This window comes from Cibotium barometz, chromosome 5, assembly GCF_041138505.1.
Source record: "Cibotium barometz isolate CiBa-2024 chromosome 5, ASM4113850v1, whole genome shotgun sequence".
NCBI classification, from domain to species: Eukaryota; Viridiplantae; Streptophyta; class Polypodiopsida; order Cyatheales; family Cibotiaceae; genus Cibotium; species Cibotium barometz.
The window spans coordinates 34,578,862-34,700,757 of NC_141050.1; the positions used below are offsets into that span (position 1 = coordinate 34,578,862).

Genomic DNA, 121,896 nt, shown 5'->3' on the forward strand with positions numbered 1-121,896 from the left:
TGCTTTACATATTAAGAACCATATCAAGGTTCCTAAGGTTTGTATATATCAAAACCTTTGCCCAAATAATGAGCCTTTACACATGAAATAACCTTGTGCACACTTGCACGTAAAATAATTTAGCCACATGAAAGGTTATAAACGATTTATGTTATTCTAATACACAATTTAGCAAAATGATATCTTTCTTCACGCCACCGCTCAATCTAGCATCCATGCGACACCTCAATCAGTACCCTCATATAGTGTGACACCTCAATTGGTACCCTCACACATCTCATGCCATGCAATACCTAAATCAGTACCCTAGCATATCTCAGTATCTATACTCATAGACACAATCCATGTTAGTTAACAATTAATTGAACACGTTAATTAATCCCAATGTTGTTATGAGATATAGGCAACCATAAAAATCAAATTACACGTACCAACAAAGCACAGTACACATGGGCATCCCCGATATAAAATAAGAAATATAATTCCCAATAAACAAGAGTGAATTTTCATATCATCATTGGTATCCACTTTTGTATCCTTGCCAATAACATTTCTACACTTTACATTGCCATTTTTCATACACTTCATAGTTCTCTTTGTCTCATCAGTGATCTATTGGGGCAAGCCATCTCAATCGCATTGAATGGGCATTCAGAGTACTTGCAGGTTGTTGAAATATTTACATTTTATGTCAGAGATTCGTTATTTGCAGGCTGAAATGCCAGACAATAATGTATTTGGAATGTATTTGGCATGCATATTAATGATATATTAACATGGTAAGTATTTTGATAATGGTGCTAGCAAGCACATTACTTCTCAATGTGGTTATTTTCCTCCTTTGAGTGTACTCCTCTTAAGGAGGCATAGCCACATGTGCAAAAAACTCCTCATATCTAGTGAAAGGAGTTGGTAAGTTTGTACTCACTACTACAAATGGTGAGACAATCACTCTCAAATGTCTTGTTTGTACTTGGTAGAAAAAAAAAGAAATTACTGTCAATTTTTGCATTACTAGAGCAGGTCTAATGGTCATATTTGTTGATGGTAGGTGTACAGTTCATGACTGGAGTGATGGAGACATCACGGGAGTATCGAGTAATCTAAACCATGGGCTTTATAGATTGGCCATATATGAGAGATTGGCGCATAATGCTTGTTCAATTATTGCCACACAAGGTTATGAGTGACACAGAGCTATGGCATCCTACTTTGGTCACTTGAATTTTGGTAAAATGTTACACCTTAAAAGACAAGATGGTGTTAGAGGTGCCATAACTAGCCCCTATCAAACATGTATGTGAGGGGTGCATTTTGGGCAAGATATAACAAGCATCATTCGTGAAAGATGGATCAATAAGGATTGTCCAAAAAATACAGCTTCTACATAGTGATATATATGGTTCTATATGAGGACACCATCGATTGTGGGATATCTCTACTTTGTGGCTTTTATTGATGACTACTACAGGCACACTTGGGTGTATCCATCGAAGACAAAGTTAGAGATCTTTAGAGGCAAAATCAGTAAGGGCTATCTAAAAAATTATAACTTCTACATAGTGATGTATGTGGTCCTGTGAGGATATCATCGATTGGAGGATATCTCTGTGGCTTTTATTGATGACTAGTCTAAGCACACCTGGGGGTATCCGTTGAAGGCAAAGTCAGAGGTTTTTACATACTTTCAACATTTTGTTTCTATGGTTAGAAATATGTCTACATGTAAAGTTGGCACCCTTCATATAGATCGAGGAGGGGAGAATATGTCAAACGAGTTGCATGCATGTATGGCTGAAAGAGGTATAAAACATCAATGCATGGTGCCTTATACACCTCAACAAAATGGTGTGGTTGAGAGGAAGAATAGATATCTCATGGAGATGGCATGTTGCATGGTTAAAGGCCAAGATTTATCTTGTGTTTTTGGTTGGAGACAATTGTGTGTGCCACTTATGTGCTAAATAGATGCCTCACCACTTGTAGACAATTACCCCTTATGAAACTTAGAATGGTAGGAAGCCCTTTGTGGCTTATTCACATATTTTTGGTTGTCTTACTTATGCTCTTGTGCTTGAGCAACATTGCAATAAGCTAGATGTGATAAGGTAGTGAAATGCATTTTCATGGGATAAAGCAAAGGATATAGACTCTACCATTCGTCCCACAAGGAGGATTTTGGTGAGTAGAGATGTTGTCTTTATTGAGAACTCAGTTCAGCCCATGCTTTTATACAAAAAATAGAAAAATGTATACGTATAGGGACATCTTCGATACACTCCTACCTCCTTTATACAATTTTGGATAGCCATATGTGGACAAAATGAATACTCAAGAAGGTGCTACAAATTAGCTCATACCAACTAAAGAATTAGGTGGAATTTCAACCCACAAAATAGCCTATTGATGAGGCAATTATGGAAGATGCAGTGGATGAGGAAAGGGAAGCCATACAAGCATTCAAGTGTATGCCAAAATGGTTGGTGACATTGTAAGATAGCAAAGTAGCTACTCCTTTGCCTAGCAGGACACATGCATGTTCTCATTATGCATCTTACTCTTTTGTGGATCATGATATCATTGTCGGTATATGCAATGAAGAGAAACCTGTTGCATTTAAGGAAGCACATAAAAATGATTCTTGGATGTAGGCCATGCAAGATGAGTACAACTCAATCCTAAAAAATGATACTTAGTATTTGGCAAATTTTCCTTGTGGTACAAAGGCCATTGATGCAAAGTGGTTTAATAAGCTTAAGCATAAAACTAATAGTACCATTCATATGAAGTGGATTTATAAGCTTAAGCATAAAGCTAATGGTAGCATTGATCGCTACTACAAGGCAAGGATTATTGGAAAGGATTATAGATTATAATGAGACCTTTGTCCCCACCTCTCATATGACTACAATCTAGTATATTATTACATTAGCAGTGCATCATATGGATGGAATGTACATTAGTTGGATATCAAGACTTCCTTCTTGAATAGTGATTTTCATGAGAAGATATATGTATCTCAGCCTCATTGTTCAAAAAAGGGATAGAAGTCTAAAGTATGCAAGTTAAGAAAAGCTTTATATGGTACGAGAAGATTAATGCATACTTGTTTACAAATGGTTTTTGTAAACAATCTAATTGAAAGTAATCTTTATATTAAGAGGAGTAAGAATTGTTTGTTGGTTATCATTTTACAAGTTGATCACAAGTCCTAATGAGAAGAAGACTTCAAACTTCAAGGCTGAATTATACGTCATTGGAGTTGATGTTGCAGTCAAAGTACAGCAAAGACTACATACAAAGATTGCTTACATGGTTTGGTATTAAAGAATGTAGTCTTGTTGCTACGCTAGTAGAGATAGCTATTAGGCTCAGTCTGTAGAGGTGAACCATTTGATGCATCACTTTATTTATCTATGTAATACGAGGTCAAACTTTCTTTTTGGGGTCTCCCAGTTAAGTAGGTTTATACGCAGTCTTGGAAGCATGCATTGGCACGCTACCAAAGCAAGTATTTTGATACGTACATAGCACTAGGTTCCTTTGGCTATTCTATTGTTAAAGAGGGTGATATTTAGCTGCATGCTTTCAATGACTTTGATTGGGTTAGATGTTATGACACACGAGTGTCCACTAGTGGCTTTTTCTTTCATCTTAGTGATTCCAAGAAGTAGCCAATGGTGGCCACTTTGAGCTGTGAAGCTGAGTATACGGCAGATTTTAGAGCGATTGTGGAGTGGGTATGGCTCAGATGTCTTTTGGCAATCTTGGTGTTGGTGAATAGCAGTTGTTACCTAACTTCATTGATAGTCAGAGTGCATTCATGGTTTACGAGGAACCCAATGTTTCATGTTTGCATAAAGCACATTGAGGTACATCATCATTATGTCAAGGAGAGACTCATTGCAAAAGAGAGATTAGTCTAGCTTATGTTTCTACACACAACAATGTGGCATATTCATTCACGCGAAGGCTCTCTCATCATCACGAGAGAAGTTAGAAGCTTTTGTACTGAATCTCTTATATGTATATGAAGTTGTGGTTCCTGAGGTGTGCCAGAGAGGTGTGGAAGACCATCACCTTGGTCTTGCTAAGGTTGACCGTTAGGTCCCACTGTGTACAAAACTTCTGTAGAGTATCCAAATTCCTTTGCAATCTAGCCATTGAATCTAAAATGAGAACTATGTCATTTGTATATAGTAGTAGAGGGATCGATATGTTGCCCATGCTTCCTCACTTCAGAGGTAGAAGTGGAACAGGAAGAGGAAAATACCACAACTACAAGCCAAGGGGTCCACATCAAGATTCAAACTCACCAACTGAAGCTACAAACTCATGGCAACCACAATATCCAAAGAGGAAGAGATGACTATAGAGAGGATCAAAAGAAAGAAGCTATGGACAAAGAAGACCACGAGTATATAACTATTGTGGCATTGTAGGCCACTCGGAAAGAGAATGTATGAAAAAGAAAAAGAAAAGCAAATGGAAGACCCCAAATAAAAAATGAACCAACCCAATAATCAAAGTTCAAACTAACAGCCCCAAGTCTAGGTCAACCCTAACAATAGGTGTTTCTCTCTACATACATGGCACATGGTAGAAGATGATTGGTATGTTGATTCAGGAGCTTCTAACCGTATGACTCATCATGCTAAATGATTCAAATCAATTCAGCCCATCTCAAAGAATACATCAGTTATACGAGATGACTTCCATCATACAATACAAGGACAAGGCACCATTCCAGTTCAAACTTCATCAAGTCAAGTAATAGATTTAATAGATATCTTTCTTGTTCCAAGTATAACCAAAACTATAATTTGAGTTATTCAAATATTTGAGAAAGGTTATGATATAAGATTTAATTTAAAGAGATGCTTTGTTGAGGATGACAATAGGAAAGTTGTTTCATATGGAGAAAGAGGTGGAATACTTTTCAAGTTGAAATTAGATGATTCTCACCAAGCTTACTTCTCATCTCAAACCCCATTAATCTCACTTAGTCTTTCGCATAAGAGATTAAGTTGTTTAAAAACCATAAAAGAGAAGGTCTTGTGGAAGGGCTTCACATGCTTTAGTTCAATGAGCAAGAAAGCAAATGTCCATCTTGCATGTTTAGAAAGCAACAGAGAACCAGGTTCAACAAATGCACTTACAGAGCGAGGCAAACATTGGAGATTATACATATAGATCTGCAGGGTACAAGAAAAACAATATTTATTAGAGGAGCATACTACTTTTTGACATTTGTTCGATGTTATGTCCAAAAATGTATGGGTCTATTTCCTAAAGCAAAAGTCTGATGCTTTTCTCTATTTTTAGCAATTCAAAGCTATGGTAGAGAAAGAATGTGAAAGCTACATCAAAACCCCAAGGTCAAATAAAGGGGGGGGGGGAACATATCCAAAGAATTTGATGACTATTACAAGCAGCAAGGCATAAGGAGGCATTGCACATGCTCCTATAGCTCTCAACAAAATGGAGTGGCAGAGATGAAGAAGATGGTGATTGCTGAGCATGCCAGAGCCGTGTTAAATGAAGCAAATCTTCCAAGCCACTACTGGGTTGAAGTAGTCAACATATCAATTTACCTCATAAACAAAAGTCCTACATAAGCACTTACCAATCTCACTCCAATAGAAGCATACTTAGGTAAAAAACCAAACATATTTCATTTGAAATTATTTGGTTGCATTGCTTACATGCCTATCCCAAATGAAAAGAGAAGGAAATTAGCTGCAGTGTCAAGAGATCTTGTTTTTTTAATAAGCATGATAACTGTTTAAAGTAGCCCCAAGCACATACCATAAGGACATAGGTGACGTTCAAAGAAATGGGCTCAGAAATTTCCAGCCAAGAAGATTCTCGTATGAAGTCATTAATTAAAAAACAACATTATAAGAGAATTAATTAAAAAGTATTTTTGTTACTAAAATTTTGATGTGGGAAGAACCTACAAAAAAGAAGAAAGAAGAGGGCAACAAGATTAGTTTAAAAATAAAGTTATTAAAGATTTTTAATCTTACCTACCAAAAAGAAGCATAAAAGATAAAGAGAGCCTATTAAGAGCATAAGGGAAGATTAAGGGGAAGAAGAGTAAGAATATGAGGACTAACATGAGCATTAAAAACATCCAAGAGGTAAGTCCATATAATAGTTTTTCTTGTTTGTTTTAAAAAACCCTAATATTATTATGGTTTCTCATAATACTAAAAACCCTAATAGTATTAGGATTCCCCTATACTGTTAGGGTTTTAACAAAGCCTATTAAGAGTAGGCTTCTCCTATCGGTATTTGAAAAATAATAAAATCATAATAGTATAAAGAAAAAACTGTTACTATTAGGGTTTAGCATACCCTAATACTATTAGGGTGCTCTTAATACTATTAGGTTTGGCACAATGATAATAGCTTCCTAATGCTAATAGTCTTACAAACCTTAGATATTAAAAAGAGAAGAAGATGAAAAATATTACCTTGTGTGCCTTTCAACATAAACCTGGAGAAAAGCGAAGAAGTGTATGTTGTGTTAATGAACAAGAAGGAGTACAATAAGTTGAGGTAGGAGAAATCAAGTGCATGAAAGGGGAATATTAAGGGAGATTCATGGAGGATAAAGTACGATCATGCAAGGTAGTGGGAAGCTATTTTGAGAATGTTTGTAAAGCTAGGGGTATCGATGCCGTGGGAATAAAAAGTTTAATATCCAACAGTGATGCTTATAGTGATGTTAGGGAATTTCCAAAGACCAAAACAGAGCAAACATTAGGCTACCCATTGGGAGTAAACAAAACATTGGTATTTTTTATTTGTACCAAACATTGTTATGATGTGTTCTTCTTCTAGTTTAGATCATCATGGGACAACAATTAGGAGTAAGGAACGAGTGGTTGTGAACATAAAATTAACATTCATATGCAACATCTAAGAATGCTTACATGCACAAATATCGAATCACATTGGATCATATTAGGAAATGGGGATCTTTAAGCTAATGCCACCCACCATGATGCCTTAAGCTAATTACTCGCTTGTGTATCGATGGAGTAAACCCAATTTGGATTGAGGTCTATATCATGGTCCACATGGCCCATTGCAATTGTGAATTATAATATTCCTCCATGGATGTCCATCAAGAAGGATCATGTGATGCTTGCACTTCTTGTTCATGAGGAAGCACAAACTAAAGAACATGGATATATACCTTGAGCCTTTGATTAATGAGCTCAAGTAATTATGGAGAGGCATAAAAGTGCATGATGTTTCTCGTCTAATTTCTCATCGCAATGTGATGGTCAAAATATGATAGCCAAGGATGGTATTTTAATGTGAACTATGCATAATTTTCATGGTAACATGGAGTGCTTAGGTATTCCACTAACTCAATTAATGCTTATAAGAGTATATGTAACTCACACATATAATCTTGATTCATAAGGGTATGCATAACTCTTAGATATAATCATGATTCATAAGAATATGCATAACTCTCATATATAATTTTGATTTATAAGAAAGTCTGTTAACTCTACATTCTTAAATGCCATTTTGGTAGGTCTCACAACCATATGATATAATGCATGTCCAATTCATAGACCATCACGTTTATCCAAGCAATCACATACACTAAATTAAGTGGTGTTTGATAAAAATCAAATAGTTTTTCCTCCCAACCATCCCGATCATCCTCCATCAGAGGTTTCTCCCTCTCATTGTAATGAGAGCTGATGATTGGGAAGAATTGTACAAGGCATCACCTTCTAAGCCAACATTGGATGGAACATGGATACATGGATATTGGAATGAGAGATGGATAATAAGACCCATCATGTACTCAAGTTTCTATTGACTACCATATTGGGAAAATTTAAAGATTAAAGGGTTGGAATATCCTAACATGCTGGCAATAGCCACACTAGAAATCAAGGAAGTACCTACACATAGCAAACAACATTAGATATAATTAATAAATCCCTAAGAGAGTTTAATAAATCCTAGTAACCCTTATTGCAATAATTTCAATTGAAATTACAAAACGAGGTAATGAGACCTAGGACAAGGATAAACAAGTGTAAACCTAACTTAGAATAGAATACTTGGTTGTGTTAGATTCACTAATGCATTGGTGAGGCCCCTTTACCCTTGTTTTCTCAAAAGGTGAAAATAATTAGGAATGGTAACCCAAAAACTTAATTATTTGAAGGAACAACATGAGGAAAAATATAAAGAAAGAAGATAAGAGAGAATATAATGAGGAGATGACTTTTATCACATTCAAATAATTAAGTTATAATTCTTGATAAGGTTTATTCTAGCAAAAACAAGGGTGCTAAAGATAGGAACAAGATACCATTTATATTATGCCATTTCTTGGGTTTTAATAGGGAGAATTCTATAAAGAAAAATATAAAGAAATAAGAATATAATGAGGAGATGTTTTTTTATCATAATCAAATAATTAAGCCTTATAATTATTGATAAGGCTTATTCTAGCAAGTACAAGGGTTTTATGCTAAATATGACTTTTTATCACAATCATAATTAAGTTATAATTCTTGATAAGGCTTATTCTAGCAATTACAAGGGTTTTATGCTAAAGATAGGACCAAGATACCATTTATATTATGCCCTTTCTTGGGTTTCAATAAGGAGGATTATTTATTGTGGCCAACCATTCTTTATTTTGACAAACACACCATTAAATGTCAAATTCAAGATGGTGTGGTGATGTGAAGCCATGCCTTCAACGCCACCTTCAAATTTTAAGCAAGAGTGGAGAGCATTGGCTTCCACCTCGACTCACATGCCAACACCACCATTAAAGTGGTCGGAAGAGTCCATGGACACAACACCAATTTCATATGCAATGACTCCCATTAATTCAAATCAAAAAGGGCCATCCATAGTGCCAAAACATAATGATAGCTACATACATACTCCCTTGGCACCGCCAAGGGATGCCAATGTCCAAAGGGATCACACTCCTTTGCCATTGTCAACTAACTCCATGGAACAAAGGGATCACTATAGTCCCACAAAAACCCCATGTAGCACTCTGCCATAACACCAATTTGCTAACTGAAAGGCCAAAGTTCAATTAGGCACTCTAGTAAATCTAATGGTGGTGGTGCTAAATCTTTTGTCGTGTGGATGGGCAAGTGCAGTTTTCTACCTTCACTCATTGAGCCCACAAAGTAAGCTAGAAACCTTAAGCCTCAGTTGTACATTTGTAACATAGCACCTCCTATCAATTGTGTATAGACACATGTATACCTAGGAATGATTAAAAACCTAAAAACCACAAAAAATAATTAAAAACTAAAGTAACCGCATGTGCACACATACATTCACAAGTACACTCACACACTTGTGCACATGCACATAACCCTCACATACAAAACACCCTCAACACACACTTACGCACACACTTGCATGCATGTTCACACAAATAAAGCACACCCATCCACATGTGCACACAAATAAAGCATAACCACCCACAAGTGCACACACCCTCTCTCTATGATTGAACACACAAACACCCGCACATGCACACACACTTACATGCATGTGCATACACACAAAACACACCCACCCCCGTTGTGCACACACTCCCCTCTATTTCTATACACACACATGCACGCACACACTTGTTTTTAAGAAAACCCCTCCTCCATTAAATTTTTTAATAACCATCCCTCCTCCCCCCAAACATTTTTCCCCTAACACACACCCCCGCTTATCATTTTTCATTTTTATTTTATCTAAAAAATCCTTACTTTCTTTTTCCCATTATTTTTTATTAGAATTAAGAATAATAATTAAAGTTTTATTTATATAAACATGTGGCCATGAGGCCATGAGCCGTGCGGCCATGTGGCTAGGGCCTTTTTGTGGTGGGGAGGACATGGGAGGAGCCAGATCTGCATGAGTTGGATGCTAACCCCTGGCCTAGACTACAATGCAAGCATCGTTGCATCACCAATGGGCTCTGGCTTGTAAATGACCGTTGTCACTAATGTGCAACTCCAATGTGAGGCGGGATGTAGATCTAGGAGGTAAAAGTGTGCATATGGGGTGCAAGCAGCATAGTAGTTTGCAGTTTGATGCTTGGAAGAGACTCCAAAACATCTATACAAGTGGTTCATAACACCATTCAATGACTCTAGCATCTAACAAACCATAAGAACTAAACACTCATAAGGGCTATAGGTGGTTTACAACAACATTCAATGACTTTATAGCATGCAACAACCAGAATAATTACACACTTATAAGGGCTACTAGCCTTCCATCTATCACAACATGTAAGGACTTTATGAAGATGTCCTCACCAGAGAATCGTCCACATCTTGACCCAATCACACATGGGCATGCAAATAGTGATCTACGAAGCCTTTGGATCCATGCACCAAAACAAAATTCTTCACACAAACTGGTTATCAATTGGGCTCTACACCTCCCTCCAAGAGTCAAAACTTTCCTACAGCCATGCTAATATAAAGCAATGTGAAGATGCTCAAGAGGTCAAAGCAACATTGCATGCCCAAAGTCGGCATTGTCTGGTAATTGGAAACTCCACCCCAAACTGTGCAAGCATTTAATGCTTCACTTTATGATGACATCACCATGCTTCAAGCAAAAGGTCAGATTAGCCATTAACACTTCAAAATAGGCTCAAGAATCTCCCAGTTCCATTAGGCCATGTTCGATAACCCACCCACAACTTACAACTAACCAAACCTGATTTGCAAGAGCCTACATTCATCCTAACCTCACCATGGAATCCGTCCAAGTATATTTTTTGGGTGGGAGGACCATGGTGGGCCTATGGTACAACCCAGCCAACTGGACTTATGTGTACCACAAGCGTATGCCATACAGGTTTTCCTAACTTCTTCCATTAGCATAGGTAACCTAACGCCATTCACACAACTGCCTTTTTGACTAGCCTTGTTACACATCAACACTCAATCTCCTGTCCCAAACCATGTGTAAGGGTCACAGAAAGCAGAAAATAAGAGTAAAAGAAAAATCCGTGTGTTGGAGTTTTCACCACAAGGAACTTCCACACGAGCACACCTTGTCCTGTGTCATGCCTAGGCATGACACAGGACACCTGCAAAATAGACATGGGCACTGCATTTAGTAGACACATCTAGAGCAATAGGCACTGGCAAACTAAAGCAGCAATGTCCTTGCACAAATCTCGATAGGGGGACCATGGCCTATGGTACGCAACCCATTGCACATGGATCCTCCTCAAAGAAGCAAGAATCTCTCGTAACCTCTTCTTCATCCACACCAAGCATGGATCCAAATAGCCTCCATCCTAAGTGCTACAATAACACCAAATCAATTGGTGGAGCAAGAGAGGCCGCTTAGCTCTATGGGCAAAGTCTAATCCCATGCATCATCCTCACGAACTTAACTGAGAAAAGGGATGTTAGTGGAGTAAATGTCAAGGAAAATAGTAAAGTGAGTCGAGGAAAGCAATTGAGTTAGAGAAATCTTCAAGGCTAGAGGAGTACACACAAGGTACACCTTTTGCTCCCACCACCTTCTGCACATTGCCCAGACCCGTCGCTTGTATATTTCACTAAGGGTAAGCATCACTTTTTTCACATCTTGCACCTCATCATAACATATGCATGGACACATGCACTTGCAACTAACCTTGTTAATTGATAACCCTCTAGGCACATCTCTAGATACGGACACCATGGTGGGCACCCATGGTCCCCCTTGTTGAAATTACAGCAATGTGATGAGCTATGGTGGATCAAATACTAGAATCAACATCATTAACAAAGTTATTAGTACATAATTAAGATGTAATTAGTGAGCAATTAACAAATAGCTTAATGTAGGCATGGATAATATATAACCAGCAAATTCTCATTAGGCCAATGCCTCAATTTATAGTGTTTACATCCAAGCATCTAATCCCATTGATGTCTCCTTGATTCACTCCACCTCTTTTGCTTGACCTCTTCACTTTTCCCAGAATATCTCCACACTTCCTAAATCTTCTCACGCTACCCTTTATTCTCTCCCAGTAGATTCTTCTCACCTTTTCACAGGTTCTCTCACATTTACACTTGTATATTTCAACACCTTCCCTCATGTGAATACTCCTAGAACACCTAGACCCTATACCAAGTTTCCCTCTTACTTGTTGATAGTCCGCAACCCCAGTGCCTAGCACACCCGGACCCTGTACCAAGTTTCTCTCTTACTTGATAGCCCGCGACCAGTGCCTCAAGTCCCTAAACTCATAGTCCTTGACACTCTCTCTCTCTCTATGTGTCTAAGGCTACTACAAGTGCCCACGACCTTGACTAAAGTGCTCACACATACATCTACCACGTGGCCTACATCATCGGTGGCTCAGAGGTGGTTTTACTTTGTTGGGGCAGGTTACATTGGGTTGTGGGGTCTCTCTCTCTCTCTCTCTCTCTCTCTCTCTCTCTCTCTCTCTCTCTCTCTCTCTCTCTCTCAGAGATTTTCACATGGCTCCTCACTCTTTGGAGCCTCACATCTTCTCTTGTCTTCAGTCTTCTTGTCATGGCAGCTTCTCTTCACGCGTCCATGTCTTCCTCTTCTTTCAGGCTTCTTGTGGTAGCTTCTCTTCTCGTGTCCATGTCTTTCTTCAATGCTTCCTCTAGATCTTCTTGGTTCGGGTATTCTTCTTGGAAAGAGATGTTCTTCTTCTTTCATGGCTGGGGCCATGAGCTTGTCCGTCCCATCTTTTTGCTCCATGTGAGCAACATGTTTAAACACTTTGTTGACAGTTCTTTTGGGCTTTTGATGTTTATCTTATATCATTATGCAATGCAAACCCAAATTTATGTGTGAGGTCTTATCTCTTGCCTTATTCTGGACAAGGGCATTGTCTGATCCCATTTTTACACTGATGTAATGTCCCCAATACATAATGCGTATAGCATTCATTCTTATGCACATTCCCAAATGCAACTCTGGCTGTGAATAATCTTGAATTTGAGTGAGATTTACAGGCATTAACCAAGGGTTAAATGCAAACCCAAATTTATGCGGGAGGTCTTACCTCTTGCCTTATTCTGGACAAGGGCATTGTCTGATCCCATTTTTACACTGATGTAATGTGCCCAATACATAATGTGTATAGCATTCATTCTTATGCACATTCCCAAATGTAACTATGGCTGTGAATAATCTTGAATTTGAGTGAGATTTACAGGCATTAACCAAGGGTTAAATGCAAAATGATGATTATCACAAATTTATCAGCACAGTTTTACCAAAAATTACATTAAATCAAGGGTAACAAATTTTTGTACGGAATGGTTGGAGTATCAAACCAACTCTGAATTTCAATCTGAAGTTATAGGGATCTGTATCAGATATCTAATGGTTAATTTGAACCCTCAATTGCACCAAAATATAGTGATTAGTACTAATTAATCACTGATTAGTAAATTAATCCTCTATTTTGTGTGTAGAAAACAGAGTATGCAGGGAGTCCAGATCTGGGGCCTTAGACTTCAAATGAGCTCAAATGCTTTCAAGGCCATCAATAGCAATGAGTCTAGTAGAGGATTAAGCCAATAAACACAAGATTTGACGAAATATTGAATGCTTAATCTCTGTTTTACCAAAGTCACCTGCAGATTTGATGAAGAGCTTGGATCTCACTGTAGACTTGATCAAATTGAATTCTGACTTCACCAGCTTCTAGAGCATGCTTGAAAACCCCTAGAGCTATGAGGAATTAGAGCCATTGGAACTGAGCAAGAAGAAACCTCAATTTCCCTTCTGAAAAACGATGCCTATAAATCGGGCTGCCGCCGCCGCCGGTATTTTGTGCGCTGAATTGCTTCAATTCCCTTGAGCTGTGTAGAGCCCCTTGAGTCTACTATGAGTACCTAAAAGGGCTTGGGCTAATGTTGAGTGTGCAAGGAGATAGAGCTCCTCCGGGGGTACAGAGGGTAGTTGAAAATAACTAAAAAATTTTATTATTTTCTAATTATCTACTAATCCTAATTAACTAGATAATTAGCTCATAAACTTTATGAATTCTAGGCATGGCTCTGATACCATGTTGAAATTACAGCAATGTGATGAGCTATGGTGGATCAAATACTAGAATCAACATCATTAACAAAGTGATTAGCAAATAATTAAGACGTAATTAGTGAGCAATTAACAAATAGCTTAATGTAGGCATGGATAATCAATAACCAGCAAATTCTCATTAGGCCAATGCCTCAATTTATAGTGTTTACATCCAAGCATCTAATCCCACTGATTTCTCCTTGATTTCAAGCCACTTATCCTCCAGCCCCCACAGCACATGGACACTGATGATGGAAATCACAAGGGATCTCAGTGAAAGATTAAGGCCATGATGAAGGTATAAATTATGCTAAGTAAGAAGAGATTAATACTAATCACATTTGGATTAATTTGATACAAACATAATGACAGTATAATGATGGGAATGGAGTGTTGTATTTTCCATCAGATGTGTGACTCTTATATAGGCAAAGTACATAATGATTACATTAAGCTGATGAAATATTAGCTAGAGAAAAATATCCACAAATCACTCCCTAATTCTCTCCCACAGATTCCTCCCTGAATCTCTCCACACTCCACTATTCTCTCTTCTTGATTCTATCTTAGTAGTTGACATTTATGTGCTCCATGATTCTCTCCATGAGTGATTCTACGAGATGCCACCTCTTTTGCTTGATTCTCTCCACCTCTTCACTTTTCCCAGAATATCTCCACACTTCCTAAATCTTCTCATGCTACCCTTTATTCTCTCCCAGTAGATTCTTCTCACCTTTTCACAGGTTCTCTCACATTTACACATCCTCTTTTACAACCTCTAACCAAGGGCTTATTCTTGCACACACCCTATTCACTTGTATATTTCAACACCCCTATCCAGAGATAACCATTGCCAAGAAATCCATTGACTTTGCAGCTACCTCCAAAGAGCTTCAAAGAATACAACCTCTGCTTTGACTCCAATTCTACATAATCACATCCTCACCCTAGCCTATAAAGAAGCCTAATCTCTACACATGATGATGTGTGACTTAGGAATAATATTTTGTCATGCCAAGAAGATCTAGACTACCATCTACTCATGTAAATTATTCAATGGTGGTCCTAGAATTGATTCCGCGCCAATCAAAAGGTGAAGGCACTTCTACCAGTTGCCTATTTTTTTTTAAAGGGCCCAAGCCACTACCACAACAAAAAGAGGCCTCGCATAAAGAACTTCTACATCGCATACACCTTTTATGCCACCTGACTATGCACATGAGGATTGGGTTCATTATGCACTACTGCACTTATGACCCTCCTATGCATGATGTATGCATATTAATAATAAATTAGCATGTCGGGTATTTTGATAGCGGTGTCATCAAGCACATTACTTATCAGTGTGATTTGTTTTCCTCCCTTGAGTCTGCTCCTTAATGAGGCATAGTCACATGTGTAAACAACTCCTGATATCCAAAAGGAGTTCGTAAGGTTATGCTTGCTCTGCAAATGGTTGGATAATCACTCTCTTAGAAGTCTTGTTTGTTAATCTCTGCCATTACTAGGATACACCTAGTGGTCATAATTATGATAGGTGTATAGTTTGTGATGAAGACCTCAATGTGGTATCTAATACTTTAAGCCATGGGCTTTATAGGTTGTTAGATAGGTATGAGAGATTGCTACATAATGCTTGTTCAATTATTACCACGCATGCTATAAGTAACACAGAGCTATGGAATGGCCACTTTGTTCTAGGCATTAAAAAGAGCTTGTTGTTAATCTCTACCATTACTAGGATAGACCTAGTTGTCATAATTATTAATGATAGGTGTATAGTTTGTGATGAAGACCTCAATGTGGTATCTAATACTTTAAGCCATGGGCTTTATAGGTTAGACAGGTATGAGAGATTGCTACATAATGCTTGTTCAATTATTACCACGCATGCTATAAGTAACACAGAGCTATGGAATGCCCACTTTGGTCACTTGAATTTTGGTAGTCTATTATGCCTTGAAGGCAAGAGATGGTGTCATAGTTATAAAAGCTTGAGACCCTTGCCGAACATGTATGTGAGGGGTGCATTTTTGGCAAGATGCAACAAGCAACATTCCCAAAAGATAGATTAGTAAGGGTTGTCTAGAAATTACAGCTTATACATAATAGTGATGTATGTGGTCCTATGAGAACATCATCGAGATTGAGGAATATCTCTACTTTGTAACTTTTATTGACTACTCCAGGCACACCTGGATACACCCAGACACACGGGTATATCCATTAAAACTAAAGTCAAAGATTTTTATATGTTTAGACACCTTGTTTCTATTACTAAACATGTGTCTACATGTAAAGTTGGCACCCATTCGTAAAAATCAAGGAGGATAGTATATGTCAAAGGAATTTATGCATATATGGCTAAAAGAGGCATAATACATCAATGCATGGTGCCTTAAACATCTTAGCAAAATGGTGTGACTAAGAGGAAGAACAAATCTCTCATATGGAGATGGCATGTTGTTAAAATTATAGCAATGTGATGAGCTATGGTGGATTATGCTAGAATCAACATTATTAACAAAGTGATTAGATGATAATTAAGATGTGATTAGTGAGTAATTAACTAATATCTTAATGTAGGCATGGATAATCAAAAACCAGCAAATTCTCATTAGGTCAATGCCTCAATTTATAGTGTTTACATCCAAGCATCAAATCCCACTCATTTCTCCTTGATTCACTCCACCTCTTTTGCTTGATTCTCTCCACCTCTCCGAGAATATCTCCACACTTCCTAAATCTTCTCATGCTACCCTTTATTCTCTCCCAGTAGATTCTTCTCACCTTTTCACAGGTTCGCTCACATTTACACATTCTCTTTTACAACCTCTAACCCAGGGCTTTTTCCCGCACACACCCTATTCACTTGTATATTTCAACACCTCCCCTCAAGTGAATACTCCTAGCACGCATGGACCCTATACCAAGTTTCTCTCTTACTTGATAGTCCACGAGACCAGTGCCTAGCACACCTCCCCTCAAGTGAACTTAGCACACCTGGACCCTGTACCAAGTTTCTCTCTTACTTGATAGTCCGCGACCAGTGCCTCAAGTCCCTAAACTCATAGTCCTTGACACTCTCTCTCTCTCTATTTGTCCAAGGCTACTACAAGTGCCCGCGACCTTGACTAAAGTGCTCACACATACATCTACCACATGGCCTACATCATCGGTGGCTCAGAGGTGGTTTTACTTTGTTGAGACAGGTTACATTGGGTTGTGGGGTCTCTCTCTCTCTCTCTCTCTCTGAGATTTTCACATGGCTCCTCACTCTTTGGAGCCTCACATCTTCTCTTGTCTTGCCACCACCCTTGGAATCGGTAGATCCAAACAAGTACTCACCCACCCATAATTGAAATGCCTTTCTTAACTTTAGCTTTAGAAAACAGATACGCACACACTCCTCTTTAAAACTTTTTTTAAAAAAAATCCATTGACGAACAATTTAGTGGTTACACATGTCATACTTCAAAATTTCCATTGAGTCTTTATTTCTCACAAACAGTATCACTCTGGACTCTCCGTTGAGACCAGCGAGTCAACAACGAGATTCAGTGATAGATTACAATAACATTTTCTGTCATACAATATCCTCCTCGACATACGTATGGGTGTCCTCAGCACTGCGAGCCAGTGCATCGCCTGGTCAGAACCCTCTAGGATCCTCCTTAGGTGTCCTGGCACTTCACTCAGGGACCGCTTCGTCGGCCCTTGCCCATCGTACCGGAAGCGTACCATTTTAACCATATCGAGGCTGGTCAAGACCTCGGCAGGCTTTGCCACGTGAGCTGTCCCTCGAACACTCCTCGCCAGCTGTTGAAACCGAACTTCCCTTAGATAAACATATATGCCAAATGCTCCCTCCAGCATTCTGGCGTAAGACAGTCTTTTAAGAAAACTAGGTTTCTATGCAAGTTTATAGTTTTGATTTTGTTTGAATACCATGAATAAATCTTAAATCTGTATCCCAATACTTCTAGATCTAGGTCTGAATTCCAAACAGAATTCCTCGAATTCTGTTAACTTGATCCTCAGAACAAAATCAAGAGTCTTAACTAGTTTCAGATTCGGTGGGTGTTTTGAGTGCATTTTTCCTCAACTGATCACATCGTCATTGACGAAGAAATTAGGTCTTGGTCAATAGTCTGAATCAGAGTTTGGGTCTGGAAAGGTTCTTCCTAAACTATCTTTCTCGAAAGGTACTATTTTAATTTCTCTTTTTCTAAATTTCGTTCGACGAATATTTACTTACAGATTTCTAAAACATGGATTTCTTAAGAGGAATAAAATAATCATTTATCTCGATCTCTGACTTCGATAGTTTAATTGAATTTTCTCATTACCATCTTAGTGAATATGAAATGGTAGAATTTTCTCTCACATGTTATCTACCTATTCATTTTTTCAATTTTTACAAAAATTAACAGAAGATTAAAGAGAACCCTTATTTAATTATAAAGATTCTATATGCATCTAATTATGCATAAAATCCAATTCTATGATGAAAGTCACACTTTTATCATCATAAAAATCATTTATGATGAAAATCACTCTTTTAACATGAAAGAATTTCTTTTATGCATACAAATCATTTATGATGAAAATCACACTAAAAAAATCTTCTATGCATATGTTTATGCATAAAAATCTTTTATGATGAAAATCATACTTTTAATATAAAAAAATATCTTCTATGCATATATTTATGCATAAAAATCTTTTAGGATGAAAATCACACTTTTAATATAAAAAATATATCTTCTATGCATATGTTTATGCATAAAAATCTTTTATGATGAAAATCATACTTTTAATATAAAAAATATCTTCTATGCATATGTTTATGCATAAAAATCTTTTATGATGAAAATCACACTTTTAATATAAAAAAATATCTTCTATGCATATGTTTATGCATAAAAATCTTTTATGATGAAAATCATACTTTTAATATAAAAAAATATCTTCTATGCATATGTTTATGCGCATAAAAATCTTTTATGATGAAAATCATACTTTTAATATAAAAAATATCTTTTATGCATAAAAATCATTTATGATGAAAATCACACTTTTAATATATAACAAATATCTTTTATGCAATTGTTTATGCATACAAATCATTTATGATGAAAGTAATACTTTTATAATAAAAAAATAATCTTTTATGCATACTTTTATGCATAAAAATCAAATATGATAAAAGTAACACTTTTATAATATAAAAATAATCTTTTATGCATACTTCTATGCATGAAAATCAAATATGATAAAAGTAACACTTTTATAAAAAAAATAATCTTTTATACATACTTTTATGCATAAAAATCAAATATGATAAAAGTAACACTTTTATAATAATAAAAATAATCTTTTATGCATACTTCTATGCATGAAAATCAAATATGATAAAAGTAACACTTTTATAATAAAAAAATAATCTTTTATGCATAAAAATTAAATATGATAAAAGTAACACTTTTATAATAAAAAAATAATCTTTTATGCATACTTCTATGTATGAAAATCAAATATGATAAAAGTAACACTTTTATAATAAAAATAATAATCTTTTATGCATACTTCTATGCATGAAAATCAAATATGATAAAAGTAACACTTTATAATAAAAAATAATCTTTTATGTATACTTCTATGCATGAAAATCAAATATGATAAAAGTAACACTTTATAATAAAAATAATAATCTTTTATGCATACTTTTATGCATAAAAATCAAATATGATAAAAGTAGCACTTTTATAATAAATAATAATAATTTTTTATGAATACTTTTATGCATGAATAAAAATGACACTTTTAGAATACTCTAACGATGGGGATTACTCTTTTTTATTAATAAAAAATAAAATTTATTTTATTTTCAAAAAAATTTACCATAACCTTCTTTGTATGGCTGACCATTTTTCAATTTTTAACTTACTAAAATTAATTAGAAGTTTACCAAGAGTATTTAAATCATTCTAATGTAAACAATCAAAGAGAAACATTATGAAAAACTTGATTTTATTCATTAATCATTCACCTAGGATAAAGAATGGTTGGATTGACTAGAGAAGAGATGGGAATGCCTTTTGCAATGAGGCATAATGACAAAAATCATAAAAAGAATATAAAAGAGAAGAATCTCCAACTTACATTGATAATTTGAGAGCTTTCCTTTGGCTTGATGGTTTGAGGGTTCTACTCTTGTTTAAGACAAGAGTGGCCACCAATCTTCTAGAAGAAGGAAGGTCAAAAACTAATGAATTATGAATACAATTCACTGTTTTTGGCACTTGGGAGTCACTGTTTTTGGCACTTGGGAGAGACAGGGTAACAGTGCGAAACACGATTGAGTTTCAACAAAGGGGAGGGCTTCTATTTATAGGAAAAAGTGAGCTTCTAACCAAGCCAACTGATTCTAGAATTTTCTAGATCAGTTTGGTCAATTTTTGACCATTTTTTGGTCAGTTTTGCTCACTTTTTGGATCTAGTTGAAACAGGAGAGAGGAGAGATAAAATATCTCATTATTTGGGAGTTTAAAACTCATTCAAGCATGTGAAATAGACGCCTCCTTCATGAGGAAAATTCCCCCATGCAGAGGTGTCAAAAATGCATCATTACTTCTAAATATCTCCCTTTTTTAACTATTAACCTTGTCCTTAGTCAACTCATCTTATGTGAGTATTTACTCATTTTTGGGGGATTTTTCTTTTATTTCTTCATTTATCTCCTCCCTACATTTGGATGAATCTTATTGGTCCATAGGAACCTTAATTTAAAATTTCGAAAAAATCTTCACCCTCAGGATAATGCCTCTTGAACAGATTATACTTAATTTCTAATGCACCTTCTGAAAATCTTTTTGAACTTCTGTTTCAGGGAAACTTATTTTAATAAGATGAGATATTTTTCTATCCAAAAATATTTAAAAATTGAATTACCACTCTCTAGAAGATTTTCTCTCTCTAGGCCAAAACTGGTAGAAACAAGATCTTTTATATTTCTGAAGAGGGATTTGATTACAGGGGAAGATGCTGGACATCTTGAGAGGCTGGGGAGGAATCTTACATTCTCTCCCACTTGAAAAACGCGAGATGTCCTCATCTCGCAAACTGGGGGTAATCCCGCAAGATCGACTTCATTCTCCCAGGTGGCATCTTCAAAAGGATAGAACTTCCATTTTACTAATAATTCTCTGAGAATTCTGTTCCTGAGAATCTTTTCTCGAACATTAAGAATTTCTTCAGGTTGGAGTTCCATCTGCCCTTGGGTTGAAGAGGTTAGGATTTCATCATCAAGCACATGATTTGGGCTTGGCACATATTTCTTTAGAAGGCTTACATGAAATACATTATGAAGTTTGAGATGAGGAGGCAGAAGAAGCTCATAGGCTAAGTCTCACCTACTTTCTTTGTAATCAAATATGGCCCACAATATCTGGGGGATAACTTCTTGTACTTCCCAAGAGATAAAGAACTTCTTTTGGGCCGTACTCAAATGAAGACCATATCTGCTTTTTTGAATTCTCTGTCTGTCCTCTTCTTATCTACATATTGCTTCTGTCTATCCTGGGTAGCTTTTATATCTTTACGAATTGCCTGTATCTGCTGTTCCATGTCGTCAAGCATCTGTCTGGACATCTCAACCCTAATCAATGGGTCGGACCAAGTTAATGGAGTTAAGTAATCTTGTCTATACAGAGCTTTAAAAGAGATCATCCCAATACTTCTGTGATAAGAAGCATTGTAGGCAAACTCGACTAGGTGCAGATAGCTTAGCCACTTCTTGGGTTCCTTGCCATAGCATGACCGAAGTATATCTTCGATTACTTGGTTTACCCTTTCAGTTTGACCATCGGTCTCAGGGTGATAAGCTGTGCTGAGATCCAAGAAAGTTCCTACTACTTCGAAAAATACAGTCCAGAACCTTGAAGTAAATTTGAGATCTCGATCACTTACTATTCTCCTGGGTAGGCCATGCAATCTGAAGATTTCTTTGAGGAACACTCTGGCTACATCCAGTGCAGTGTAGGTTTCTTTTACTGGGATCAGATGGGCAACTTTGGTTAGTCTGTCAACTATCACAAAAATGGAGTCGTAACCTGATTGCACTAAAGGTAATTCAGTAATAAAATCCATACTGATACATTCTCACTTCATCCAATGGATGTAACTTCCCAGGCATTTTTACTCTTTTAGCTTTGACTTTCTGGCATGTCAGACATTGACGTACATGATTCAGTAGTACATCCTTTTTCAGACCAGGCCAAAAGAAGCTTTTCTTTATAGACATGTAGGTTTTGATGAAACATGGATGTTCTGCTATAAGGTTATCATGGGCTTCATTTAGAATTTGACCCTTGGTTCCCTCATCGGGAATGCATAGCCTATGATTATAATACATAATGCCATCGTCTATGCTGTATCCTTGAACTCTGTTCAACTCCTGAGGAGTTTTGCTTTCCTGCATAAGTAGGGTAGCAATAGGGCCAAAGAATCTGTCCTGCATGATCTTCTCTCTTGCTTCAATAATCAAGGGATTTGATACTACAGTAATTGCAAGCAAGGAGGCTTTTCTGCTGAGGGCATCGGCTACCACATTTTCTTTGCCTGGGCGGTACTTGATTTCAAAATCAAATTCCTGCAGGGTCTGCATCCACCTTCTTTGGCGCATGTTGAGGTCCTTCTAAGTAAAGATCCACTTTAAGCTCTGATGAACTGTCATCAAAGTGAATCTTTTTCCCAGTAGGTAATGTCTCCACAACTTTAAGGCATAGACTACTGAAAGTAATTCCAGGTCGTGGACAACATAATTCCTCTCATGCGTTCTGAGCTTTCAGGATTCATAGGCCACTGCATGACCTTCCTGCATGAGTGCACCTCCTAGGGCAAAACCACTTGCATCCGTTACTACCTCAAAGGGTAGAGAGAAATCTGGCAGCTTCAGAACGGGACTGGTTACCAAGGTAGTCTTCAGCTTATCAAAAGCACTCTGGCACCTGGCAGACCACTGAAATGGGGTATTCTTTTTGAGAAGGTTAGTCAGGGGGGAAGCTATGAGAGCATACTTTGGTATAAAAATTCTATACCAACAAGTCATATTTTAGTTGAACTTTAGTTTTCTTTAAGCCAAGACCTCTATTTCACCTTTAATTTTCTTTAAAAAAAGAAAGTGAATATAGTTTTTAAACTTATATCATATCATAAAGGAAGAGCTTAAGTTAAATTGATATTTACTCAAAGTCTCATATGCAATCTTTTAAAATATTTTTTTTGAATCTTATGTTATTGAAACTTTTAATGTTTCCTTGATCTTTCCACAAAATACCTTTTGTTCACAAAGCTAAATTGCCAGGACCTTGAGACGATGCTTCTCTTACTTGAGCTTGCACTCTATTTCGATGTTTATGACTAATCAACCTTCAATCCGGCCACTCCTTTTGGCCCTTCAAGGTACCTCGAGACCTCACATTTATCTTTTGGTGGAGAAACTCATCGACCACGAACCTCCTCCTTAGACTTTCCTTGATAGATGGGGACCTCGGTCACATGGAACCGTTTGGGATTCAGCTACAAAAGTCATGGATTTTGACATCACAACTGTGACCCATAACGCTTTCCCAAATGTCCTATCCAAATTACACATTATTTTCTTCTTTAATATAGTATACAAAATTCGTATCCACATTCTCAATTACTTTATAGCAGAATTCCCAATAATAGCCATAACTAATCTTATGAATACTTTTCCTCGTCGTCACCGTTTCATATTGCATGAGTAAGGCACTTGACACTCTTGGCCTTAGGTGAAAGATGTACACAAGTTTATTATGTTAAACCTGGTTTTGAATTACAGACTCTGGAAGATATGTTTTCATTCTTTATCAATCAAGATTCTTAAAATTGATGTTAGTTTTCAATTGTATTTATGTTTGTGCTTAAATTTTGGGTATATTAAAAACTCAATTATGTATAGTAAAAACTCAATTATGTATATTGTTTATTTACAACATCATACCCACTCATAAACCTTCCGAATGAGACAAAAATAGTTGCTAAACACTATACCAACAAAATTATTTATTCAAAAAATTGAGAAGTTCTCACTGCCAAAATTTTTGTCTATAGCATTATGACTCGACCATTACCTCACGACCCTTATCCACCTTCAGAACTCCTACGACTCATGGCAGAGTGTATCCGTCTAGCATATTTGTCCAAACGGAATGACGCTAATGATGCTCTATTTCAACATTTACTATGGATCTTCAACAATCAACAATAGAACGAATGGTCAAAGATTCAGACATGTGACCATGAAGAATGTTTTGTCTTCATACCCATTGGCAATACTAGACTCCATGCTTCGAACATCCGTTTTTGTCGCCTCATGGAATAAATAAACATCATTCGCGGATATAACATAGAAGATGACTCATCAATACTTGATGAGGAGTTTATTACTCGACTTCATTACCTTAAAACTAAGTTCCACCCGATAAAATAATTATACCTGACCACATCCACATTATTAGAGGATTACAAAATAATTACTCAACTTGTTATAGTTTCTTTTTTTCATTTTGGTATCAAACAATTTTTTAACTCAATGTTAGTACTTCCTATCTTTATATTCATAAGCAATTTATAATTTATTTTTATGATGCCAAGTATTATTTCAATTGTTGTTTTTAGTATTAATGCAAAAATAAGTTTTTGGTTCTAACTTTGATAATTACTTTTACTCCTTTAATAATTTATTTTGAATTAAGAAGTTTATATTTCCTATGCATAGAAAAGCATAAAGACTCACATGTCTTTGGAGTGTTAAAATTATTTTTGCCACATCAATTCAACGGCATTACAACAACAAGATATGTATTCTTTATCAATTTTTCTTATCAAAAATATTTATTATTTCTTTAGTTTCAACTATGGTACATTTTACTGCAACGTTCCACAATTCAAGAATAGATTGACTCTTGTTGCACTTTCTTATATAAAGAATGAGAACTTTGAGAGAAATTTCAGAAGAAATTTTTGAGACGACTAAGCAAGAACAATAAAATAGAAATAGCAAAAGATAAAGAAATCAAGAAAATAGACAATTATAACTCCATTAATAACAAAAAGTGCAAGAAGACTATCTTTAAATGTTAGATGTCATCAAAAAGGACATTATGCTAAAGACTGTTCCACAAAAAACAAGAACAAGCTTTTATCTACATCCACAGTTGACGATAAACATCTTAAGCAAGAGGGTATCGCTACCAAAAATCTATCAAATGATGGAGGTATGTATATATATTCATTTCTTTTTGTAAACTTCTCTATATTTCTTTGAGCATTTCTATAATATTTTTATAACCTAATAACCTAAATAGTTAACCATAATTTAAACAATAAAATTAGTTCAAATTTCATAGCTTAAAATAAAATTTTAAGATAAAGAAAATTTGTGTCGAAATTTAAGTTCAGAGAGAAATGGCCACTCCGTCTTAAACTTCTAACTTGAAGGAGTGATATGTAAAACTAATCTGGTGGTATAGGCCACTCTGTCTTAAACTTCTAATTTGAAGGAGTGATATGTAAAACTAATCTGGTGGTATAGGACATGAGATTTGTTTTATATACTTACCCCAGACACATTTATGTCTTCTATCTTTTATCATCTTATGTGTGTATGTGGAATACCGCTTTGTGGTTTGGGACACTTAGAGTCATTTCACATATGTTCATTTGATTGGTTCATTACATATTTATACACACTGTGTTGATCTAGTCTTTCACCAATCATGAAGCCATTCTCTCATGGATTTACGCAACCGAGGAGGACAGTTGCAATCCCAACAATAGGAAATAATATGAAAATTAACTCTTGTTTATTGAAAATTATATTTCTTATTTTATATCAGGGACACCCGTGTGTACCGTGGATGTTGGTATGTGTAATGATTGCCTATATCTCATGACGACATTGGGATTAACTAACGTGGATTGTGTCTATGAGTATAGATATCGAGCTATGCAAGGGTACGGATTTAAGTGTTGCATGGCATGACATGTCTGAGGGTACCGATTAAGGTGTCGTATGGATGGTAGATTTAAGCGGTGACGTGAAGATGAAGATCATTTTGCTAAGTCATGTATTAGAATTATATAAATCATTTATAGCCTTTTATGTGGCTAAATTATTTTACGTGCGAGTGTGCACAAGGTTATTTCACTTGTAAAGGCCCATTGGTATTTATATTTGGACAACGGTTCTGATATGTACAAATCTTAAGAACCTTGATATGGTTATTAATATGTAAAGCAAAACCCAAAAGTGAGAAAAGTAAGCCTAAAATTGTTCACACCACAATTATTAGCCCCTTGAGCTATTTTTATGGAATACAATTCTCTAAATACTCAAGTCGTGGAAGTGGAAGCTACACACTTGAGAGAGGAGATTGCACCTAGCATTGGTCTCTTGTGTGGTACCTTCTACTCTATCTCTTGTTGCAAATTTATTTTATACATTCTTTAGTTAATTTGTATTCAATTGAATAGTCATATTCTTATATTGTTTGAGTTTTGAATTATTCTTAATCAAGTATTTAAAGATCTCGTGACAAATGATGACGATGCTAACGAAGTTGTTTGATGATATCTAGATCGAGAAGTGGGACTTGCTAACTTCCCATCCTGGCGTTGAAATCCCCGAGTAGGACTTCCCCCAGCTGTGAGAACTCCATGATATCCTCATATAATGGTAAGTACAGAGTTCCCCTATCATTGGGGTAGCTTCTGGCATTCCTGTTTGTTGTAGCTGGTGGGCTGTTAGTTCTTCAATCTTGTTGTTCTTTCCTTGTATCTCCTTGCGAAGGCCTTCCAACTGTTTTTTTGTTGGTTCAGGACCCTGTCCACAGCACCTTCTTTTGTTCGCCCAGTAATTTCTTGGTGTTGTCCTCCACTGTCTTGATGTATGCCTCAAGCTCTTGTAGGTTCATTGTGTTATTTCCCCTAGTTGTTGCCTTGGGGGCTTGAGCAAGGACAGGTGGGAAAAGGGAAGGTGGAACACCCAGTGGAAGTGCACCTGTGTACAGCACGGAAGTAGGGGCGCAAGGCAGAACATGTAGTGAGTTGTGTACAGCGCGAGCAAGTCAGCACAGCATCGCTGCCAGCACGGGTGTGCAGTGTAAGCAGGGCAACGGTGAACAGCACGAGAGAGCAAGGGAGACCACCAGCACGTAGCGCGAGGAGTGAAGGAGCAAAGGCGTCACGCCATGGACACCAGCGCAGAGAGAGAAAGAAAGAAAGAAAGATATATTAACGTCTACGAGAGGCCAAAGTCGGCCTATGAGACAAAAAATAATAATACAACTGTGTTCTTCCGATCATCGGAAGAAAATAAACAAAAGAAAAAGTGTGCATGTGTCTGGATACAACTGTGAGAGAGAGAGAGAGAGAGAGAGAGAGAGAGAGAGAGAGAAACCAGAGATGGCCAATGTAGAAGAAGAAGAGGTGTTGGTTTTAGAAGCTACACAAAATTTAATATTAGTGAAACTCCATCAATCAATGTTTCACATATTTTTTGGCTTATCGATGAAGACAAAAACTTTAATGTAACTTTGTCAATTATCAACGCTTGAGATAATTTTTTGCTCAACAATGTGGCAAAAAAAAAAGTGTTTGCTTTTCGAAACATTCAAAGTGGTGGTAAATGTGGTGAAGCATGGGCCAACAACCAGGAAAGCTTTTCTAATTTGCTTAGCTTGGCTCATTGCTCACTAGTTTTTTTGTGGTCAATATAGGTTAAAATAAGCATGCTTAGCCTATGAATTCGCAAATACTAGATATAAAAAATAGTTGATGCAAAGGTACTTACCCAATCATTATATAAAATCCCAAAACATTTGCTAAGGTTCTTTATTCTCTGAAATTCCAAAACATTTGCATTGCAAAGGTTCTTAAGATTTGTCTTACAAATATGGGAGACTGAGAAAACTTCGTGACATTATTGGGAAAATTATCTTTCATAATCAAACCAAGGTTCGATTACATATGGATCCCTTACCCTTTCCACCCATTTGATATAAACAATATTTACTTCTCAAGCCCTTGAGTTTCCAATGTCCTTGAGAAGCCCTCTTTGAACTACCTCTATGGTAAATTTTGAACAAGAGAGTCATGGAAGTAAGCTTTTATTCAAGCTACAATTGAAAATGATGGTTCTACCATAAAAGGTTGGATAACATATGTATCCCTTACCCTTTCAACCAATTTGATATAAACAACATTTACTTCTCAAGCCCTTGAGTTTCCAATGTCCTGGAGAATGCCCTCTTTGAACTACCTCTATGGTAAATTTTGAACAAGAGAGTCTTGGAAGTAAGCTTTTATTCAAGCTAGAATTGAAAATGTTCTACCATAAAAAGGCTACTTTTAACACATTTCACTACAAGAAGCTATTTGTATGAAGAAATTGTTGTGCTAGAAGTTGAAGTTAAGCCACATGCATTATCAATAGTATTATGTGTGTAAGAGAAGCAAAATCACTAGAATTAGCAAGAAATATCTCAACAAAGTGTTCATTATTGTTGTTTAAAAAAGTGTCAAAGAGTGCATAGGGGTAATATCCTTGTGACCCTTGTGGGGAATATCTGACCTCCAAGCATTGTTGAGCAATCTCTGCTCAATGATAATGCCCAACTCAATGGCATATCTTTTAGACAATAACCCATGTGGACAAAAACTAGCACACTTGCCTTGGTGTGCCATGTGGCCACTTGGCACTTCCTTGTTGGTTGGATCTTGCGTAGGGGATGTCTTGGTCTTAGAAATGAGTTACATGCATGATATGCACTTGTTTACTCTTAAAATTTAGGTGTTATGACACTTCACAATCGCAACTTTTGACTTGAGGGATTAACTTAACAAGCTAGGAAAAAGCTCTTTGATTTCATAGCAATATTCATGATAAAATGAGAAAAACCATTGACAACAAGAGATACTAAAATCCTTCCAAAATGCTTTCTAAGACAATACAAAGAGATGAACACACACCTTAATGATTTTGAAGCTCTACCACCATAAGTAACCACCTATCACCTTAATGATTTTGAAGCTCTACCACCATAAGTAACCACCTATGCAACTTTGCTCTTACATTTCATGCACTTGGTGTGCCATTTTTTTTGGAGCATCAATCATACTTGCCATCACTTCATCTTATACAACACATCGTGCAATTGCCTTGCAATTGTCAACCTATAAAACATAACCTCAAATTAATATTTAAAAACTAATATGATTGATTAGAGTTAAAAAAGTCTAATCACAATTTCTTAGTGTATCTTAGGGTATGAAAGCATTAGCTTTGTGCAAATGAGTAGTAAAGTTGATGAATAATATACATGCACAATTTTTTCTATGAACAACAAAGATCACACACAATTAGTTCTATAGATAAAGTTATGTCCTTTTTCTCCTAAACTAAACATAATTATAAATAATTGTGACGTATTGTTGTCTAAAATTTTTGTGTTTTGTTTCTAGACGTTTAAATGAATTTTGTAGCTTTTTACATGTCAAATGTGCAGCTTTACGAAAATTGGCCAAAAACAAGCAACAAAATCTTTCCAAGCATTGAAAGTGTAATTACTCTATTACTATGGCTTCATAAAATTTCTCATCAGCACCACATTCTATGTAGCAAGTTTTCGTACTTCGATATGGAAAAAGGCACGCTCCCCTACGATTATTAATTGAAGGAAAAAAAAAAGTTTTGAAATGTTATTTTTGAAGTTACTGTGCTATTATTTATTATCCAAGTTATAGATAATTGATGGAATATCAAACGATGCTCAATGATCAATACGTTCCTTCTCATATGAGAGTCTCCCTCAAATTCCACTTGTCTTGCACATTCTTGTGTGAGTTTTCAAAACGAATCTTTTCTCAGACTTAAACTTTCATTTACGCCTAGAATCTTGCTCAAAGGTTCCTATGGTTTGAGGTTTCTCAAAGATGATCTTGTGTGTTTGGCCGGCCATCGTCTCTTTGTAAATCCTAGCATATCGGATGGCATCCTCTAGTGTCTTGTTGCTATGATTGTTCTTAACTTGGAGCTTGTGTTCCTGTGCCAACCCAAGAATAAAAAACCCACACAACCTTGTGGTATCCATTTGTGCCGCTCGGGGCTGCAACTCTCTGAAGCTCTGCAATTACATGTTGAAAGATAGGTCCTTCAAGTTCGTAAACTTGGCCACTATATCAAACTCCACAAACTCATTGCGAAACACCCTCAAAATCCGAGTTCTCTCCACCATGTCAAGGCTTTCCCCTTCAGGAGATCTCTAACCATCTGAAACTGCCGACCTTTCAGCAACATGTGAAACTCAAAGTGTACGTTCCAATGGTTGAGACAAGAGTCAACCACCTCTTGGGTCCCATCCTTTTTCTCACCCACAAAAGCCTCGAATGTGAACGAAGAAGGTACTGTTGTTGGTCCTGTAGAAGGCGCTGCACCAATCACCGCTCGCTGAAGTACAACTATCTGATTCTGCAAAAGCTGGATCTTTTCCCAGAACTCTGCTCGGAGTTGTCTTCTTACTTTTTTTAAAAAAACAGCCCCCATACTTTTTTAGAATAAAAATAACTACGCATACGATGCCCAGAGGGGCTATCTGATGTTATTGCTAGCACCATAGGTGTGAAGCAAGGATGCCCACTCTCTCCAACACTATTTGGGCTATACATCAATGAGGTGGCTGACTTCATTGGTCACGGTCGTGGGGACGGGTTAGACATCTCAGATACCACAATCCAGATGATATATGCAGATGATATTATTCTGGTCTCTGAGTCGCAGATGGGACTACAGCACCATCTCCATGCACTCGATGACTTCTGCACACAGAGAGGGCTTACTGTTGATTTAAAAAAACCAATAACCCTATATAAGTGGCATAAGAGTGTTCCAAAAACAGCTCGCCAACTTCCTACGGTTTCTCTCTATCTATGCGCCACCCTGCTTCTCTACGCCTGCTGGGTTATATGCGCCAGCCCTAAATCTGCATACTTCAGGCCCGGTACAGCCAACTGCCACTGTACGGCCTGTTTCAGGTGTCGTAGACCTGGCTGGACAGCCAGTGAGGCTGGCCTGGTCCAGGACCGGTGCGCCCCATCCCTAGATGGGCTATGCCGGCGCCACCATTCTGGCTGCGCCTTTCCTGTTGGAAGAGAATGACTCAAACACAAGAGCTTGCAGCCAAGGAAGTGCAGAGGAGATAGAGAAGAGTGAGAGTGAGAGAGAGAGAGAGAACTCACACAATGCTCAAGAATATCTTGATTGTCTTGATGAGGCTCAAGGGAGACCTCGTATTTATAGTGATACAAGGGTATGGGCGGGCGCCCAACTTATGGGGCGCCCGGCGGACCAAATACAAAGAATGCCTTTACAAGGCCCAAATGGGGGCCAAATGTACAAGTAAATATATGGCCGCGAAGCTCTCGAAAAGAGCTACGCGATGATCAAGGTCCGGAGGCGAAACTGGGACTTTATACCCAACAACCTCCCGCTTAAAGGGCCAGTGAAGCTCCTCCAAGCTATGTAACTCCCACCCGCTGTAGACACATATCAAGCTGTGCTTTTGGCAAACTTTTGGTGAGAGCATCTGCAGGGTTCTCATGAGTGCCAATCTTGACCAAACTGACCAAACCATCATCTAGCACCTGTCTGATGAAGTGGTACCGTACATCAATGTGTTTGGTACGAGCATGAAACATGGCATTCTTAGCCAGGTATATGGCACTCTGGCTATCACAACCAAGGACCGGAGCCCTCTCTGGCAATCCAAACTCTGTGACAAGGCGTGCTAACCAAATGGCCTCCTTAGAAGCCTCTGTGACGGAGATGTACTCGGCCTCAGTAGTAGAAAGTGCTACTATCCTCTGGAGTCTAGAGCACCAAGAAACAGCACCACCTGCAAGAGTATAGATGTACCCACTAGTAGACTTGCGGGTATCAGAATCACCTGCCATGTCTGAATCACAATAACCCTGCACCTCAAGTGGACCTTTACCATACATAAGGCATTTCTTCTGTGTCCCCTTCAAGTACCTCAAAATAGACTTTATAGCATCCCAATGTGCTTTGCCCGGGTTGGACATAAAACGACTGACTACTCCCACTGAATGAGCAATGTCTGGCCGTGTAGCAACCATAGCATACATAAGAGATCCACAAGCAGAAGCATAAGGGATCCCACGCATAGTACTGGCTGCATCATCATCTTTTGGGCAATCATCCTTGGATAGTTTAACATAGGGCTGTAATGGAGCACCCAAAGGCTTAGAATCAGCCATGTTAAATCTATCAAGGACTTTCTGGATATACTTCTCCTGCGAGAGGAAAAGCAACTTCTGTGCTCTGTCCCGTCTAATCCGAAGACCCAAAATATGTTCAGCTGAACCCAAGTCCTTCATAGCAAAAGCTGACTTCAGCTGGTCCTTAAGAGCTTCCAAAACACTCTTATTCTTCCCGGCAAGAAGCATGTCATCAACATACAGCACAAGTATCACTGGGCTGCCATCTGTATCAGTTTTAGTATACAAGCAATGATCTGCATGGCTATGATTAAACTTCTGGTTAAGCATGAAAGCATCAAACTTTTTGTACCACTGCCTCGGGGCTTGTTTCAGCCCATAGAGACTACGCTTCAGCTTACAAACCAGATGTTCTTTGCCAGGAATGACAAAGCCTTCAGGCTGCTTCATATACAGCTCTTCATCTAAATCACCATGTAAGAAAGCTGTCTTTACATCCATCTGATACAGTTCTAAATCCAAAACAGCAGTGAGAGCAAACAAAACACGAAGGGTGGTCATTTTGACCACAGGAGAGAAGACCTCCTGAAAATCAATCCCTTCCTTCTGAGCATAGCCCTTAGCAACAAGGCGGGCTTTATACTTAGGCTGGCCGTCAACTGTCTTGACTTTGTACACCCACTTGTTAGGAATAGCCTTCCTTCCTTTGGGCAACTCAACCAAGTCCCAAGTGTCATTTGCATGTAGAGACTTAATCTCCTCCTGCATAGCATGCTCCCACTTGTTTCGGAGTTCACAAGACTTAGCCTCTTTGAAAGTAAGAGGCTCACCCTCATCTGTAAGCAAAACATGTTGCAAAGAGGGATCAAAACGCTGAGGTTCCCTCCGAAAACGAGTAGACCTCCGTACCCAATGATCATTGGCTGGTTGGGGGTCAATATCGGGAGGAATCATAATTTCAGCATCAAAAGGCTGCGGGTTTTCACGAACAGCCTGATTTTCAGCATATAGGGGTTGCTGCCCTACACCTCCAGGAGCATGAAGCGGCTGTCCAACCTCTTCTGGCTCAAATATCACGGACTCATTATGTTCAGCCCTTTGTGAAGCATCCTGGGGCTCATTTTCAGCATCAATGGGTGGCTGCCCTTGCTGAAATTTGACCTTTTTCTGATCACCATGAGAGGCACAAACATTACGGAGCAGCTTTGCCTCATAAAATACAACATCCCGGCTGCGAACCACTTTGTTGGTTGATGGCAACCACACACGGTAGCCCATCTCACCTTCATCACCGTAGCCAACGAAGGTGCCCTTCTCGGACTTAGCATCAAGCTTGTTCCGGTCTTCCTTGCGGATATGCACATATGCATCACAACCAAAGATGCGTAAGTGGTCATATGAGGACGGTTTGCCAGACCAAACCTCCTCAGGGATTCCACCTTTCAAAGCTGTGTGTGGAGATCGATTGCAAACATGAACTGCAGTTTTCAAGGCTTCTCCCCAAAAATCCTGAGAGAGATTAGCTGTGGACAGCATGCATCGAATTCTTTCACACAGTGTACGATTATACCTTTCAGCCACACCATTTGAAGAGGGGCTATAAGGGGGTGTAAGTTCCCTCTTAATGCCATTATCATCACAAAATTTCTGAAATTTAGTACTAACAAACTCACCCCCATTGTCAGTGCGTAAGCATTTAATCTTCACTCCAGTTTGAGTATGAACAAATGCATAAAACTTTTGAAATGCAGCAAAAGCATCATCCTTAGATTTCAACAAAGTGATCCATACTTTTCGTGAGTGATCATCCACAAAAGACACAAAGTACTTTGAACCACCTTTAGATTTAATGGGCATGCTGCATATGTCAGAGTGGACCAAGTCCAACTTTTCAGCCTTGCGAGAGGCACGAGAGGAGTAAGAACTCCTATTCTGTTTCCCATACAAGCAATCATTACAAAAATCAAGCTTGCTTCCTTTTGCATCAAATTTGTTCAAAGAGGACAAAATGGAGAGACCCTTATGGCTCATGTGGCCAAGTCTCTTATGCCAAAGCTCCATGTGGGAGCGTACCTCTGCAAAAGCAATAAACTTACCAGACAAAGCCTGACCATGAAGGCTATATAATGTTCCTTTCTTGCATCCTTTTGTAATCAGCCTTGTGCCTTTGGTCAATTTCCATGTGCCATTTCCAAATATGGCCGTGTATCCCAAGGCATCAAGCTGGCCCACAGACAGGAGACTGGTTTTCAAACCAGGCACATACCTCACATTTGGCAGCACAAACTCACTACCATCCTGCAAAGTCAAATTCACGATGCCCATACCTTCAATATTGCAAGCATGATCATTCCCCAAGAACACCTTTCCTCGGGAGCCTGCAGTGAAAGTTGCAAAACACTCCTTGATAGGAGTTACATGAAAAGAGGCACCCGTGTCAATAATCCAAGTCTGTGAAAGCACATCAGATTCATACATCAAGGCATGAATAACATCTGGTTCTGTGACATGCAAGTTATGAACATCAAGAGCATTAGCAGAAAAAACACATAGCACATCATCTGAGTCAGACAGTTCCTCTATGACAACACCAGAGGCCACATTGGCCTTGCTCTTGTCCTTTTCGAACTCTTCTGCTTTGCTGGAATTACTCTCTTTTTCCTTCTTTTTGTCATTTGAATGACTGGATTTCTTCTTCCGGTCTTGCTCCATCTTGTAAAACTTGCAATCTGGCTTCTTGTGGCCTTTACGACCACACTGGTAGCATGTAACATCAGATTGCTGGCCCTTGCTCTTGCTTCTACCCTTTGAATTGGTAGTAGTATTTCCCCGCTTGGTCGTCCTCCCTCGTGAGACATTTGCAGAACCGCTAGTCTCTGAGGTCTTCCTCCGGATATCTTCATTGAGAATAGCACCCCTGACTCCATCAAAAGTTAGGTTGGGATTTGTCCCAAGTGACACCACAAGTGTCTCCCAAGAGTCAGGCAAAGTAGTGAGCAAAAAGATAGCTTTTAACTTATCATCAAAAACAGGCAATCCAGAATCCTGCATCTGATTAAGCACCCCTGTGAAAGCAGTAATATGCTCTACTGCATTCTTAGAATCATCAAGTTGCATATTCATGAGTTTCCTGATGAGATGTACCTGGTTCACTGGCGTGGTGATCTCATAGGTGCTTCTCAGCTTCTCCCAGACGGCATAGGCTGTTGTCAGCCCTTTGAGGTCTACAAGAACCTCATCAACAACAGCCATCTGGAGATAGGCAACGGCCTTTCTGTTCAGGATTCCCCATTCATCATCTGTCATAGCAGCGGGTTTGAACTGCTCAAGTGCAGTATCACATTCCCGCAGATAGAGGATATTCTGAATCCTCACCTTCCAAAGATCAAACCCAGTGCCTGCAAACTTCTTAATCTCTAGTAGACCCTTAAGATCACTTGTAGACGCCATGACTTATCAAACTGACACTTCAGAAAGTAAGCAATAGCAAGATGTTATGTACCAGATATGGGTTGAATGTAGGATGCTCGTAGATTGATGAAACAACTTCAAGTGAAGGAGACGGCGGAAGAGTATCACCGAATGTCGATGTAAACCCGAGGGGCAGTATGTTGCTGTCTTTTGGGGGTTGCTCGTAGATCCTGGCTGCTGGAGGCAACGTCGGCTGCTGCTAGTGGCCGTGGGGCTGCTGGCTGCAGCCCGGACTGCTTGCTGGTGGCCTTGGGGCTGCTGTCTGCAGCGTTGGCTGCTGGTGGTCGTGGGGCTGCTGGCTGCAGCCCTAGCTGCTGCTGGTGGTCGTGGGGCTGCTGGCAGCAGCGTTGACTACTGCTGATGGCAGCCGTACAGAAGGCAGAGAACAAGGCAGCAAACGCTGCTGATTGCAGCAGCGCAGCAGCAGAAACGCAGCAAAGGGGGGCAGCAAGGGAGAGGAAAACGCAGCAGAAGGGCAGCAGGGGTGGAGCAGAAAACGCAGGAGAGGGGAAGAGCAAGAAAAAACCACAAAAGAGGCTCCTGCGTTAAAAAGAAAAGAGCAGCACTCTAAAAAAAACGCACCAGATTGATGATAGAAGGGAGGTGTTTGACGCGAAAAACGCAGACGATCCCGTAGTCAATTGGTGGAAGACACCTCTAACTCCATAGCTTCTGCATACAGCTTCCCTCCATGGCTCTGATACCAGTTGTTGGAAGAGAATGACTCAAACACAAGAGCTTGCAGCCAAGGAAGTGCAGAGGAGATAGAGAAGAGTGAGAGTGAGAGAGAGAGAGAGAACTCACACAATGCTCAAGAATATCTTGATTGTCTTGATGAGGCTCAAGGGAGACCTCGTATTTATAGTGATACAAGGGTATGGGCGGGCGCCCAACTTATGGGGCGCCCGGCGGACCAAATACAAAGAATGCCTTTACAAGGCCCAAATGGGGGCCAAATGTACAAGTAAATATATGGCCGTGAAGCTCTCGAAAAGAGCTACACGATGATCAAGGTCCGGAGGCGAAACTGGGACTTTATACCCAACATTTCCCAAGTCAGCCAACCGGCCCTAACAACAGCCACCGACTGCTCCAGAAGGGACCTACACATGGTCGCTTCCGTGCATGCCTGGATACAAACGCCACAGCTGTTCTATGAGGTATATGGTTGTTGGTGTGGGCCCTAACTGCAGCGCTACCAAGAGAGAAGAAACCTAGGGTTAGCTGTGTAGGAATTTCCTCTGGTCCGAGGACCCTTTGAAGACAAAAATCCCAAAAGTAATCTGGAAGATATGTACTCTCCCAAAGGAGAAAGGTGGATTGGGTATCATCAACATAGCTGAAATGGCTAACAGATTGGCTACCAAATGGTTCAGTTCAAGAACTAGGGTTTTTCCTGGGACAATCCCGCCCGCCTGCATGTATAGGAATCTCCCCTTTCTCCTCCCTTCTCTCAGAACTCACCGAAATCTTATCCTGCCACAAAAACCTAAAAAAGCACCTACTTCTTGCAGATTCAAAACGTATGGTGGCTTAGGTAACCTTGATAAAACACGACACACAAACCTTGCTTTTTCTTGCCTAGGAGATTAGACTTGCTTTGATAGCAACTGTGAGATCCCTCTACGATTCAACTAGATACAAGGCACAAACAAGGTTAGAGAAATCAAATAAAAGGCCACCCTTCATGTTTGCAAACCTCCCTCGAGCCAAAGGCTAAGTTCCACTCCCACAGGCCAAGCCAGCCCTTACCACCAGAGCTTGTCCTAAGGGACCTTGGGTAGGAGTAAGCCTCTTGGTCGAGGTCTAGACCACGATGAATCAATAATAACCCAAGAGTCACTTATATAGTGCTTATTGCTGCTATAAATAACAGTACAATCATAAATAGTCAATAACCTTGGTTTTATTAAATCTGAACCCTAGCCACCAAAATCCGCCTGCTTTCCGTAATCCCAAGGCTCCCCTAACCTTGATTAGTCCCTAATCCCAAGGGTTAGTGCTAGGTACATAACAGAAGGAATTTTGGAATTTTCTCAGAATTGGATTAGAGGTGGTTCATGCTTGTATCGAGATGCTCACAATAGTGTGCTTGCATTATGTGTTTCATGCTTGTATCGAGATGCTCACGGTAGTGTGCTTGCATATGGTGGTAGAGGTGATCGCTTTCAAATCTCTCGCTCTCTATGACAAGGATGCTCCTTAGGCCCCTTGTTATATCTCATTGTTGCCGAGGCTATGAGCATTTTTCTTTCCTCTTACCTCATATGAGTGTATTATTGGCACATTTCATGATCAACATCATCCTAGGTGGTTGGGAGTTTTCTCCAATACACGAGTGCTATTACACGTGTTAGCCTTGCTCGATGAGGATGAGGAGGGAGATTTTTTATTCTATCCAATCAAGATGGAGATTGTTGAAATGTGACATGCAGGAGACTATTCTTGTCATCTAGTGAGAGTAGTTAGCCGCTCAGGAAAGGAGTGGCATGTTGACCCTCTGCCTGATATTGTGACCCATAGATCTTGGTGCTTATGGTTGTATGGTGGATGTCCTCTCAGATATGTTCATTGATATCCTAGTGAGTGGGAGTGGATTGATGCAACCAATTTTATGGAGTAAGCGTTTTTTCAGCTACATTGTCCGTAACCTACTTGGGCAGATTCTGAGGACTTCTACTCTCAAGCCGCACTAAGAGAGCTATGAAATCACCCCTTTGAGTCTAAAGAGATTTTGGGACAGACTTTGGCACTCATACAAGAGGAGCCAAATCTCCCACTTCTTTTGGTTATTCTTACATCACCCACTAATCAGTGGAGGGCTATTTTTGGAGTAGACCTTGCCTGCCCCAGATGCCCAGTAGCTTTTGAGACACCGCAACATTGCATGTGGGGGTGTAGAGCTGCTCAGAGGATTTTGGGCTCTATAGCTCAGCTCAGCTTATGTGTAGATTGAGGAGAGACCATTTATGTTACTTGGGGTGCTATTGCTTGGCTCACTCAGTCTGGTCCACAAATATTCTTTGAGGGCAAGGATCTCGACACTGCCATAACGATATGCAGAGGTGTGGCCCAATGCTACATGCTATAGGATATTCATACACGATATAGACCACCTGTCAAGAGGATTGATACTACTGAGGAGCTCATTGCCAGTATCATAGCTTGGTAGATTGGGAGGGCCAAATGCACAGGCCGTTGAGGGCACTTAGATATACGCCACTCATGGCATTTGTACCATATGGGAAGATATTATTCACACTCTTATGGCCGCATGGGATCGTACACAGGAAGCATCCAGAACTGCACATGCAAAGTGCACTGTTTTCTTGAGGGGGTGGGATCAAGGGATCTTTTTCTCAACAACCCCCACAAGACTCTCTTGGCACCTTTGTGCCCCATATTGGTTGCGATCACCCTACATTTTGGGATGAGGTTTTGTTTTGTTTTGGCTTCCAGCCCCGGCTTCCAGCCATGATTTTGTATGGTCTCATACTTAATAGAAGTCTCCTTTTTGCAAAAAAAAAGAAGAAAACAACTTTAATCAACTAAACTATTCAATCATTGTTAATGAAGCATCTAAACCAGCCCATAATTTGCCAAATCAAAGCCTTAAACAAAGCCCTCATTCCACCTCTATTTCAAGCCCAACAAGCCCATAATAAATGCTTTAATCAGCGTTATTTGAGTGCATATCTTTGACCCCTGAATTGTGTAATTCATTAATCTTGAAGTAAGTGCTTAATCATCAACACGCTTGTTGAATTCATGGCATTCAGTTTTTCAAGAACAATCTTAGCTTTTTAAAATGGGAAAAAAGGCAAAATTGAATGGTCTAGATTGATTATGTCGACCAAATTCTATTTGACTGATTTATGTAAGACCAAATTCTAAAAATGATCGAGCGCTCGTTATCTCCGATACCTTCATAACCTTGGTCGAGCCGATGCAACGAGAAGACCTACAGCAATGCCAAACATTGCCAACATTCCAGCAAGGAGTACATACGTGCTCCGTGAAGAGTTATGGTACTCCCCAAACAGAACCACCCCCCAGAAAGTACCTACAAGCGGCATTGCCTGGGAGCATAATAAATCAAACAATTAGAATGAAAGCATTAGACTAGCTTCCTAAGCTAAGAAGGCATTCTAATGGCTTTGTATGCACAAGGAATAGCCTGAAAATAGCTGGGCCATACGTCCTTCTGTTAGTAACTCACCTGAACAGCATCTGCAGCAGCGTAGCCTGCTGCTTCTCCACCCATGAACTGAAACCCATTTCCAATCCCGCATACTACACCGGCCAAGATTGCCAGAACGCGGCCATTGCTGTCCATGATGTAGGATGAGATTGAAGACTTTGGCAACCCGAGGACTGGATTATACAGAAGATAGATATTAACAGCCACTGCGCAGATCAGGAAAGCTGTGGAGAAGTAGAAGAAGGTCGTATAAACACTCAACCGGTTTACCCCTGGTTGCAATAGACGTAACTGATCATTGGTTGCTATATTCACCAACGGTGAGAAAAGAGCATAGCAGAAGCCTGTCAAAAAAGCAATAGACAGCCCAAATGCGGCACTCGAGCCTCGGATCTGTTCAAAATTCCAATCAGGAGTTAAACCGTTAAGGCTTCGCAAGCTTTCCTTGATTGAATCAGCACCTACACTAGATCTTTAAAACCACTTGGTGCTTCACACGTTAGAGTACCGTTGCCGCGGTGGCTTTTGCACCATGCTGCCCCCACAAGGGGGCACGGGTTCGAACACCCCGACACCCAAATAGAAGAGGTATGGTAAGGGTCCTATGAAGCCAGAGACACCTGAAATGATGATGGTAAAGAGGTGCCAAGACTTTACCAAGTAGACACTTGGTCACTGTAATATGCGGAACCGTTAACCATACGATACTAAGTAATCCATGTTAATGTGGTGAGAAAAGCGATGGACGCCAGACACCTCATTGGGTCCTTAAACCCAACCACCTTTCAGTGTTATTTGCGTATATTATGGAATTGAAGTACGATACAGATCCTTGACCTTGACCTTTTGATGTCGAGGAGAGAATGCTCAAGATTGCATACAAGACAGCATGTACACCATACAATTATATGAAAAGCAAGATACCAATGTACACTGAGCTGCTATCACTTCTAATTAAATAGGACCATTCTAATTAAATAGCACCCATTAAAAACAAAAACTGCATTAAATTGGGTAATTAAAGAACTTTACTCACAGCTCTTGCATGCCAAATGGAACGATTTGGTGTGCTAACTGAACAAGGCATTTCTGCCTCTGGTGTGCTTACCTTTATAGCCCGTTTTTCTTCAATGTGATTGAAAAACTCAGAACTTCCAGCTGAGTGATGCTTGATTTCAAGCTGATAATTGTGCGCACTGCTACTGAAATGAAAGTATTCCTGACGTCCCTTCCCACCTTCCTCTTGATCTGAAAATTCTAGAAATTGATGCACTTAAAAGTTGTATTTACAAAGACAACTCAGCACTGGAAGTTTGCTAGAGATAACTGGAAAAGAACCAAAACATGAGGAACAAAACTTTTAAAGGTTGAAACAGAAGAAGCAAGAGCTGAAGTATCTGTGCTAGCTGCAAGCGAGCTCCTGCATCCTCCAGCCTGCATTTCTATGTGTCACCTGCCCGCGCTGCCCATCCGCTAACTAGCGACAGTGTGCTCCGCCTTCCCCTTCCTGTTTTTATTGTTGCATACCCTCTTCCAATATATTTTCTTGTCACTGCTTCCTCTTTGCCTCTTTCCACCCCTGTTTCAGTTCTGCACTCCCTCTTCCCCATTTTCTCGTCTCCCAACTCCCATTTCTCTTCTGCACCTCTCCCTTTTTCATCAGTTTTTAGACCCCCCTTCCTTTGTCTGCCCTTCTTCCCTGCTTTGCTCCACCTTTCCTGCACCTTTGTAATGCTGCATGATCTTTAAGTGGTTACATTGTATATGCATGTGATGCAAGAGAGACCATGTCGCTGAACCCTAAATTACATGGGCACACTTTGATTTTAAACAGTATCGTGGCTCCATTCTTACATACAAAAACATGTTCATTTATGAACATCACTTCCACGCGTTTGTCTCTTTGGCCGACCGTCCTCGTTGAGTGGAAGCTTGCATGTCTTAGCCTTTGTGCAAGCCTTTGCACAGTAGTTGCCTTGCTCAATGGACCATCTTGGCTTGGTCTGTTCCTTCCGCTAGCCAAGCCTTCTTCTTAGTAGCTACTGAATTGCACCTCTGCTCATCTCTTCTATATCCCTCGTGCTCAGCGATCTAGAGTTGCGTTCGTACTGCATACTGCTGCTCTTCTCTCATATATATTAGCACCACTCAAACATTGAGCTAATCTGTGGCATGTTCATGAACCTAGGCTTCCCCTCATTCCTTTGTACAGCTGGTCATCCCTCGCAGCAGCAACAATCACGTCAGAGCCTTGATGTGCTCAGTATACATGTGTGTATACATGCAAAAATCCCTCTCCTTATGCTATACAACCCAAGTACTTCCTCTAGAACCCGCAGCTCTTTCAGCACATACCACAGGCAACTGGGGTGCTGTACCACAGTATTAACACAAGCAAGCTCTGCTTGATGTTGACACCAACACCCACAAAGTTGACTCAGCGATGCACTGCTCCACAAGGAATCTTTTGTCTCCGTTAGAAAGCCCCTTGAATGGTTGGTATGATGTCAACTGCCACACCACACGTGCTTGTCTCAAGCGAGAGGCATGATGCTCAAAGAATTAACTGCTCTCTCACTCACCGCAAGAAATGAGCGTATGTGATAAAGCAATAACAGGAGATATACCAACTCTTCTTGAGTGGCAACTTTGAGGAGGCCTGGCATAGGTTGAGGGAACGGCGCCCATCACATCTGGCACACTTATGCACACTCACTTTTTACCATATTCCCAATCAGCCTCCACTCCCACTCCCACACCCATCCAAACCTCGCCTGACTACATCCACTTTCTTTGCATCAACCATGGTGGAAAAGGCCATCTGGAAACTCAAAAACAGCCGCTCCCAGGATCATGAGAGGATTACATCGGAGCACCTATCACATAGAGCTGACACCCTTGCACCACTCTTGGCTTACAAGTTACATGTTTAACAGGGCACTGGCAGAAGGCTTTCCCCACACTTGGTCATCACACCATCTCACCCATACACAAAGCTGGGGACACTATGGAGCCCAATAACTAGAGGACCATCATGATCGGCCATACTTTGGACAAGCTATATGGATCCGTGCTGGAGACGGAGCTTAGCTCATTGGCAAAGAGAGAGGGGCATACAACACAAGGCCAGGCAAGGTTCGGGCGGACCTTCTCTACCTTGGATCACATCTTCACACTTAGGAGCCTCATTGAACAAGCACCAAAGGCTGATGGCCAACACCATAGTTGTCACAATATGAAAATACAATACTGTACGGGAATTTTTGGTACGATATGAAATTTTGGGGATATCGTACGATAAAATATGGTTTTTTTTTTTTGAACACTTACAAACTATGGAGCTTCAAGCTTGAAGGTGAGGAAAGGTTGGGGGGGGGGGGGGAGTCTACAATGCTTGAGGAACCAGAACATGGAGATGTGTCTCTCCAAGTTGGATCTCCCAATTGTCTCCAAAAAAGAGCCTACATGGATAATGCGATACCAAAGGTCTCCCAGTGTAGCGTTTATGACTAAGGGACCGTCCTTGCACAAATACGGGCAGTGCATCTAGGGTGATAGGTTTAGGGACTCCTCTATAGATCAAAATGGCCTTGTACAAATCTCCTCCCTCATACATAACTTGAGGATCTGACTATCTAGCCTACCTATACCCGAGATCTCCAAGTGATGTAGCAAGATTCTCTCATCCTACCAATCAAGTGTACACTACTAGTCTACCTTGCCAGATTTTTTGGGTATATTGAGTGGACACAAAAGCTGCAAAGTACTACGGGCATTTGGGATCTCCGTTGAGCACGATTTTTTTTTTTGGGAGCATTTAAATTTTTTTTCTCAAGGTTTTGGGGGGGGGGGGGGGGGGGGGGCAAACTCGTACCGTACAAAACCGTATTGTACGAACTGTATGGTACAAATAGGTTCGTACCGGTACGAGAAACAACCATGGACGACGCCTCTACTGTTGCTTTGTGGATTTCCGCAAAGCCTTTGACACAGTGCCACGTGATTGCCTACTACAGTGCCTACAAATCCAGATCCTTGGGGCTCCATCAGACATGATTTGGGGCATTGTTGCTTTATATGAGTCGGTGGTTGGGAGAGTGAGATACCCTAGAAGATTCTCAGAGGAGATATCTGGTACTATTGGGGTGAAACAGGGCTGATCCCCCACCCTCTTCGGGCTATACATTGACAAGATCTCACGCTTTGTTGAGAGAGCGGGATGTGGAGGGGCATCCCTAGCAAGCATACGTGTGTCTATTCTCTTATATGCTAATGATATAGTGCTTATTGCAGACTCACAAAAGGGACTACAAAAGCACATGGATGCCCTCCAAAACGTCTGTTTGCAGAGGGGCTTGTCAGTTAAACTCATGGTCTTCTATACTTCCCCTAGTGTGAGGAAACATATAGAGATCACCTGCATGGGCAGCCGGGTGGAGGTAGCAACCTCGTATGTCTGCTTTGGGGTCACTTTCACGAGCTCCAGCTTACGCTTTTCCATGAGACACGCATCACAAGACAGATTGACTAGGGGATACGTTAACTTGCCCTCCTAGAGAGAGTGTCACCAGACGCACTTTGAGAAGCCTAGGACGGAAGGGCTGGCTTTTTGACACACTAGTGACTCCGGCGATGATGTACGCATCCCCATTTTGGGCATCAGGCTTATCAGCAGTAGAGTGGTAGTGCATAGAGTGTCCACATATTTTGATGCTATCCAGATTGATACGAAGCAAACCATCTGTCCCTCATCATATCATTCAAGCAAAGTTTGCTACAGCACCTATGGTGGTAGAGACCTTATTCTAGACTGTCATGTACATACAAGGGATACTAGAGATGGATTCATCACACAGTTTACCATACCTGCCACTACAGTCTTCTCAAGCAATAGCGAAGAGAGGGGTGCACCCATCTTGGTATGCTTCTGCTCTCACATGGTTCACCACACACGGACTACAAATGAGCCGACTACCCCCATTTCATTATGACCCAGACTCCCCCTACACCAGGCTCACCCTTCGCTATTGCTTGGACACTATTGTATCACTTTTGATCTCATAGACCCACTGCTGGGTCTTTTAAAGACATTTAATATAACTTTCTTTCTTTCTTTCTTTCTCTCTTCCATATCCATGTCTATGCTTCCACTGGGTCTTTTGAAGACGTTTCATATGACTTTATTTCTTTCTTTTTTTCTCTCTTCCATATCCATGTCTATGCTTCCACACACCATGGCTTGATCTCTCCACCTCTCCATCCACTCTCACTCACTCCCTCCTAGACCTAGCCATGTTTCCAACATGGTGTCAGAGCTAGGCTCCATTCCATCGTCATACTTCACGTTCTCCCCTTTTGCATTTTTAGGGTTTCTGCATTTTTAGGGTTTTAGCATTTTTCACATCATGATACGCCTCTCTTAGCCCACTTGTGCAGCACATATAGCATCCATAAATGCTGTGTTTTCAGCTCTGAATCAGCCACCTCTTCTCCGCCCTGTAGCTGTGCGTTTTGTTGTGTACATGCCCCGAAACGCCTGGAGGATTGGTGTTCCATTGGGTCAGGTACCTCATGTACTTGCTTGGAACATGTCTATTTTGGTATAGTCTCATGAACGGGGATTGTCCATGAAAATGCTGCATTGCATAGCATCTTTATGTTCTTGCCTGCAAATTGAATTTGCATGTTGTTTTCATGCCTACTTAACTAATGTGTAGTTTAGGGTAAGGGGACGCGCCCGTGAACTGTGTGTGTGAAACTGTCTGCTGACATGGTTATGTGGAATGTGTAAGTATTGTTCAAAACCTAGCCTTAGGAATCAGCATTAATTTATAAGTGAGCGTGTACACACTTCATTAAGTTTTGGGCGACGAAAACTCACTTATAAATTATGACCAGCTTGTGTTCGCACACACAGATGTCCCAAGTCGGACAAAGCTCAATGCCCACCACCCAAACCTTATCCCCTTAGCTCAAAGAGAGCAACTAGCCATGTGTCCATCCCAGCTTTCACCACAACACACTTATCCTCTTTGCCTAACACCTAGGGTAGACATCTCATCATCCTCTTTCTTCTAGAAGTTGGTGCCATCCTTCACGAGGCCTCTTGGCTGTATTTTTGCACTTTCTCTTTCCCAACTCCATATCCAAGCTTGTTAGTATGTTTTCCAAGCTTCCAAGAGTGTTTCAAGGTGGTATTCACTCTCCTACACACTCCCAATGACTGAAATTCAGCAAAACAGCTCTTATATTTGCTGTAATTTCTGGTCTTTTGGTTGAGAATCCTAATTTCTCAAGTTGAACCATAGGGAAAGCTTTCCCAGGATTCCCTTTATCCTCTTGAAGACTTTTGTCGTGAAGGATCGCAATAGATTGAAGGTTTCAACACTCCAGATGCTTCCATCGAGAAGACTTCGTTGTCATTAGCTCTACTTGCAATTGGTAAGCTTTAATGCTTAATTATGGAAGCTAGTAGCTAGAGAGAAAAGTAGGACTCCATGTTCACATACCCTATGTAGTGTTCTCTTGTCCTACATGCTCTCTTGCAGATTGTTTCTATCATGTGTTGGTGGAACAATAGACAGCAGATGGTAGGGAACATGGGCACTTGAGAGGGTAGTGTGACTTGCAAATCTTCACCGACAACCATATTGTTTACAATACTGTATTCATATGCATTGGTATGGAAATCTGGTCAGAAATGCCCATGACACTTGATTCTCCCAAGATCAATAAACATTATTTGAGGGAGGGACCGACCAGCCGGCTCATTGTGTATCTCTTGTCAATTCAGCAGATTACATCTTATATTATACTTGTTATCCATTAAATCTTGGTGTATTTAAGTGTATTAATTAGCATTGTGTTTAACCAAGCATTCCACACCGACCCATGGAGTTTCATTGGTATCAGAGTATACGGTTTTCTTTCACTTCCGTCGTGAAAGACAATCACCACGAACACTAGCTATCTCTACACTTAGAACATAACAATATGGACAGCCGTACAGTGAATGGTGAAGATGCCAACACAAGAGGCGGGGACAATGAAATGCATGCTTCCAATGCTTTACAGGAAGAGCAAGCTCATGTGGTGTATACCACAGAACAGGAACATGTGAAACAACCGTCCCGTAGTCCATAGCCTTAAGGGCTGAACTTACTCGTATGCAGGCTCTTCTTTATGCACAATAAGAAGAATTGAAGTTTTACCGCCACGATCCATTCGTACATGATCGTTTGAAGGCCAAGAAAGCTAAATCTTTTACGGATCATGCCATGGCAATGATAGCTTAAGAGTTGCACATGCAACCGAGGGATGTAGCACGTGCATTCTTGGCTCAAATCAAGGATGCCTATGCAAAAAAGGCAACCATCCCATATGTCTTGGTATCCCCACAGGTGGTTGAACAAGAGCATCTGTCCAAGGGGATGAATCCTCATGATATTAGAGAGAAACCATCACTGACTTCCCGCCATGCAGGTGTACCTTATGTAGCCCCGTGAAGGATGCAATGTTTATGATAGTGGTCAAAATGAACGTCAAATGCCATTGCCAACTAGAAATGTACATGCACAACACATGCAACATGGATTGCAATTTTCTGTTGGTGCAGGTATTTCGCGTATCTGTCATGCTTCTCATGTCCTCGAGTGTGCTCATGAGGGAGAAGTTATGGGTGAAAATGCACCAATGTGTATTGAGGGGGCAACTTTGCCTCACTTATAGTGCACATGTTTCTACGCCTAATGCATCCCCTTTTGTTTTCGAAATGATGCGAATCACACGGGATGTCCCAATGGACATACATGTGGGAAAACATGTTGAGATGTAGGCTAATGCATCAAAGTCTTGTGACTTCAAAGCCGAAGACAAATCTGTGAAGTTTGATACATATCATGGGAAATATGATGCATCAAAGGCATTTGATTTTATTGCCTGGTTTGATATTGCTTTTAGTGATGAGGATTTCACTCAAGAATCCATGATCCGGCATGTAAGCATGTTAATGAAAGGTACTACAGAGAAGCTCTCACCAAATCCTATTAGATCATGGAAAGACTTCAAGGAGAGGTTCTATGCCCACTTCTTGCCTACCAATGCATTAAATGAGATAACAATGAAATGGGATTGGGTAAAGCAGAATGAGGGAGAAACAATCAATTGAAAACTTTCTTGTGTCGCATTTGAATGGTTGTGAAGAAAGCCTTAGCACACACATTGATCCGCGCAAGGCTTACAAGACCAACAAGATCACCTTCATGTATAAGGGCAGAGAGCATGTGATTGATGTTGGTGAAAACGGTGATACTATACCCATTGTATCTCATGTATAAATTAAGAAAGTAATGAAAAAGAGTGTTTTTGCATACTTGATTTTTGTACAAGATCATGTTCAAGAAACTAAAATGCATGTAGACATTCTCAATAATGATCGGCTGAAATTCTTAAAAGAGTACAATGATTATTTTGCTGATGACTTTACCAAATGAGTTTTTTTTTTCCCAGGAAAAAGATCCTTCTGTTAGTTGAAGAAAAAATAGCCATAGAGGACTAGATACAACCACGAAGGGCTAAATATAGACTCGCCTCATTTAAGGGCAGGAATCACATGACCATAAGGGAAAAAGACGCTTCTACTCTGCCTCGCCGCTTTGTGAAGAGAAGGCTATCTCATATAGGTGGAGGGGGAGGAAAAACCACACAAGTGGTCTATAATGCCAAATAGGGTCACCGCCTCTATCAGTGAGGAAAAGAGACCTCAAGACCTAGCCCTCCCCCATCCTCCTCATAAGCCCTAACCACTCCAGCCTCTGTGGCCCAAGCAACAATGCCCCATGTAATGATCCAGGTCAATGACATGTCCATAACGAAGATGCGGAGAATCCGTTGCCAAATCTGTTGAGCCTTTGGGCAGTCCCAAAGGCAATGTCACTGAGACTCTTGGGGGTGGCCACGCCGCGGGCAAAAAGCTGCTGGCTGACCTCCAACTGCCAGCCATGTACCGACCGCCAAACTCCTATGTGCCATCAACCAAAGAAAGAGGGTGATCTTTCTAAGCCGAAAGCTGTCCCATAGTCTTCTAGAAATCGGAAAGGAAACGTTGTGAGAGGCCTTGAAACAAGCAATGTGTCATGTCTGGTAAACACGCTAAGGGATAACTGAGTCGATGTTGATGTTCCTATTGGCCCGAATTTCAGCCCGCATTCCAAGTCTTGGGGGCCCTTGGCCGCAGAGTACCAGATGGATCTTCACAAAGATGTGAGTCTGCAGTTTTAGCCTAGATTTTGAGGACAGATTTCCAGCCAGTCTACTTTGTGCTTGGGAGGACGTTACACTTGCCCTCAAATAGTTAGCTCTGGTTGCCTTAGAGGAGCGGCTACGACAGCCTTTGATCTGAAATCCCCTGATTCGGTTACCCAGTGGTCACATGCTAGGGGCCCGACCACATGTTTCTTGGGCGCCTTGAGCATGGGACCAGCTGGATCTCTTCGAGATTGGATCGCCCACAGGCAGACCCCCGAAGGTGTAGGAGAGAGGCTTGCCAAGGATCCGGGGTACAGATAGGCTCTCCTTCCAAGGCTCACCACTGGGAAGGAGGCCTCTAACAATCAGCTTGCTTAGCAGGGCGCGGCTTTGAATAGCCAGGTCGATGAGGCCTAGCCCCCCTTGTGATGTGGCTAAATAATCAGTGCCATGCCACCTTGGCCCTGGCTGGCCTCCATTCACTTCCGACCCATAAGAAATTCCAGATCAATCGCTGTACCTGGCCAATACATGCCCGAGAAAAGGCCCAACACGAAGTGATGTACCACATGGTGGCAAGAAGTACCTGGTTCGCCACCACCACCTTGCTTGCTAGGGAGAGCCTCGCCGAGCTCCAATATGGAAGCTTCTTTCGAATACTCAGAAGAAGTGGGGCGAGTTTGCAGCTTTGGAGAGATATCAATGCCAACCTGGCAACCAAGATATCGAACTGGAGTGCCCCTCCGGATCCACAGGAAATCCTCAACTAGTCGCCAAGTCGGGCAGGTGCTGAGCCTACCCAAAAACCACACGACTTGTGCCAATTGATCTGTGCTCCTGATGCGCAACTGAAAACCTCGATCGCTTCTGCAAATCTCTGTAGATTCCCCAAATCTCCTACAAGGAAAGCTGCTGTGTTGTCTGCAAACTCTGAGTCTAGCAGCTCCTACTGCGTGCGGAGGGGAAGACGCAATCCCTAAAGCCTGGTCTCCTGGGTGGAGAGAGAACCACTCATGGCCTCAGCAACGAATAGGAAGAGGTAAGGTGCCAAAGGACAACCCTATCGAACCAAGCGGGTGAGGGAGAATTTGTCGCCATGGGCTCCTTGAATGAGAACTTGGCTATGTGAGGCTGAGTAAAGTCCTGAGACTCCACCGAAGAGAAGGGGGAACCACCTCCCTCATATGCTACTTGACCCTCTCGCGTGCGTCCACCACCTGTGAAGATGCTGGGTGAGGAGGGATCGAAAAAAGTCTATGGCGATGGCTCTCACTGGGGGGTATTTGAAACAATAGCTCCATCCTGGCCACGCAACCTGCAAATACAGTCTCTCCTTCTATGGGGTCCAACTATCTCAAAGAAATCTCCTGTGACTCTGTCTCCTGCATGAGGCCTTGGCATGATACTTGTACTCCACCCTCCTCTCCTCTATGGATCTAATCTCCGTGCGAGCGGCAACAAGCTCACTCTCGATCCACTGGCTATCTGGGGATCTCTTCTGAAGCCGCTATAAAGAGGCAAGATCCTTCTCAAACTCCTCTCCTGCTCCCGGAAACTCTCTAATCGACTCTGGGTTGCCTTATGCAAGAAATTGTTGATCTCCCCTGAGCCCTCATCCAATGTGCATGCGGCAGAGCCAGAAAGAAAATCCAATCCCACCCATATCTCCTCTATCTTGCTACATATCTTGGGGTCCTAAATGAAGCTGTCTGAAATCCTCGAGCTCACATGCATGTCATGCCTCCACGGGTCCTCTAAGGAAAAATAACCACGGCGTGACTAGAAAAGGAAGTACCTGCCAAAATATCAATCATACCCCCTCCGCTACAAGCCCACTCATCAACATAAAATCTGTCAAGTCTAGAGAGGTTGGGGCCAGTGCTCCTCTACTGCCTCTATCATGTTAAAGTCACCGCCCAAGCACCAAAGTCAACCTAAGGGAGGGCCTGCTGTACTAAACTCCAGAAGAGGGCTCTACCTGTAGTAGCATTCGGAGCATAAATGTTGAGGAAGCCAACGCTATCCTCTCCAATAGTAATGATAATCCACTGTGCCCGCCCCAGGACAATGACTCCTGAGCTAGTCACTGCCGGCAGCAGCTGATCACTGACAGAAATACACACCCCTCCCTGCGTCCCTAAGGGGTCGAAGGATGGGGACCAGAAAGTATGACTTCCCCCCACCATGGCCCTCTAAAGCTCGCCTCATAGCACACCTCGTCTATGAAAGCACTAAGGCCCCCCTAACCCTGAATGTTCCATGAAACAATCCGCATATCAATCTCGGTGTGATGCGGCACTAACGGAACTGCCCTCCACTCGAAGAGTCCTGGACAAAGGTTCGGACGGAAAATAATCACAATCCGTGTGGGAACGAAGGCGCACTAGGTGGGCACTAATCTTGTCCTCCATGTGACGCCACTCTATACGAGCACGTGCATATGCATGCTCCAAACTCCATTGATCACAATAGAGGTATCTATAAGAGGGAAGCACCTCCAGACTGGCATGTCCATAACGAAGATGTGGAGAATCTGCTGAGCCTTCGGGCAATCCCAAAGGCAATGTCACTGAGACTCTTGGGGGTGGCCACACTGCGGGCAAGCTGCCGACCTCCAACTGCCAGCCAAGTACCGACTGCCAAACTCCTATGTGCCATCAAACAAAGAAAGAGGGTGATCTGGAAAAGGATTGAGGAGGTGTAAAATCTTCTTCACATGAACCCTGACGCTCGAAAGTCGGTAGCGCGACCTGCCACCCCCCCCTCCCCCCCAGGCCTGTGGTTCTGCTTGCATCTCCCCCCCCCCTCCCTCTCTCTTCTATTCTAGCTTCTGTTCGCTTGCCCTTCCCTCCCCCTCTCCGTGTGCGCCCCCACACCCCCCACCCTTAGCCCGCTCCCTTGCCCTTCGCCGCCTTTTTATGTTTCTTTTCTTTCTTTCTTTCTTTCTTTCTTTCTTTCTTTTTCTTTTTCCTTTTTTTTCTTTTCTTTTCTTTTTTCCTTTTTCTTTCTTTATTTTTCTTTCTTCTTTTCTTTTCTTCTCTTTCTTTCTTTCTTTCTTTCCTTCTTCCTCTTCTTCTTCTTCTTTCTTTTCTTTTTCTTTTCTTTTCCTTTCTACGCCCTCCACCCCTCCCTTTCCTCTCTTCTCCGCCATCTCTAGCCCGTCCTTGTTCCTCCGGCAACGCCCTCAGGTTGTGGGTATTTCTTCATTGTCTCGGCAAGTTTCAGCCTCTTTTGGTCTTCGCCCCCAGGAGAACTCCATGGCAGCCGCTCCGTCCCCCCCCATCCAGGCCACCGTTACCTGCCTTTCATTTTCCGAAGCGGACCTGCACCTTCTCGCTACTTATAATTTGCTAGTACATTGAATAGTTTGGCTAGTTGTTACCAAATGAGTTACCAGCTGTACGATCGGAAGATCATCACATTGATCTTTTGCCAGGTAGCTCTGCCAAGCTCTTCCCCATATTGTTTGCCCGTCTTCTTGGTTCAAAAGAAGGATGGATCTTTTCGTATGTGTGTGGATTATAGAGATTTGAATAAGCTCACTCTCAAGAATCAGTTTCCAATTCCACGCATAGACAACATCCTTGACAAGCTGGATGGATCAGCATGTTTTAACCAAATTGATCTCAAGAGTGGGTATCATCAAGTGTGCGTGGTGCCTCAGGATGTACATAAAACTGCTTTTAGGGACATCATTTGGAGCTTTATGAGTATCTTGTTGTGCCTTTTGGTCTTACGAATGCCCGATTACATGTGATAGACTAATGGATCACATATTCCATGGGTGCAGGAAATTTACAGGTGTCTTCTTTGAAGACATCCTAGTCTGCTCAAAGATTGAAGAAGAGCATAGAGCTCATTTGGCTGTTGTTTTTAAAGAACTCTGTAAGCATAAAATCTTCATGAATGCAAAGAAGAGTGAGTTCTTCTTATCAGAGATACACTATATTGGACATACTGTGTCCAAAGATGGAGTGCGGATGGATCCTCCAAAGATTGATACGATTCGGAATTAGCCTAAATTGAGATCGGTGCAAGAGATCCGTAGTTTTCTTGGATTATGCTCTTACTACTTTAGGTTCATTTGGCACTTTGCATAGATTGCTTCTCCTTTGCATGACTTGACAAAGAAGAAGGCTATATTCAAATGGACTGATGTAGAGAGAGATGCATTCCTTAAATTGAAAGATGCAACTATACATGGTCCAGTGTTGATTATTCTGGATTTGCAAAAGCCTTCAAGTGTCGAATGTGATGCATATGGGAATTCAATAGGAGCTGTCCTTAACCAAGAGGAACATGCTGTGGCCTATGAGAGCCGTAGATTGCACGATGCAAAGCTCTCTCTTGGCATTTATGAGAAGGAGCTCTTGGTTGTAATTCATGCACTAACCATATGGGAACATTACCTCCTTGCGGCTGATTTAAGATCACCAAACTTTGAGGTATTTTCTTACCCAAACTAAATTGTCAGAGAAGCATATAAGAATGGCCAATTTCCTCTCTATGTTTCATTTTCAGATCTTGCACACCCTAGGAAAGAAGAATGTAGTGGCGGATGCATGGTCACAAAAGCCATATGTAGCAACTATCTTGGTTGCCTCTCATGGAAACTTGTCTGCCATGTGTGATTTGTATCATACGGATGCTGATTTTGCTACTATTTGGACTGATTTGATGGTTGGTCATACACATGCCTTATATGTGATCAAGAGGTTTATCTTATGACAGATAATTGCGTATGTGTGGCATTTGACACGAGGCAAAATGTTTCGGATGAGTGCCATGCTCCTCCATATGCTGGTCATAGAGGCATGATGCCTACTACGCACATGATTGAGGGGTGTTTCTTTTGGCCAGGTATGCGGAAGGACATAGAGGCACATGTACGTGCATGTATCACTTGTCAGAAGGTGAAATTTGATAGGCAAAAGACACCAAGTTTGCTTCATCCATTGGCTATACCCATGTAGCAATGGAAAAGTATTATAATGGATTTCATTATGGACTTGCCACCACGAACCCAATAGGATAATGATGCTATTTGGACAATTGTGGATAGGTTTAGCGAGCAAGCTCACTTCTTGCCAGTTAAGAAGACTATCAAAGCTGAGCATATGGTTAAAATATATCTTGCACAAGTGGTCAAGCATCATGGAATGCCGAAGTCCATTGTAGAGGATAAAGATCCCAAGACTACAAGTCTCTTTTGGCGGGCCTTTTTTCATAATATGGGCACCAAATTGGACTTCTCATCAGCTTATCACCCTCAAACGAATGGACAAAGTCAGGCTGCAAATTCAGCTATGTTGGATCTCTTGAAATGTTGTGTGGTGGATCAAAAGTCTTCTTAGGAGAAGTAGTGACCACTTGTGGAATTTGGCATTTGCATACAACACAATACATGCACATTGCATCTACAGGAAAGGCCCCGTTTGAGATTGTTTATGGTAAGTAGGTTTGGCCACCCATCCTTTGCACAAAGGATGAGATATTTGTAGGTGATGTGTAAGAGACTTGGATACGTCTTTGCTCAAGTGTGGCCAGCCACAAGACAAACATAAAAAGGCTGCCGATAAGCACACCAGGCAATTGGATGTCTAGAGAATGATTGGGTATTGCTGAAATTCGAGAAAGCAAGACTTATAAAGAGGCCTGGCAAAGAGGGTGTATACCCTAAGCTTGCAACCAGGTACTAATGGGCCTTTTCGAGTGATCGAGAAGATCAATGAAGTGGCTTTCAAGTTGGCATTGCCTAGTCATTGGCATATACACAATGCTTTTTATGTGAGTCTTCTTCGCAAGTATGTAGGGCTGGAGCCCATTGATAATCCACCACAAGTGGATGAGCTTGAGGAGATTTTGCAGCCAGAACATATTGTGTATCACAAGGAACGCAAGCTTGCTACTGCAGGCAAAAATGTCACACGTTGTTCAAGAACTATCTTCCCATTGATGCTAAATGGGTAAATGAAGAGTTCCTTAGAGATTTCCCATACTTGCTTCAGATGTACTTACATGCTTTTCAATTGCGCACAGTTGTTAGAAGCCGGGTGGATGTTACCATTTGGCCATCTAACTGGTCCACCCATGCTTTCTCATTATGTATATACATTGGACTGGCGTCCATGGTAGTTGCATATGCCGGGGATTGATGCCACTCATGTGATACCGTGGACTTGGCTTTCCATTGGGACTTGTGCTTGTGTGTACATGCCTGGAGGATTGGTGTTCCATTGTTTCTGGTACCTCACGTACTTACCTAGAACATGTCTATTTTGGTATAGTCTCATAATGGAGATTGTCCATATCAATGTTGCATTCAATAGCATCTCTATGTGCTTGCTTGGAAATTGAATTTGCATATTGTTTTCATGCCTCCTTGACTAATGTGTAGTTTAGGATAAGGGGACACCTGCTCGTTAACCATGCGTGTGAATCTGTCTGCTAACATAGTTATGTGGCATGTGACACGTTGGTAAGTATTAGTCAAAACCTAGCCTTAAAAACTAGCATTAATTTATGAGTTAGTGTGTACACACTTCATTAAGTTTTGGGCGACCAAAACTGACTTCTAAATTATGACCAGCCCTGTATTCGCACACACTGATGTCCTGAGGCGGACAAAGCTCAATACCCACCGCCAAAACCTTATCCCCTTTGTTTAAAGAGAGCAACTAGCCATGTGTCAATCCCAGCTTGCACCACAAGTCACTTGTCCTCTCTGCCTAACACCCAGGGTGGACATCTCATCATCTCTCTTCCTTCTCTCTCTAGAAGTTGGTGCCCTTCTTCATGAGGCCTTTTGATTGTATTTTCTGTAGTTTCTCCTTCCCAACTCCATATCCAAGCTTGCTAGTGTGTTTTCCAAGCTTCCAAGAGTGTTTCAAGGTGGTATTCACTCTCCTACATACTCCCAATGAGTGAAATTCAGCAAAACAACTCTTATATTTGCTAAAATTTCTAGTCTTCTGGCTGAAAATCCTAATTTCAGCCTTCCTTTCTCAAGTTGAACCATAGAGCAAGCTTTCCTAGGGTTCCCTTCATCCTCTTTTTGAAGACTTTTGTCACGAAGGATCGCGACAAATTTAAGATTTTAACACTCCAGACGCTTCCATCGCGAAGACTTCTACTGTCATCGACTCTACTCACAATTGGTAAGCTTTAGTGCTCAATTAAGAAAGCAAGTAGCAAGAGGGAAAAGTAGGACTCCATGTTCACATACCCTGTCTAGTGTTCTCTTGTCCTACTTTCTACCATGTGTTGGTGGAACAATAGAGAACAGATGGTAGGGAACATGGACACTTGAGACGGTAGTGTGAGTTGCAAATCTTCACCGACAACCATATAGTTTGCAATAATGTATTCATATGCATTAGTATGGAAATCTCGTCAGAAATGCCCATGACACTACGTACTTGATTCTGCCAAGATCGATAAACATTATTTGAAGGAGGGACCGGCTGATGCTCATTGTTTGAGAAAATAGCATAACTAGGTCTCGTCTCTGTAATGACGTGATGAAGTCGGAGGTTGATTGCTTCTTTTTTGTTTGGGTCTCACCATCTTCGTTCCGAGGGGGGGTGTTGGAATAATCAGACTCTTAGTAAGAGATTAAAGATAAGGGCACCCTAGTGCCTATAAAAGCAAGGTCTTGGGTTATATTTCATTCTTGCCAGAGTAATGAGTATCACTTGCTTCTTGCAATCTTGCTTCCCAGAGCTGAGCGGATATGCAGATTGTGCCGCGAGGAGGTGGAGACTGAGGATCACTTTGTATGTAGATGTAGAGCCCACCAAGGGGTCAGAGATAGATATGCAGGATTGTTTGAGGAGCACTCTTCACTACATCAGTTGATGGAGGCCTCGGACCAGGGACAGCTTAGCAGACTACTACTAGAGCTTCATAGTTCTCGAGAGAGACTCCTCCAGACACCCGCTCCCACTAGGGGTGGGAGACAGTCCCAGCTCACAGATTTCTTCCAAAGAGCTATGCCAGTGCCAGCTGATGTACCACGTGGGGTGACCGCACAGAGAGCAGAGGAATTGAGAGCCAGGAGGAGACCTAGACAGACTGGACATAGAGCACCCCGACTCCGTCACCGAGAGATAGCAGCTATCCGAATGAGACACCAAGTGGAGACACAGGAGAGGCTAGCTCGCTTTCATTCAGACTCAGGGTACATGTTCACGCCATTCATAGCCTCAGCATCGGCGATGTGTGATATCTTATATTCCTCTTATGGCACTGGATGGAGTTAGACATAGTTCTGCATAGTATGCTTGTACTACCCCTTCAGCATATAGAGATGCATCTTGCCTTAGCACTCCATCCACATCCCCACCCCCCTTTATATTGTTTGTATATGGGCTCCACCGCTCCATGATGATTCACAGTTGTATCCAGACACATGCACACTTTTTCTTTTCTTTCTTTTCTTCCGATGACCGGAAGAACACAGTTGTATTATTTTTTGTCTCATAGGCTGACTTTGGCCTCTCATAGACGTTAATATATCTTTCTTTCTTTCTTTCGTTCTTTCTCTCTCCACTGACAGAGATACACATGGCAGTATGGAACTGTAATGGTTCACTATGGGTGTAGCCTGGACGACTGGAGCATGTTATGGTCAGAAAAGACATCATACTTCTAACAGAGACACATCAGAGCCCAGAGAGAGGGCTACCTCGAGTAGAGGGATTCCAGTGGGAGTCAGCATACAGAAGGACCACACGCCAAGATACCTCGAGAGGGTCGGGGGGAGTAGCAGTTCTATTCAGACGGGAGCTACAGGGGAGACTACATTATGGGGTCTTTAGAGGCATCACAACTTGTCACCTCATTCTCCATCCCACCTCGTCCTATTGGGGCAGATCATACATACTTGGCATTTTCACTAGCCGGATCACCAGTATCACCAGCCCCCCACATACCGACGCCACACACTACCATCTACTTCACACATGACATGGCAGACATATACACTGGCAGAGTAGAGGATGGGCTCCTACTCATGGATCCCCTGGCACCTATGGATACCATTACAGCCCAGCTGGCATCACTCCTACACACGGCTGCATTACAGAGCTTCCCACATCGTGTCCACTCAGGAGAGCCTGTGAGATCTCGGACTATGCCCTAGAACAGATGGTACGATGACGAGTGCAGAGCCCTATACTCACGGCTCCGCATACAGAGAGCCTTGGGAGCCATCACAGAGCAGGAGTCGAGGAGAGAGATGAGGAGACTTACTCGCCGGAAAAGGCGGGCCTTCGCAGAGATACAGGAGCTAGAGATCTTCCATTTCTTCATGAGTAGAGATAGCCCTATCTCATGGTGGCACTTTAGAGAGCCCCAGACACCGCATCCATTGCAGACCCATAGACATGGCACACATATGCAGAGGGCCTATACCACGCCCCACAGTAGCCACCTATACCTCAGCCACAGAAGCCTCGGCCTACCACAGCTAGCTTCTTTACCCACTCGATGGTAAAGGAAGCTATCCACCGCCTACAGCATGGACGGGCCACCGACCATATGGGCCTACAGGGTGAGCATCTCATATATGCAGTAGAATCTTTGGCTCCTTTTCTTGCAGACCTATTTAACAGGGCACTAGCAAAGGGTTTGCGTGCGGAGTGGACGATGCACACCATTGTGCCGATCCACAAAACAGGGGATATGCTTGATCCGAGCAACTACAGGACGGTTATGGTTGGCCACGTGTTGGCCAAACTCTATGGTGCAGTGTTGGAGCAATAGCTTAGCTTATATGCTGAGCCAGCAGGTTTACGCTCATCAGGGCAAGCAAGCTTCAAGAGAGCTTTCTCTACCACTGACCATGTATTCACTTTGAGATGTATGATTGATCAGGCCAGAGCGAGGAAGTGAAAGCTCTATTGCTGCTTTGTGGATTTCCGCAAGGCATTTGACACAGTACCACGAGAAAGGCTCTTTCAGCGCCTGCAGTCTCTTGGCATACCAGCAGATATGACATGGGGCATCTATGCATTATATGAGCAAGTTTTTGGGTGAGTCAGATGCCCACGAGGTATGTCAGAGACTATTGCTAGCACCATTGGTGTGAAGCAAGGATGCCCACTTTCCCCCACGCTATTTGGGTTATACATTGATGAGGTGGCTGACTTCATTACACGGGGAGGCGGAGATGGAGTTGATCTAGCAGGTACCTCAGTACACATTATGCTTTATGCTGATGATATTGTATTAGTGTCTGAGTCTCCAGGAGGTCTACAACAGCATCTACATGCACTCGATGATTTCTGCACACTGAGGGGTCTTACTATGAACCTTGGGAAAACCAAGGTTATGGTCTTTCATACATCGAGACAAGGCAGGAGTCAGCTGACATTCACTCTCACAGGAAGCCAGGTGGAGGTGGTGACATCATACGTGTACCTAGGGGTTACCTTCTTTGCAGCAGCCACGCGCTTCACCATGGGTTCAGCAGCCAGAGCTAGATTGACACGGGGATATGTAGCATTGGCTATGCTAGAGAGATAGTGCCACCAGGCGCATGTTCAGGAGCCCCGGACGGAGTGGCTATTTGACACATTAGTCACACCGGCACTGATTTATGGAGTAGCGGTATGGGCAGGCCTTGCTACCCATTGGTGGACCCAGATACAGAGACCACAGGCCCTCGTGATGGCACGCATGATACGCAGCAAACCGTCAGTACCTCATGACATTATCCGAGCAGAGTTTGCTGTGCCTCCTATGATGGTAGAGGCCATATTCCAGACTATATGCCTGCTAGACAGATTCAGAGAGATGCAACAGGACAGATTGTCATACAAAGCTTTTGAGGCATCTAGACAGCTGGCTGAGGCAGGAGACAGAGGATCATGGTATGCACAGGTCACACATTGGTTCTCACAGCATGGCCTAGACATGGATCATCTACCACCATTCCAGTATGACAGGGATGCACCACATATCCGTCTCTCTCATAGTGAGAGGAACAAAGTATTGAGATAGGACCTATGGCAGCTCTATACACGAGAGACATGGATATCGCCTACACAGCCTCTTCCACCGAAGATGCTATACTACAGAGATCACTTTATGAGTATCACTGATGATGGATTTATAGAGAGGCCTAGATACATGGAGGGATTTTTACCACACGGCTCCCGAGTAGCTATTGGTCAGCTTAGAGTCTCATCACATCAATTGGAGATCGAGACTGGCAGAGTAGCACGGATCCCCCGAGAGGAGAGGGTATGCAGATTGTGCAGAGAGGAGGTGGAGAGTGAGGAGCATTATGTATGCAGATGCAGAGCATAAACAGCCATCAAAGAGAGATATCCCATTTTATTCAGAGAGCCACATTCCCTACGCCAGATCTTTGAGGTAGCAGACCAGCGCATACTGGGGAGATTCATTCTAGACATACAGCGTCACAGAGAGACATCATTACAGGCTCAGACAGCTCCAGAGGGGAGACGACAGACACAGATTACTACATTTTTTCAGAGATCCACCCCACTCCCAGCCCCTACATAGCAGGGAATTACTCTCCACAAAGCAGAGACACTCAGAGCCCGCAGGAGACAGAGGACACCTGGCTTTCGGACACCACGCCTATACCAGAGATGATAGGGATTAGAGCTCAGTTTCACAGAGAGGGTGCGGAGCGACTGGCTCGCTTCAGAGCAGACCCAGGCATGTTCTTCAGGGAGCCGTGGACACCCCCTTCATTGATGTATACCATTTTATACCCCCAGTATGGTACAGGATGGAGCTAGCTAGGTTGCATATCATGATTGTATACTCCATGCATATAGCTTTGCATTCTCCTAGTAGTAGAGCTCCATCCCCTCCCAGATTCAGCTTTTTAGTTCACTACTTTTTCATTTTGTTGGGATGAAAGAGGACACCCCACACAGGTACACTGATTTGTCTCATAGGCTGAGTTCGGTCTTTTGGAAGACGTACCAGCTCATCAGGGAGATTCTCTATGTATACCTTGGGGTCACATTTACCAGCTCATCAGGGAGATTCTCTATGGCACAGGCAGCCAGAGACAGAGTGACACGAGGGTACGCAGCACTAGCAATTTTGGAGCGCCAGTGTCACCAGGCACACTTCTAGGAGCCCCGTACTAAGGGGTGGCTATTTGATACACTAGTTACTCCAGCATTGATGTATGCAGCAGCAGTATGGGCACCAGGTTTGGGTACATCCTCATGGACACAGATAGAGCGCCCTCAGATTTTGATGCTCTCACGGATGATCCGCAGCAAACCTTCAGTACCACATGATATCCTTTGAGCAGAGTTTGCTGTACCACCTATGTTAGTAGAGGCCATGTTCCAGACTATATCTTTTATACACAGGATGCGGGAGCTCCCACTAAATCAAATATCTCGGGCTGCTTTTGAGGCATCCAAACAGCTTGCTGAGGAGGGACATACCTGGTCATGGTACTCCCAGGTGGTACAGTGGATATCATCACACAGGATTGATATTGACAGATTACCACCCTTACCGTATGACCTAGCTGCACCACACAGACGCCTCTCTCAGAAAGAGAGGAACAGACTCATGAGACATGACATTTGGCAGGGCCACATACAGGAGACTTGGCTATCTCCAGTCAGCCACTCCCGACGAAGATGCTCTACTACAGAGACCACTTCTTGAGCACCTCCACGGACGGCTTCATCCAACGACCACGATACTTGGAGGTCCACTTATCACATGGAGCCAGAGTAGCCATTGGGCGACTAAGGGTCTCATCACACCAACTAGAGATCGAGACTGGGAGAGCAGCACACATCCCTCGAGCAGAGCGCATTTGTAGATTATGCTATACAGGGGGTAGAGATAGAGGAGCATTTTGTTTGCCACTGTGGTGCTTTGCAGGAGATCAGGGCATGCTATCCTGAGGTTTTTAGAGGGACCACATCACTTAGACAGATCTGGGAGAGATCGGCACCAGAGACAGCTAGGCAGACTACTACTAGCACTACAGAGACACAGGGAGATATTACTTCAGACACCCGCACATCATAGCGGAGGAAGACAGTCCCAGTTGACTGACTTCTTCCAGAGATTGGCACCAGTAGCCCAGCCACACACATTGGGAGTGACATCTCAGCGAGCGGAGGAGATTCGAGCTAGGCGACGACCCAGACTAGCCGGCTACCAGACACCACGGCTACACCACAGAGAGATCACGGCCATCCGGTCTCGACACCAGCAGGAGGTCCAGGAGCAGCTGGCACATTTTTGCTCTGATCCAGGACGCATGTTCCAGACATTTACGGCATCCTTAGATCGGATGTATGACATATTGTACCCAGTCCATGGGACTAGATGGAGTTAGGAGTAGATAACATTATCATACTTGTATCACCCCTTCAGCATATAGAGATGCATCAGAGGCCCTAGTACTCCATCCACACCCTCTCGTTTGTACACCACTATTGAGTCCCCTATGGTCGTGTTGTCATACTTGTACATTTTATTCTCACTCCACATTTTCCTCTTGATGACTGGAGGAACATCATTGTACTACTTGTTTGTCTCATAGACCAATTTTGGCCTTTTGCAGACGTTAATATATCTTTCTTTCTTTCTTTCTTTCTCTCTCTCTCTCTCTCCACCATCAAATCGGTTCTGGCCGAGGCGGGTATCGTCATTAGCTGATCATAGCATATCTCACTCTACACAGGATCATCTCTTGATCACATGTACTGTCAAATGTTTTCATTTTACTTTTTCTTGTAGTTTTCCATGGCTCAGTATATCCATGGTACCATTGTATTACTTGGCCCTTGGGATCTTCCATAGACTTTCTTTCTTTCTTTCATATTCATGTCTATGCTTCCACACACCATGGCTTGATCTCTCCACCTCTCCTTCCACTCTCACTCCCTCCCTCCTGGATTAGTGTTAGTTTCTTTTTTGTTACATTGTCTTTTTTTCTATGATGAGATTTCATGGACACATCATACACCTTTTGTCTCATAGACCCGTTGGGTCTTGCAAGACGTTAATATATCTTCTCCTTCTTCAGCGTAAACTTTTAGCCCCTCTCATCTGGACCAACTACAATGCCTACTCCTTCACGTTTTGTACACAAAGTCCTTCGCAACCTCTTATTGGTACATCTAGTTAGCCACCATGATATTCATAATTTTCTTCTTCAAGTAGTCAAAGATCCTCTTGGCCACTGTGTCCACGTCCATGCAGTCCCGCTTTTGCTCTCTCTCTCTCTCTCTCTCTCTCTCTCTCTCTCTCTCTCTCTCTCTCTCTCTCTTTTTCGTGAAATGGTGTTTTATATTATATGTAAAAATGTACATCAGCCACATGGCTCACACAGAACCTATGGCCCCAAAAAAAACCCCCACAAAAGATCCTCTAAAGGATCATGACCATGCAAACCTGTACACTAATAAGAAAGCCTCCTAGCCAAATAAGCATCCCAGATAAAAGCATCAAAGATGAGCCAGCCGAGCCGCCGTAGACCATAACGAAATAACATCTGCATCCAGTAGCTGAGCTGAGAGAAGAGAAGAAAACTGCCAAAGCAGCAAACCGCAGATACGTAGAATGTGCCCATGTATTCCAGACAAGGAATCAAAGATGAACCCATTCTGTGTAGTCCAAATATGCCAAAGTCCTGTCCATCTAAGGAAATGGAATATCACAAGGTGACTGTCCGAATGACTTAAGGACAAATCCCAAATATCCACTGATGAGCCGAAACAGTAGACCTCTCTACTGCCTCCCAAACGCGAGAGACAAAAGACCAAATCTAACGGGCCGCTGGACAACTCATGAACAGATGCATAACTGTTTCAGTGCATGTCGTGCATAAGAAGCAAGAGGCCAATGTAATTTTACGACGGCTGAGCTGATCCCGTGTAGGTAACCCTCCCACCAACATCCTCCAAATGAAAACCTATGGTAAGGGAGTTTAGACTGCCAACCACGCATAAGAGTTTTCTGCCACCATGATTTAGACTTGTGCAATCCCCACACCTTATTGGCCTTGGCTGAAACCCAATCTTTCTCTGATACGAGCTTATGATAGACCTGGTTAGCTAAAAGTGATATCAAGTCACCAGATTTACATAGTGCCCAATCAAGCCAAGACTGATCTGCAGATGACCGAGGCAATGGAGTAAAAGGCTCAACTGCATGCATGATGTCAACCCATAGTGGCTGAAATGTCCGAGGAACCCTAAAGTGCTGCCGAATACGACGAAGCGAATATGGCCTGTCACGACCAGGTATCACAGCATCTCGGATTCTAACCAAGCCTAACCTGACCATGCGGTTGAGTCATATGCATGAAGCATCTCTGTCTGGCCAAACAATGACACGCGACTCCACAAATGTTTCGAACTGCAAAGAGTTCAAAAGTAGTCTTTCATGACCAGGATCCCACCGAGCCAATAGTAGAACTTCATGCCAAGAAAGGAGAATATGCGATAAAATGTGAGATGAGCGAATACGGACAGGATGAGCCGCATTCACAATGTCCCACCATGAAGCCTGCACACGTGTCCGTCCATGTGACAATCCCTCCAACTCAATCAAGTCACGAGCCATGAATACCCAAGGCTGCTCCTGCAAACACATATCCTGAAAAAGCGCCCACCTACGCGCCACCATATGCAAGCGGACATCCAGTAAAGCAGCCCCACCCATTCTTTTGGGCGTCGTAATGTGATTCCAAGCTATCCATGTTTGACCCATAATATTTCCTTGCCTCTTCCACAGCATAAACCGAATGGGAGCAACTAAATGGAGAAGAGATTTGTGCGTCCAAGGTAGCAAAGGTAAAAAATAGGAAATCATGCTAAGCATAATAACCTGAGCTACCTTAACTCTCACGTGCATAGGCCACCCTTGAGCTTTCCAATACACAAATTTATCCGAGATCCGAGCAGAAATCCAAGCAAGAAGCGCTTGGGGGTCCACATCCACACCCACCGGAAACCCAAGATGACGAACAATGTCTCCTGTATGCACCACACGGCCTTGCCACCCTAATGCCTCAAGCTCTCTCTCTCTCTCTCTCTCTCTCTCTCTCTCTCTCTCTCTCTCTCATTCCATGATTCCGTTACTCATGGATTCATTGTAACTTTTGGTCTCATAGACCCTTGCGATCTTTTGCAGATGATCATATATCTGTCTCTCTCTGGCTCTCTCTCCAGGGAGAGCACCTTATATATGCAGCAGAGACTGTGTCACCTTTCATTGCATGGCTCTTTAATAGAGCTCTAGCAGAGGGTTTGCCTGAGACATGGACTATGCATACTGTAGCGCCTTTACATAAGGCTGGGTACCATATGGACCCAGCCAACTACAGGACTATCATGGTTGGTCATACATTGGCCAAATTATATGGGGCAGTATTGGAGGTAGAGCTTAGTCACTATGCAGAGCTGGACAGGCAGGTTTTCGGCGAGGCTTCTCAACCATTGACTATGTCTTCACTCTCAGGATACTCATTGAGCAGGCCAAGAGCTGGGGCAGGTGCTTACATTGCTGCTTTGTGGATTTCCGCAAAGCGTTCGATACGGTTCCTCGAGAGTGGCTCTTTCAGAGACTCATGACATTGGGAGTACCTATAGAGATGATGTGGGGAATTTATGCTCTTTATGAGCGTGTGGCAGCCAGGGTCAAATGCCCAGGAGGTATGTCTGCAGACTTTGCTAGCACCATTGGTGTGAAGCAAGGATGCCCACTATCTCCCACCCTCTTTGGGCTATACATCGACGAGGTAGCAGACTATATTCAGTGAGGAGGTGGAGTCGGCGGGCAGGTCTCGGACACACAGGTACATATTATTCTATATGCTAATGACATTATCTTGATTTCACAGACATAGGAGGGACTACAGCAGCATCTAGGGGCTCTAGAGCTTTTCTGCAGAGACAGTGGCCTCACAGCAGTGAACCTTGGGAAAACCTAGGTAATGATCTTCCATACATCGCCAGCGATGAGGAGGAGATCTGTTTTTATGTTTGGGGGCAGCCAAGTAGAGGTCTCTACATCTTATGTATATTTGGGGATTACATTCACCAACACAGCCGGGCGATTCTCTATGACGCAGGCAGCCCATGATCGACTCACCCGAGACTATGCAGCCTTGGGTGTGCTAGAGAGACACAGCCATCAGGCACATTTCTAGGAGCCCCGTACAAAAGGGTGGCTTTTTGACACTTTAGTCACCCCAACCCTGATGTACGCAGCCCCAGTTTGGACACCAGGCTTGGCAGCCTCCACATGGAGCCAGATAGAGCGCCCACAGGTCATGCTGCTATCCCGGATGGTTTGTAGGAAGCCATCCGTTCCCCATGACATTGTGAGAGCAGAGTTTGCTGCACCACCGATGCTAGTGGAGGCACTCTTTCAGACAGTATGTTTCTTGCACAGACTCAGTGACATGCCGGTGGACCAACTCTCGCACATTGCTTTTGAGGCATCCAGGCAGCTTGTAGAGTCAGGGGACATCCGCTCATGGTATACACAGGTAGTTCAATGGCTCCAGAGTTTTGGGTATGATATGGACCGATTACCACCTACCCAGTATGATCTACATGCCCCACACCTCTCCCTCTCACACTGAGAGGAATAGAGACATCAGGCAGGAGCTGATTCAGAGACATATCAGTGACACCATCACAGCCTCTCCGTACGAAGATGGCATACTGCAGAGATCATTCCTTGATGCTGACTTATGATGTTTTCATTCAGAGACTGCACTACATGCATCTATATCTTCCACATGCTCTGAGTAGTGATTGGACAGCTCCAAGTTTCATCACACCCCTTGGAGATTGAGGCTAGACGAGCAGCCCGCATCCCGCAGGAGGAGAGATTATGCAGAGAGGATGTGGAGAGAGTATGCAGATGTCCATATTATGATGGGATCAAAGCCACCTACCCTACTCTCTTCAGAGGAGCAGACACATCTTTTCAGTCCATAGACCAACGAGTACTTGGGCGCTTCTTACTAGAGATATTCTGACACAGAGAACAGTTACTCCAGTCAAGAGAGAGGAGAGGCCAGATCCGACAGACTCAGCTGACTGATTTCTTCCAGAGGACAGCCACCACAGTGATGGGCCGAGGGGTCACTTTGAGCAGAGGAGATTCGAGCATTGCGGCGTCCATGAGCGCCCGGATACCGACCTTCCCACAGACATCGACATATGATCAGGGACATTTTGTTTTGTTGCCGAGCTCTTTCCTCAGTATTGATAGCCACCTTGACTTCTCTATAAGCCACTGCTCAAGATGGTTGCCGGATATTTCATGTGGTTTCCACATTTCCATACTTTCCCTTCACACCAATACTTTATTGCCTTTAACCTTAATATCCACCATAAGAGGCGATTCCCTGCCTGGAGAAAATCATGAATCTGTTCGCGCACGGGGCAGCTCCCTGCGATCGTGCAGACCAAGGAAGAGGCCGCGAGGCTGACAACTATAGAAGCCAAGAGCTGGAGTTGCATGGTCTTCTTGGGAAAACTCCAACTCAAGGTGATCAGGTTCCATTGGTGTTTCTATTTGGGTTGCATCGTCGAGATTGGCTGCATGTACGTAGATCTATATGCTTGGGCCGTGGCCTCGGTCAGGGATACCGGAAGGGCTGCCATGGAGTCCTCCTGAAGGGGTAAGGACCAAAGAAGCCGACTCGTGCCAAAAGGAAAACGAATACCTGTGCTGAGAAAATAGGAATGACAGGCAGAAGAGAAGGCAAGGGCTGAGGGAGAGGCAAGCGGAGGAGAAGCTTGAAACGGTGAGGGGCACGAAGGAGAGGAGGGGCAGTGATGGAGAGGAGGGCAAAGCAGGTGGAGGAAGCGGGCGGAGTGCCGAAGTGGGCAAAGGAGGCGGAGGGGTGCGAAGGAGGAGGAAGGGCACAGGAAAGAAGAGGGAAAGGGGGCACCAAAGGAGGATAAAGGAGGGGGGAGCACAAAGGCGGGACAATTCCCTGCTAAATCCATTGGGTGTAGGAATGGTTCAAAAGTCCATACACCATGTGCATGTGTTGGGGATTTGCAGACTTGAAAGCAAGGGCTTTGGAGTACTGAAGATCTGGCACCAACACTTGTTTAACCTTGCTTTCATTTTTCCAGTTGTAGTTGGGCAAATTGGTAATCCCGGATCACCCCAAACTCGTAAAAGCAAATTCTCCTTTTTGGTAATAAAATATCTTAAATAGGGGAGGGGAAGGGAGGGGGTTGGGGGAGGGAAGGGGACCAGCCCATCTTCGGCCCCCAACATGGTGTTCTTGGTCTTGGTGTTCGGTTATCTTGTTGGTGGTTAAGTAATCTGAGCACTATGCTCCTCGACCCTTTTTATAAAACAAGTGTGAACAGAATTAATAAAGCCACCCTCCAAGAGAGTAGGCAGCCCACAATTGTGTAGGGTAGTGGCTTGCGTGGCGTGGGGTGGGGTGGGGTGGGGTGGTCAGCCCATCTTCGGCCACATGGTGTTCTTGGTCTTGGTGTCCGGTAGCTAACTCAGTTTTGGTTATTTGTGAATTTAATCTTGTTAGTGGTTAAGTAATCTGAGATCTGTGCTGCTCGTTACACTCTTCTTATAAAACAAGCGTGAGCAGGATTAATAAGGCCACTCTCCATTTGAGTGGGCAGCCCACATTTGTGCAGGGCTGCCCACCACTTCTCGACGTGAGCATGCAAGGTTGGTGGGCTGTTTTGGAAGAGTTGATCAGCCCTATATGGGGAGCTTGCAATCCACTGCTTCATCAGATCCATTCCCGCCTCTTTCCCCCACCATCTGCTCCCGCCTCTGTCCCATTGCTGCTCCTGCTTCTGCCCCCTTCTGCTACCACCTCTGCCCTTCTGCTCCTGCCTCTGCCCCCCACCATCTGCTCCCGCCTCTGCTGCACCCGCCTTGTCCCCTGCCTCCATCCCTGCCTCCTCACCTGCCTTGCTCCCGCCCCCCATCTTCGCATTTGAGAGCTACCCGGGGTGATTAAAGAGCTGGCCAACGTGTTGACATAGAAAAAGGTGCTGTCCAAGCTGATTGGACATAGAGCTGTGGAGAAGCAGAGTGCCAGTGCGTAGGTCACCATTGTGTGTGGGCATACCTGTGACTCTCTAGGCGCGGCTGCTGGAGTTTTGCCTAAAGCTTGGGTCTCTTATCCAGTAGGTTCGGCAAGGGGATCCTCTGGAAATCAACGACAACAGCGTCGGTGAATCTTGTTTGCCTTTGTATTCATTGCATACTTGGTCGTTCAAAATCTTTGTGCCAACTGGAGATTTCCTGGACACCCACAAAGCTTGTACAGTTACCATGAGTGGTTGGGTGTGGGTGTGGGGCCATCCCCCCCAATAAGGTGTCCTGTGATATTTTTTTGTGTGGTTAATCTTTAAAGAGAACGATTAAGTGCTCCGACATACATGCTGCTCATTACACTATGTATGGTAAGTGACACCATTGTGGAAGCAAAGAGTGTTTTTGGTGCATGGCACTCTTAGATGGACATTCTAAGCCTGACATCAGACATGGACTGCATGCATTGCTGGTCGTGCAGGAGCTGGAAATTCTGTAGCAAGCCTAATCTTGTTTTAAAAATAGAAACTCGCAAGCATTAAGCCCTGTGATGCAACATTTACTTCAGTTCTCCACCATACTGGCCATGATCTCAAGGGTCTTGAGTACTCTGAGTCCATGACCAGAAATTAAGGCTTAACCCCAGATTTGAAGCCATATGGCATCATGCAGTTAGGTGCACTTACTCAGCTCCTGAGTTCAAGTCCCTTGAGCACCCATGAGAAAAATCACCTTTGGGAGGGCAGACACGAGGCGCCTACAGGCCGAGAAAAACGTCAACTACTAGAAGGATCTACCAGTGTATTTAAGAAAAAAAAACAAATACAAAAACATCCTCAAAGAGCTGGTATGTGTGCAGCCTTGCATGGAGAGGGAAAGACACACTTGGCAGTCATATGCAGCACTTCAAAAGCCTTACTGACAAATGGAAGTGAGAAATGAGGAAAAAATTTAGTCTTTAAAGTTGTGATTCCTTGAGCATCCTCACCTGGAAACTTGTCTAATAGTCTGGTTGAAGCAGATGCTACATCTACAGATCCAGTCAACGACTCTTCCTTCACTCTATATCCACATGCAAAAAAAGAGTCATTAAAACCTTAGAATCACATTTCAAGGCACACAGATATTAGAAAAGACAAGAAAATAAGTACAACAGCTTGACTATCCTTTTGCGAGACCCCTTATGTCAACACTTGCATCCTCCACAATCAATTAACGCAAGGGAGAGCTGGAGCTCCCCTCTCAGCGCCTACAACCACACTCCCGCGCCCCCTCCCCCACCCCCACCCCAACACCTTCTTCTTACCTTGGCGCAAACTCACGCTGCCCGCCTCTGCCCCCATCGCCTTCGTGCCACTGACCCTTTGCTACTGTCTGTCCGTGCCACCCATCAGCACCTTCCCACCACCTCCATTCGCCTCACCTCCTCCTTCACACCCCTTCACAGCATTTCTGCCCCTTTGCACCTGCCCTTACACCACCAGCACCTTCTCCCTTCCCGTCGCCTTGCTGCTGCCCTCGCCCTGCGCACCAGCCTTCTTCGCCCTCTTTGCTGACCCCCCTCTCCATTGCCGCCCCTCCTCTCCTTCGCACCCCCGCCCCTCGCCGCTTCAGCTTCTCCCTCCTCTCCTTTGCAGCCCTCGTCTCTTCCGTCATTCATCCCCGTCATCTCAGCACAGGTGTTCGCCCAGGTTGTTTTTCCTTTCGGCACAAGTTGGCTTCCCTTATCCTTTCAGGAGGACCCCTAGCAGCCGCTCCGTCATCCCCGACTGAGCCCGCTACCCCTTGCCATTTTCCGAAGGAGACCTTGGTTTCTACAATTGCATCGCTTGCAGACTCTTCCTTAGTTTGCGAGATAGTAGGAAGCCAGCCTGTGCATGGACAGATTCGGGATTTTCTCCAGGCAGTCCTCATGAGCCGGGCAAAATCACTGATATCCAATTTCTTGGGCTTGGCCTACTGGAGGACACAAGCAGCCACGCTATGGGGGCTGGAACTGGAACATCATCGTGGCATTTGATTAACACAGATAAAAAAGAGAGAGGAAGTTAGACAATGCTAGAGAGAGAGTAAACCACACGACTCAATGATGTGACATTAGCTTGTAATCTTTCAATGAAGTACATGTACCTATATAGGTTACAAAGGCTCTTTTCTAACATCATTGCTTATGTCATAACACTTCACACACAAACACATAAGTGGGTTTACTCCTTTGTTGGAGGAGGTTCCACATGCACACATATTTAGGCTTAATAGCCGTTCACACACATGACCAGGCTTAACAGCCTTACACAAAAACATACTACCACACCTAAATGAGTGCGTACACACGGGTTGACTTCCAACAATCCGTCCCTCAAGGGATTACCTCATACTATGTCAAGAATAAATCTGGACTCATGGCTATAGTTTCTCATGCCAGTTATGGGATCCCAAGGGTAGAGTACACCATAGTTGTCACATACAGTACTGTACAATTCGTACCATATGATACCGTACGGAAAATACGGTATGGTATAAATTCTCTTCTTATCATGCGATAAAATACAGTGTTTCAAAAAAATACTTATAAACTAAGGTATTTCCAATTTCGAGATAGGGAGTATTTTAAAAAGGAGGGATACAGAGGAAGTTCAAACAGCCATAGACAAGCACAAACAAGAGCATTACCCCCCCTTCCCCCCTTCCCCCCCATCTCCTCAATATCCTCTGTGGTCAGCACCCTGACTGGGTGTCCCGCATGCCTCGCAAGAATAATCCGAATCTGCCGCTGCAACCTCCGTCTATGCTGGGATGCCCTCCTCCGTAGTCGTGGGCGTCTGGACCACCCAAGCTCAATCGCACGATCAATCAGTGTACCCCTGGTGTGGGCGGTATCCATGTCCTGCTGCTGTTGTGGTCCATCTGGCGCAGTGATGGCCGGACTAAAGAAGTCTGTAATGTGCCTCTGAGTCTGGCTCTCTGTGCGCCTAAGCAGGCTATCTCTATGTAGAGTTACACAATACTAAAGAGAGAGTAAAGTACAAGACTCAATGATGTGACATTAGCTTGTTTTCTTTCAATGAACCACACGTACCTTTGTAGGTTACAAAGGCTCTCTTGTGATATCATTGTTTATGTCATAGCACACAAATATCTAGATATTATTTATACCCCCTCTAAGAGGTGGTTCACACACAAACACATGAGTGGGTATTTACTCCTTTGCTAGCGGATGTTCACACTTTTTGTGCATGTGTGTGTGTGTGTGTGTGTGTGTGTGAAAGAGAGAGAGAGAGAGAGAGAGCGAGAGAGAGAGAGAGAGAAAGTTATATTAACGTCTACGTAAGACCCCAAGGGCCTATGAGACCAAAAGTAATACAATGGTACCATGGATATACTGAGCCATGGAAAACTGAAATAAAAAGTAAAATGAAAACAACTGACAATACAAGTGATCAACAGATGACCCTGTGTAGAGTGAGATATGTTGTGATCAGCTAATGTCCATACCCGCCTCGGCCAGAACCAATATGATGGTGGAGTGAATGTCACACCTCTGTGATGGGAGCGTGACATATCGGCGGAGAACCTCACGAATCCGTCTCTATGTGGTGGAGGGTCCTGATGCTGTGGATTGGGGACATCTGGCTCGCACAATGGATCGAGCTCTCTCACTAAGAACTCGTCTAGTGCATAGAGTTGGAGCATGCGTACAGGTGGTGGGCTCTGATGTTGTAGTAGAGGAACTATTATGGGCAGTAGATTCCGATGTGGATGTATGTACCACGAAGAAATCTGTGATGGCTCTCTATGAGGTGTCCTTTCGGAGCCGGGGCTGTCTCTTAGCATGCTGCCTCAACACTACATCCCCGTGTCGTCTGAGCTCCATCAAATACATGCCCAAGCACCTCTGATCCTCAAACTGTATCACCCGTGTGAGTGGTCCGAATCCCTCTCGGAAGAGGCAATGGAATCTCCCCCGTATCTCATAGTAAGCCGGGCAACTGAGCATATAATGGGCCTCATCCTCTACTGCTCCTGTGATGCATATTGTGCATGTCCTCTCCTCATGTGGGATATCCTTAGCTCTGCACACTGCTAGCCTCTACTCTGAGGCGGTGGGAGGATACCCTGAGCTAGCCGATGGTGATACGCATGGCATGTGACATGTGTATCTGTATGTATCCCGGGATCTCAAAGAATCCATCCTCAAAGAGTCTCAAGAAGTGATCTCTGTAGAACTCACACTTCTTACCAATCTCTGACGGAGACCCGTGTCTAGTGTATGTGTGGCCCGAGAGAGAGAGAGAGAGAGAATACATTGGTTTTCACGCAACAACCTGTTTGCCGTTTTCGCCAGGCATCGCGTCTGCCATTTTTGCTAGTGACCTGTCTATCATTTTCACCAGCCGACCTATTCTGTCGTTTTCACGTCCGTCCTGTGTGCCTTGCGCTCACGCTCGCGTGTGCGCGCGCGTGTGTGTGGGTGTGGGGGTGTTTGTGTATGTGTGCGTGCGCGTGCGTGCTGACGGACCCTATCGAGTGACCCTATCAACCAGGCCCAATCCAACGACCCGTTTTTGTCGACGTATCCTGTGCAAGTGACCCTGTCCAGCGCTTTTGTTCAGCATCGATTGTCTGTGCGTTGCCTGCAGTCACTCGCACACGATGTTCTGCGCGCTAATTCCTCTCTTTGTTAGGGCGTCTTCCTTCATTTCGTCTTCCTCTTGTCTATTTTGTGCATGCGTGTATGTGTGTGTGTGTGTGTGTGTGTCCTTGCGTGCACGTTATAGCTGATAGGCTACTGCGCCTTCAATCGTCTCTCGGTGTTTTCCTCTTCTATGTGTTTTCCTCTTCTGCAACTGTACTTTTCACATCTGCTTCTTTTCATCATACTCTTGGCTTATCTTTGTCTGTGTTTTTCCTTTGAGTGTCTGTTGTGTTTGTGTTTTTGTCATGGCTGACTCCAGCAGTCAAGTTTACTCTCGTAGTGAAGTAGAATACAAAAATAAGCAGCTATGTACAGATAAATCGGTCAATTCAGATGTAGCTCTTTCTCCTGAAGAGCAGTTTGTTTATGACGCACTTGTTGCTCAAGATTTTACGGATAACAGAAAGCAATGGAAACATCCGGTTCCTGAGCATCACTACGACATTCCCGTGCCTTCGATTGACACCCCTCTCAAGCAGTTTTTAGAAAATGCAATGGTGGCACAGTGGTTGAGATCAGTCTTGCAAGGGAGTTTTGTTGATGGGGTGTACTGGGCCTCTCGTGGTTTTTTTGAAGTGCTTCTCTCATATAGTGTACATCGTACTATGCATCTCGAAACGTCGTCATTGATATATGGCACATAGATGGTGCATGTACTGCCCTGGTCACCTAAAAAGAACTATCACAATGTGCTTAAGCATAAATGTGGGTTGAAGTGATACACTTCCTGTAGGAATTCAAGGCTCATCTCCCAGGCATAACAGCATCGGTGGGTAAGGTTATATGCCCTCCTCGATCTACAGGAAATCGAAATTGTTTTTGCATTCTGTGGGATACTAATCAACCTAAAGAACTCATGCAACTGGATGATACTCCTTAAGAGAAGAGGAAGTTGTTTATGGCTTGGGGCAAGGTTACCAATCAACCTCTTCTTATCCACTTTGATAATGGTGCTACTCACCATTATATCCATCCTCGGATCATTAAAGCTCTCAAAATGCCTAAGGAGAGGTTTGGCACCCCGGAAACGATAGGTGTTGCCTTTGAAGGGATGCAATCTCAGATCACCCCAATCCTCGAGAAACTTAGGATTGAGATAGGGGAGTATGTAGATCATGATAATTTTGTTATGGGAAATCTAATCCATTGTGATGTCTTGGTATGCCTTGGCATAGGAGAGTTGATCTAGCCATTGATTGGGACCAAAGCAAGTTTAGGTTCCCTTTCAAAGGCAAGAAAGTTATCTTTTGATGTGGGAGTTGAAGGAGACTCTATTCCCATGTCATCCCATGTACAAGTTTCCACAGTAATGAAATCGTTTGTTTCCTTGTACTTGCTTTTTGTAAAAGACTCTAAAAATAAAGAGTCTGAGGCTAAAGAGTCCCTCTCTAGTTTGGATACAGAGAGGATTGATTTCTTAAAGAGGTATGGAGATTATTTTGCAAATTCTTTACCAGATGAACTACCACAAGAGAGGCCAGAAGATCATCAGATTGACCTCATTCTTGGGATTTCGCCTCCAAACTGGCCACCTTACCGCATAAGCCTAGCACAACAAGAGAAGATTATGAAGCAAGTAAATGAGGTATTAGAAAAGAAATTGATTACACAATCACGATTGATCATTGGGCCACTACCCACTACCAAGAAAAAGCTTCATACTTTATTAATAGTGATCACTAAGCAGAAATCAAAAGGATCACCACGTGGGTCATGAGTCATGACTCATAATCCATGATCCATGGCATAAATTGCAAATGAAGCTAGATGCTAGCAGCTAGAAAGTATCAAAAGAGTACATAAATATATGATGTAACACGTCCAAACTAAATAACAAAGTTCAAATAAAATGATGCTGCTAGCTGCTATCTACTGCATCCTCCTCCTCATGCTCATCCTCATCTCCATCCTCTACCTTTGCAGCCTCACTCTTACGGTCACTACCGGTAGCTGAGTCCGCAAATGCCTCGTCCTCTAGAGGTGTGGGTGCGGCACTAGTACTAGCCTCTCGACGAGATCGTGTAGTGCGAACTAGAGCCATGATCTCCTCATAGAGCATGGAATGGATGTCTCTCTCCTCTTGAGGAATGTCGAGAATCTCTTTGCACTTCGTGATGTCAATCTTATCAGGATTCACTTGGTGAGGCTCAACGGGATGACCCTTTTGCTCTAGCAATCGGAGATTACAATGGCAAAAGACAAGCCTCTCCAATTGTGCCGTGGAGAGTCTATTTCTCTTTTTCTTGTGAAAAAGAGTCGATGTACTCCAATTTCTCTTACAAGGCTTTGATCTGCAATCTTGTGAGAGAATTCTCAACGCAATCCGTCTCTACACTGTACAAAAAAGAATGTAAAGTTAGAGTCAAAGAGAGTAGCATTTGAATATAGATTTAGAAAGAATAGGAGACCCTAAGCAATGCAATAGCTCGCGGTAAATGAGCTCCTCATCCTCGAGCTTCCTCATAAGCTGTACATCACCTCCGACCAACTTGGTAATGTACTCGGTCCGTTCTAACTCTAGCTCCTCCTTGAGGTACTGCTCCTCATTCCTCCATAGGTAATGCAAAATGTGAGCAATAGCATGGATTGGCCTATGAAATAAATCCCAACGCCGATTCCAGATGTCCTTAATATCTTGAACTCTACATTTGACATACGTAAGAGATCTAAGATTAAGGAAACACCAAGGAAGCTACAAGTCTAGGCTCTATATATTTATAAAATAACTTATAGGAAGAGAAAGAGTCAAAGACTAAAGTTAAGGCCCAAGGACCAAGGATGAGCACCTGTTAGGCAACAAGGTAGTGCAAGCATTGCGAGCTTCACCAATTCTATCCATGAACTCATAAAGCAGCCCAATGGTACTCCCCTCTGTGTCTGTGAGCCGAAGAACACTATACATGGGCTGAAGTGCCTTGACAAGCCCCTGTGCGTCCTGGCACCAAGTATCTCTCATGATCATACGAGAGAATGCTATAGACTTGGGCTCATCCTTGTCCTCCCATGCTATCCACTCATGACACACAACAATGCACAATAAGACATGTCGCACTCTCACTAGTCTCTCCACCACAATAAACATATATGCGAACCGAGTTTTGGAGGGCTTTACAAGCTCAAGACATGCTCAAAACCTTTGGCCTCTTTGTGACAAAGTTCACCATGCTAGATGCAACTGAAAATACATGGCTCACCCAATCAAGCTTCCCCACATCCTCAATCATCAAGTCAAGGCTATGTGCTGCACAAGGTGTCTACACAATCTTGGGGAAATCCTCCTCTAACATCCTGTGCATGCATACATAATTAGACCCATTGTCCGTGATCACATGCACAATGTTATCAGGGTCAATTTCATTGATTACTTGGCGCATGTAGGACATAATAAAATCCCCTATAACCACTGTCCCTGCCACCGATGCATCTATGGCATGAATGAACATTCTGCCTTTGCAAGAGAACACAAGAATGTTGTACACATTTCTCTTCCGCACATCTGTCCATCCATCACAAAGTAAAGTACAACCATACTTTGCCCAAGTGGCCTTGAGAGGCTCAGGCTCCATCTCCATCTCCACAGCCAGTTGCTCCTTGCGAAGCTTAGTCCACAATGTTTCATAGGAGAGGCCATCCCACTCACACCCAATGCGGGAGATAGCTCTCATTACCTTCTTCCATCAAGGAGTCTTGACAATGTGGAAGGACAATCCACATTGATTAAACAATTTCATCAACTCCCTCATTGTCTCTTTCATGGCAACCTTCTGCATCCTTGCCTACACGTGTCCTTTCTTGAACATTGGAAGACTAGTTCTTTTGCTTCGAGGTACCGAGCTAGAACCACCTGCAACATCACCTTCCGTGGTATCTAACTCTCCGATAGTGCAAGTCCTCTTGGAGACACTTTGACGTGCTTCAGGCTCTCCCAAATTGGGGATATCCTCAAAGGGAATACCTAGCTGCTTGGCCTTCCAAGCCTTTCGGCTATCATAGATTTTTTTTGACACATGCTTACATGGCTCAATGCCAAAACCCTTTGTTTGTGACAAATGTACCTTTAGCCTAGTGGCACTGCCATGGTGCCCATCTGCACACAAGTTGCATTTCCACTTTCCGGGGCTAGAGCCACCATACCTAGACTCGAAGGTGACATTGTTCCAAAGAGAATCACATGTTCAAGGCATCCTACAAGGTGGGGATAAATGTAGATCCTTACCCTGCAAGTGCCGCACATAACATAAAGAAATCTCATTTTTTGAATATCAAAGAAGTCTTCGCCCTTGTAAGAACGCTCCAAATTCACCCTATATTGCCCAAGGCAAGTAGCCTTAGGCTTCAATAGAGCAAAGGGAGGAAGATATGCCAGAAATATTCAGCATAGAGTGAAAAACGTGCTTCTCTATAAGCTCTGCAGAGAAAACATACATAAAGCACAAAAGAAAATTACACCTCGAATAGACCTCCACAAGGCCCAAGGACACCAAGGAGCACACGAGGTTGTCACGGGCGCACTATCACTGGCTAGTTAGTACACGCACCGTCGAGAAACGTGCAAGGAAGCGCCTCTAGAAAACACGCACGGAAAAAAAGTACAAATAGAAGGCAACGTGGTCTAGGGCATTATTAAAATCGAGCTGGAAAAAAAACGCATTTCATACAAGGCGAAACGTTTCATACAGTTCCAGGAGGTATGAAACGCGTTTCTATGTAACACTGCTCTGGACTCTGTGAGCTTGGAGGTAGTCTTGTTCGTGCTCTTACATGTAAGAGTGACAGTTCATCTAGCATCAGAATATCACTATCTTCATTCCGAGGGATGCAGCCTCGAGTATGCCTACAATAGGCGGACAACAGAGTGGGCCTTCATTGAAGGCAGGATGAGTGAGTACCAGGCTCGCAATTGGCCACGCACGAATTGTGACTACTCCTAAAACTCTCTGTGGAGAGGGTGCTTTGAGCAGGTGTCACATGCACCCTGCATTGAGATGCTATGACACACTGGCCCAGCATTTAGTGTAACTTTGTACATCATTAGTACCCTTTTAGGAACATTTGTCATATGCCGTGACCCTGGTCCCTATTGTGAGCCCCAATCGTCCCTATTGTGAGCCCCAGTCTTGGACGTCAATCTCCCAACCTCAGGTGTCATGGTCAATCCTGTAACCCACTTGGAGAACAAGCATTTGAGTCATCTGAGGTTAAGTCAATCCATAAGGTGCATACATAAAGTAGATAGCAGCTTACAAAGGCTTTAAGGTTCTAGGCCAGCCCTAGAGGAGCCAGCCTATGGACCTTGGGCATTGTGGGTACTATAGGCCACCTCTCATAGGCATACAAAGCTCCTATTCCCATCCGCCAGTATAAAAGGCAGCCGACTCACACGTGTGAAAGGCACCAGCACTTAATACCATTTTACAGCATTTAAATACTAATTATATCAGGTCGTGGGCCTTTAAAACAGACCAACATCAATAGATCTCAGCCGACCAGCAGCATGTCTCATATCTAAGGTGCCCCACACTCCCTTGCATAAACCATCTTATTCCTCAAGCATTCATCGTACAACTCAGTGAACATGTGCCTACAATCCTTCGGGTTTTCTAGAGCACCCCGTGCTTCTCCCCTACGCAGCATAGAACATCCTCTCATCTTCAGCCAACATATGTGCATATCCTCACCAAAGGCTTCATAGAGTCTTCTATAGTGCTATTGATATGGTTCAGTCAATGTTCGTTCTTCTGCGTCCTTGTGTTTGGCAATCCACAGTCATCATTCACATCATTGTACAACTTCTCCGAAGTAATACAAGCAAATGCTCCTGCTTGCAAGGGGAGGGAGGGGCCTTCAGTGACCCAATATGGTGTCGACTCTTATCTTCTCTCTCAACTCTTCTCTCTTAAGTAAAGTGGATTGCATAAACTCACAGGTTTAAGAAGGCTTTGTTGCGTGTCACAACGGTCAACCTGTTGCATTCTACATTGGTATCAGAGCTTCAGGTTGTGACCCAACTTAGCTACCCAAAAGTGGGAGCATCCCTAGGATGGTAAAACTACACTCAGAAAAAACCACCCAAGCCTCCACAATGTCAGGAGAGACTTCTTTAGAACGCTTCAAAGAAGACATGGAAAGAGAGATCAACAAAGAAGATACCACCAAAGAAACGCTTCCCCACTTCAGTGACTTCATCCAAGTAATTTTGAACCAAAACAGATTGCTCAAGCTCCAAATTGAGGTTCAAGAAGAAAACGCAAAAATAAAAGGCAAAGAAAAAGTTGAAAAAGCCAAACAAGAAGCTGAAAAAGCCAAGGAAGCAGTCAAAGAAGATGAAAAGCCTAAAGAACTTTCAAAGCTTGACAGATTGTTCCTCATCATGGAGCAACAAGGACAAAAACAAGAAGCCAAACGTGCTGAAGAACAAAGGGCCAAAGAAACCCGACGTGATGATGAATGAAGGCCCGAGGACGCCAAATGCAAGGATGATGAAGACCAACAACGGGTAGACCAAGCAGCCCGAGAACACCAACAAGCTTAAATTAGACGCTATGCAACTCCAGTATCAACAGTTTGATAGCAACTATGCAGACAAATATGTTGTCGATTCTCCCCACAATGCACAACAAGGCCCGAGTTCCTCCACCACCATCATTCGAGCTCAACCAAATTTTAGTAAGTATGACGGTAAGCATGAGCATGCCACAATTATGCAGTTTATTCACCAATTTGTGGCGTATTTTCCTTTGGCTAAGCTAGGGCAGAAAGCAGGAACAACAGCAAGAGTAGACGGTCTATGTAACAATCACACACCATATGGGAAGACCTTATAAGAATACCATCCCAAACCAATGTTTGCAAAAGTACTGACCCCTCCTGTAAAGCCATCCCTAGTTTGATGCTGATATCTGCAGCATTTGAGGCATGGCAAAGGGATCCCAATATGACTGCAACTAAAAAGCAGGCAACACCAGGAAACAGTATAACAGCTCGATTCAGTCCATCGTCCAGAAAGTAATTCACAGTTGTTCCTGCAATCATATGACAAGAATTAATAGAGATCTAGTTAAACTTTTTTTAAGAAAAAGTAAAGTTAAAACTGAATGGAAATAAGGAGAAGAAAAACATTATTAGTAATATGACGGAAGACCACAAGGTTCTAAATGATACAATGGTATTCCATCAAAATGCATCCCCCAATCTCGCATAGCTACTGTGAGCACTCTATAACTGTGGGTTCCACCTAATAGCCCTGTCTTGCATCTCAAATGATGTGAGTGGGCTTTCATCTAACAAATGCCAATCCTCATAACATGTAACGTACCTCTATGGTGTGTACAGCACAATACTCAAAAAGGGAGATCTTTCCCCACACAGTCAACTTACCAGATGCAAGATTAGCAAAGCAGCCCCAAACTTCAGCAGCAGCCAGCGTTCAGCAAGAGACAGAGGTCCTCTGTAAATCACTTTTTCCTCAGGGACCTTGTGGGTGCATTATCTTGTTTCAGCTTCAGCCTTCACAATTTTTGCAAGCTAAGAGATAAGAGAACACAATAGTTCAGGTTATCTGTAAGTGCTTCAAAGTTAGTTTAGTCTTCTGTTGCTTTATTCTCTCTGTTGCTCCTTTGCACTTAGACAGATTGATCATACAGCACTAGAAGCCATTCTAGGCATCAATTCGCGCATCAATACAACCAGGTCTTCTGTCTCACCATCACTATCTGTCAAGTACTTCAGGTCATCCATGGCATCATAAGGTTACTCAAGAGTGGTTTAGTGTCCACCGGTCAGACAAGGCGACGACTCAGAAAAGAGTACCCGTGTCATTGGCTGGGGACAAATGTTTTTTTTTTCCCGGGAAAAAGATCCTTCTATTAGTTAAAGAAAACACAGCCACAAAGGGCTAGATACAACCACAAAGGGCTAAATACAGACTCGCCTCATTTAAGGGCGGGAATCACATGATCATAAGGGGAAGAGACGCTTCTCATCTCGGTGGCTGCTCTGTGAGGAGAAGGCTATCTCATACAGGGGGAGGGGGGACAACCACACAGGTGGTTTGTAATGCCAAATGGGATCACCGCCTCTACCTGTGAGAGGAAAGGGTCACGCCTCCAAAGCCTCAAGAAAGCTTCCCGCCACTTCTGCATGCGGTCAGAACCTCCTTGTAGCTTCCCCCACTGACCGCGGAGGGTGTGAAAGATATCAAGCCATATGCTCCTAATGGTCCCAGCCTGCGGAGTGTGGGTACCCTCAATGGCCTCGTTGCATCTAGCACACCAAATGTGCCAGGCTGCTACACTACTGCAAATCTCCCATCTCTGGCATCAGCCTGGTCGCCAATCGAGTGTAGGTGGGGCTGTGACTGGTACTGCTGCAATACGATGGTGAGAGACTTGAAGGCCTAGCCCTCCCCCATCCTCCTCGTAAGCCCTAACCACTCGCAATGTCTCTAAGACTCCTGGGGATGGCTCCACCACGGGCAAGCTAATGGCCGACCTCTAACTACTGGCCAAGTACTGACCGCCAAACTCCTATGTGCCATCAACCAAAAGAGGGTGATCTTTCTAGGCCGAAAGCTGTCCCATAGTCTCTTCCAAAAATCGGAAAGGAAGCACTAAGAGGCCCTGAGACTGCCAATGTGCCGTTGTTGCCGATGTGCCATCTATCTCAGGCATCTGGATCCTGCGGCCTAGCCGTGCAATATATGCAAATAAGGGGGCATCCAGAGTGTCCACCTGATCCGCTGGATCATGCCAAGTCCACTCCCCTAGGTCCCACTGAAGGCGTGTGAGAGGTCGGTACTCCCAGATCCATAGCTACCATAATCTCTCCCTGGCCACCTTGGCCCATGCTGGATCTATGTGCCATTCCTGTGCCCGAAAGCCAATCACCCTCACCCTCTACAAGGTGCAGCCACTGAAATCGTCCAAAGGAAACTCGGATCTCTCTCGTCTCCCATGCGATCCAACAGAAAAAGTGAGCAGACCACTGTCCTCATCTGCTCCATGGACCGCCACTTCTGGTAAACACGCCTAGCCACACGGGGGGGGGGGGGGGGGGGACGGGGGGGGGGGGGGTTTGTCAGGTTCGGGAGGGTCAGCCACTCCTAAGGGATATCTGAGTTGATGTCGATGCTGAGCCTATCTCCACCCCAAATCACTGTCAGGCCTCTCTCCTGCACCTCCGGGGGTAATAACCGGGTCGATGAGGCCTAGCCCCCCTCTGCGACATGGCTAAATAATCACTCTCCATGCCACCTTGGCCCTAGCTGGCCTCGCATCACTTCCGACGCATAAGAAATTCCGGATCAATCGTTATACCTGGCCAATACATGCCCGAGAAAAGGCCCAAAATGAAGTGATGTACCACATGGTGGCAAGAAGTCCCTGGTTCGCCACCACCACCTTGCCTACTAGGGAGAGCCTCACTGAGCTCCAATATAGAAGCTTCTTCCGAATACTCAGAAGAAGTGCCTCTCTTGCATGGCACCTGTAATCATAATCTCATTGAAGGCACATCGAAGGCCACCTTCCATGAGGTCCCAATGGCAAAGAAAGAAGCAGACTAGAAGCTCGTCCACCCCCGGGCATTTGCCCCTGGGAAGTGCCGTCAATGCCTCCGCCAACTCCTCCGCAGTACATGGTGTCAGTAAGAATGACAGAAGAGAAGGGGGAACCACCTCCCTCATATGCCGCCAAACCCTCTCGCGTGTATCCACCACCTGTGAAGATGTTGGGGCACCAATGAGGAGGGATCGAGCTCACATGCATGTCGTGCCTCTAGGGGTTCTCTAAGGACAAAATAATTAAGGCGTGATCAGAAAATGAAGTACTTGCAACAATACCAATCATACCCCCTCGGCTGCAGCCCACTCATCAGAATCTTCCTGCATCTGCGGGTGCGCCCCTCTGAGAGATGATGCTCCTGGAGGAAAAGAATGTCTATGGGTCCCCCCACTATGGCCCTCTGAAGCTCGCCTCCTAGGACGCCTCGTCTATGAAAGCACTGAGGCCCCCCTAAACCCTAAATGTTCCATGAAACAATCCGCATATCAATCTCGATGTGATGCGGCACTAGCAGAACTACCCTCCACTCACGCGAAGAGTCTTGGATGAGAGTTTAGACGGGGAATAATCACAATTTGTGCAAGGGCGAAGGTGCGCCAGGTGGGCACTAATCATGTCCTCCATGTGACGCCACTCTATACGAGCCCGCGCATATGCGTCCTCCAAACTCCATCGATCACAATAGAGGTATCTGTAAGAGGAGGGAAAGGGTGCCGCAGCAGAAGTATGCATGAACACAAAGAGCAGCATCTCCAGACTGGAGACTACCATCTCCCCATCCTTGCCAGAGGCCAAAAATGGGTGAGAATGTCGGTGATGCGGAGATCGTGGAGATGGTGGGAGAGCTCAACTGTCTGACCCTGGATGGTAACTGCCACTAACTCAGGATTCCACTCTGTCCCCGGGGGCTGCAATAAAGGGGAAAGAAAAGATCATCGCGCCATTGTCTAGCATAGAGGGCCTGGAGTGGTGAAACTGTAGTCCATAGACTGATCCAGGATCCTGAGGGCCCCAACTAGGGACTCTGGTGGGAGATCCCTCACTGAGGCGGCGGCATTGGTCATTTCTACCGGCTCTGAAAATCGATAAATCAAGCGACGGATTGATCCTGCCGACTGCCTCCGCTCCGGGTCAAGGGTTGTTGGGGTGTGACAACGAGAGTGCTTTGGAGAGGCACAAAGGTGGGGGGGAGGGCTCAGATGATAAAGGCGGGGCAGAGTGCGCTGCGGCGGGTAATGTCAGTGTCGAGATTGGGGGAGGAGGAAGGGGAGAAGGTGGGGGAGGTGGCAGCGAGAAAGGGCGGAGGGGCGGAGAGGCCAGGGAGGGGTGCTGCTGTGAGGGATCCATTGGAGAGGAAAGCTGAGGGGAGGGGCCCACCGGGGGTTCAGAGAGGCCGGCCGGCCGGCTTCTCAGAACACTAGGGGTCAAGGGGGGGATTTTGATGAGGGATCAACCGCCATACTAGTGGGGCCGGAGGGGCCCACTACGGGACTCGAGAGGGCGCGTCACCAACGAAAAATGCTGAGATAAATGCTCGTAACGGTTCCCTGACATAACCGAATCCTCCTGAGATCTGCCAACCTAGCGCACTCGACGGCGGCGCTCGGCTTTGGTGGTCGTCTAGCGGCCTGTGGGCACAGTCCAACTATCTACTAGGTCACCTAAAGTCGGGGCCTGGTGCTCTGCTGCCTAAGGGCCTGCCCTACTCTCTACCACCTGGTGAGGGTCAACATGAGAACCGGGGGCGGGGGGGGGGGGGGGGGTGGAACCACCAGAGGCGGTCTCATGGACTGCTGTTGAGGGCAAGCTCTAGCTAAATGACCCATCTCTCTACAAATGAAGCATTGGCCTGGAAGGGGAGGTGAGTATGAGGGCGGCAGCGAAAGGACTGTTTTTATTTTTTGGGTTAAGGTGGAGTGAAGGGGTCGAGCATGAGGAGAGGAGGCGAGGACGAAAGAAGGGAGGGAGGTGAGTATGAGCAGGAGGGGGGCAGCGAGTAGGAGGAGAGGGAGTGGGAAGGGGAGGGTGGTTTGTTTCTCGAGTAGGAAGAAAGAAAGAAAGAAAGATATATTGAGTGTCTACTAAAGACCCAATGGGCTTATGAGACCAAAGTGATACAATAATGTCCATGGCATATCTCATCACGGAATGGAAAATAAAACAGAAACAAATCATAGCTATCTCAGTGGGGTGATCCAAAACTGTCCATAAGAACTCATCATGGAACACCAAGAAAATGGAACATGAGAGAAGCATCAGCCCCCAATAGATGGTATACCACTCTCCAAAATATCAAGCATGGGGCTAACGAATATGGCCAAGAGGTCTCCCTAAGCTACATCACATGGAAAGGTAGCTCGATGGCGGTGAAGCATGTGCTTAATCTGGAGCTGATGAGGGGATTGTGGCCGACATCCAGGGGGCCGGGGGCATCGGGTACGCTGGAATGCGAAGACCCGGTCCAAGGTAACTCCTCTCGGGCGAGGTGGGTCCAGAGAAGCCTGAGGAGGGGGAGGCAAGTGTGAGGATGGGGAGATGAGTTGGAGGAGAAGGGGGGGGGGGGGGGGGGGGGGGGGGGGGGGGATCAAGTAGGAGAAGGAGCCGGGGAATATGGGGAAGGGAGGGACGAGTATGAGATGGGGGGGGTGGGGAATACGAAGGTGGTGGCAAAAAGTGGACAGTAATTTTGTCCCCTTTTTTGCGGGTTAAGGTGGAGACTCCGAAGGGGATGGGAAGAGAGGCTAGGAGGAAAAGGAGGAAGGGAGGTAAGTAGGAAGGGTGGTCAAGTAGGAGGAGCAGGAGGCTGAGTAAAAGAAAGGATTGGTGAGTAGGAGAAAAAGCGGCCCAAAATAGAAGGGGCAAGGACAGGGAAGGGTAAGACGAGTATGAGGTGGAGGGTGGCAGTGAAAAGTGGACCTTTTTTTTGGCTGATTTTTCTTCCTTCTTCTTCTTCTTCTTTTTGGGGGGCGGGATACAAAGGGAACAAGCATGAGGAGGGGATGGTACGGAACCTCAAGAGGTGCCAGGAATGACCAGACCGGTCTTTTTGTCTTCTTTTGACAAAGAGAGTTAAGAAGAGGCGGTAGGGCGGTACACCTTAATCCTTGAGGCATTAACCCAAGGGAAGGAGGTGGCCTTCCAATGTGCGGAGGTGCACAGCACCATGAAGAAGGATCTGGTGGACTAGAAATGTACCTTCCCAAGCTCGAACGAGCTTCTTTGCATGTTTTAGATAGCGGGCTTGGTACACCAAGACCGACAGACCCTCCTAGAAAAGGGATTTCCTGATATGGCGATCCCGGAATGACTAGACCAATCTTTTCTTCTTCTTCTTCTTCTTCTTTTGACAAAGAGAGTTAAGAAGAGGCGCTAGGGCGGTACACCTTAATCCTTGAGGCATTGACCCAAATTAGCTATTTGAGCTGTTTGATGTGCCAATTGCACAGAAATGTAAAAAGGCCCAAATTTTTTATTTTTATTTTTTTCAGAAAGAGACTTCTATTAAGTATGAAAAAGACATACAACAATCACAGCTATAAGCCGGAAAATAATAGAATCACCCCAATATGTAAGGTGATTTCAACCACTGAGAAGCATCATGATGCCATGTAAGACCTGTGGTACTAGAGGAAAAGAAGATGCCATGGTCCCACTCCCGCATAAATATCACGCGCTTTGCCTGCATAGAACGAGAGCGCCCCTAAATACGAGCCCAAGTAGCCATAAGAGTATGGATGATATCACCCCATATACTACTAATGCACTAAGACCCAAAAATCTGGACACCCTCAATAGCCTCCGTGCATCTAGCTCTCCAAATTTGCCATGCTATAATACTAGCAACAATCTCCCAACGTGTCAATCCTCTATCTTGGGGATGCATAATCAGTGTGAGGGACATCCTGCAATAAACCATGCTGGGCAATACCTCTATGAATGAAAATAGAAAAATCTATATCACTGCCCTCATAAAAAAGCTGCAGACCGGACTCGGACAGCCAAGCAACTGCCCCCCAAGTCACATGCATGGCTTGGCCACTCAATTTGCCCATAAGTTGGGCTACAGAACCCCAACTCCGTTGTACACTGTTGCATCCCCATAAACAATGTTGTACGGTCTCAGAATCTGCCGCACACCTAGGACAGGAAGATCCTACACCGGAAACCGCTCTCCACTGATTGGTGGGGAGACCACCATGTAAGAATAACCAAAAGAAATGAGAGATCTGGCTCCTTCTGTATGAGTGCCAAAGTCTATGCCAATATCTGCGCTGTATCACTGCTGCAGACATATCATAGCTCTCCCAATGAGGCCTGAGAGCAGGGATCCTATGCATCTGTCCAATGAGCAGAAGCCTGCCTTTCCGGATGGTGAAATTGAACAAAGGAAGGCTTTTCAATCCACTCCCACTCTCTTGGATCCCACTGAAGATATCTGATAGGACTGCCACCATATAACCACAAACACCAAGAGCCATGAATCACTATCTGAGGAGAAGGGTCAATGAACCAATGCTTCCCCGAACGACCAACAATCCTCACTAGACTAAGCGTAGTATCTGGGATGTTTTCCTACATACATCTCCTCAATCTCCATCCAGGCATGATCGAGAAAATGATGCAATCTGTAGCCTCCTGGCCCGAGAGAGCAATGACCTGCAGAGGTATGCCTATCCTCAAAAAAACTCCCAGCCAACTCGGATGATAGTCTTCATGAAAGGTCCCAGAGAGCCACTCAAGCGGAATAGCTGCATCAATCTGATCAATACGAATGCGAGAGCCCCTAAGATGCTGAATGGAAGTACCAACAGATTTGTGCCAATTAATGAGTGCCCCTGCTGCCAAACAGAACTCCTCTAGTGCTACCCGGAAGGAACATAAGCATATATGTGAAGCCTCCAAGAACATGGCTATGTCATTAGCTAACTCAGAGTCAACCAATTCCTCTTAACTACGAAGAGGGAACCTCAATCCAAAAATACCGGCAGTGGAGCGGAGAAAGATGCTCATGGGCTCTGCAACTATGATATATAATAATGGGCTAAAGGGCAACCCTGCCGTACTGAGCGAGAAATCTAAAACCGCTCTCCTCTATCACCGCAAGCGAGCACTCTACTGTGGGCATCACGATACATCCATGAAACTCCCTTGATCTATCTCTGAGAGAAGCCCATATGGCTAAGAGTACCCTCAAGAAAGTCCCAATCCACTCTATCATAGGCCTTCTCAAAATCCAAGAGCAGAATGGCTAAGGACTGATTGCTCGCTTTAGCCCATTCGACGGCCTCCCATGGTACTCCACGCACTGCTCAAGAGAGTGATGAAGTTCTGCCCTAACAATACATAAAGAATCTGCAACCCATTGAGCATGAGGATGTTTCTCATGCTCTTTCTGTAAGGGAGCCAATCTACGTCTAGTAGCCCTTTCTAAATCCAAGGCCTCTTGCCTCTTAGACAGGGCACATGTGTGATAAAAGTCACTAATATCACAAAGAGTAGAGGCCAAGCTTTGAGAGGCCTGTGAGAAATCATGAGATCTCCAAATATAAAGCATACGACGTGATAGCTCTGTATTTGAAAACAAATGATCACGGATGCGTACATGGGGTGTTGATCCATGGCAATTCGGATCTCTACTACATAACACCACTGGGCAATGATCCGATTTGGAGGTGCTTGTAGCAATAAAAGCATGCCCACCTCTGGCAAGCACCCCCAATCATCCACATAAAATCTGTCTAACTGTGCATAAATACATCCTACATCCCTTCTCCTGTTAGACCATGAATAAAGAAGAGTGGATGGTCTCCTCGAAATATCATCCTCATGCCAACAATCTCTACCATGAATGGAGAGTATAAACCTCTCCCAAGACCTCTTTCAAGAGGATGCACCAAGCCCTCATGTCCACCTCTTTTATCCGTTAGCATCTCAACCATGTTAAAATGCCCACCAATAATCCAATGGTCGGCAAGCATCAGTGTAGTGAGAGATTACCAAAAGGCAATCCTCTCACCGCTATGGTTAGGAGCATAGAGGTTGAGAATACCAATGCGTGTAGTACCCTGCATAAGAAGGATCCATTGCACTCTCGCAAGCAAAATGACACCATGTCCAATGATGCAAGGCAAGATCAAAGCTGAAACAGAGATACAGACACCACCCTTGGTACCAACAGCGGGTGACCAAAAGGTGTGTCCTGAGAGAAGCTTGCCTGATCTCCCACACTGGCTAGCATCCAGTTTATGCTCTTGCAAGAGCAATACATCCATAGGTCCACTTGTGACTGCACAATGAAGCTGGGATTTTACAATTTGTTTCCGCCGACGTGGAAAAAACCCCCAAGACCCTGAATGTTCCAAGAGACAATCCTCATAAGGACTCAGAGCAGGAACGACCAGATCTCGTGGTCGACAAAGGACCCCCTTTAGAGGCGGAAGTACGTCTAGGCTCAATTTTGTGCCAATTGCACATGAATCACAAAAGCCCTAAAATTTATGTGTACCTTGTAGCTGCAATTGTGCAATGAAGCACAAATTTTAGAAAGCCCAATTTTTATTGAACCTTGCACTTGCTATTTTGCACTGTACGATTGCCTGCACTTGGAATTTTGCACTGAAGCATGTAATTCACGAAAGCCCCAAAAGCAAAATCCAGAAATTACCTTTGAGTCACTGCCAGACTGTGTCAGCGCATTGGCAAATCTAGAGAGGCACTACGGAAAATCAGCAACCAGAAGGATAGCGATGGGGTCAGAACGACGAAGTCGACGGATGGCACAGGCGACGGAGACAGACGACTGAGGATGCCTGATGAAAGGGCTCCCAAAAACGTGAAATCGAGGTTTGTGCCACGTAAGGCACAAAGTCAGCGGAGCTCCGCCCACTGTGCTTTCAGGTACGCCCGTGGGCTGGGCGACAGCAACCCTGTTAGCACATTCATCCCCAGTTTCTGCCCATTTCTGGTGTCCTTTTGGTCCCTTTTGCATGGCCCTTGATTGTGGGCTGGCAACTCCTATTTTACATATTTTTCTGGGATTTTTCCAGCCCGTATGGTTTTTTCCCAGTCGGCCAGCTATCAGCTCCAGTCAACCAGCACTACCCACCTATAAAGTGGCTTTCACTTTTTCATCCTTATCTTGTATCTTTTGCTCCCTCACTTATGAGACTACTTGTGTCTCTTGCTTGGGACTGTTTTTCTTCAGTATATTCAACATAGTTTCTCCATATCTCTCTCTCTCTCTTGCACTCTCTATTCAGCACACACTAGTGCCCTTTTGCTTCCGCTCTATGCACTTTCTCATGGTATCATCGCTCCCAGTTCAGCGATTCCATCTGCTGCCCCAGATTTAGCCCTATTTACAGCCCCTTATCCTCTGCGTTTTTCACAGATTTGCAGCCTTCTTGCTGCGTTTTGTGGACAGCTTCTGCTGGTTGGTTCTCCTTCAGTTTGGCTTCATCGCTTGCAGCCAGAAGGTAACTTTTTCATCAACGTTTCATTCCTACTTGGAGTTTGGATCTAGGCGGCCTGTTTTTTCAGGACAGCAGCCCCTCTTTGGCTGTGTTTTCCTCTCCAGTGGACATTCCCTTTTGCAGAGGGGTTTTGTGGTGGTTCGGGCTTTGGTGGCAACCTTGGTACTTGTGGTGGACACTTCTTCTGAGATTGTGTTTTTTTTTTCTTGAGGAGAGCCCAAGCTATAGTCCTAGTTGATACCTTTCCCTCTTGCACCCTCTTACAGCATATTCCCAAGCCCTGTGTGGGTGCCTTTTCTCTCTATATCAAATCTGCATTTTTTGCTTCCCTCTTCTGGTGGCCTCAAGGTTGGAGGTACAGTTGACAGAAGCTTCTGTGTTTTTTACTACAGAAGGATTTTCGGGTGCTGTCCAGCCTCTAAGGGCTGCGTTTTGGTGGGAGGAAGGAACCTATATCAGCATTTTCTGATTTGGACAGTTTTTTTTATCTTATGAGGTTTGGTCCTATTGCTTGGATCAATGATGACAGCTTCAGATTTGGCTACCGTACCACTTTCTTGTTATTTCCTAGATGAGACAGACAAGTTGGATGGTGGTAACTTTCAGTCATGGAAGTTGCAGGTTACTTCTATTCTTAGGGAGTATGGTTTGATGGAGTTTCTCTCGTACAAGAATCGGTGCTTGCCGGACCTTGCCTCTCCGGAGGATGTGTGTCGGTGGAGGAAGACTATCGGACAGATCTATGGCTTTCTCCTCCTGAATTGTCAGGATTCGGTTCTTCAACACTTCATCTATGCTCCTGATGATGCTTCTACTTTCTATGTGTGGCAGTTGCTTTGTGACCTGTATGGTGACGCCAGTGATCGGGAGATGGTTTCTACTTCTGGGTGCTATGCAGCCAATGATCTTGTGGATACGTCTTTTGGAGATGTTCCTGCAGCGAAGGATAGTGGGCTAGTTTTGCTCACTGCATCTGAGGAGTTTGTTTCTCCTGTTGCCTTGCCTTCAGTTTCTGTGGATAATTCTCCTTCCCAGGATGATATATCTGGTAATGTTTTTGAGGAAGATAGTGGGTTATCTTTGCCCACAGCTTCTGAGGGGGATTTGTCTCCTATTGCTTCGCCTCCGACTCTTTCTTCGTCAACCAGTGACCAGGATGTGTTGCATAGGAGGGCTGGCCTCTCACTTTTTCATCTTGTCTTGTATCTTTTGCTCCCTCACTTATGAGACTACTTGTGTCTCTTGCTTGGGACTGTTTTGCTTCAGTATATTCAGTATAGTTAACCATATCTCTCTAGCTCTCTTGCACTCTCTATTCAGCACACTCTAGTGCCCTTTTGCTTCCGCTCTGTGCACTCTTTCAAACCCTCCCCGCACTAGAGCCACCCAATCAGCCAACAACGGCGGAGCACGAAGCACTAGTGCTGCCAAAGCCGGGTGGGAGTAGGGGCGGCGAAGACCACCAGGAAGGTAGGGCGCCGCCAGCGCGAACAGATCCAACCGTCGAAAGGCCACACGAGCAGTCCTGTCAGAGCTTCGCGAGTTGCCTGCACAACATACACTGCTACACGCTTCTCTGTGGGGTAACCAACTGACGATCCAAAACTCCTCGTGACAAGACACGCTGGTGAAGGCAAGGCTCTAATACTGTTGTTGGCCTAGGAGGGGAGCTACAGCTACACACAGAAGTACACAGTACACCAAGATCACAAAGATGGTGAGAGATGGAGATGCAAATGTGTGGATTGCATTGGAATGTGTGGAGCTGAGAAGTCAACCCACATATAATATGAAAATACAACAATGATGAAAAGGTGTCCTTTCACACCATGTGTGCTAGGGGGAAAAACCTAAAGGGAAAAAGTGCCCCCAGTTATGCCCCAATCACATGTGACACTACACTCATGTAATATATGCCTAGTTATCGCCCCCTCCTCCCCTCTCCCCCTTGTCGCACTTCTTTCCTCCCACGCTGGCTGCCACCCCCCTCCTCTAATCCTCCCCGCCACCACCGCCTTCACCCTCTGATGTGCGTTGTTTCCCCTCCCCAACCCCCCCCCCCCCTTTCCCTCACCAGGTCACCTCCCTCTGCCTCTCCCCCGCGGCCTGTCGTCCCCCTCCCCCGTCTCCCTTTCGGCTTCGCCTTTCCATTCTCACCTCTTCCCCTCTATTTTCAGCAGGCAGCTTGTTTTCAGTTCTTGGGCACCTTTATCGTTCGGCAAGCCTCATGGCAGCCCCTTCATCATCCCCGACCGAGGCTGCCATCCCTTGCCTATCCTTTTAAGAAGCAAACTTCCAGCTCCTCGCTTCAACAATCGCATCCCTAGAGGCCTCAACTCTAGTGTGCAAGATTGTTGGTAGCCACCCGGAGCACCGACAACTCAGGGATCTTTTACAAGCTAGCCTCCTTGGAGCGCCTGTGAAGATTAAAGATATTTATCCCTTGGGGCGAGGCTACTACCAAGTTGAGTTTGACTCGCCAACAACGTCAGATAGAGTCATGCAGCTGAGCCCCGTCGCACTACGTATGGCACATGCCTTTTTTGCGAGGTGGCAGCATAGCTTCGACCCAGCATCTGATCCACTGCCTGGCGTTTCAGGCTTTCCTGTGACAGTCTGCTTCCCAGGCCTCAGAAAGAAACACCTTCCTCTTCTCCCGGTGATTGGTGGAGCCATAGCAAGAGTGATGGAATCCCCCCCCACAGCCAGTTCAGCCCTCGCTCGAGTGGCCAAGACTCCATCTCTTCGCCACTCCGAAGGCATTGCCGCACGTCATATCTCCTTGTTTTGAGACCCATCTACAGAGATTAGTGTCCTCTGGGCATAGTCACCAGAAACGAGAAACGGGAACGGAAACGTTCGAGGAATGGAAACGGGGAAACGAGTTTTTAGGGGTGGAAACGGCCGTTTCTTGTCACAATATCACTTGGGAAACGAGAAACGGCCATGGAAACGAATGGGGTCCTGGAACAGAGAAACATGTTTCTAAGGACTGAAACGGCCGTTTCCTATGACTTTGACTCTGGCCAACCAGGCCAATGCTTCATATGCAGGCAAAAAGATTACCTCGCTAGAGCTTAACTTCGTCGCCACTCCAAGAGACCACCACCGGTGGTCACCCCCTTGGTCCCAGCTCAAATCCTCCTCAAGGGGCTCGGAGGGGTATAGGCCCTCAAGCAGTAGAGCATTAGGATTTGGCCTCGGATGACACTAGTGTTGGAGAGTGGCAAACCGTTGGCCTACGCCAGAGCCGCCAGCCAACTTTCAAAGCTAAGAGGGCGCCACCATGCTAGTAGAGTATAGGAGGATACAATTCAGTCAGAGAACCGGTTCGAGCATTTATCGCGCTGCATCCACCTGATGGCGATGCCGCACCCCCCCCTGCTTAAGTCACTTGGAGGATCCCTCCTCTGGCCCCTCCGGTTCGGAGGCCCTTACCCTGCCGAGATTCCTCTTCAGGTTCTCAGATTCCAGTGAGGCCAGCTAGTCCCATCGAGGCTTCGGATAACCCCTCCCTGCACCCTCCCTCTCCGGAAGATTCCTCCCTACCCCTTCCCTCTCCGCCTTCCCAACTTCCCCGTCCCCCTCCGCCTCTCCTGAGCATTCCCACCGCCCTCCGGCTACGCCAAACCTGAGTCCACCGCTTGATTCATCGTTTCTCGGAGCCGGTAGAGATGACCATCACTGCCTCCCTAGTGAGGGCTCTCCCGCCACACTTGTTGGGTGGGCCCCCAGAATCCTAGCATAGCCAATGGATTACAGTTTCTTCCAATGTCTCCTTGTCGAAGGAACTGATATTTTCGAGGAGATAAATTGATAATGTCTCCCATTCGGATCTGTGTGGTGTTCCATCACTCCCAGCCATCCACGCCACAGAGTGGCGCGATGATCTTCTTCATTCCCTTAAGTGCTACCCCAAGGGCTCTCCACCCGCCCCGACTTGGCGTCGGGTTGAGGCTTAATGGATCCCGAGGGGCAGTCCAGTCCCTTATCTTGGATGCCAAGTGGGCATCGATATCTCCCCAAAGCAACAGCTAGCCCCTCTTCTTCTAAGCATTCGAAAGAAGCTTTTGGACTGGAGTTCTGCAAGGCTCTCCTTAGCCGGCCGAGTGGTGGTGGCGAACCACGTCCTTCTTGCCACCATGTTGTATATTACTTATTGTTGGGCCTTCTACCGAGCCTGCATTGGTCAAGTATAGCGGTTGATCCGCAATTTTTTGTGGGCCAGCAACCATGCAACGATGGGAGGCCTACTGCCTGGGCTAAGGTGGCTAGATAGTGATCATCCAGCCACACCACAGAGGGGGCCTAGGCATCATCAACCCCGCCATTCAGAGTCGTGCATGCTGGGCCAGTTGATTGTTAGAGGACTTATCCCATGTGGTGTGCCTTGGAAGGACTTCCTCTTAGCCAAGAATTCAGCCCATACTCCGAGCCTAGGGGGCGCTTGGCCACAAAGCACCAGATGGATCTTCATAGAGACGCGGGCCCGTGCCTTTAGCCTAGCTCTTGAGGACAGATTTGCCGCTAGCCTAGTACAAGCTTGGGATCGGCCCTCTAGCAATCAATTCGAGTAGAGTCTCAGGAGCGTCTTCACAAACCCCCTGATCCATTTACCTAGTGGCCACATGCAAGGGAACCGGCCTCATGTATCCTGGGGAGCGTTGAGCATAGGACCTGCTAGATTCCTTGGAGATTGGCTTGCATTCAGACGGCTTCTCCCAGAGGCTCAGGAGAGAAGCCTGGCTAGGATCCAGGGCAGAGACAGACTCGGCTTCAACATTGACTTTGCTATTCCTCAAGAGTGGTTGACTCCTATCCGCCATCCAACCCCCCCTGCAGTGCCTAGGAGTGTTTACTAGGCATGATATTCTCTTGGCAATCCATGGCGCGGATGAGAGCTACGCCTTGCTCACTTTTTCGATTGGATCCCATGGCACATTAGAGAGATCAGAGCACCCCTTGGATGACTTCAATGGATGCACCTTGCAAAGGGTGAGGGTGATCGGATTTCATGAACATGAGTGGCACATTGACCCCCCTCCGGCCAAGATGGCCAGGGAGAGACTCTGGCGATTTGGGAGAGCGGGCCCCTCACGTGCCTCCAGTGGGACCCGGGGGAGTGGACTTGGCGTGATCTTGCAAGACAAGGAGGAGACTCTGGGCACCCCATTCTTCGCATACACCGCACAACTAGGCCACAGGATCCAGATGCCCAAAGTCAAGGGCACCCCGGGTGCAGCACGACACTGGCTGTCTCAGGGTCTCTCACCGCGCGTTCTCTCAAATTTTTGGAAGACTCTTTGGGATAGTTTTCGACCTCAAAAGATCACCCTCTTTTACACAAGAGTTTGGCATTTGGCTCGACATGATTCATACCCTCCCCGGCCAATGGGGAAAGTTGCATGGTGGCTCTGACCATATGCGGAAGCGTCAAGAAGCCTTCTTGAGGCTTTGGCAACGTGGCCCTTTTCTCCCAGACAAAGGTGGTGAGCCCACCTGGCAACACAGACCACCTGTGTGGTTATTCCCTCAACTGTGTGGTTATTCCTTCCCCCGCCCCTTGTGTATGAGATAGCCTTCTCCTCATAGAGCAGCCAGCCGGAGGAGAAACACATCTTAATTCCCCTCTTGTTCTTTGGTTCTTGCCCCGTTCATGGAGGCGAGTTTGTATCTAGCCCTTTGAGGCTGTATTTAGCCTCCAAGGCTGTTTTTTGTTAACTAGTACAAGGATCTTGTTTCCGGATCAATCTGGTAGTTCATAGTAGAGCTTTGCCCATCATTCGCAATCTCCATCCAGGAAGAGAACCGTGGAAGGATTTTCTCCTTGCCCGCATCTTGAACTGTACACCCTCCCATGGCCCACAAGCACCCGATAGACCTTCATCTTCACCCCAATATAGCAGAGACTCGGTTGCCAAGGTACACTAAGTGGGAACACCAATCGCGTCACCAGAGAAAAGGATTCTTCTGTAGGGTGGTGTACCCTCAAGAGTCAACACGCAGACTAGGGAGACACACTGCTTCGGAGGAACTGTATTCTCTCTCAAAGGACTCCCCAACCCCGGCAACCCAGACTGTCCCCTTGCCAGCTCCGTATCCGGGACTTGCTTTAGCAGCACAAAGAGACAGCCCCACGCCCAGTATGCAGTTCAAGAGAAGGACAGCACATTATGAGTCGGGACGCATGAGCTTCTTCTGGTGCCTATCCTTTAAATAGCTAGTCTTTTAATTTCATGTTGTCTTGACGGGGATACAGCATGTTCACCGAAAGTGCACTGTTAGGCTGATTAGATCATGAAGAAAACCATGTTGATGACACACGACTATGAGATACTCCCCATAAATACAGAAAATTTTACATTATCTTTGCCTTTGGGTTCACTATGGACAAATTCGTATTCATTTTCCTACCTTAAGATTTAAAATTTTCAAATTCAAAGAAAAGAAAGGAAACCAAGTCCTCCTGGAAAAGGTCACATCTTGTTAATCATTGCATACACACATGAAAAAGTACTTACCAACGACAACAGCAGTTCATACACACATGAAAAAGTACTCACCAACGACAACAGCAATGCTTGCAGACACCACTTCTGTCAAGGAGATGCCTACAAAAGCAAGTGAGTACTGCATCACTATGTTCCCAAAGCAAAGTGCCAACCCCCCCAGCATTGCAATCACCACACTCACGCCATTCTCCTGAATCTGAAAGGCAAACAAAAACTAGGTTCAAGAATTGACCAATTCTTGTAGTTTTTTTGCTGACAATCTTATACACACACGCACTCACAAACAGCTCTTATAACAAGCTACGAAAACTTACACTGAAACACACAACGTGTCTATACATGTGCTAATGTTAGAAATGTAGTGAGTGTTCAAGTAAAGAATACGTGTAGACGCATGTATCAATTCAGCATTTATGAATATGGATATGTGAGAATATGTGAATATAAAGCGGAAGCAAGTAGAGATCAAACAAGAGAAAGTAGACAGCCAAGATCTGAAATGTATATTATGAATGAACAATGTCCATGCTTATATACATACCTGTAGAGCCAGTCGGCTGTAGCAAAGAAGCTACTAGTCTGGACATATGATAAAATGCCTTAAAAAAGCCTAAGACTAAGGTATAAAATAGCTGAAAAATAAGGGGAAATTCCTTAATTACATAAGATAAATATATGGATAAAAAGTGGCATAAAATGGAGTAAAATGGACTAGAGATGACATGTCCAACACCTCCTCTCAGCTCCAGCACAGGGGTCCGACTCCCATACGGGTAGAGAGGTGATCAATAGTATCTCGAGGAAGAGGTTTGGTGAAGAGATGAGCAAGGTTGTCTTGAGAAGGACAATACTTTAGTGTAATAATGCCGTTAGCAACCAGCTCACGAACGAAATGAAAGTGGACCTCAATACGTTTGGTCCTCCCATGGAAGGATGAAGTTCGAGCCAATGCCAAGGCACTCTGGCTGTCCATAAGAATACGGATCAGAGAATCTGAGAGTACATCAAGATTGCTAAACATCTGGAACAACCATAAGAGCTCACACCAGGTATCAAAATAAGCACAGTACTCAGGCTCAGTAGAAGATAATGAAACTGTATTCTGTTTCTTGGATCTCCAGGAAATAAGATAGGAACCAAGAGTGAAGCAATAACCAAAAGTGGATCATCGAGTATCATGATCACCTACCCAATTAGCATCAGAGTATCCAACAAGCTCAGTAACTCCTTAGAAAGATAGACCATAGTCCAAGGTACCGGATAAGTATCGGAGAACCCTCAGAGCAGCCTGCCAATGAGAATGTCGAGGAGCGGAAGAAACCTGACCGACAACATTGACACTGTAAGAAATGCCAGGCCTGGTGTAACTCAAATAAATAAGAGAACCAACAAGCCTCGAGTACTGTGTATTGTCCTCGAGGAGGGGAGAGGGATCATCACGAGAGAGCTTGGAGTTAGGATCCATCGGACAAGAAATTTGACGGCACTCAATCATCCCAAATGACTCCAGGAGCTGCTGCAAATATCTGTACTGGCTAGGAAACACTCCATCAAAAGACTGAAGTCGGCCTTCTTCTTTGATTAGCATCATGGCTAATCATTCTCCCTCGGTCGGGCGAACCATTGTTTTTTCCAAAGCCGAGCTCGCAGTCCTCTTCGCCGAAATTGAGAAAGACTCCAAAACGACCCTCATTGCCAGAATCTTTAGATCTCACCCTTCCCTCATTGCGAGAATCTTTAGATCTCACCCTTCCCGTCGCCAGGCTCGGGATTGGGTCCTAGCGTCTCTGCCTTCCGACCTTGCGCCACACTTTCGAGATGTCAAGTTGCTTGGAAGAGGTTTCTTCCAAGTGGATTTTGATTCCAAGGACGCAGCCTCAGAGGTTTTGAAGGGCATCCCTTTGCCATTGGGCCCGAGGAAGGTTTTTTTTCTTCCCTACTCTAGCTATTTTGACCCTGTTGAGGAAGACTGGAACCGTTTCCCAATTACTCTCAGATTCCCAGGTCTTCCTCGCGCATATTGGCCTATGCTAGAGGCCATCGGGTCCGTCTTTGGGCTGGTTCTTCAAGTGCCCCCCCTCCACGCTTTGCCGACATCTTCTGCCCAGGTGGTCACTGCCTCGGCGGATGCTGTCCCCAAGGTCATGGTTCTTGCCCGTGATTGTGAGATCTTTGAGGACTATGTTTTGCTTCCGGGCCCTAGTGGTCTTTTGAAGCAACGTATGGAGATTGCAGGTAAACCCAATCAGTGCCGGGTTTGTCACCAACAAGGTCACTTTGCTTGAGATTTCCCTCGGGCTCGGGGTCGCAGGAGGCCTCGCAAGCATGCTTCCAGGCGCCACCTCCCTTGGATCCTTCCGGCCCTACAACCCGCCAGGTGTGGCGAGCTGTCTCTCACGCTCGCCCCCCTGGTGCGATTGATGGGAAGACCTCCTCGGATCTTGTACCTCAGATAAATGATGTTTCTTGGCAGAGGGATGTATCAACTCATGCTTCTTTGCAAGGAGATGATATATCACATCAGGATGATTTTGTTGAGTCCTCTCTACTTGGAGGGGGCGATATGCAAGATGTTCAGCGTAGTGGGGATCATGAATTGCAAGATTTTTAGCATGATGCCATTCCCCTTGATGCCCCGCAGGGCGCACAGGTTTCTCATACATATGCAGGTACTGTGCAAGGCCTCGGACAAGGGCATGTCAGTGGACTTTGCCCCGTCAATTATCCCGTCCTCCAGCATTATGAGAGGCATCCTTAGGGTGCCCATCGTATTCTTAGATCGGGGGTCAAACCCTCTTCTCTTCCATGAGAATCATCTCATGGAATGTTCACGGCCTTGGAGGGCTTCCCGCCCATGGTAGAAAGCGCCTTCTGAAGGACCAACTTCACCCTGCTGTTACAGGAGCATCTATGGATACACTTTTGTTCCAAGAACACAAATTGGATAGATCTCAGTGTGGCAAAACTGGTAAGATGCTTTCTCGCCACACCTTCTGGTCCTTGGTTGTTGGGACTAGAGGGGGTGTTTGCATTTCAGTGGCAGCATCTGTTATGCCTCATGTTATTGTGCATGGTGTTATCATCCCTACTAGAGCGCAGTGGATCTTGATCATGCATGAGGGTCAGAAATTGGGAATCTTGAATATCTATGCACCTAACGTGAGAGGTGAAAGGGTGGCCTTTTGGGACACCATTACAAATGTCATCCCCTAGGTTGATCATTAAATAGTGGGAGGAGACTTCAATATGGTTGAGCAACCTTCGGACAAGAAGGGTAAACGCGAAGGGGGTTTACACCCTTAGGAGCGAGCCTCATGGGAGACGTTCACGCTCTCTTTCTTTGGAACGGATTGTTGGACTAAGGATGACTTCGAGAGAACGCCAAACTCCTTATCTTTTTATTGGCATAACTGCAGGAGCCGGAATGAGAGCATCTTTGCACGTCTGAACCGATTTTATGTGGATGATTGGTCCCTGGACAGAGGAGGCACCATTGCTCTTATGCCTGGCACCAACAAATGTGATCATCGCCCTGTCGTTTTGTGTCTCAGGGAGCCTGGGGCTGGCTCAACCTCTCTCCATGTCCGTATCCCTCACTCTCTTTATCTAGATGCTGACATCTCCCTTGAGATCAGAGAAAGATGGAGATCTTGTGATGGTCCTAATCCTTGGCACTAGCTCTTGAGAGGACCAGCCATCATTACCATAGCGCTGCCTTGTCCAAGAAGAAGGAGGCTCTGGACAAGGAGAGAGCTATTAGGCATAGGATTGTTGCTCTTCAGAGGGAACATGAAAAGCATCCACATACATCTTGGATTACAGACCTCTTGACCACAGTTAGAGCCGAGCTGCAATTGGCCATGGACAGGAGGGCTGAATTCGCATTTCATGCAAACGAGGCTTTTTGGACTCAGGTGGGTGGAAGATGCAACAAAGAGTTTTTTTCAGCGCACAGGCCTCCCAAAGCAGGGATTCTGTGAGGTATTTGCAGGATTCACAGGGTGAGGTTCAGATTGAACCTGATAAGGTAAGGGATATTGCTTCAGATTTTTATCGGTCTTTGTTGACTGTAGAGGTGCCCTCTCCTCCGAGAAATGTGGCATGGCATAAAGTTTGGGAGTGCATGCCCAGGCTCATTACAGATGCTATGTGTTCCTCCCTAGATGCCCCTTTCTCGAAGGATAAATTCCTTCATGCACTTCATGCTCCCAGTGGTTCATGCCCAGGGGATGATGGTCTTCTCCTGCCTTCTTTATTCTTTTTTGGGATCATATTGGAGATGCTATCACTCTTGCCCTTCAAGAAACGTGGCTGTCGGGTATGATGCCGCCATACCTCACGGAGGGGCTGATTCACCTTATCCCCAAGAGTGGGGACAAGACTCACATCAAACAATGAAGGCCCATCACTCTCCTTGGATCTCCATATAAGATCTTAGCTAAAGCCTTGAGTATAAGGTTGCAACCGATTCTCCAAAGGACTATCCATGATACACAGAATGGGTTCCTCCAAGGAAGGAGTATCTTTGATAACATCTTTCTTTCTGGGAAGCTGTCGAGTGGGCAAAGTCTAGTCAGTAGCCTCTTGCCATTCTTTTGCTTGATTTTGAAAAAGCTTATGACAGAGTGGATTGGGATTTTTTGGAGGGCACTATGGCACATATGGGGTTTTCCCAAAATTGGATCAGAGGGGTGTCCTACTTATATAGGGAGGCTCATAGCACTGTTTTAGCTTGTGGGGGGCGCGGCGAGCATTTACAGATTTCCCGTTCGATGAGGCAGGGTTGTCCCCTCGCCCCTTTACTATACCTCATTGTAGCTGAGGCTATGAGCAGGTTTCATGCAACAAATCACGAAGTGTGTCCCTGTTCGCAGAGGTGATTGGACCCTCAGCTCACGCTTTATTTTTTCAGATGCAGTTCGCCGCTCCCCTTCGTCCCCCCTGGTTAGGTCCCTCCTACGGGCCTAGGACTGCCTGAGGAGTTTTTTGGTACACATCCCCCCGCGTTTAGCGGAGGAAGCTAACAGGCAGCCCATTCTGTGGAATGATTTGATCTTAGATGTGCATGGTAGGCCTCTTGGGGCAGCTATGCATATTCTCTAGGCTGGTTGGGAGGCCCTATGCCCCCAAGTGCTGGCTTGGAAGAGGTTTCAGAGCCTTACCGAGGTGCAGAGATTGGATTTCATGCAGCATTTTAGAGGCTCCAGCCGAAGGATTGCAGAGATTTATGCAACCATTCCCAACCACTGGATTATTGGATCTTTTCTGGAAGGTCGTCATCACTCTTGGTTCGGGGTTTTCTATGGGACAAGTGTTCCTTTTCAGGTTATGGGTATCTCCTTGCCTAGGGAGGATGATGTACCGGTTTTTTTTTTCTGTACAGGATGGATGGCAACTGGAGAGATGTGATGTGCAGGACCTTATTGAGGGCCCCCAGATTCGTCCAATCAGAGTTGTTGGCAGGTTAGGGAAGCACGTCTTTGTTGACCCCCCCAGTGATGATCACAGAGAGGGTTAGAGCCTTTGGTTGTTTCGTGGCTGCCCTATCAGACATTTGCATTGGAACCCCGGTGAGTGGGAGTGGAAGGATGCTTGTTAACCCTTTGAAAAGCATGCCTTTTTTCAGTTATACGGTGCGGAATGCCAGACATCTTATCTTGGGACACATTCAAAGTGTCCCTACTCTTAGACCCCATTGGGAATCTTACGGCATTTCGATTGACATTCAGAGGGTATTTTGGCGGAGATTGTGGCATTCTTATAGGAAGCCACATTTTCTCCTTTATCTGGGTTTCCCTTCATGGTGGTCTGTTACTTGTGCTTGCCCAGCATGCCCTAGATGTGCAGGAGTTTCGGAGTCAGTTTACCATTGTTTATGGGAATGCAAGGAAGCACAGAGGATTTGGTCTGCAATTGCACACCTCTTTGGTGGGATTAAGAGGGATGTTATCATTTCTTTTGGTTCTATCATTTGGTTGACACAGTCTCGGCCTCAACTAAGGTTCGAGGGGACTGACACGAGCTTGGCCATTATGGTTAGGCAAGGAGTTGCTAGGCAGTGTTGTCTTCACGATTTGCAACTTTCACACTTTGTCCCTCCGACACAAGAGGTTGGAGAGTTCTTGGGAGATTATTGCTAGCATCTCAGCCTGGAATATCTGGAAGGCCAGATGCACTAAGGCCATTGAGTGTAATCCCGTTCTTGTTTCTCAGTGTCTTTGCAGGATTTGGAGTGATATTATTCACACCATTATGGCTACCTCGGCCAGAATGTAGGGATCTTCGAGGGCTGCAGAGAGGAAGCGCGGCCAGTTTATGAGAGAGTGGGACATTGGTATCTTTTTCACATCCTCTCATTCGGGACCCTATTGGCAGCACAGGGCTCCTGATTGGTTGAGATCTCCACCTTGCTTGGTGTGAAATCTCCATTTTGTAAAAATTTTCATACTTAATATAAGTCTCCTTTCTGAAAAAATAAAAAAATAAAAAAATCTTAGCAAGATGTGAGCCAGTGATCAATAAATCATCAACATATTAGGCAATCAAACAGAGCAAAGCATCTTGAGCAAAGACATAGAGATTGTTGTCTGCAAAGCATGTCTGGAATCCAAGGGAAAGAAAGAATGCATCAATCTTATCATACCACGCCTTGGGTGCCTGTTTCAAACTTTAAAGAGCTTTGTGCAATCTGTACACCTTAGCCTCATGTCTGGGAACATTAAAACCTTGAGGTTGTTCAACATACACCTCCTTATGTAACTCACCGTTAAGAAAGGGAGACTTGACATCCATTTGATAAACCGGCCAACGCTCATGAGCAGAAAGAACAAGAACTGTCCGGATGGTGGTGTATCTAGCTGAAGGAGGAAAAGTTTCTTCATAATCCACACCCTCAATCTGAGAGTACCCTTTCGCAACCAATCTAGCTTTGTGTTTGTCCAGAGATCCATTAGCATGAAACTTGGTCTTAAAGACCGAGTTGACCCCAATGACCTGTCGATGCAAAGACCGGTCCACAAACTCCCATGTACGATTCCTCTCAATGGAATCAATCTCGACCTCCATGGTTACCCGCCACTCAAGAGGAAGAGCAAGAGCCTCTTTAGCTGTAGTAGGCTCATATGACTGTATAACTGTACTCAGCAGGGCAAGGTTACAAGAATGATGAAGCTGCTATAATCTCCTTGCTTGTGTCAAAGATTGTGCTGAAGAATCAGCAAGCTGATGAAGTTCCACATCGGAGAGATGAGAATCATAAACAGTGGTTTCTAGCCATCGTGGAATCTTGGGGGCAATCCTCCGTTGCACAAAAGCAGGAGGAGGAGGAGAAGCCAGGGAAGGAGGAAGTGGGGATGGAGAGGCAGGGGGTAAAGAAGTTGATGGTGGAGAAGCTAGTGGTGGAGTTGGGGTGGCCAAGGAAGGAGAAGGGACCTCGATGGAAAGCTCAGGATGAGAGCAAGAGGCATCTAAGGGTTCAACAAAGTGAGCATCACGAGAAATCACCAAGGACCACAACTCCAAATCCCATAATCTATAAGCTTTGGAATGAGAGCTATATCCAAGGAATTTGTACTTTCTTGACTTGGGATCAAATTTGGATCTGTCAGAATCAGGGATATGAACATAGGCATCACAACGTAAAATCCTGAAATGAGAGACGAAAGGTTTCTGTCCAATAAAAGCCTCCTCTAGAGTCATATGAGAAACCGCTTTTGTAGAAGAACGGTTGATGATACAGCAGTGCTCACAGCTTCTCCCTAGAAAGAGGGAGAAAGATCACAAGAAGAAAGCATGGTACAGGCCATCTCCTGAACAGTCTTGTTCTTGCATTCAACCACACCATTCTGCTGAGGAGTGTGAGGTGTGGAAAATTTACAACTTATACCTTTCTGTGAGCAAAAATTATGTAAGGCTTTGGAGATGAATTCTCCTCCATTGTCGGAGCGGACTTGTCGAACCGCAGTCTCGACCAAAGTCGCCCACTCTTGGAAGCGAGAGAAAGCTTGAGATTTTTCTCCTAAGCAATAAACCCAAACTTTACATGAGTAATCATCAATAATAAGCATAAAGTACCTAGCTCCTCCTTAGGTAGTAGTCCGCATGGGGCCGCACAAGTCCATATGAATGAGCTCCAAAATATGAGAAGCCCGATGAGTAGCCTCATGAGAAAAGGCATCTCGGTGTTGCTTGCCATGAAGACAAGCCACACAAGTGGAGTGAAAGGGTTTCAGTAGTGGAAGACCCTCGACCATCTACTGAGAAGTCAGCAGCTGCAGAGAAGTATAATTCAGATGCCCGTAGCGAGCATGCCACAAATCTGTATCCACATGAGCTACCAAGGCATGATAGCTGTGAAGAAGTTGCAGCAGATGTAGCATACGCCAAGTTAGGACCGTGTGAAACAATGAGGCCTTCTTTGAACCTCAATTTAGTGATTCTTTAGCAATCCTTTAAACAACATACATGAATCTGAAAGATGTAATCGAGATGACACCAGATGGGGTCCCAAATTAGCAGAAGAATTTGCTTTATTTCTTTTGGAGAACTAAATACAAGCTCAACTATGTCCACAAGACTGAGCAAACAAACTGCTTGACTGACCGCCAAACGCAAGGGCAAAGCGACCAAATGCTGGGCACAACTGTGCATAAGCTGACAAAGTTCTACTCTCATAAAGTCCACCTTCACTAGTGCTCGCTGAAGCTCCCACCCCCCTCCCTGCTCGCGTTGCCTGCACAGCTGCGCCCTTCGCCTCCCTGCCTGCTCGCCCCCTCGCCTCCCCTCGCTCCTCGCGCCTTCCCTTGCTCCCCCGCCTGCCTTCGTTGCTGCCCCCCCTCCCTCGCTGCATTGCCCGCCGCCCCTCCATTAGCCCCCCCCCCGCCTGCCTTCGCTGATGGGGGACTTCACTGATGCAAGCTGAACCATAAGACTGCGAAAATAATTGACATGAGAGGCTATAGTAGCTCCCTCCTGCATATATAGATCAAAGAATGAGATCATAGGTGCAATCTTAGAGTTTTTAGAGCGGGGTCCAAAAAGGGTATCCAAAGTGATCCATGCTCGAGAAGCAGACTGTATGTCGGAGATGTGATGAATGTAATCATCTCCAAGACCGAGCAAGATGATAGCATAGGCTTTGTCATTCTTGGCAGTGGGAGCATAAGTGATAACTTGCTCAATGTCGGAATCTTCGGGAGCAGCATGGTGAACAACGTCCCAAAGACTTTCTTTCATAAGATGGCACTTGATTTTGATTTGCCAAGTATGAAAGTTGGACCCATTGAATTTGTCGATAGACATGAGAGAATGAGTAGAAGAGGCCATGTGGGAAGGTCTTACCTCTTGCTAAAATGCAAGGGCAGTGTCTATTCCCTTACAAGATTGCAGAAATGAATGAAAGAAGAGATCCAAACTGTTTTTAGAAGCCGGCTCTCTCACCACTTGTCAAGGCCATAGCATGTGACAGCCCATCGAAGCATGAGGAACTAGCAGTTTGCAGATATGAGGATAAGAAAAGGATTGACCAGCAAACTGAAGGAGACAATGCACAGTACCTTGTAGACTCTTCAAGAGGAAGCAATGGCAGAACTGAATGCAGCAAATAGCTCGTTAACAGGAGGAAAGTCGATGTGCAGCTGCTTCTAGATGATGCGCACCCTTGAGTCGATGAAGAAGGCAGCCAAAGGAGAGCAGCAACAGTACAACGGGCAGCAGCAGCTCCAAGAAAGAGAACAATAGCAGCTCCACGAAAACGAGCTGTATGAGCCTGAACAGGGCGGACAGCAAGAAAGTGGGCGGACAGAAAGTTCAGGCCAGCGGGTTGCTTACTGATATGACGAGCTGCATGTGCAATACTAGAGGACAGGAGCGAACATATAGAAATGGTGAGATGCAAAAAAAAGGCGTGAGGCAGCTCCCAAAAATGTGGCAACAGATAGTTGTTGGGCTGCTACAGCAGCAGGTCGATTACCAAGAGCAGGGGCAGCAACCAGCTAAGCGGCGGCCTGTTCTGAACCAAGTGACTGCAGCAAGAGAGAGAAGAGGGGCAGTCGCTCACAGGAAACAGGGGCAAAGATGAGGGGAGCCAGGATAAACCTGCTCTGATACCATGTTATGAAAAATGGGGTAGAGACAAAGCTGAAACTGAAACTGAAATGAAAGCAAGACTAGAAAAAGATACAAAGCGTAGACATACCTTGAGATGAGTGTAGACAAGACACAAGATTGATACTTTCATTGATGTGACACCCACAATATATAGGTGAGAAGTAAAAGATAGAGTAGACTGACTTATGGGACAATTATAGAGGTGCCACATGGCACATACTCAAGACTTAAGACAAATGTAGACAAATGTAGACTAGAGAAATAGTACACCTAGTGTGCACTTATTTCCAACAGCACTGGTACCCCATTTGTGGTTTGCCTAGAACCATTACATCAGACTAGAACTCCAAGTTCACAAGGCATTATTCGAGAACTTTGGAACCAAGTTACAATTGTCTAGTGCATTCTATCCACAGCCAGACGGCCAGATAGAAATCTATAACCAGTTGGCCATTGATGTTCTCAAGTCATACTGTCATGACCAGCAGTCCAAATGGAAACATTATCTTCCATTGGTCTAAGCCATCTTGAACGATACTCATTCATCCAGTGTCAGACGGACTCCGTACGAGGCAACCTTTGGTCGCAGTTTCTCTTCTCTTTTGAAGAGAATGGTGTCTCCATCTCTTGAGGCTAACAAAACGACGGAAGCATTTTTAGAAATCTTTAAGTCAACTAAAGACTGCTTGACCAAAGCCTAGGAAGCTTATAGCAAACAGGCAAATAATTCTAGATGAGATGTCCACTTCAACGAAGAGGATTGGGTCTATTTGCGCATCATGAAACAGAGATTGAAACTGTCACCATTTGGGCACCCAATTGGTCCACCCATGCTTTCTTATCATGTATGTACATTGGACTGGTGTCCATGACAGTTGTATATGCCGGGGATTGATGCCACAAATGTGATACTGTGGACTTGGCTTTCCGTTGGGACTTGTGCATCCCTGTACATGCCCGAAAATGCTTGGTGGATTGTTCCATTGGGTCTGGTACCTCGTGTACTTGCCTGGAGCACGCCTATTTCGGTATAGTCTCATGAACGGGGATTGTCCATACCAATGCTGCATTGCATAGCATCTTTATGTGCTTACTTACAATTGAAATTGCATAGCATCTTTATGTGCTTGCTTACAATTGAAATTGCATGCTGTTTTCATGCTTGCTTGACCAATGTGTAGTTCTGGGTAAGGGGACGTCCGGCCAATAACCGTGCGTGTGAAACTGTCTGCTGACATGGTTATGTGCCATGTAACAAGTGATAAGTATTGGTCATAAACCTAGCCTTAGGAGTTAGCACTAATTTATAAGTGAGTGTACACACTTCATTAAGTTTTGGGCGACCAAAACGGTGTTCACACACACTGATGTCCCGAGGTGGACATGACTCAATGTCCACCACCCAGACCTTATCCCCTTTGTACAAAGACTCAAGGTTCTTAGTCTCTCTCGTCGTTGAAGCTCGCCACAGAAGGAAAATGCACCTCCTTTCCGGAGCGCAATCTGACCATCCACAATGTGTGCGGGAGACTTCCAGAGGCTGAAAACCAACCGTCCTTCAAGGGACAGGAGTCACTCCGAAAGGGGTGGTCCACCGAAATCTGAAAACCAACCACACGAGAGAAAAAATTTATGGTTTCTTGCTAAACCAGAAAAAATTTCTGGTTTCTTGCTAAATCTTTACACTTGAAGTAGGCTCTAATACCATTGTAACATGCGGAAGCTTCAGGGGAGATCGGTAACTTCAATGCTCAGAAATCAGCACACTTGTCGGCGACGAAATTAACGCACAAAACTGAATGTAGATGTGCAGAAAAATAGAGAGAGAGAGAGAGAGAGAGAGAGAGAGAGAGAGAGAGAGAGGGAGGGAGAAGAGGACACAGTATTGGGTCCCAAATACCCTCTGTAGGGCCCCCACCACGGATGGTTTATTTGCTTTTATTAGAATGATGCAAAACTGAAATAAAAGACTGAACCTGAACCTTCTTGCCTGAGGAGAATCCTCTGCCCTTGACCTTCAATCCTTCACCCCTTTGCGTTAGCTTCTCCTTGGCTGTCCTGGCCCTTTGATTGGCTTCAGCACTTGGTGAAATATGAGATGAATGAATGAAAACAAGACTTGGGTATTTATACCCCATAATGTATCCAGTCGACCAACTACTAAAGAGCCTCACGACTAGATTTCACACCATTTTATGGACTGGCCATCTTGCGCATGAACCAAGAACAGTACCCAACTGCTGGACAGCCCTGCGCAAGGGTATTGTACTGCTGGGCAGCCTGTGTGGGTTGTCCCACACTTGGCCGACAGCCATTCTAGGCCTTGTTGCCCAGTCGGCTGGCTGTCCCAATGCCCTAGGGCTGGCTGGCCGACAGCCCCTTCCAGCCCATCACATGGCTGGTGGGCACAGTCGGGGCCCTCCTGGCCCCTTGGGGGTGGGTCTACACCTCCCCCATGCCCACATCAATGGTCTTGGGGTGGCCCCATCTCTACATGCAAAACCCAACATGCCTACACAAATGTCTGGCATCTGGTCGCCGACCAAACACACAGAGCACCTGACATCATTCCAGAGGGAGACTCACAGCGCGGACTGGCATTGTTCCATGTGCAGGACAATGCACACCTGACCTTGGACGCATGTGCAGGACAATGCACACTTGACCTCCGATGACTGGAGTGGAACCCTGGCTGACTCGTCCCAGACTGGGCTCACATGGGACCAGTTTTCCACCCCAGGTCCTGCACCTTCCATAGAGATATGTCTATGTGGCATCCAAGTGCGGGATGCACGTGACAATTCCATTAGAAGAGTGCATAGGCTTGAGATCGGTCATCATTGGTGCTTCTACAGCCGTGTACAATTCAGCCCAACTCTTGGTCTTTCAGAGATCTTGTGTTTGGGTTATCTACAATCCAAAGTCAGTCCCTCAGTCATTCTCTTCAAAGATAATAAAGCAAATACTCCTAGCAATAGGAGGGGGCCCTTCAGTGGGTAATTTGGGACCCGATACCGTGTATAGTTCTCTCTCTCTCTCTCTCTCTCTCTCTCTCTCTCTCTCTCTCTCTCTCTCATCTCATCTCTTAAAGTTTGAAGTGCTAAAAGTGGATTGCTAAAGACTTGCGAAACTCGGGATAAAGAAGGCGGTGTGAGACTTAAGTGACAGGATCCTTCATTACACATAATTCCGCTACATGTTACAAATAATGATTGTAGTGTTTTTTCTCATCTCATGAATTTTGTTTACATTCGTTGATGCTATGGAGTTTCTTCTCTTTTCTCTTCATCTACCTCAATTCATTCTCGGTCTACAAGCATGGTGTGCTTCACTAAGTGTTCTCAAGTTTTACTTGATGGGTTTGAGTTATATGTGTTGAGTTTTATGGTGAGAGTAGAGGGAGTGCTCCGTTCTTGCTCGAGTTGTTGCCTATCGGTGAGGGAGTAGAGGGTGCTATAGAGGTCTATTTCCCTTTGATGTTTCCCTTTGCTGTCTTCAATATGTATGTGCATATGTATAATGAATGCATGTACGTATGTTGTGTATGCACTCGTGTGTGTGTGTGTGTGTGTGTGCGTGTGCATGTGTGCGTGCCAGGCTGTCCTTTCACTACTAGACCGATTGCTGATTGGAAAAAAGTCCTCCGGTACTTGCACTGGTCTGGAAGATCTTCAGAGATAGGTAATTCATTGAGATTGGAGAGCATTCACTGGAGCAGAGTTTTTATGAAACCTCTGCCAATTCAAGAGCCAAGGAAAGCCTATTTTCCTTCCACTAAAAATACACGTCTAATCAAGGATGTTGTCTCTCTGAATGGCAGAATACTTACATTCCCATAGGCACAGAGGATATGAAATTTGGACATGCATTACAAGCTTGAAGAGAGAAAATTATAGCTTTGTTGCAACGATTTGAACTGATTCCACCTGTCAATCAAGAGAACAGATTGTTAGATTGGATGTTAGGGCTAAGCCTGGTTTTTCCAAAGTACCTATGTCACATCTCACCAATGCCCAAATGTACAAATAGATAATTCCTGAGCAGTGGATTGCTACTCATTTGAACAGGCTTTCAAATATGGATAAGACAGCTACGTGGTGGAAACAAAATCTCCAAAAGATTTGGACTACTGAATTGCCATTAAATCACAGAGCTTTCCTTACACAAAATCTTATGAAGTTGGAGAAAGCATGTGTTACTCATTTTCAGCATTCTTTTGCAACATTGACAAATAGTGCTTCTTGTGCTCATGCTGAGCTACTTTCTCATATGGAAGAAATCATGGATGTACAAGAAGCGCAAGATCTTGAAGGTCCTTTCTCGGAATTAGAATTCAGGCATGCAATTAAATCATTGGGTCGATGGAAATCCCCACATTGGGATAGTTTAACTGTGGAATTCTTTCTTCAATTCTCGAAAATACTAGAACGGACACTCTCGCTTATTATCGATCAATCATGGTTACAGGGTATTATATCATCCTCTTGGCAAGAGAAGTTAGTCAAACTAGTGCCAAATGTGTCCAAATATCTCTGATGCCAGCCTATTACATCAATGCCTGTGATCTGTAAATTAATCACTAAAATGATCACTACTAGGATCAAAATGATCTTGAATAGGGGCCTGCATCCAACACAGTATGGCTTTGTCCCTAGAAGACAAATCACAAATAATATATGTAATGCACATGTGAAAATAGAATATGCCAAACATAGAGAGCAAGATGTCTTATTATTGCAAACAAATATGGCGAAGGCCTTTGATACAGTTCAGTGGAATTATATTACTGTAGTAATGACAAAGCTTGGGTTTGGAGAAAAAATGTGTGATGTCATTTACTTGCTATATCAGGACAGCACGACACAATGCATACTGGGCAAAGAATTGTCCTCTCCTTGGGTATTGTGTCACATGCACTCTGCACTGTAGCGCATGGTGACAAGATGGCTCATCATCATCAGTGCAACATTGTACAGTATTAGCTCCTTTTAGGACCCATTGTAATCGTCAGTCCAGGATAAGTCAGGCACGAGCTACGTAGGTCATTCTCAGCCTTAGACACTCAGTCAATCAGTCCAAGTCCCTTAACCCACTTGAAGAGATGCATTCATGCATGTAGTGTCAGTAGAAGCCTTAGAGTTTGCATCAGGACATGTGTGCATTTATGCATAGCATTCATCCCATATACATGTAAGCCATCTAAACCATTGCAGAAGCTTTCAGATATCATCTAGCATCCATTAGAATTTATTCGGTATTATTCCCATAATTTATAGCATTTTTTGGGCATTTTTACATCATTTATTTATTTTAGCCAGGATAAATGCAGTCGGCCAGCTCTGTAGCCAGCCGACCAGCATCCCTCGTCCATATAAATCGCTGAGCATGTAGTCCTTTCATTCATTCATATCTCATTCAGCCCTGAAGCACTCAACGCTTGGAGCCTTCAGCACAAGGAGTGATTGCGATTGCCAAATTCAGCACATCAGCCTTCAGCGTTTTCCTCATTAGCATATAGGAGCATCAACGCTTGAGCAAATCAGCATTCAGCACCGCTTGCGTTTTCAACATTCATACAGTTTTCAGCATCCTCATATGCATCGTTTTGCTACAGCCACTTGCTGAAGCTAAAACTCAGCATTCATACTCATTTTCAGCATTCATACATGGTCTAGAACAGTCCCAATCAGCCCCTTCTCTCAGCCTCAGATTTGCAGCCTTCCTACATCCATTGGGAAGAGTGCATAGGCTCAAGATTGGTCATCACTGGTGCTTCTACAGCCATGTACAAGCCGTGTACAGTTCAGCCCAACTCTTGGTCCCATAGTCACAAGGGACGGGGGACGGTGACGGGGGACGGGGACGGGGACGGGACGGGGGACGGCCATAAGTAGGGAACGGGGACGGGGGAGGAAACGGCACTCAAAAAATACTTTTTTTTAAAATTTTTCTACTCTGCACTTATTCTACTTTGGAAGTACATCAAAATGAGCACAAATTTACACTAAAATGGTAAGATTTTGAGTCATATTAATAATTAAGTAGATACAAAATGAGTCATGACTCAAGAGTCAGGACTCAGGAGTCAGGACTAAGCCTTAAGGAGGCAAAATACAAGGACGGACTCAAATGAGTCAATGACAAAAAAGTGCTAAAGACTAGAGGCTAGAGGCTAGAGCTAAGTAGTAAGGCCCATGAATGATCATCCACGTGAAGTGCTCGCCTCATGGTCATGGGTAGCTTGTGCCAAAGAAGCATCAAGCTCATCCTCAGTCTCATCCTCACTGGCATGCTGCTCCTGCACCTCATCCTCCCGTTGCTCTTCTTGTTGACTCATCTCCCACTCGGTGAAGGAATCTGCCTTCTTGGTCACGCTCTTGCAAAGCATTCGCAAGTTCGCGCTGACGAAGACAAGGTCATTGGCACGCTCTACCCCGAGTCGGTTCCTCTTCCTAGAGGCAATGTGGCTGTAGGTACTCCAAAGTTGCTCCAAGTAAGAGGAGCTGACGGCCTGGCTAAGTATGCGGATGGCAAGCTGCTGCAGCTCCGGTCCATCTAAACCAAAGTCCTCCCACCATAGAGCAGCACCAACTTTGGAGCGGTCAACCTGTGCATCATGACAGCCATAGGAGCCATGAAATGACCTGTACATCGAAAGCTGGTCCCTGATCTTGCGCCTAACCGATGCATCAGGCACAAGACGATCCAAGATGATCCTCCATCCAGCACTCACCTCCCGGTCGCTCTCCTGCTTGTTGCCTTGGAATTCTGGGTCCACCACATAAGCTGCTGCATGCAATGGAGAGTAGTAGGAATTCCACCTTCCTAGACACAAGGCATGGATCTCCTCGTATCTGTCTTCGTCAGGCACAAAGTCTTTCAACTTCTCTATCATGCGATCCATGGCCTCGTAGACCTTACCTATGCATGGCTGCATAGCGTCTACAATCCTCAACAGGTGGACTATGGGCCTCACCATAGCATCTGTGGTCTTCACACGCTCCCACCAAGAGGCGTCATCCGCCCGTAGCCTACACTCTTGGCCAGTGTTTGTATGGGACTCTTGCATGGCGACAAACTCGTCGCTAAGGAAAAGCCCCCTCAAAGCACCACTACAATCCTTCAACCGGCCCAACATGAGAAAGTTGTAGGCAAACCGGGTGTCGGAATATTTGAGGAGAGAGAGACAGGACCTCTTGTTGAACTCATGCCGAAGTCTTTGGTGGTTGAGAACAAAGGAGACCATGGTGTTGGCCTCCTCAATGAGCGGGCTGATCCATGGTAATGCCCCGATGTCCTTGAGGAGGTTGTTTAGGCAATGAGCCATACAAAAGGACACCGTGACATGTCCATACATACTTTGGAGAATAGCTCCCGCCGCCCTATTGGAAGGCTCCCCATCCGCAACAAAGCCCACTACATGCTCGAGGCCAACGATCTCCATGGTGGTAGCCCACTCCGCCGCAAGCACATCCGCGCTCTTCCCAGTGCCGGATGCATCATGAGATGAGATGAAGTACATCTCTCCGCGGGAATATGCAACCATGCCGTGAATACTCCTCTTGTGGGTGTCACTCCATCCATCCACAATGAGGGAGACTCCGTTCCTCTCCCATTGCCGCTTTGTGTTGTCGGCCGCTTGCTCTACAATGCGCTTCTCCTTGTCGAGCAATGTAGTGCGCAAGCTCTCGGATGAGGGGGGCGTATAGGTTGAGCCATACTCCCCAATCTTCTTAACCATTACCTTGAAGTATTCCGAGCTATTCAAGAAAGTAATTTACTAATGAGAAGGGGACTAGGGTGATGAAAACATGAATGATGAATTGGCAATGATCGATTGCACTTACCTAGCCGCTTGAAAGGCAATGTGGTCGTGGAAGAAGAAGCGGGCCACCGCCATATCCACCTCCTCCTTCAACTTGGGGTTCCAATTCTCCCCAAGTGTAGATTGTCGCCGTGGGCCACGTAATGATTGAGAGACCGTGGAGATGGAGGGTTCCGGTGTCGTGGATGGAGTAACATTCCGACTTGATGGTGAAGGTGATGGTGTGCATGATCCCGATCCACCACATGACTCCATGGTAGAGGCTTGAGTTCCTCTCCCCATCGTCACGGGATCCACGGCCACTCGTGGCGTCCTTCTTGTCGCTTTGACCGCTTCGTAGACGCTTAGCTTGTCAAGAAGTTCCCGTCTCTTCTCGGGCGTGACATTCATGCAAAACCTCACCTCATGCCCACTCTCATGCAAGAGGTGGGCTCGCACTTTGTCGGCGCCACCCGTTCGCCGGTACGGGCAAAGCTTGCATACCCATGGCCGAGAACCGCCTCCATGAACGGATGTGGTGTAGTTTACCTCCTCCCACCATGTCCATCCCGTTGTCCTTCTACGAGAAGCCCCGGCACGTGAGGAGGATGCCATGGTTGAAGATGGCTTGACTCTTGAGCCTTGAGGAATGAGAGAGAGAGAGAGAGAGAGAGAGAGCCTTGAGGAATGAGAGAGAAAGAGAGAGAGAGAGAGAGAGAGAGAGAGAGAGAGAGCCTAGAGGCTTGGAAGTTGGAAGACTCAAGAGGCTTGAGGGAGAGGTGAGAGCCTAGGCCCTAGAGCTTGGAACTTGGAAGTTGGAAGAGAGAAGATTCAAGAAGCTTGAGCCTTGAAAGCTTGAGCAATGAGCCTTGAGAGTTATGAACTTGTGTGTGCTTGTAGCCTTGTAGAGGTGGGCTCTTATATAGATAGGCAAGAGAGAGAGAGGAAAGCCTCAAGGGCAAGAGAGAGAGAGAGGGCCAAGGCCCAACAACCATAAACGGCTAGAAGAGCCCAGGCCCAACAGCCATAAACGGCTACGAAGGGGCAAGCAAGCGGCAGGCAGGCGCAACGGCCAAAAACGGGCGCAGGCGCAGGCGCAACGGCTCTCTACCGTCCCCGCACAGGGTCGTCCCCGACAGCCGTCCCCGTCCCTACGCCGTCCCCGGTTTGAAACGCCCGTCGGGGGACGTCCGTCCGTCCCCGTCCCTGCGCCGTCCCGTTTCGGCGTCCCAGCGTTCCTAGGCTCCGTCCCCGCCGTCCCCTGTGACTATGCTTGGTCCTCCTAGATCTTGCGTTTGGCTTATCGTCAGTCCACCATCAGTCTCTTCAAAGAAATAAAGCAAATACTATTCCAGTAACGGGATAGGGGGCCCTTCAGTGGGTAATTCAGGACCCCATACGGTGTACAGTTTCTCTCTCCACAAAGCAGGAGACATGCTAGACCCCAGAAACTACAAGACTATCATGATTGGTCATACATTGGCCAAACTTTATGGTGCAGTGCTCGAGGCAAAGTTGAGCTCATATGCAGAGAAGGAGGGACTGCAAGCACCAGGGCAGGCTGGATTCCAACGAGCTTTCTCCACTATTGACCATATATTCACTCTGAGATGTCTGATTGATCAGGCTAGGGCGCGGGAGAGGAGATTATACTGCTGCTTTGTGGATTTCCGCAAAGCATTTGACACAGTGCCACACGAGAGACTCTTCCAGCGCCTCCAGTCATTGGGGATCCCATCAGAGATGGTCTGGGGTATCTATGCTTTATATGAGCAGGTCCATGGGCGCATACGATGCCCTGGGGGGCTATCTGATGTTATTGCTAGCACCATAGGTGTGAAGCAAGGATGCCCACTCTCTCCTACACTATTTGGGCTATACATTGATGAGGTGACTGACTTCATTGTTCACGGTGGTGGGGACGGGGTAGACATCTCAGCTACCACAGTCCACATTATGCTATATGCAGATGATATTATTTTGGTCTCTAAGTCGCAGATGGGACTACAGCATCATCTCCATGCACTCGATGACTTCTGCACACAGAGGGGACTTACACTGAACCTTGGGAAAACCAAGGTCGTGATTTTCCACACCTCAGGGGACAAGCCATCTTCACACTAGCATGAGGACAGCTAGAGGTGGTAGACTCATATGTGTACTTGGGGATTACATTCACAACTCCGCCAGAAGATTTACTATGGCACAGGCAGCCAGGGATAGACTCACACGAGGGTATGCAGCTCTGGCCATGCTAGAGAGACAATGTCACCAGGCACACTTCCAGGTGCCCCGCACGAAGGGGTGATTGTTTGACACACTCCTGGACTCGCCACCTCCACATGGCTCAGATAGAGAGGCCTCAGATTCTCATGCTCTCACGGATGATCCGCAACAAACCCTCTGTCCCACATGACATTGTCTGAGCGGAGTTTGTTGCACCTCCTATGCTAGTAGAGGCCCTCTTCCAGACGATCTGCTTCATACAGAGGACCAGAGATATGCCATTAGATCGACTCTCACATAGAGCTTTTGAGGCGTCCAAGCAGCTCACAGAAAGTGGAGATAGGAGATCATGGTATTCACAGATGATACAATGGCTCACTCAGCATGGTCTCAGCATAGAAACCCTGCCACCTTTCTAGTATGATATACATGCACCACACATCCAGCTCTCACAGTGAGAGGAACAGAGTCCTTCGACAGGATGTATAGCAACGATAGACTCAAGAGACTTGGATTAAACCCAGTCAGCCTCTACCGCCGAAGATGCTATAATACAGAGATCAGTTTATGCGTATCTCAGCCGATGGATTCATTCTGCGACCCGGATATATGGATGTGTACATGCCTCACAGTGCCGGAGTGGCGATTGGCTAGCTCAGAGTGTCATCACACCAACTTGAGATTGAGGCAAGTAGGGCAACACGGATCCCCAGAGCAGAGTATATGCAGACTATGCCAGGAGGAGGTTGAGAGTGAGGAGCATTATGTATGCAGATGCAGAGCATATAGTGTCATTAGAGAGAGATACACCACAATCTTCAGTGGACATCCCTCACTCCGCCAGATCATGGAGTCCGCAGACCAGCGCAGTATTGGCCAGTTCTTGCTAGAGACACAGCGCCACAGAGAGACTGCTGCGGACTCATACCACACGAAGAGGTGGGCGGCAGCTCCAGCTCACTGATTTCTTCTAGAGATCTATCCCAGTGCCTACCTTGACACAGGAGAGGGTTACACTTCAGCGCGCTGCGGACCTCCGAGCCAGACGGAGACCGAGAGCACTAGGCTACCAGACTCCCAAACTACATCAGAGGGAAATCACAGAGATACGGACTCGATATCAGCACCATATCCAGGAGCGGCTCGCTCGCTCACACTCACACCCGAAGATCATGCTCCGAGGGATTTTTGCCTTGCCATCGCCTATGTATCACATATTACACCCCCATTATGGTACTGGTTGGAGCTAGACAGATCTGCAGTGCATTCTTGTATACCCTACATATATAGGTTGCATACTGAGCCTCTAGCAATAGTGCTCCATCCATCACACCCCCCCACTAGCTCAGTGCTTTCATAGCTTATTTCATGTTCATTTTGTCCTTTTTTTCTGGACATCCAGAGGACATTGACAGTTGTACATTGATTTGTCTCATAGGTCGAGTTCGGCCTCTGGTAGACATTAATACAGCTCACTCTCTCTCTCTCTCTCTCTCTCTGTCTCTCTCTCTCTCTCTCTCTCTTAAAGTTTGAAGTCTTAAAGTGGATTGCTAAACTCGCGAAACTCGTTACTCACGATACAGAAGACGGTGTGAGCATTTGTGTGACACGATCCTCAAATTACGAATACTTCCGCTGCATGTTACAGATTGGGAAAATTCGTTAGGTAGTTGGCCTGCCCTTTGAGTGCTTTGTTATATGCGATTGGGACTCATCCTTTGTTACTTTATATGGATAAACTCACTAACAATGGACAACTACATGGGTTGCAACTACCAACGCAGTCGTGCTTTGGTAGCTCAAGCTTATGCTGATGACTCATTCTTCTTCCCTAAAAATAATGATCTCAGTATCTTACGCAAGCTCTTGAGCTTTTTGGTGAGACTGTAGGACTATTTACAAACTTCAGGAAATTCAAATTGTTGCCATTGAAGGCAATGGATGGACACAGCATTTTATGGCCAGGACAGATCCTTCCACCCACTGACATTGTTCGACACTTGAGATATCCATTAGGATGGAATGTGTCACACCAAGATGCCACTCAATGGGTCATTCAAAAAATGCAAGCAAAACTAGATTATTGGCAATTCTCTACTCGACCTCTTCATGTGCGGCTTCGAATTGTGCAATCTATTCCCATGGCATACATTCAGTTTTTCTTGCCACTTCTAATATGGTCAAAAACACAGATTGCTGGTTTTATATCACATACAATGGAAGTTCCGTGGAAGACAAAGCATCATAAAAAAGCACTAAGACTTTCAAGATATGAGAGGGTCTGTTCGCCCAAAATGCATAGTGGACTGACTGTTCTTAATATTTGTCATCGTGTATTAGCAAGAAAAGCAACATTGCTACATACTTTTCTTGCACACGAATAGCCTGGAGCACTCATGGTGGCAGCAATGTGTACAAAGTTTCAAACATGCTCATTTGGCAAATGGCAGCTACAACATTTACATCCTATATCATACGACCCGGGATTGGGAGGAGTGTTGTAGAGCCAATCTGAAAAGGTCCATGCCGTTGGACTACTGGTGTGGCTTGAAAAAGCAGTGGGAAATTTTTTGTCAGCAACTGGGAAAATTACAAGCAACCTTTCATTAATATTTAAAAATGAAGGTCAAGCACCATTAAAAAAATGTTTTTTAGTTTCAGACATTTATCCAAATACAGAGTATGTCTGACCTGTAAAAGCTGTGTTGAGAAATTTCGGGTTGAGAACCCAATCTGTCCGAATGTAACAGCAAACAATACTGCAACAATGAAGGTGCTAATAGCATAATCGAGATATGTATGCTGTGGCAAGCGTCCTCTCCGCTCCAAGATGTTGAAAAATGCAGGCCAGGAGCCAAGGCACCATAGAGAAAGAAGCATCAAGACAATGGCCCCAGTTCTATCTTGAACTAAATACATACTTCTATATAGGTCTTTGCCACCAACAGGAGATTTGAAGCAGTGTCAAGCCAACTATGGTATGTTCATGTAGGCGATGAACCATGAAAAGCACTGACCTGGCATAAAGGAGCCTCTGAAATCTGTCAAGGCTAAGCTACCATGTCTGAGAATTGGAAAAATGCATCTGAAAGAAAGCACAAAGGAAACAAACTTGTCGCCTTTTTGGTCACAACAAGCCTGCAGCTGCTCAAAGGCTCGGCTGCAGCTGCAAACGCTCTGTCTTCAGGAACCGCCGTTGAGCAGAGGACGTCAATGTTACCCTCCGCCAAGACGTGCCGGGAACCTCCGTCGTCCCCTTTCCAACCGTTGGGAAGACAAAAGGGTGCACTTCTGGTTCTTTGAACCCCTGCTTCCGTCCCCTTCCGCATTCATTTGTGCGTCCTGTCGAGAGAATACAATGCAGGCGAGGCCGTTCGTCGGGAGAGTTCAAAGCACGACCACGCTTTTTTCACTTCTATTGAAATTGAATGCTTATAAGCGCCAAATTAGCTAGCCTTTTCGTTTAGCGTACCAGCCTTCGTGTGAACAGGCGCGTGAACAAGGCCCTCTAGACTGGACACGTTCACACGCAAGGGATGGTGCTACAGACCAACCACTTAGAATCTGGAATCCAGAAAATCCACAGCAGTCTAACTTTTTGTCTACGTGGCAGTTTTACATTTATTCTTTTTTGTTCTCCTAGCTCCAAGGGGACAAGCTCCAACATCACTTTGAAGGAGGAATAATTGTCGATACCTTTTATTTTTCACAAACCAAAAATTACCCCCTGGTTTTCACTCACGTGAAGATGTCCTTGGTTGCCCTAACACACACACAACCAGTCGTGGGTTGCTATGTGAATTTAAAGAATAAACAGTTCTTTTCATAAAATAAAAACATACAATTCTTTTCAACCATACATACCAAATTTATCCATTATTTGGCACAATTTTATGGCCTACATCAAACTTTTTGGCTATTAAAATCATTTATTTGATGTGCTTTCAATATAAAATCCATTGTGAATTGGTATGGCAAGGTTAGCAAGTCTTCAAGTCATATAGCCATTGCCAAAAAGTGTGTATCTCAAAAATTAGAAAGGGTATAAGTTTTTCATTTGTTTCTTTGATGTGAGGAAATGAACCTTGTTCTAAGGTTTAAGATGTA

At 44.5% G+C, this 121,896-nt stretch overlaps 1 protein-coding gene across 4 annotated transcripts; it reads right to left on the bottom strand.

Moving 5' to 3' along the window:
• Positions 1 to 28,243: 28,243 nt before the first annotated feature.
• Positions 28,244 to 121,202, bottom strand: LOC147638405 (ureide permease 5-like). Of its 4 annotated transcripts, none has more exons than XR_015265870.1 (10): positions 120,481 to 120,596; positions 111,589 to 111,685; positions 97,704 to 97,848; positions 80,971 to 81,130; positions 70,401 to 70,474; positions 41,202 to 41,341; positions 40,112 to 40,486; positions 39,817 to 39,971; positions 29,296 to 29,361; positions 28,244 to 28,902 (listed from the first exon to the last, which is right to left on the bottom strand). XR_015265870.1 is itself a non-coding variant. In XM_086798333.1 (7 exons), exons 1-7 carry the CDS (start codon positions 120,706 to 120,708, stop codon positions 39,819 to 39,821), a joined length of 1,275 nt encoding a protein of 424 aa, XP_086654459.1. In that variant the 5' UTR covers positions 120,709 to 121,202; the 3' UTR covers positions 39,490 to 39,818. The 4 variants fall into 4 exon arrangements, 1 of the variants encoding a protein (XP_086654459.1); XR_015265869.1 differs by lacking the exon at positions 111,589 to 111,685 and adding an exon at positions 121,010 to 121,201 and having other exon boundaries at positions 28,246 to 28,902; positions 120,481 to 120,830; XR_015265868.1 differs by lacking the exon at positions 111,589 to 111,685 and having other exon boundaries at positions 28,246 to 28,902; positions 120,481 to 121,201.
• Positions 121,203 to 121,896: the final 694 nt, after the last annotated feature.

Coding starts and splice junctions, on each gene's coding strand:
- LOC147638405 (XM_086798333.1), bottom strand. CDS start 120,708: ATGTATTTAGTTCAAGATAGAACTGGGGCCATTGTCTTGATGCTTCTT. Junction 70,475..80,970: donor GGGATGGCTTTACAGGAGGG/GTCAGTACTTTT, acceptor ATGTGGATATAG/AGTGAAGGAAGAGTCGTTGA. Junction 39,972..40,111: donor CTGCTGCAGATGCTGTTCAG/GTGAGTTACTAA, acceptor TTATGCTCCCAG/GCAATGCCGCTTGTAGGTAC.